The sequence below is a fragment of the Mesocricetus auratus genome, unplaced genomic scaffold (assembly GCF_017639785.1).
Source record: "Mesocricetus auratus isolate SY011 unplaced genomic scaffold, BCM_Maur_2.0 Super-Scaffold_100004, whole genome shotgun sequence".
Lineage (NCBI taxonomy): Eukaryota > Metazoa > Chordata > Mammalia > Rodentia > Cricetidae > Mesocricetus > Mesocricetus auratus.
The window spans coordinates 116,678,938-116,823,116 of record NW_024429189.1 but is presented as its reverse complement, the minus strand read 5'-3'; the positions used below and the strand labels follow the sequence as shown (position 1 = coordinate 116,823,116).

The 144,179-nt window shown below is 45.5% G+C and overlaps 2 protein-coding genes, 1 long non-coding RNA gene and 1 pseudogene across 6 annotated transcripts; 2 read left to right on the top strand and 2 right to left on the bottom strand.

Moving 5' to 3' along the window:
- Window positions 1-30,802: 30,802 nt before the first annotated feature.
- LOC101827050 lies at window positions 30,803-34,526 on the top strand (annotated as a pseudogene).
- A 27,326-nt stretch (window positions 34,527-61,852) lies between these two features.
- On the bottom strand, window positions 61,853-92,452 carry LOC121140561. The gene is made up of 4 exons (XR_005877474.1): window positions 92,316-92,452; window positions 81,804-81,971; window positions 62,361-62,593; window positions 61,853-61,909 (listed from the first exon to the last, which is right to left on the bottom strand). It is a non-coding gene; the product is annotated as an uncharacterized LOC121140561 (long non-coding RNA).
- Window positions 92,453-92,458: 6 nt separating this feature from the next.
- Psmf1 (proteasome inhibitor subunit 1) lies at window positions 92,459-120,621 on the top strand. 2 transcript variants are annotated; one of them, XM_021228665.2, is made up of 8 exons: window positions 92,459-92,566; window positions 92,689-92,832; window positions 98,755-98,903; window positions 100,122-100,204; window positions 103,835-104,020; window positions 118,226-118,279; window positions 119,259-119,417; window positions 120,194-120,621. In XM_021228665.2, the coding sequence occupies exons 3-8, from the start codon at window positions 98,886-98,888 to the stop codon at window positions 120,243-120,245; spliced, it is 552 nt and encodes a 183-aa protein (XP_021084324.1). In that variant the 5' UTR covers window positions 92,459-92,566; window positions 92,689-92,832; window positions 98,755-98,885; the 3' UTR covers window positions 120,246-120,621. The 2 variants fall into 2 exon arrangements, with proteins under 2 accessions (XP_021084324.1, XP_005072588.1); XM_005072531.4 differs by having other exon boundaries at window positions 92,483-92,566; window positions 98,751-98,903.
- Window positions 120,622-131,562: 10,941 nt separating this feature from the next.
- On the bottom strand, window positions 131,563-136,373 carry Tmem74b (transmembrane protein 74B). Of its 3 annotated transcripts, none has more exons than XM_013115221.3 (3): window positions 136,211-136,343; window positions 134,330-134,390; window positions 131,563-132,550 (listed from the first exon to the last, which is right to left on the bottom strand). In XM_013115221.3, exon 3 carries the CDS (start codon window positions 132,507-132,509, stop codon window positions 131,811-131,813), a length of 699 nt encoding a protein of 232 aa, XP_012970675.1. In that variant the 5' UTR covers window positions 132,510-132,550; window positions 134,330-134,390; window positions 136,211-136,343; the 3' UTR covers window positions 131,563-131,810. The 3 variants fall into 3 exon arrangements, with proteins under 3 accessions (XP_012970675.1, XP_012970676.1, XP_005072589.1); XM_013115222.3 differs by lacking the exon at window positions 136,211-136,343 and adding an exon at window positions 135,632-135,778; XM_005072532.4 differs by lacking the exon at window positions 134,330-134,390 and having other exon boundaries at window positions 136,211-136,373.
- Between the last annotated feature and the right edge of the window lie 7,806 nt (window positions 136,374-144,179).

The window sequence follows — 144,179 nt, the reverse complement described above, 5'->3', positions numbered from 1 at the left end:
ATCAAGTTGACAAGCAAAATTAGCCATCACATTGGTGCAATGAACCTCATCCAAGGAAGCACTCTGACCACATTATCAATCATAGCCTGAAGCCAAGGTAAAAATCTCAATTTTAATAGAACACAGAACCGTGAATATTGTTTTGTACCAGCCCTCAATTCCAGTCCCAACTGGGCTTTGATATTTGAGGTAGACTGGCTTCTAATCCTTGACTCAGAGGGATCTTGGCTTGATGCTGAGCCCTGACTCTGACCACTGTCTAAGCACAAAGGGGAACTCAGACTTAGATGTCCACCTCAACTGCCATCCATGTTCCCCCACTGTCCAGGAAACAGTGAACTGAGCATTCCTTGGAAAAGGTCCAGGTGTCAGGGCAAGATTCATAAGCCACCACAGGAGTAAGACCCTGTCTCATTTCCTGTGTTTGCAATTCCTGAGCATACTCCAGGGAGAAGGGCCTCAAAGTTCTAAGTCTTTTGGTCCTGGAGTGATGATGAGTGCTATTGTCTGAGTGGTTTTCAGTTTTGATTATTAAATATGTCATTTCTGGTTTTGCGTCTAGCCTTGGTCAGCCTGGGATAGCGTTTTTTCTTTTCTCTGCTGTTGGAAGTTGTGACACTCTTTCAAACAAAGGGCAAAATGGAAAAACAACAGTGAAAATATTTCAAAAATATGTTCACAGTTAAATTGATCCCTTGGTAATTGAGGAAAGAAGAGAAGGACTGAAAAGTTTTCCATCAGGAGGGGACAGTAGGTCTGTGGTGGGTGGGGGACAGGAGTGTGGGGGCTGAGCTTGGCTGCCAGTCTGCACTGAAGCAGTGAAGGATGGAAAGAGAGAGGCGTGGGGAGCTGAGCCCACGAAGGTGAGGAGAAAATCCTTTGTGTTCTGACCCTGGAAGGAGCTGGTGAGCCCATGGGCTATGGTGTGCCTGCAGTCTGGAGGCACCAACAGCCCCTGCCCAAGGACAACAAGGCGTCTGTGAGTGCTGAGCAGATGCTAACAACAGCTTCTGCCTTTGCCATTATGTGAGACCACTGTCAGTGGAGTGACAGGAGAGTTTGATGAACCACAGAAGCCAGAGTTAAGTCACGGGCTGGCCACTTACTTATGGGACCTTAGGCAAACTGCCGAGCCACTTAGAGCCTCGGTTTCCTCGTCTCTAAAATGAAGATAGGAATTGGGCTATGAAGATTAATTTGCTAGTAAGTGTGGCCCCTGGTGCACAACAGGTGTATCAGTTACGTTTCCTGTTGCTGTGGCAAAATGCCTGGCGAAAGCAACTTAAGGGAAGAAAGGATTTAATTTCAGCACACAGTTTAAGGGTATAGTCCTTCATGGCAGAGAAGCCAGGGCCACTGGGGCTGGAAGCAGCTGGTCACATTTCATTGGCAGTCAGGAGAGTGAATTGTGGCAGTCAGTTTGCTTCCTGCTTTTTATTCAGTGGGGTACCTAGCCCGTGGGATGATGGCACTCACATTTAGGGTGGGTTTCTCCCATCATTTAGCCTAGAAAGTCCTTCACAGATTTGCCCAAGGGTTGTTTCCATGGTGATTCTAACCCAATGAGTTGACAGTCAAGGTTAATGATACAACAGGCCTCTAAGACAGGGTTAACTTGTCACAGATACACAAAATATCTCACATGTTCATGCAGTGTTCTGGCTGCTTGGACAAAAAGGGTTGATCTTGTAAGCTGTAGCATGGACACTGGTCCCAAGGTCTCTTGTCCCACATTCATTGATGCGATCAGTTGGTTGATGGCTTCATTCACTCATTATCCAGCACTTACTGAAGCAGGGATTGGCAGAAGTTGAGATGATATCTAGGTATTCATGGGCTGGTAGACAGGTATATTAGGAAAGAAGGGAATTTTGTAAAATCAGTCAATTTCTAGAATCCAGGGCTGTAGAAAGGTCATGGGCATCCAGGGGAGGTATCATGAGAAGCCCACAGAAATAGATTTGTTGAGAACTGGTCCAGCTGTAGTTGAGAATTCAGACAGTGACACCACCTTATCCATATCACTATTTCATACATTCAGCTGGACAGCTCCACTGAGGTGCTGGGTGTCTTGGGCCCAGGGTCTTGGCCTTTTCCACCTGTCAACTTGCTCACTGAGTATGTGGATTAGGCTCTTCTCCTCCACGATGCTCCACAGCCCCTGGCTCCAGTCTGTCTCCCGTGACACACAATGTAACTGCCATGTCTTGTTTCCCTCAATATTTACCTTTCCATGGCAGAGCAGCCTTCTGTAAACACTTGTGACTCTCCTGCAAGTGTGCCAAGGCCTTAGCTTTGGATTTAGGAATTATATTGCAAGTAGCCCTCAGCCATTGAGGTATGGGAGGTAGTGGGTAATCCCAGTACCCCACCTTGGCTGGGCTTCCTCAGGAGAATGCCCTTTGTTGCATCCAGGCACCCGTTGGAGCTGGAGTGTGTCACCCACTTCGGTAATTTTCTTGATTTTGGGTTGACAGAGCCTCTGTGTCTCTTTGTTATCCCCGAGCCACAGAATTGTATGGAAGTCACAGTCTTTGTCACAAAAGCACATCCATGAAGTCTCTTTAACTCAGTCTGAGAATCCTTGGTCACCAGGATGATGTCCAAACTTCTTGCCAGAAATTCAAAGACACTGCATTGGGTCTGCCCTTCCATGTTTGGTTCATGCTGTTCTCTGTGGACGAAAGAAAGCTTTCTTTTCATTACTGCTTGTCTGAGTTGCAACTCCTCTTCCAGATTCAGGCCAAGTTCATCTCCAGAAAATTCTCCAGATCACATTCATCCCAGGAGTGTTCCTAGGGCTTGAACATGCTTCTGGCTTCTGGCACAAACAGTTTTGGGGTTTCCTTGCCTGTTTCTCTGCTAGCTGGCTAGGTTAGCACTTCTTCTGGGGATGGTCTTGAGAGCTGGGAACATGGTGTGATGGACCTCAGTGGCTCTCTACACAGACCTCTTCCTGAGGTCATTTACATGTCTTCTCAGCATGACATGCTAAACATTTGAAAAATTGAGTTAGTTCACTTGTCACAACAACCTCAAGTGACAGATATGTTATTATATGTGTTTCTCAACAGAAGCCACAGTTCTGAGAAACAAAGTCACTTACCAATGTCAGGGACAGGGCTACAAGGCCTCAGATCCCAATTCCTAAAACCCTGCTCTTCATACAGGCTCATCTGTGTCCTAGTCAGACCTCTCCTGGCGGAAAGTGGTCCTTCTCTCCACTTGTCTGTTTCTCTTATGGCTTCCAGCTTCCCTCAGACCAATTATCATATGAATCACTGGATTGCCAGCTTCCTTCCTCTACCATGTTACCTACCCAGAACCTTCCAGACCAACTGCCTCAGTCTCTCCAGCCATCTGTTTCCCACTGCAAAGAGTCTGAAGCATGTTCTCTGTGATGTTCCTTTGCCCTTCTGAGATTGATGGAGATACAAAACCTCACCCTGGAGCCAGAGGAAGGCTGAGCAACCATGGGAAGGATTGTAAAGTACACTTCTGGGGAAAGCTGTCTTACTGCTGCCTCACTAGTATCATCAATTGTGATTTCCTCTGTTGGTCCCCAATGTCAAGATGCTGACATGTTGACAGCTGGGTTGCAGTCTCCTCTTTGGCATCAGCTTCCTCATCTCAAGAAAGCTGGAGGAGATTCAAGAACATTGTCCCATCAACTTCTTGATGTTACAGTTGTTCCACAGAAGTTGCTAGATCATGATACCTGCTCTAATGGGAGCAAAAACGATAAGAATTACAGAATGCTGGGACCATCACGAGGAAAGCTCTGCTAATGGCCCAGGGAACACCCAATGAGCAAGCAAAGGAAAGGTTCACGTTATCACTTGTGCTTCAGAGAAGCCCTGAGGTAGAATTTGTTTTGTGTTGAGCAGATGTGTGGATAGTGAGTCAGAGAACACAAGCAGTTCAGCCAAGGGCATGAGTGGGAAGATGGAACAAAGGCAGGGGCCGTGGGACTTCAAACCCAGTGCTTCCCATTCTGTTCATGAGTCTGTCAGCCCACCACTAACCTGCAATTGAGTGCCCCTACCCCATCACCAACACCCACCTGCGATCACCCACCTTCCTGTCTACCGACACTGTTGTAGAACCTGGTCCTCCAGGCAAAACAGCCACCATCTCCATGTGATCATCTGTGCCTGATTGCAAAGAGCCCCATGACAACCTGGGAGAAAGGCAGAGAGAGCAGCTGTGCAAAGGCCTTTTGGTGGGAATGAACTAGAAGGGCTGGCGTGGATGGAGCAGTTCGAGGGAAGAGAGAAGTGATGGACGGGAAACCAGGCTTGGCAAACACTGTTCCTTCCATAGTGAGCTGGTCCACGGGGTCTTCACAGTGCCTGAATGAGTTCTTGTCTACCGGGAAAAAGACCACAGCCATCCTGACATGGGCACTTCCCAGTCTCTCCTTCGGTGGTACCTGGGGTAAGAATGGAGGCCAGCAACTGAAGTCTGTGCACAGCCTTTGCAGTTGTCTGTCTTTTAGGGCAGGAGAGGATCACACCCCTCAGCCTGCTACATTCTCCATCATCAGCTCCATTTATAGATGGGTGAGCTGAGCCTCAGGGTGGTTGCATAGCTTGTTGGAGGTCAAATGCCAAACTCATCCTACTCTTATATCCTCACTCAAGTTTGGATATTGAATATCCCCGGAATGCCCTTGTGTGAAAGACCAGGTTCTCAAAGTGGTTCTATCAGCGGGTGAGGGAACCCTTATGACAGGCCCTTAAATCTTTGGGGTATTTTCTTGGGTTGTGGGACCCCAGTTCCTTCTTCTCCCTTAAGATCAGAAAAACAATTTTCTCTGCCTTATGCTCCCAGCCATTGCCATTTTGTGCCCTTCTGGGGGCCTGAAGGAAGTGGGCCAGCTGGTAATGGGTTAGAAACACAGAAAAGCATGAACCACAGCTACTCAGGTGTATTGCTACAGTGATGGAATGCTAGCACGGGCTCCTGCCAGGTCTTTCAAAACCTTATTTGCAAGAGTACCCCTGAGCTGGTAGACCATGGAGGAGAGGCCCTGTAGATTCCCTCATATTTGGCTTGAGAGGAGATGTCAGCCATCCAGCCCATCCACCATCCCACAATGATCAATAGGTACGGCCTCTAGACTACAGTTAGGAAACATGAAGCTGGGTTTTCCAACTGACTTCCTTCAGACCAGCTTTTCTTGGCAGAAGAGGGAAACCAGCCACGGCTTCCTCTGCGTGATGGTTTAACCTGAAGCTTATGAACAGATGTGTTCTCTAACCTCTAGCTGCAAAGCTAAGCACTTTCCCTGGAGTTGTCATTGAATTTGGGGGCTGCCTAAGGCTTCCCCATGTCCACCATGGGACAGTAACTGGCTCCCATAGCCATGGTGTGGGGAAGTGGGAATTGATTTACTGATGGATTTCCCAGCTGACAGTTCTAGTGGTTTCTCTGATCCTATTGTACAAAGGGTCTGAGGCAGCCTGGGGAGGAAGGGGAAGGCGGAAGCTGGTCATCTGCTCATTGGGAACAGCAAGGAATGCAAAAAAAGAAAGCCAGCCGCTCTCTGGCTGGGGAGGAAAGTTTGGTATGGAAGTAATTCTGCCACGCCGGCCTCCTCCGAGCACTGCCCAAATGCTTTTCCGATTCCCAAACTTAATTAGGAGCCATTGCTGCAGTATGAGTCATCACTTAATAATGAGGGTGTTTATTAAGAAATGGGTGGAACAAGCAATAGACAGTTGAACAAATCTCAGTTGCTTGAGTTGCTGGCTGTGTGGTCTTGAGTGAGCTACTTGCCCTCTCTGAACCATTTCCTTGTCTGTAAGTTAGCATTTATCTGATAAGAACTGGGGTGTGTGTGTGCTAAGATCAATTAAGGATATAAAATCTACCAGTGGGACTGGGAAGAGGATTCAGTCAATACTGTGCCTGCTGTGCAAGTCTAAGGACCCGAGTTTGGTTTCCTAGCACCCATACCAAAAGTCTGGTATGTAGCATACATCAGCAAACCCAACTCGGGGAAGGCAGAGACAAGATCCCTAGGGCATGCAGGCCAGCCAGACCAGCTAAATCTGTAAGTTCTAGATTCAGTGAGAGATCCTGCCTCAAAAACTAATGTGGAGAGTGAGTAAGGAAGACCTCTGGGGTTGACCTGGCCTCTACAGCAGGTGTTTATAAAAATCACTTTTTCTCAGCTCTTCTCTTTCACAATGAACATGAGTGCTCTCACCTTTCCATCATGAATGTTCACCTCTCAGAAGGCCCCAGCACACCAGCAGTGGTGATTCAGGTTAAACCAGTGTACCCTCGGCCCCTGCAGGCTCCATCTCTGCCAGTAGAGCCAAGCATTGCTATAATATGTCTTTGAATTAGGTGGGGAGTCCAGAAGCGTGGGGCAACCTGGGTTTAGGTTCCAGAGTTAGGATCTGGTGAGGTGATGGCTAGGGGAAGAGTTAGAAAAAGCTGGGCAGGGAAACGGGGCTGGTGGGTCACCACCAGAGCCACTGGGAGCACAAGGGAGGAGGAGAGAGGAGCACTTCCGTTCAAGGAGGGTCAAAACCACACATGCTGATCTGCATCTGGGACAAACACAGCCTCCCTATGGTCCCGGAATCTTCTTCTGCTTCCTTGGGCTGCAAGTTTCTGTCACTCAGGACTCTTATCCATCACACTGGTCCCTTTCTTGTTTCTAATGAACTCTTCTCTGATTGGTGCTAGTCTTGCCTACAAGGATAGGGCTTCCCACATGGGGCAGTTAGGGAGAGTCTCCCTGTCAGGAGGTTGATGCTGGTGCCATGCTTATGCCTTATTGAATGAAGCAGGAGAGGAAGACACCCAAAGTCAACTTCTGGTTTACACATGCACGTGTGCTCATGCACTCACACACACACACACACACACACACACACACACACACACCTGGTTTAAGAATAATATGTATTTAAAATATGCACAGATGAGTGAGCAAGTTGAAAAGCCTTCCAGACCGACCACACCCCATAAGGAGCACTTAGATGAAGAAAAACAAATATCAGTCACATCCGGGTCCCCACTCCATTTGTCACCCTCTAGAGGGTGGTTATCTCTACCCCCTTATGTGCTCTGGACCTTAGACTAATTTTTATCAACCTTTAAACTTCACAGAGATGTAAGCAACAGCGGTCAGTGTGCCTTCCGTGAGTGTGTAGAACTGATTTTGGGAGCTGGGGTCATGGGGCAGAGGGGGTGTGTCAATAGGAGATATGTCCAATGACCACATCCTCCACCTGTGGGACAGAAGGCATGCCCCTATACCTGGATTCCCAGTGTTTTCTTCTGTGCCTGCATCTCAGTGTTGTTCACTTTCCAAGTCATCCTTACAGGAATTTATTTACTTATTTTGCTCCAGAATGCAATCTGGGATCACATGTCACCTTTAGTTGTGTTTCTTTGTTTTTTTTCTTGTCTAGAATAGTTCACAGTCTTTCTCTGGCCTTCACGATACTGACAGTCTTGGGAAAATATAGGAGACTTTGTTTTTTCGTTTATTGAATGTGTATCCTTTAATTTGGGTTTGTGTGATATTACCCCTAGATTTAAGGGCTGGTGAGATGGCTCAGGGGGTAAGAGCATCTGCTGCACAAACAGGACTTGAGATCAGATCTCCAGAAAAGGCTAGACATGTTACATGCACCCCTGTAAACCCAATGCTAGGATCAGGCCACCTACCAGCCTGGCTCTAGATTCAGTAAGAGTCTCTTTCTGAGGAATCAGGGAGAAGACACCTGATGTCTTCCTATGTCCTCTGGGCATGCACGGGTGTGCACACCCACACATGTGCATATGTACTGCACCCCCACACACACATAAGAATGGTTATCTCAAGATGTGCATATAGGGTTGGAGAAGCTTAGAGACGACATCAAGTCACATTAGGGACTGTGAGGTCCCTTTGTCCCTCTGTGGAGGTAGCTTTGAAAACCTGGCTGAGACAATGTTCCCTTTCTCCTCTGCCAAGTTGCTTCTTTCCCCTTTGTAATTAGTAAGTGGCTTGCAAGAAAATGCCTTCAAGTGTTTGTCTGTTGCGTGTCAAAGCCTTGTGTGATAGTTTGGCGGTACCGTTGAGAGGTGATTTTTAAGGAGGCTACTATCTCACAAAGTTTACCCTATCATGAGCTGCCTCAACACAGGCCAGAGTCATGGGACACCTCACCACTGACCAGACTGTCCATTCCTGGGGGCCAGAGCCGACCCTTTTTCTTTGTAAGCTGATAGGTTTTCCTTGCCATTTTGTTGTTGCTATCTGACAAAGCTACAGGTCACTCCAGGAAGCCTAGGAGACTCCAGGCATCCTCTCTTCCACCCCTGAGCCTGTCTCTACATCTCCAAGAATCTAAATAGAGCTTCAAGGCCATAGATAGGGATTGCTAATTCTGACAGTCAGGCTTTACTGGAAAGGTCCTTGGGGCCTCTGTAAATGCTGCCCCCTTTGCTTCTGAGGTTCCTGGGGCCTCACAGTATTAGGGGGCCCTGCTTCAAGAGACTTGTTCTCTATCCCCTCCTCTAGGGCATCCTTGCTCTGGTGAAGGGCAGCATGGGGAAAGGAGATGGCCTTGGGGAAACGCGGCAGGACAGCGACCATGGCCACTGGTAGCTCCTCTCTGAACTTGGCTCCTTCTCCATGAGCTGCAGCGTCATGTGTGCGCCCATCAAAGGGCACAAGGAGTCAGTGGCAGCCCTGGACAGGAACAGAGGCCATTCCCATGAAGGGAACGGGAAATCCCACTAGGGAAGAATAAAATTCCCACAATCTTTCTAGCAGTGTGAAAAGACAGAAGGGGATACTGTCCATGACTGACATTGTCTCTCTACTCTTCTACCTGCAGTCGCTTCCACAGCAGGGGCAAGGCGTCCCCCAGATGCTCTGACAGCCTACACTTTGTGTGGAATGGATCCTCTTCTGTCGCTGAACGAGTGATGCTCCTGGGGTCCCTGCAGACAAGAACTGCCTCTGTTCCTCCAGCAATCTTTAGCACTCTGCAGAGCAGGGTTCACGGGAGGCTCCTAGAACCCTCCTGGGACTGATGGGCTAGAGCAGAGCTACCGCCACAGCAGCAGGAGTGCATCAGGCTGGGGAAGGGAGGAAGCAGTTAGACTCACTCTTCCTTGGGTCTTATTCAGAAGAGTCTCCCTCAGGGAAAATGATGGAACCTAGCCTACCCTTGACTTCGGTCTGGGTGAAAGCTGCTTGAGGTGGCTGGCTATCTTGGCCTGCTTGAAACCATCACTTACAGCTTCTGAAGTCCATCTCTCAGGTCAGTTGAAGCAACAGCCATGCTACCATAGGCACCTATCCCCATAGCAGCCATCATAACTGCTCACCTATCCAGACACCTTCTCTTTCCCAAGGTCTAATGATCAGATAGGGGTAACTAGCCTTACCCCTGGCTTAAACTTAAAAATGGTGTCAATAAAGAATAACTGCACTTGATAATAAACTTTGATGTGCTATTTCAATTCACATACACAGCGTGGATGTACAAAACCAGGGTAATTAGCATTTCCATCTTCTAAATCCCAGGTACTTCACGGAGGCCACAGTGGGCTTTTGAGAGCTGTGGAAACCCGGGATATCTGACACAGAATCACAGTGATGAGTGAGAAGACTAATAAAGATTGTCTTCATCCATAGTCTACAGTCTACAATGACAGGTAGGGCAGATGGGGGACAGCTGGAAAGAAGCATGTAAGAGTCAAGCAAGGTGTCCAGAAAGTTCTATTCCTTGACTAAGTGACAAGTAGATTTGTAAGACATTCCTTGCAATGTGTATTTTAAAACCTATGCACTTCATCCACACAATGCCCAGCTATCAAACACAGCAAGTTTCTGTTTAGTTGTTTGTTTTTGACAGCCTGGCCTTGAACTCTCTATGTTACTAACCTTCTGATCCTCCTGCCTCCACCTCCTGAGTGCTGAGATTGCAGGAGTGAGCTATCAGGCTTGGTTTTACATGGTGCTATGGATCAAACTTAGGGCTTCATGAATACCAGGCAAGGACTTGACAAGCTGAGCTGTTTAGATTTTACTTTATTTTAATTAGTGGTGGTGGAGGTGGTGTGTGCGTGAGCACGTGAGTGCCTGCGTGCGTGCGTGTGTGTGCATGTGTTGCTGTGTGTGTGCTGAGCAGAGGGAGGTGTGCATGTCACCCCAATGCATGTGGAGGTCAGAGGGCAACGTTGTGGAGTTGTCTTCTCCCACCTTTGTATGGGTTCCAGATATTAAACCCAGGTTTTCATCATTAGCCTTTGCCCACATAGCCACCTCAACAGCCCCTCTATTTAGTTTTAATAGCTACTGTTCAGAAACCTGAAGCAATCCTGCCAACTTACATTCTGTATGGCAACATAAAAAGTTAGCAATAATAGCAACCTGTTGTGGAATATTAGTTTAGGATGTGTTGCATTAATTTATGCTGTGGATTATTTGTTTAATGATGCAAAGATGTGTTGCATTCTTTAATGTTGTATTTGTTTAACTCTGTAAAGTTGTGTTACTTTGCCTGTCTAAAACACCTGATGGTTTAATAAAGAGCTGAATAGCCAATAGCTAGGCGGGAGAGAAATGGGTGGGGCTGGCAGGCAGAGAGAATAAATAGGAGAAGAAACCTAGGCTTGAGAGAACAACAAAGAAGAAGGGAGGATCTGGAAAAGAAGGGCAGGAGGATGCCAGGGCCAACCACCCAGTCGTGCAACCAGTCATGGGTAAGAAGGAAAGAAAGGAAAACAGAATGCAGAATAGAGGCAAATGGTAGATGGGATAATTTAAGAAAAGTTGTCTAGAAATAAGTCAAGCTAAGGCCAGGCAGTCATAAGTAAGAATAAGACTGTGTATTTATTTGTGAGCTCGGTGGCAGGCCCCCAAAGAGTAAAAAACAAAACTACAGTAGCCTCTGTGGGTGAAGCCCACTTCACCAGGTACTTGTTGCAGCCCAGAGGGGTCTAGTCAAACACTGTTTAGCCCACCTTGGAGACATGTAGGCTAACTGACTCAAAACTGAAAGAGAAATGACAGCAATGACCAAAACCACAGCATTGTCATCGTAACAAATCACTTTCAACAGTGAACAGAGCATGGTCATTCTGTCCCCACACCTCAGTTCTCCCAGGAAAGGGCTTGTCAGTTTAATGAAACAGATAACGAAACAGACCTGAGGCCTGCGCCAAGTCTTGCAGGAAAAATAATAAGAATATTGATTTGTATATTTGATTTAATCTTGTTTAAAATTCCATTTTGTATATAAAGAAAACTTGGAAATGGAAATGTTTTTACTTGTAAATCCGTGTGTGTGTGTGTGTGTGTGTGTGTGTGTGTGTGTGTGTGTGTGTGTGTATACACTGAGGGGCATGTTCACTGACAGGGAGACCAGAACCAACTGAGCAGTATGTTCATGTGATGCCATGTGAGGTCTGTACGCACTATCCGCTATCCCACGTTACAGGTGAGAAAGTAGGATCTCAGACATTTCAGGGACTCACAGTCATACAACCAAGCAGGCTGCTGGGGAATTGCTTCCATCAAACTGGCCTGTGAGCTAGCCTATGGAGCATTTCCTTGCCTAATGGTTGATGTGGGCGGGTCCAGCTTACTGTGGGTGATGTTAGCCCTGGGCAGGTGGTCTTGGGATGTGTAAGAAAGCGAACTGAGCAACCACGGAGAGAACAGTAGTAGTCAGTTTTCCTCCGTGGTTCCTGCCTCTGCCCCTGCTTGAGTTCCTGCTTTGGTTTTCACCAATGACGGACTGTGATTGGACCGTATAAGCCAAATTACCCTTTGCTTCTCCAGTTGCTTTTGGTTACTGTGTTTATCACAAAAACAGAGAAGCAAACAATGGGCATCTAGGCTGGTTCTTAGCCTGGCTGTAGTGAAAAGTGCCACAGTGAACATGGGTTGCAGCAGGTACCTCTGTGGTGTACCTAGGTTCCTTCAGGTATGTACATGGGAGTGGTGTAGCTAGGGTCATGCGGTACCTTTGTTTTAGGAACCTCCATATTAATTGTCATTGATGGCTGTACTAGTTTACAGTCCCACCATCAAAGAATAAGGAGGTTCCCCATGCTCAACACCCTCACTGTATTTTGTTATCATTTGGTTTCTTTCATTTTTCATAGACAGTATGCATGTATATATATGTATGTATGTGTATGTGTGTGTGTGTGTGTGTGTTGAGTGTATGTATATGTCTGTGCCCATTCTGAAGCACACATGTGGAGATCAGAGGACAGCTAGTGGGATCCGTTAGTTCTTTCCTTCTATCATACGGGTTCTGGGGATTGAACTCAGATTATCAAGCTTGACTGCAAGCACCCTTACCCACAGAGACATCTCCTTATCTTTTATTCATTTTCTTAATGATAGATACCTGGCTGAGGTGAGATGGAATCTTATCATAGTTTAAATTTCCTTCAATAAGGATGTTGAACATTTTCCATATTTATTGGCTATCTGTGCTTCTTCCTTTGAGAACCTTATATTTGATCCACTCCCCATTTATGGATTGATTTGTTGGTTTTAACTTTCTGAGTTTTTTATGTGCTCTGGATATTAATGCCTCCATCAGATGCATAGCTACAGTGGGCTCTGCCATACTGTAGGCTGTCTCTTCACTCTGCTGTTCTCTTTGGGGCGTGGAAGCTTTTTAGTTTCACATAAACTCCAATCAATTCTTGCTGTTATTTCCTTGAGTCCTTTTCAGAAAGTCCTCACCAGACCCATGATCTTGAGTGTTTCCTGGCAGCCCCAGAAACTCAGGACTTACACTGAGACTTTGAAGCAATTTGAACTGATTTTTTGGTACAGATATATGGACCCAGTCTCATCCTTATACATGTGGGAAATCCAGTTTTCCACACAGCCCTTGTTAAAGAGAAGGTCTCCTCTACGGAAAAGCAGGTGCAGCAGCTGCATGGGTTTCCATGTTGTTCCCTCCATCCAAATGTCTGCTCTTCCTCTCTTTGGGGTAGCATGTTCTTTTGTTACCCCGATACTTCTCAACAGAGTCACATAAGGTGCTTCTGCTCCTCATCTCACCCCAGTGTACATCTGGAAATGCCCCCATTTCAGATGCTGTGCGCAGGCTTCCTCCTGTAAACAAGAGGCATTTTAGTTTAGCTGTGGCCACTTCCCCCCATGTTTTCCTCATGTGATGGATGGGAATTGGTTTTCCTGCTGTTGATTTTTGTTAATTTTGTCTTCCATGTTTTCATTGTTGTAATGACAGATGCTGCCTCCTGCTGTCAGTCAGCTCAATTGTAACAATGAATTCTCTCAAACTCTCAGGCCTTTCCCCTTCCATTACAATGGCCCTTTAAAAATAATTGTTTTCTTTGAACACTTGACCCCAGTCTCTGTTCATCCTGATATGTGGTATGCTGCCTAGTGTGATTTCCTCACAGACAAACATGTCTGATCGTTTAATAAGGCTATTTCCCCACTGAGCTCTGACTTTAGTACCTATTGAGTTTGGGCAGAGAGTCTACCACTGCGTTAAACACAGTCTCCTACATTTAAGGTTGCCTAGAAAAGTCACAAAATAAAGGCCATGAGATTCTTGGTTTCTGCTCAATCCCAGGCTTCTACTCCTGTCATGCAGACTCTGATCAATGGGAAAACAGCAAACATCACAGAAGGAAGCAGGGAAATGACTTCTACCTTTGGGCCTTTGCTTTCTTCAGCTTAGGGAAGCCTGGTGCCCACCCCAAAACTGGTAATGAACCCAGGCTGGATTCCTGGAAGATAATGGACCTGTGATGAGATATCTCTGCTACCCCTGCTGGTATCAGTAGAGTAGACCACTGTAGAGCAACTGGCATTTCAGGGAGGCCAGACAGAGTCATATGAAGCTAAGCTATATGACTTAGTTAGAATTTCTATCGCTGTGAAGAGAAACCATGAAATGAAAAACATTTAATTGGGATGGATGGCTTACATTTTCAAAGGTTTAGTCCATTATCATCATGGTGCAACATGGTGACAGGTAGGTAGCCTTGGTGCTGGAGAAATAGTTGAGAGTCCTATATCTTGACTCCTGAAGGCAACAGGAAGTGGTCTGAGACACTGGGCAGTGTCTTGAGCATATAAACTCAAAGCCTGCCGCCTCCACAGTGACACACTTCATCCAGCAAAGCTACACCCATCCCAACAAAGCCACACCTCCTAATAGTGCCACTCCCTTTGGGGGCCATTTCTTTCAAACTACTACACTATACTACAAATCAATCCATTGTGGCTGTTTTGTGTCACTAAGTTTTGAGGCAATCTACCACCCTGGAACCACTATTAAGTCCAGTTCCTGTTTTCCTTCCCTCCCCTTCCCTTTCTACCCCCTTCCTTCCCTTCCTATTCACATTCTAACAGCCTAGCCACTTACAAACATTCCCACAGTTACTTAGACATCCATGGCATTAGGAGGCAGAGCTCCTGACCATGAGGTAAAATCCACCCTTCCTCTCTTAGGCTGTGTCTGTCCCATACTGTAGTCACAGAAACAGGAGATATGATGTGGTTCTCAGAGTATTCTTCACACGGGAGAGGAGATAGGGCAGAGGTATTCCTAACATTGTAGAACAAGACCCTTTGGTCTGAGGCCCTCCTCTTCCCTGTGCCTGGTGTGCCTCCTTTGGGAGCCTCATTGGTTCCCTTTCCAGTGAGATTCTCTTGCTGGTGGGCTCTGAGTGGGGCCCTGAGTAGGTTGGGCAGGATTAGGGATACAGGGTTCCCAAGTTCAACCTTCTCCCACCCCAGCGTCTCTAATGCCTCCTCTGGTATTTGGTGCCTCCAGGCCTTGATTCTTTCAGAAAATCCACCCAGTCAGCACCCAAGCAGACAGCACCAGGTCCACTAAGTGTAATTCTCATCCACCCCTTTTACATATCTGAAGTTCAGGGCTTCAAACATCTCAGCTCCCTAGTTTGTATTTATGCTTGTTCTTATTGGGGGGAGGTTATATCTATTTACTTTTTTTTTTTGAAGGAGGCCTCACTGTGTAACCTGGAAGGCCTGGAACTCACTACGTAAACCACATTGGCCTCGAACTCACAGAGATCACCTGCCTCTGCCTCCTGAGTGCTGAGATTAAAGGCATGCACCAGGGGTGGTTATTTATTTATTTTTAACAAGAAGAACAGCAATGTCTTTAGTCAGCTACCATCCCAGGCCCTTCCACCAGAGATCCAAGTGGAAAAATACCCTGGTACTGGGCAGAGCCTCAGCAAACCAGTTCATTAGTGTTTTAAATGGAAAAACACTGTTCTGAGGGGTAGAAGTGTGCCAATAATACGGGTTCTGAGACTGTCACTCGACACTCCTAGTCTCCACGAAAGGGCTTTGGCATTCTGGTTTTACAGATGCACTGGACACAGTTAATAAAGCAACACGGGCTGTGCTGAAGGAGGCGCAGATAAGCCATTGCAGGCTGGGCAGCGCTGAGCTTGGCCAGGAAACCTAGACTAGAAAAGCAAGTGGGGTGGGGGTTCATCCTGCTCCTCCAAGGCAGAAGTCTCACTGTCACATACTTGGACCCTTCTCTCTCAGAGGGTCCCCTGGTCTCCTGTGGCTATTCAGCCATGACCTGCCTTATGTGCTTGTGCGCTTGTCTGTCAGTCTGGCAAGGAATGACAGACACGCTGGTTGACACATCTGTTTGGAGCATCTGCTGACCCCTGTATCCTATGGGCAGTGGCAGGGGGTCAGGGTGCTTTTCTCCTCACCCTCTTGCCTGGAACAATGCCTGGCACACAGTAAAAAGTTGCAATGTAAACGCACATGTAAAAGGGCGATTGCATGGATCCCCGGTTTTGTAAGACAGACACGGATGGAGCCGTGGGGAACTGATGGGACCCCGCTGCCCACAGAGTGAATGCAGATGCCTTCCATGGCGGCTCTTGCTCTCCAGGAACCGCTTCGGTGTCCACAATAACAACTCCCTCCTGGGAGGTCAGGGGGCTACAGGAATGGGGAGAACACATAGTGTTCTTCAGGGGAGTAGATTCTGTCTCAAGAAAAATTGTTACCTCCAAGGCCACCAGCTGCCTGCCCGCCATAGCCCCATGGTCTGCCTAGCCTAGCTAGAAAGTGCCCTGGAAACTAGTCTCCCCTTTAATTAACAAGGAGCATAAGCAGGCTAGGGAGCGGGGTGGGGTCAGGCTCATAAAGTCCCCTAAGGATCACAGCCTCGTGTTTATTTTCCCCAACAATGTTCCCCTTTCCCCAGAACAGGGTGGGGGCCCAGCAGGCCGCAGGCAGGGAAAAAAGCCTTAACCTCCACTGCCTGCTTCTCTCGGTATGCTGCAAATGACTTGCACTTTTCAATAATTACAAACTTAATGAAAAAATAATCTAGCCCCCAAGTAGGCCAGGGACTCATGGCTGGCCCTGGCGGGAGCCCCAGGCAGCTGCCAGGGTGAGATGCAAGGAACAGAGGCTCTCCTGAGAGACAATGTTTTTCCTGGGGACACCTCCCCAGAACTAGCCTTCACCTCCCCACTGCCTTTTGGACTTGCCTCCAGTGTTTCAGTCTGTGTCTTAGAGCTGATTTTGCTCTGCCTTCCATGGAGAGGCCCCCCACTCCCCTAACTCAAAGGGGAAAGGGAATAGTTCTGGTCACGTGGGGCAGCAAGCCAGAAGAAGATGAGCTCAGAGGCAGAGCTGGGGATGAGGGCATGCAGCCTCAGCCTCTTCAGAGTCTGTCTGAGGACACTCAACACACCCCGCAACCTACTCAGGGAAGCAGGCATGTGTGTGTCTATCCCCCTACAGAGGACTGCCCCCAGCCCTGCCTGCCTCTCTAACTCTACATGGAGGGCTCTAAAGGGAACTGGGGTGGGAAAGTGGACAAATCCTCCTGACAGCACAGATGTGCACTGCACACCTGCAGCACAAAGGCTGTGCTGAGTTGGTCCCCATTACCATCTCTTTCCATCCTCACCCTAGCTCTGAGATAGAGTCCATGAGCTGATGCCATAGGACAAATACAGGGCCACAAGAGGGGTCTTCGATGAGCTTTGTCAGCATTCCAGGGATTCTGTCTTCCATGTTTACTCTGGTGTTCTCAGAGCCCAGAACAACTTGACATATATATGTTTAATAAAATAGTGTGGGTGTGATGAAGAATGAACAGAGTTAAGTAGTCCCAGAAGCAGCCTCCAAGGTGTCATCCTGACTCCCCTTCTCCATTTCATGAACCCTCAACTTGAAAGTGGATGAGAGCAAAGGTGCTTCAGAAGCCAGGCTGGGAAGTAGCACTGCTTTGAAAAACAAGTTGGGAGCCACAGCAGGTTCTTAATGAAAGGAGTTCCAAGCTTTGAGAGGCATGGTCTTCCTTTGTCTTCACAGCTTATAGGAGTTAGGAAAGGTCAACGAACATTTGGCCAGAAGGTCAAGCTATCTCTAGATGTTTCTCAAGCTTGTTGTGTTTATTTGGTTGGTAGCTGAGAGTGCCAGGATCAGGCTAGCCAGCCAGGCTCCTAGCTTGCGTGAGGCAAATCCACAAGGTTATGGATCAAGGATCCTAGAGCATGGTGTCTCCACTAGCAGCTTACAGAGTTGGAATGTTACAGAGTCCTTGAACAATAGATGCTTTGAAACTTGCAACTCTAGAGTCTTGGAAATATCCATCTTAGAGTGAGAATGTAGGAACTCTAGTGGTGGGTGTGGAGTGTTTATTGAGTGGTTACTAAGATCCAGGCACTGTATACAATAGCAGCTCATTTAACCCTGCAAAACACTCCTCGAGAATCCCTAGGGATGGGAAACTGAGGTACCAGAAGAGCACACAACTACCAAGATTACCTAGCCAGTGGGGTAGGGCCCACAGTGGGCAAAGAGTGTTTTTCGTTTACTTTTTTGTCATTGTCTTTTGAGACAAAATTTCATGTAGCTCAAGCAGGCCTCAAACTAGCTATGCAACCATTGATGTTTTTTGTTGTGTTATGGATAAATCCCAGGGCCACATGCATACTAGGTATTCTAGTTTGCTCCTTGTTGCTATGATAAAACGCTGACTAAAAGCAACTTGGAGAGGAAAGGATTTATTTGCCTTATACTTCCATGTCACAATCCATCACTGAGGGATGCGAGGCAAGGATTCAAGGCAGAAAACTGGAGGCAGGATGCACAGAGGAGAGCTACTTGCTGCCTTGTTATCGCTCTAGTTCTTTTGGCTTGCTCTCTGGCCCAACTAGCCTTCTTATATGGCTCAGACACACCTGCCTAGGGAGGGTGACACCCACAATGGGCTGGGCCCTCCTACCTCAGTCATTAATCAAGACAGTCTCTCATAGACATGGCCACTGGCTCATCTGATAGCAGCAATCCTTCCATCCTAGGCAGGCGTCTTGCCAACTAGGGTCTTTAGGCTCAAGATGTTTAGATTCTTGGACTCCCGCCGTAGGCAGCAGTCCCAAGCCCCACTTTCCACACGACAGACGAGGGAACGGGGCTCTGTGGAGGTGAAGGGAGACGGGTTTCAGGGAGAGTAAGTAGAGTGAACAAAGGGCAGGCTGGCAGGGATCGGCATGCAGCCTCTGGGAGAGAAGGTGCTCTGCTCACTGTGTCCACCACCACCATTAGCCGTCGCCTTTTCCTTCTCCTCTTGCACCCTCTTCTCAGGCTGTCCCCACCAGGCTGTGTGTCCTGTTTACACTGACCACAAGTTCTTAGAATTGGGCCCAAGAAGCTTGTTTCACGCGCTGCAGGCTTTCCTCACGGACGTGGGTTTTCTCTGCGGGTGCATACCCTGCAGGGACTCAGTGTAGCCACTCTGCTTTGCTCACTGGGACCTTAAGACAGGAAAGATGAGGGACAGGAACTGAGAGACAGGTGGCTGGGGCATGGGTAGGCCAGAGCCCGGAAGTGATTTCATGTTCACAGAGCTCCACGCCTGGAGATGAGCATCTGATATGGGGTTCATGTTCACGGAGCTCCATGCCTGGGGATGAGCATCTGATATGGGGTTCATGTTCACAGCGCTCCATGCCTGGGGATGAGCATCTGATATGGGGTTCATGTTCACGGAGCTCCATGCCTGGGGATGAGCATCTAAATATGGGGTTCTCAATCCTTCAGCTACATATCTCACATGGGGCTTGTCTTGGGGGTGCTGGGCGGAGACCTGTAACCTGGGAAGGCTTAAGCCTGGGGCCCATGCATGACCTCTGCAGTTTGGCCTTAGTCCCTGAACCCCACAGTCAATGGTAGATGGAACCCTATAAGGGCGCTAGTCCCAGACTGAAGGCAGAGCATGTGGAAAAGTCATGGTATTTCTCAAAAGAGTCTAGAACTCTACTTATTAGACCATTCTAGAGTGTTCATGAAGTCTAACTCATATGAATGGTAAGACATCATCTGCCCTCCTCACTCCAGGGTTTTCCCAGATTCCAAAAATAGCAGGTGATGCACCATCATGCTGAGAAAGGTACAAAATATTAATGCCCAAAATTCCCTCACAAAAAATACCCAAACTTCAATTAATTAAATTAATTCAATCCACATTACTCACTTTCACATTTGTCTTAGGGTTCAATGTGGATTATATTTTTAAGTATTGAAATGTTTATTTTAATGACTGGACATTTTTAAAGATTTATTTTTATTTTCAATTATGCCTCCACCCTTCCCCTGTGTGTGTTATATGTGTTTTATGTGTGTGTGCAAGCAGTGCTCAAGGAAGCCAGAGGAATTGGATCTCCTGGAGCTGGAGTTACAAGTGGTTGTGAGCTGCTTGACACGGGTTCTGGGAATTGAACCCCAGTCCTCTGCAAGATCAGTACATACTCTTAACCACTGAACCATCTCTCCAGCCCATGACTGGGACTTCTGATGCACTTAATTTGACACACTAATGAGTGTCTCATTGTCATTCACCTTGCTCTGAGACTCCTGGTCCAGGGTACACTGAGTATAAGTAGAAGTTCTCCAAGGGTCCTAAATGACTGAAGGGCATAAAGGAGGGGGGCATCTCCAGATCCAAATGACCAAGGATTAACAAACAGAGTGGAAGGGTCTAGACTCCGAGGTTATGAGCCCTATCACAAGGCGTATAGCCAGGTTAAAGGACCCATCCGGGGGAAGGGCTAAGTACCCAGTCCTTCTGCTCTTGGTATCTAAGGCATCGTCTTATTAGTCAATGGGAAGTTTTCCAGCAGCTTTCTGTCATACTCCCAGTAAAAGCCAAGCCTTCTCCATGCCTCCATGTCCTTTGAGCCCCGATCTGTCCCCCATACCTTGCCTCTGGCTGGCATCTCTCTTGTCATAGTAGTCTCTTCCCAGTGCCAAGCTCTTTCCCACATCAGGGCTCCTGCTCATGCTGATTCCACCGCCTGGAACCTCTTTCCTCTCCCTGGCCATTTCCCTTCCACCAACATTCTGTCCTTAAAGCATTTAAAATGTAATTTAAAATGGATACATAAAAGTGTATGTATTTACAAGACAGTATGTGACATTTTAATATATGTATAAATTGCATATCATATTCAAATCAGCTCAAACATATCTGCTGCTTCCACACTCCTTTTTTCAAGATGGAGTTTCCTCGCTATGTAGCCCTGACTGGCCTGGAATTCACTATATAGATCAGAGTGACCTCAGAGACCTTTTTTTCTGGTGTTTTGAGCATGTAGTGATCTGTCATCCTCCTGTGAAACAGGGTCCCAGAGCTTCTTGCTCCTGCCTAGCTGTAACTTAGCCCTCACTGCGCTGAAGTTCCTGAGTTCGCTCCTCTCCTCTCTCCAGTCTTTGGGTGCCATCATTCTGCCCTCCACACCCAAGAGATCAGCTTTCTCATAAATGAGCTTTGAGAGGGAGAAAGAGAACCCTACCCAGGCAGCCAGATCAGCCTAGTTAACCTTGGTCACCAGCAGGGTAACAGGGGTCACAGCCAGATTGCCCTCACAGCTCCCGGTTCCTTTATATAGACAGCACCACCAAGGCTCAGAGGTGAAGGGACTGACTGAGGCCTACAGCAGGCCAGGGAGTGCACCAAGGTCAGCAATTGCCAGCACTGTGACAGTTCACAGGGAGAGGTACAGAGAATGGCTGGAACTAGGACATGGTGGCCAGCACTGGCCCCAGCTGGCAGCCTACCATTCCTCTTCTGCTATGTCACTACCTCCTCCCCCATCTTCTCTGTGCACATCTGTCTTCGCTATGGTTTCTATTTGTGAAGACACACCATGATCCCGGCAGCAACTCTTATAAAGGAAAACATCTAACTGGGTGGCTTACAGTTTCAGAGGTTTAGTCCATTATCATCATGGTGAGACATGGTATGCAGGCAGACATGGTGCTGGAGAAATAGCTGAGAGTTCTACATCTTGCAGGCAACAGGAAGTGAGCTGAGATCCTTGTGTGGCTTGAACATATATGAGACCTCAAAGCCTGCCTGGACAGTGACACACTTCCTCTAACAAGACCACACTCACTACAACAAAACCACGCCTCTAATAGTGCCACCCCCATTGGGGGACATTTTCTTTCAAACACCACAGTATCTCTCTGTTCCTTCTGTCTTCTCTCACTGCAGGAATAAGGATCCGACGTAAAGACTGGTTACAGAAGCTTGCTGGGCCAAGCCTGGGATGACTCTGGTGAGGAGTAAGGACCGCATGCTGGGAGTGAGAGCACAGGAGCCTGTGTCATGGCTTGGGTGTGAATGACATCCATGGGCCACGCGTAGGTTTGGTTCCCATCTGGTGGTGCTATGGACCTAGAGAGAGGAGGTCAACATTTGGCAGCATGTGTTTGAGGTACAGTCTGGCCTTTGCCCTGCTCCCTCTTCTCCCTGGCTTCCTACCTTCTCTACTTTGACGTTCTTCCTCACCCCTGGCATAGAACAGGGCCAAGTGACCATGGATTGGATCCTTGGAAACTATGGCCAAAACAAAGCATTCCTTCTCTTAAGTTGTTTCTCTCTGTATTTTGTAACAGTGACAGAATGAGGAGACCTGTATATAACCTAGTCACCTGCCATGGACTACTCCTGCAAGGAACTGTGCCCTTGAATACAGCCAGAGCAATTCCCAGCCAGTATCTACCAGCAACCATAGTTCCATCAGTTGGAATGGGTGTCAGGGGAGGAGTTCCCAAGGAGCTCCAGCACTCCTACAACTCTGCCCTCATTCCATAGTGTCATTTACATGGTGGCTTCTGCTGGTGGCCACTGGCCACTGGGTCTCATACATCTGCATCCCTTCACATCATCCCAATAAAACCCCAAAAGGAGGATATCACCATTTTACAGACAAGGAAACTGAGGCTCAGTGTGTTGAGGATCTTGCTGGGCAACTTTATAGCGGGGTCCTAAGCCAACCATGGGATCTCAGACTCTTACTTGGGTCCCTCCTATGAGTACCTTCATTTAGCCCACCTTAGCTTAGAGTCCCGAAGCCACAGCTCCTGCCTTTATAGAGCCTGTAGACCAGTGAGGAATTAAAGTCACCTAGAAAGATGACAAGGTGCAGAGAATGTGGCTCTGAGAGGTGCCTTGAAGCGGGGGCAGGCCATCAGGCGAGACGTGAAGTTCAGCCTTAGTGGATAAGGAGAATGTTCCAGAAGGGGTAGAGTAGGTGTGATTCTAAATGTGATGTAAAGACAGTTTGAAAGAGCAAGGTCCATTGAGAATGGAAATTGGCTGGGCCGGACAAGGTGGGGTGGGGGATAGAAAGGGCCCAGCTCCATTGCCCTGTCCCCATTAGGCTTTTCTTTTTTTTAAAGATTTATTTATTTATTATGTATATAGTGTTCTGCCTACCTGTATGTCTGCACACTAGAAGAGGGCACCAGATATCATTATGGATGGTTGTGAGCCATCATGTGGTTGCTGGGAATTGAGCTCAGAACCTCTGGAAGAGCAGCCAGTGCTCTTACCTGCTGAGCCACTGAATGAATTGTTTTATACAAATGGGGGTGGGTAGGGAGGCCAGAGGAAGGCCAGAGTGGGACTGTCCAGGTGAGAAAGAATCGACTTGACTACATGGGATCCATAGAAAGGGAGGAAGGAAGAGAGATGGGGGAAGGGGAGGGAAGGAGGAGGGAGGGAAGGAAGAGAGAGAGAGAGAGAGAGAGAGAGAGAGAGAGAGAGAGAGAGAGAGAGAGAGAGAGAGAGAGAGAGAGAGAATATACATCATGGGGTTCAAGACCCAGAATTTCCTTGGCTCATCTCAAAATCTAAGTTGCACCTTGCATGGCACCAACCACCTGCCCAGCAGTTCTTCTCCCTTGGCATCACCAAGACTTGCTTAGCCTTTGTGCCACTGGAAGTGTGGTGGATTACTGCCTTTCCCTTTCCTGGATGGGTCTCTTCCCTCCTGTCTCAGCTGAGCCTGAGATTTCCACCCACAGTCAGTGTCCAAAGCCCAGCCCTCTTCAGCTCTGGAGTGTGTGTCTGGGGAAGCAGCCTGCAGGCTGTACTGGGACCGACTGTGACAGGCCAAGCACAGGGCCACATCCTCAGCAGAGCTGGGAGCCTTCCCCAGCCCACCGAATGCCCACTCCCTTGCCTTTTCAAGCGCCATCTGGCTGGAACTGGGGCTTAAAGTTTGGATAATTGGAAACAGAATGGTATCTCTGAGGACAGTCCCTAAATTCTCCCAGAGCAGACAGCACAATTCTTCACAGAGGGGCTTGAAAGCCCTTAATTAAAGTTGCCATCGGAACAAAGACTGATGTAAGAGTTTGGACCCCACTGGAGCTCTGGATGCAGGGAACCAAGCTGCCCCAGTGTGCTGCACAAAAGCCCACAAGTCCAAGGGAAAGAAGGCTCTGACCCTCATGAGGGCTGAGCAGTGTCCCACAGCAGGCATCCATCAGCCTTGTATGGGACGACTCTTCTTGCAGAAAGAACTGGCCCTCATACAGGGGACTTATGGGATGGGAAGGCTCCTACTGGAGCCCCAGAGGCCCGGGCTCCAGGAGCTCCAGTGTGTTGTTGGGGTGGACTTTGCCTCCATTTCTCCGTTCAGCATCCTTCAGAGTAGGTGTGGTCCTGAGTCTCTAAGGAAACCAGGTTGGCTGCATCAGAAAGCAGCCACCACAAGCAAGTTGCCTGATACCCTGAGCAGCTGCCCATTTGTTACACTTGCCAAAAGCAGGAAGGGGTTCCACAAACAGAGGAGTTGGGTGAAGGGCTGGATTCAAGGGCAGGATGCCATCAAGTTTCCCATGGAGACACATCTGCTTGGCAGCCCTTGTCATGTCCATTACAGATGAGGCATGAGCCCCAGAAATACAAAGCCACTCTCACTATAAGGAAGAGGCAGACAGAGGCAAGCAAACACAGAGCCCAAGCTCGCCTGACACCACAGCTCACCCTCCAAGTGCTCTGCCATCCTGCCTGCCTGCCAGGCCACATCTGTTTGAACTTGGGGCATGACACTGAGTAATTAGAAAGATGACATTGCCAAGGGGCCTTCCCTGACACCCTCTCTGACAGCCTGACACTTGGTGGCAGTGACTTGAATTAAAGCCACACTCAGAGGAAACACATTTGGGGCTATCTGAGGAGACAGAGGAGCTGGGGGAAGAGGACCTCCAAGTAAACAGTAGGAGGAAATGCCCCATCCTCCCTGGGCTTCATGGGGCTATTCTGAAACCATGATAAGTAGCTTTTCTTCATTATGTACCACAGCAGGGACTATTCTGTATTTGGTGCACCTTAACCTTAGTCTTTTCAACAGTTCCAGGAAGCTTGCATTATTGATCCCTGTTGCTGAGTTGTAGAAACTGAGGCACCATGTAGTCTCCACGAAGTTCAGAGTTCAATAAACTCTGTGTTAATCAACTTTCCAATGCTGTGGCAAAATACCAAAGGCTATCAACTTAAAATGTAAAACTGCTTCATTTAACTTAAAGTTTTATTCCGTGGTTGCTTAGTCTTGTTAGCTTGGGCTTGTTATGGACAGTATAGTGGATGGGTGCATAGATAGAAGAGTGGATAGAGAAGTAGTAAGATGGTTGGGTAGGTGGGAGGATGGATGAGTAGGTGGGAGGATGGATGAGTAGCTGGGAGTATGGATGAGTAGCTGGAAGGGTGGATGAGTAGCTGGGAGGGTGGATGAGTAGCTGGGAGGGTGGATGGGTAGCTGGGAGGGTGGATGAGTAGGTGGGAGGATGGATGAGTAGGTGGGAGGGTGGATGAGTAGCTGGGAGGATGGATGAGTAGCTGGGAGGGTGGATGAGTAGCTGGGATGGTGTCAGTAGGTGGGAGGGTGGATGAGTAGGTGCAGGACAGATGTAAGATGGAAAGTTGACATATTTTCCTACATGTTTTACTGGCTGGCTGGATGGTAAGTTGGTAGATGGTTAGGAGGAAGGACGGACATGTGGCTAGGAGGTAGATAGGTTTGGGATGTGATAAGTGAGCAGCCAGGTGGGAGGACAGGCAGAAGGGTGAGTTGGTAGCTAGCTAGAAGATGGTAGAATGGTGCTAAGAGAAACACAGATGATTGTCTCTGGCCTCTTTGCCACCTCTTCCCAGCTGCCTTCTCCAGTGGAAAAATTGAAAATCATGGGCCCTGGGAAGACATTCCCCTGTGTGGTCTGTTAATAGAGGCCCAGAAAGGCCAGGCGAGGTTGTCAGCTCACCCCATACCAGGACCCTGTCATTAGCCACATTCCCCCTACCCTGCCCCAGAGTGCAAGAATGAGCTGGTGGCCACTGAGGGGCTAGGCCCCTCATTAAGCCTTATTAAGACCACAGAGGGAGAGAAGACCATGAGGGGAGCTTTCTCCAAAGGTCAACAGTTGGAAAAAGAAGGGACTGCCATGCTCTGGGGAGGTCATCTACCCTTGGCACACTGTGGAGAATGTGGAGTGTTGCCTGGTCCATTCTGAGCCACCCTCAATCTTGAAGGCTAGGAAACCAAGGCCAGCAGAAGACAAAAGAGGGGTTCACACAGAAGCCAGGGCAGAGACAACCCTGTCCCCAGGATTCTTGACTCAGACATTAGCCTTACCGTTCTGGGATCTACAACAATGGGAAAGGAAAGGAATCTGCATGTGTGGGTTTCATATTCCAAAGCATTTTCTGATCATGAGGCCACTTGTCCTCCTGTGGGCTGTTGTAGAGTCTGGGTTGCTGGTCAGCATCATACCAGCTTCATAAGATGAACTGGAATGTATTTTCTCCTCTTCTAGTGTCTGAATGACAGTAATTCAATAAGCATCCAGTAAGCAGCTGGCATTGGCAGAACCCTGATCTAGATACTAGGAATATGGCATAAAGGGGCCGAAGTCCCCATTGTCACAGAGTTTGTAGACAGTATATGTGAAAGATGGTGAAGAAAATTAAATAATGACAGGAGATGTGTAGTGACAGAGGGACATTTCTTTTTAAGAGATGGTCTAAGAAAGGTATCTCTAAGAAGATGACCATGGCCTAGTTAACTGCTCACTAAACTCTGCGCTCTCCCTCACTAATAGTTGCTCCTGGCCTCTCTACATCCAGGTGTGACTCTATGACCTGTTCTTGCCATCTATATGAGAGCAGACCTGGGATTTGCAGACTGGGCAAACCTCCTCCATGTTCTCTTGTCTTCCTCTTGACTGAATGCAAAGATGTGTCCCTGGGATGGAACAGACACAGCTGAATGGAGCCTGGGTCCCCGCATCACCTCCTGGAGGAGAGTCACTCATTGTCCTAGCTCATCTGGTACATGGCTGAGAAATGCACTCTACAGCTTCTTGAGCCTATAAACATTTCAGGGTGTTATGTCACTTATATCCTATCATGGTGCTTGAAAGACAAGTGACAAACTGAGTCAGGACAGAACTGAGCTCAGCATGTTTTAGGATGATGAGAACATGGCAAAACACAAACAAACAAAAGCAGAACAAAACGACAATAAAAAGCAGTGGCATAAGTAGTAGGAAGGTTTGATAGGAGCAACCCCAGTCCAGTCTTAGAGAAAGGCCAATGGAGGGGGAGTGGGACACAGGCAGGGTAGAAATGGAGCAATTCCATTCAGTCCGTTCTTTGAAAAGATCCCTCTGGCTGCTGGGGAGTGAGCTGGAGAGATGCAATAGTGTGCAAGCGTGGCTGACCCAGCACACAGTGCCATGGGGATGGGGACAACGGGGGGGCGTGAAGGGATGCATTCCGGATCAGCATCAGAGGCTGGACCTGTGAGTAGCCTGCAGATGGCAAGGAGAACTACAATCCCCACAAAGCATCAACCTAGTGCACAAGCCAATGTATGCTGACACTTCCGGGGTATCTTTCTAGCTTCTAGCTTCTCTTCCCAAAGAAACCCACAGCCATGCTTGCCCAACAATTTAAGCTTATCTGAGGACCTAGTTGACTGAACCAGGGTTGGGCCCTTAGCTGATCATCCTAGCTGTCAGAGGACAGAACTGGCTTCATTCCCATGGGAAGGGAACTGAGCCCCAGAGTTCTTTCTCCTCAGTGAAAACCTAAGGAGGATGGGTGAGCTGAGAAACTGAGGAAGAATGTGCTCTTCAGTGACTTTCCCTTCACCCCATAGGAACACACACTTAGGATCAACAACCTCCCTTATCTGTAGCAAGTATTCATTAAATACAGGTTTTCTCCCGCTCTCCCAACCAGCCTGTGTCCTGCAAGCTGTAGGAGGTCCTTCCTCACTTCACAGGATCTGCTGAGGGACTCAGCCAGCCTAGCCTAAGTTTCTGCTTATTGTGTGACATGTACCTCTTCACTTTGGATAGGGCACTGACAGTGGACCAAACAAGCAACTCCACTCAATTCTAGCTTAGCGAATCAGTGAGTCTATTGGGGTTACTTACAGAGAAAGGATGAAGGAGTTCTTTACAGAAGCTTAGTGACGTACAGGTCGCTGTCACTGAAAAGTTCATCCCAGGATGGATGACAACTACATTTCTGGAACTCCATCAAGCTGTTTCACTGTTAAGACACTCTTCTCACCAGCAATTATGCCTGCATAACCATGGGGAGACCTGGTGTGAATCTTTTCAAGTTTCAGGAGCTCCCTAAGACTTGTGAATTGATTGACTTCCTAAGACTTGGAAGTTTATTGACTGCCTGAGTCTTAGCATCCCTCCAGGAAGGTATATTTCGACTAGAATAGCTAGGCAGCATCAGAGACAATCACTATGTAACAAACTACTCTGTCCTGTGAAGCAAGGCTCACTTTGTTCCAAGTGTCCATCTCAGCCTTGGCCCTGCTTCAACTTAGAAAGCAGAACCAGTCCAGAGAAGAAAGCCCTGCTACTGTGCCCACCATGCCAGATGCACACTTGCCCCAGACTACAGACGTTTCCCAGTTACCAGGGTTACACTGTTGATGCCTGGAGATGCTCCCCTCAACCCCAAAGGATCCAGAGCCTGCCTTCCTTCGTGATTCTAACATCTGTAACACTTTCCCCGCATCACAGAACTCTCCCCTCCAAATTCCTCCTGCTTCATTACTATTGTACACATAACATGAAAAAATTCAGCTGTCTTCATCATTTTCCATATTAACTGACAGCCGGCTCCCACATGCCCGGGGGACACCATACCTCCTGTGTACCCCCCTGCCATTCCAAAGTAACTACCTCAAATGAAGTCCAGTTGTTGAAAACCTTTGGTATTGGGGCCTCCACAGCCCTGTCTCCTGGGTCCTGCCAGGCTGACTGGAGGTTGACTCATGTCCCAGCCGACATGGGGCTCAGGGCAGGACCCTACTAAGTGTAGACCCACTCTTAGCACTATCACTCTTGAGTGGGTGGCCTCCATTTCCTCCTGTGCTGTTCAGAAAATTAAAGGATGCCCATCCTAGAGCAGACGGAGCTGATTCAAACACCAGCTCTGCAGCTCTGAGTGAGTCACCTAACCTCTCTGAGCCTCAGTTTCTCATCTGTGATGAAGCAGAAACAGTGCAACCAATAGCTCAGCATTGTGACCAGGAGTCAAGAACACTGTGACAATAAGGGCCGTTAACACCCAACAAATCCTGCTATGTGCCTAGCACTGAGCCAGGTCCCTCCCTGTAGCTCTTACCCACTTTAAGCATAGGGAATGAAAGGGCTAAAGGTGAGTGGTCTCTCCCCCAAGGTCAAGAAAGGGACAGTGCAGGAAGAGAAGTAAATGCAAGTATCCTGAGTCCAGTACCTGCCGTATGTCTGCATTCCTGCCTATTTCACATGCCCACTTGGTCTTGAATGTGGGTATCAGAGACTTGAAGCTTTGCAGTGTACAAGCCCCAGTGTTCAAGTGTTGGGCATCAGGAGGGGAGGGAGGGCACTACCAGTCATGTCTAAAACAGATCCCAAATAAGAAGTCCCAAGCTGGAAGAAAATGCCCTGTCTCCCAGAGCCTCAATCTTGAAAGCTAGTTTTTTGGTTTTTACTCAACTGCAAACCAAACTGACTTTGGGGGCAGGCTTTGAGACAGGGTTTCCCTGTGTAGCCCTGGTTGTTCTGGAGCTCACTCTATAGACCAGGCTGGCCTCAAACTCATAGAGATCCCCTGACTCTGCCTCCTAAGTACTGGGATTAATGACATGTTCCACCACCACTTGGCCTCCAAACTGACAGAAACTGCTAAAAAGAAAGACAGAGTAAGTCAGTTTCTAATAGAAAATTCCAATGCATCTTCTACAGTTTAGTGTAGTTGGTTGTTTTTAACTCTTTACTCTTTGAGGGCCTGCCAACCAGTTCCAAATAAATACATGGAGACTTATTCTTTCTTATGAATGCCTGGCCTTAGCATGGCTTGTTTCTAGATAGCTTTCCTAACTTACATTATCCCATTTCTCTTCTATATTTTACCTCTGAGATTTTTACCTTTCTCTATCCTAGATACCTTTCTTTACTTCTTACTCCATATCCATAGCGGCCCCCAGTGTCCTGCTCTCCTTCTCCTTTTCTCACTCTTCTCTCTTCACACTACTTCTATTTATTCTCTCTACTTGGAAGTCCCACCTATTTCTCTCTCTTGTCCAGCTATTGAACATTCAACTCTTTATTAGACCATTCAAGTTATTTTAGGCAGGCAAGGTAACACAGCTTCACAGAGTTAAAAAAGATCAACAGAACAGAATACAGCACATCTTTGCATCATTAAACAAATATTCCACAGTATAAATGAATGTAATACATCTTTAATATTCTACAACAATTTAGCCCCAATCAAACTATTCGTATTGCCTTGGGATATTTACGTCTATAAATTTAAATTTGTAAATACCTCTAATATTTAGATTTACCTCTAATATTTGGTCCAAAACTCTGTTGGTTATATTGAGGTACTCTTCTGGGTCTTGCACTTTGAGTGGTGAAATTTTGTCCTTTGCATGGCCATTTGAGGGAAGTATCATTTATTTTCATCTTACAGATGAGGAGGTTGACACAGGAGGTTATATGTTCTGTAAGGATAGGAAGGGAGAATTAAACCCAGACCCCTGTTCTTTGGCTCTGTAGAGGTACCTTCACAGGACTCTGTAGGAGGCTGCTGGCCTTCAGAGGAACAGCTCTGGACCTCCCTCCTCCAGCTAGAGTGGCTTCCATCCTAGGTGGTGGTGGTTCCATAGGCTGCTGCTTGGCACAGACACAGCTGAGCCATTCAATCACCATGACAACGCTGGGAAGTCCTTTTCCTCCTCTCTATTAAAACAGAGTGCATAGTATCTCCTGGGGTTCTTCTGGGGAAGGAAGCAGTGACGAGCATGAAGAAGTGACACCTAGGGGCTAGAATTATTTTTCTCCTACAGCCACACCCCCAACCCAGTGTGAAGTGAGGAGTACACAGTAGGGGCTCACAGACTGCTCACTGGTGGCAAAGCAACTCCTGACTCTTACAACACGCTGGCGATGGATGTCTATGGGGATGGGATGGTAGGTGAAATTCGTGGCGCTGTGTTTCTGGGATGTACGAAGCCCTGACCTAGGAGCAGAATCACTGAAGCTTATCTGGGAGAGAGTAAACCTGCCCACACTGTGCTTCAAAACATGTTCTACTTTTAGAAAGCTAAACTGCATGAACAGAGAAAGGAGGGTGCTTACGATTGAGAAGCCAGATCCCAAGTTGCACCATCAAGATCATGGTCTGGAAGGCTGTGGTGGTGCACGCCTGTAATCCCAGCGCTTGTGAGACTGGGGAGCAAAGCAGGAGAGAGAGACAGAAAGAGAGAGAAAGTAGAAGAATGAGGGGGGAGGAGGAAGGAAGGAAAAATCAATAAAGAAAGATAAAATAGTGGTCAGGTAGAGAGAAAGCTGGTAACATTTTTATGCATTTGTTTGAAGTATTGGGGTGAACTTTGTGTATACTAGGTAAGTAAGTACTCTACCACTGAGCTACACCCCCAGCTTCAAACCGTACTTTTTGAAAGGATGAGGACATGAACACCTTTCATTGTTCTCAGAATCCAGGATGTCACCTGAATCCTGCCTGCTCACCTGCCCCACCTCGAGCACTTTAAAATCATTACAGATGTCCAGGCCAGTGTGAGGAGTCTGTCTCTGGTTTGGGATGTGGGAGTCTGTTGAAGGTACAGATCCCCGTTGTGATTCCTGCTCCTGTCCTTTCTGGCCCCATATTACAAATGGGAAATAGGAGAGACTAGAGGGTGAGGTCATCAGGACCTTCTTGCCAGATCATTCTCCTTCTCCAGCATCCTTCTCAGCCTGCCCGCCTTATCCCAGCTCTCTCCCTTCCTGCTGGACAGATTTCTATGCTTTCTCCCTAAGTTCTGAGTGCCCTGTTCCTCATTAACAAGGATTTGGGTATTTTTGTCTCTCAGAGTACTGTATTCTAGTGCCAGCAAATAACTTTAAATAGAAAAAATATGCCCAAAATTAGACTGGAAAACAGAAAATAAATAGAAAGGGGTTGGGCTGAATGTCAGTCTATTCCCCAGACAGAGAAGGGAATGTAATTAACCACCTCCGAGTACCTGACTTCCAATCAGGGAAATGGAGAGTGGACACGCCATTCAGGGACCATAGGGTAGGCCCACGTGGCTGGCAGACAATGGTGGAAGGAAGGCAGAGGAAGATGGAGTTTAAAAGGCTTCATGGAGCCGATCCTGGTGGGCTATCCAGCCAAGAGTATTAAGGCTGGGGAGTTGTTGTGTCTACCTCCTAGAGTTCAGTGGAACTCTATAGACGTGATATGTGCCCTGCTTAGATCATCTAAGTGCCCATTGCCGAGTGGAATTACAGGTTCACTCATTACTTGGATGTGGGGACACTGTACATAGTTAAGGTATTCTGTCTGAGTCACCAATTGAACATTCTCATTCAAGACTCATTTCATAACATGCAGTTGTGCCATTTTTCTGTGCCGTTTTAAGGAAATCTCTCTCTTTCCCTCTACTCCTGATCCAACTGTTCATAGCTGCAGTGTGACTTTCTGAAGGCCCAACTTAGACTACAGGATTCCCAGCTCCCACACTCCCTAGCCTCAGTCCTGGGCTAAGTCCTTCTGGAGAACCTCTGTGAACGCTTCCAAATTCCATTGTTCTTCATCTTCCTGTGACAACTCTTCTTGGTTAGCTGCTTCACTAGGTCTGGAATCAACTAAGAGACATGCCTCTGGGTTAGTCTGTAAAGGTGTTTTTCAGAAACATTAACTAAGGATGAAGACCCTTTCCTGAGTGGACACCATCTTCTGTCTCTGTCCCATGTACAAAGAGGTTCCATGGAGAGCTTTTGCCTTTGCCTGCCTACCTCTACTTCCTGCTGGTGAGTGCATACACTCTGTTGCTGCCACTGATGCTGCCATCCTTTGTTGACATAAGAACGTTGCTTCTTCTGCTTTTCAGCATGTACTGAAGACCACTGGCTCTCCAAGAACCATCCAAGCCTTCAGCACAAGATTGGACCTGCTGAGGCGCCAAGCTTTGTAGACTGAGCAGCTGCCAGGCTCTGACCTTTCCAGTGGGACTACCCACTCCACACTGTACAAAACAACGGAATAAATCTCCCTTTAATATAGATTGCGTCTATTGGTTCTTTTCCTGTAGACTATTAATAAACTTCCTTTCATTCCTGCTTGCCAGCTACATACTCCATTTCTCTTGGTTCCTAAATGGTGCCAGCCTCTTTTAGGTTCCTCCTCACTGGCAGCCAGGGGAGGGGAGTGGCTAGTCTTATTCTATAATATTTTCCCATTATACGTCTCCATAGATCATCCCTTGCATACACCCCTTGGCTACTTTCATTCTGCCCAATCCAACACTCCCATAACACATGGAGGATGTCTCTAAACATGCACAGTTCCTTGGAGAACACACACAGGTGTTTTTTGTGTGTGTATAATCTGAATTTGCAGACATTATTCTTGGTGGATGACCTGGGCTGACCCTGGCTGTGCTCAGTTGATAAGATCCAGCAGGGTTTTTCGTTGTTGTTGTTGTTGTTGTTTATTTTTTCTGACTGCAAAATTGAAAATGAGGCTCAAAGTATTCATCTAAACCAGAGAAGGTGGACTAAGTGTTGAGGCTATTGTTGAATGTGAAACAGACTATGAAATCAAACAAGCCTTGGAAAAAGACAGAGAAGCCAAGGGGCATAGATAATGCTGAAGTATTCAGGTCAAACAACACTGAAGCAGGTTAGGTGTTGAAGCATACAGCCCTGAGTAGCCATGACATGGCCAATGGTCTTTTGCACTGCTTAGAGGGCTCTCCTCTGGATGAAGTAAGGAAGAAATTGTTCAGTTCTTCTCAGGGCTGGAAATTATGCCAAATGGAATAACAATGCAGGTGGACTTCCAGAGGTAAGTACAGGGATGTTTCACTGAAAAGACTCTAATGAAACACAAGGAAAGAATATGATAATGGTATGTCAAAATATTTAAGAGTGGTTGAGCTGAAGGTAGATCTCCCTATGGTCTACTGTGAGAACCTATGGCCATGCAGCAGCCTATGACAGACCTGTGGGTGGCAGAGGTTATAGCAGGGTTAGCAGAGGAGCTGACTTCGAAAGATGAGGTGTGGTGTTTGTAGCAGATGTTACAGACGTTATGTTGATTATAATGGCCATAATGATAGCTATGGGTTTGGTTCAGATAAATTTGGAAGAGGCCTCAATTATTGTTTTTCATGAACGTTTGACCACAGATATGGGGATGGATGTTTTGCTTTCCAGAGCACAACAATGGACACTATGTACACATCACCTTACGAAGAACTGCTGAGAATGACATTCATAGTTTTTCTCCACTCAATCCTGTGATAGTACGTATTGAGATTGGACGCGATGGCAGATTGACTGGTGAAGCTGCTGTTGAGTTTGAAAACAATGAAGATGCTGATGCAGCTATGTTAAAAGACAAAGCTAATGTGCAGAACAGATATGTAGTACTCCTCTGGAATTCTACAACAGGAACAAGCAGTGGTGCTTACAGTAGCCAAATGCTAGGAGGCATGGGTTTGTCAAACCAGTCCAGTTACAGTGACCTACCCAGACAGCATCTGAATAGTGTGGAGGTGGCTAAGGCATTCAGAGCAACATCAGTGAATATGACCAAGTTTTACAGGAAAATTCTAGTAATTTTTATTCAAACATTGCACAAGTAGCCAAGGAACAGTGAACAGTACTACTACAATAGGAAGCTGTGCATCTATGTTCATGAATGGAATGAGAGGTGTGTCTAGCATGTCAATGTAAGTGGTAGGTAAATGGGGAATGTATTTGATCATTGACTTTCAGTAATATTTTTTTAAAGAAAGGAAACCCTGAACTTACTTTAACAGCTTTTTCAATCCAGCCCTGTGATTTATGTCTACTCTCTGAAATGAACATTAGGTTCACTTGAAGGGCTAAGGTTCAAAACTGTTGGAATAGCAGTCATCTCGGATGATGATACAGTGAAGCCGAGTGAACTATAACTGTTAAACAATTTGGGCTGGGCAGTGGTGGTGCAAGCCTTTAATCCCAGCACTCGGGAGACAAAGGGAGCCAGATCTCTGTGAATTTGAAGACAGTCTGGTTTACAGTATGAGTTTCAGGACAGCCAGGATTGTTATACAAGGAACCCTGTTTCAAAAACAAAAATTAATTCCTGTGAACTTTGGATCGAAATGTATAATTCTTAGCTCCTTCTCCAGCACCATGTCTGCCTGCACACTGCCATACTCCCAGCCACCATGCTCCCTGCCATTATGATAATGGACTAAACCTGGAATAAACGTCTGAAACTGTAAGCCACCATGTCAACTGAATGCTTTCCTTTATAAGAGTTGCCATGGTTATGGTGTATATTCACAGCAACAGAAACCCTAAGACTAAAGTTGGTACCAGGGAAAGGGATATTGCTGTGATAGGCCTGGCCATTTTTTTATTTGAAGGATTTTAACTTTTGTACTTTGGGTTAGGGAAGAGGGGGAATGATGATGAACCATATGAGTAGGAGCACGGAAGACAATGGTGTTGAGAATGATTTCAGCTGTGTGTTGAGGTGGCTGACTCAAGAAGTTTCAGAGGAGAAGAATTTTAGTATGTTGCCTAGAGATCATTCTTGTGATATTTTGGTGAAGACTGTAGCTGCTTTTTGCCCTTGTCCAAAGAGTCTGCCTGAGGCTGAAGTGAGTGATTAATTAGGAAATCTCAAAACAACCTAGTATAGATTCTGTTGTGTGGTTATTAGTGGTAACTCTAGTGAAGATTTATAATGAAAAGGAGAAAACTGAGAAAGAAAAAATGTAAAATGTACAATTTGAGGAGATAAGGAACACCAGGAAGTTAAATGGAGCTAAATTCTCTGTTCAAGGAGATAAACAGATTAAGAAATGAAATAAGATGGGCAGTGGTGGTGCATATTTTTTAATCCCAGTATTTGGGAGGCAGAGGCAGGCACCTCTTAATGAGTTCAAGGCCATCCTAGTCTATAAAGCAAGTTCCAGGACAGCCAGGACTGTTACACAGAGAAGCCCTGTCTCAAAAAAAGAGAAAAAGTTAGAAAGAAATGGAATAAAGGAGTGGTGATCTTAGGGCAAGATCCCACCCAGCTAGCTTTCCAACTTGTGAAAAGGAATTAAAGGAAAGCTTAAAGCAGGGTGTGATGGTGCACACCTTTATACCAGCACCCCAGCACTTGGAAGGTAGAGGCTGGCATTTGTCAGAGTTTGAGGTCAGCCTACAGATCAAGTTCAGGGAGAGCCAAGCTTAGGCAGTGAAGGAAACCACTAAAAACAAAGTTGGTGACGATATAATTGAACAAGGTGCCCATGTTCCATGGACACGTTCCCCAGCAAGCAGCAGAACTTGGCAGCTTTGACCACATAGTTCTAGAGTCAAGGATAGAAGAAAGGGGCTATGGAATTAACCCTTGATTAAGGAAAGTCACTGAGGTCAGGCATGTGTCTGGGGTGTCCCTGAATGGAGGCTTGGAGAGGTCATTGTGTGAAGCTGAAGGAAGCCTACATTGCTTTGGAGACCCCGAGATGTTGGAGATACCAGAACTGTGGGATACTTGCTGAGGAAAGCTGCTAATGGAGAATGGAATCAGCCCAAGAGAGAGAAGTATGTTTCAGTCAATAGAGCTGAAAGGACTTGGAGATCTGAATACCTTTTTGACATCAGACATGGAGATTCAGAGTTTGCCCAGCTGGTTTTCCATCTTGTTTTGGTCCAGTAACTCCTCACTATGCTCCCTTCCCTATATTTTGGAATGGTAATGGATATCCTGTGCCATTATGTGTTAGAAGTATGTGATCTGTATTTTGATTTTTAAAGGGGATTACAGTTATAGATTACATGATTCTCAGAAGAGATTTTGAGCTTTGGACTTTTAAATGGGGTTGAGGTTGTTATAGACTATGAGGACTCTGAAGTTGGGCTAAATGCATTTTGCATTATGATATTTTTACAAGCTAATGGGGACCAGGGAGTGGAATGTGGTAGTTTGAATGTAATTGACCCCCATAAGCTCATAGGGAATGGCACTATTAGGAGGTGTGGATTTGGTGGAGTGGGTATGGCCTTGTTGGAGGAAGTGTGTCACTGTGGGAGTAGGCTTTGAGGTCTCATATATGCTGAAGCCACACCCAGTGTCTTGGTTCACTTCCTGTTGCCTTTGAATCAAGATGTAGAATTCTCAGCTCTGTCTTCAGCACCATGTCTACCTGCATGTTGCCATACTCCAGTCACCATGCTCCCTCCATAATGATAATGGACTAAGCCTCTGTAACAGTAAGCCAATGCCTCAATTAATTCCTTTCTAAGAAGGAGAGATCAGCTCCTGTCCCATTGGCCACTGATGCCCTCCCCTCACCCTGCCATGCCTATGGACAGTGGCACATGCTGTGTCTGACAGTATGTACCCATACCTTAACCACTTCATTCTGTCATCGAGATGATGCAACCACAGCCTCTGGGTTCTCTTGTGTCTCTTGGAAAGGACACCAGCCTAGAGGTCCTTGGAGAGAGATGTGGAGAGAGCTGTGCGTAGTAGACCTGCATTGATCTTGGAGTCTAGCCCAGATCAGCTGAGTCCTGGCTTGCTGAGCCTCATGAGAGACTATGGGAAATGGACAAAGTCCTGGATGTGGGGAATGGATGAAGTAGATGCATATGGTTGGCATGAGCATGGCCATATCAAGGATCCCAGTGCCTCTGACCTAGGGGTGGCAAGGCCTTCCTGGGTCAGGCTCAAAGGAGTAGCAAGGACTTCCCATCTTATCCCACCTTGCTGTCTATCAGTCAGTTTGCCTTTGTCTGCAAGTGTGTGCTTCATGGTTACATGATAACCGCCACAGCTCCAAGCATTGCATGCGTCCTCAAAGATACAAAGAAGGGGGAAGCCGCTACCAGCTTGTGAAACACACAGGTTGGTTGGGTCTTCTCCACACAGCATATGATTCTGTATGTTTTGAGTGAAACCTGTTCTGTAGCATTTCTAACAAACTCCAGATGCTGGTCATGCTGCAGATCTGTGGACCAAGTCCTGAGACATCTGGATGACCTACCTGGAGCAGAGTTCAGAGCCCGCCTGTATATTGGGCTCAATACGGGTGCTTGAGTCCCATCGTCCAGAGCCCACCCTTAGTGCTCTGTATTGCATCCCAGGCACACAGAATTGAAAACCTCCCTGGTAATTCTCACATGTTGCCGCAGCCAAGAACTACTGGTTAGGAGACTTCTTACATGTTTCTGGGTCCTCATTTACTTTCCTTCTCCACATTTGTCCTCTAAGTTCAACCCAGACAGCAGCTAGTCATCCAGTATCTCCAGTTGTCCAATCACAAGAGTGTAATGCATGCAGGGCTGAGTCTGGCTTTTTTTTTTTACTGCGGTGTACATGGTGCTCCTGTGTGTATGTGCAAAAGTGTGTGCTAGTACATGTGTGGTATGGATGCATATACACTGTGCATATGGGAATGTGCAGGTGTGTCAGTATGTAGACAGGTGTGTACAAATGTGTGGAATATTCCTTTACACTGTTGCTGTGATTGGCTTAATAAACAAGCTGACTGGATAATAGCTGAACAGGATAAATTTAGGTGGGAGAGCCAAGCTGAGAATGATTGGAAGAAGAGTGGAGTCAGGGGAGTCTCCAGGAGACACAGAGGTAGCAAGCCATGAGCCATGTGACAATAATAGAAATGGGTCAATTTAAGTTGTAAGAGCTAGTGAATAGTAAGCCTGCGCTATTGACCAAGCATTTATAAGTAATCTTAAGTCTTCATGTGGGTTATTTGGGAGCAGGTGGTTGGGACAGGAAACTTCTGCCAACACAAGTGTGTTTGCATGTGCATGATACCCAAGTGGAGACCAGAGGTTGATATATGGAGTCTTCTTTCATTGATCTCTACCTTATTTTTTAATTATTATTTTGGGTGTATGGATGTTTTGGCTACATATGTGTCTGTGCACCACATGTGTGCCTGGTGCCCACAGAGGTCGGAAGAGGGCAGTGGATTCCCTGAAACTGGAGTTATGGATGGTTGTGAGCTGCCGTGCAAGTCCTGGGAATCAAACCTCAGTCCTTTAGAAGAGCAGCCAATGCTCCAGCCCCTTCTACTTTAGTTTGTGAGAGACGATCTGCCTCTGAACCTGGAGATCATTGAATGGTCTCTAGGGATCTGCCTGCCCCTAAGTGCTGGGGTTACAGACACCCCTTGGACCTTATTCTTATGTAGTGACCCTTTACAGACAGAGTCATCCCTCAGTTCACATCTGACTATTTCCAAACACACCACAGCCCTGCCCCTTCCCCAACTCTCCCTCTTTTGCCAAGGCATCCTTCACACAGCAGCCAGAGACAGACCTCAGTACATCTGCATAAAGTCCTACAAACTTTTTGCAGGTTCCAGTGTGACTCACAGCTGGGGATCCCTTCTCAACCATCTCTAGCTCCCGCTTTCCCTGGCTCAGGTGCTCCACCATGCTGGCTTGCCCTCTCCCCACATAATGCTGGCTACTTCCCATGCCAGCTGTCCCAGTGGCCTGGCTTTTGTTCTCCAGGCTCTGCTTGGCACACTTATCACATGTCACTCCTAGCAAACATGTCCCCAAGCCACATAGTACTCTTTGTCATGATGCCCTTTAGTTCCCTCCAGACTCTGCCATCATCTGCCTTCCTGTCTAGACTGGGAGCTTCATGAGACAAAGTGGAAAATATTCAGGTAAGGGGGGGGGAGAAAAGTCCAGAAAAAGGAAGCGAAGAAGGAAAAGAACCAGAAGAGGGAAGAAGGAAGGGAAGGAGGGAGGGAAAAAGAAGAGGGGGCTGGGGGAGGGACGGGGGAGGAGAAAGATCCAGCAATGCTCAGAGACATCCTCACCATCGGAACTTGCTTCTGCCCTTGAAGTGGTTCAGGTTTGAAGTTGATTTCAAGTGTCCAGACTGGGTGTCCTGGATTGATGATTACAGACAGAACATTTGGAAAGTAATTCCCCTGGTGGGAATTGCCCCCAAGTCCCCTGAACTTAGCAATCATAGCTCTTTCGCTCTTTAACTTGGGCTTTTGCACAACTCCTGGCTCAAACACTGGTTCAGTCAGTGTTTAGTGAGTTATTTGAATGACCCAAAATTCAAATGACAATTCCTTTTGCCTTATAGACAGCCAAGAAAGCCTTCCTCTGTTACTGCATTAAAGGGGATGAGGAGTTCCGGTCTCCCTTCCCACAGATCTGCCATCATCCTGGAAGAAGGGCTGGCACCCCAGTGCCCCAGGGAGTCTCTTGGAAGCTGTGTCCTCTGCACATCAGAGCTCTGACCTCCCCAGGACCTCAGTGGCCCAGCCTACCCTGCTTTGTGGGAGGATGTCTAGCCGCTTGCCAGCTCACAGCTAGCGGCACAGGGGGCTTCCTCTAATCAAAAGCCAAACTGCAATTATAGCTGGGCTGAAGCTAGGCACATGGTGCCACTTAAAGGGGCAGATTTATAGGATATTAACAACTCCAGCGGCAAAGCACCAGGTACTACAAATCATTAAAATTAGAACCAAATGAGTTGCTGAGGCTCCAGATACAACATCCAGTGGGGCATGATGGGTAATTCCAAGACAAGTATAAGGCACTTGAAATTCACTAGCTGTGCTTCTGTGGTGGGGCCTGTGCACCAACTGCCCCTTCTACATCACCCCTGACTCAGTGGAGAATCAGTCTCCGTGGAACTTTGCTTCTTTGTACATGGCTTCTCTGGCCACCCGATCAGCATCCTGGTTTACTTTTCATCATAGCATTTATTGTTGTTAACATTGAGGCAGGTTCTCCTGTATCCCAGTGTACCCTCAAACTCACTATTGGCTGCTGATGTCATAGAAATTCTGGCCTTCCTGCTCCCACCCACTGAGGGCTGGGATTATAGACACACACCACTGTGCCAAGTTCCTGACATCTTGGGGATCAAAGCTAGAACTTCCTGAGTGGTAGGCAACCCCTCTACTGGCTGAGCTACATTCATAGCCCCAAGCACTTATCAGCACCTGATAGTGTATACTTGTGTTCAGATTGACAGCCCTACTTACATGAAAGTAAAACCCATATCCAAACATTAAAAAAATGGTAATTTTCAGATTGTTTTCCCATACTGTGTGTGTGGTTTTTTTTCTAGTCCCACACAGTCTGTGACACTGTCATGTTCTCAAGGTCGGCCTGCACCTCCACTCTCTTAGAAACCAGCCCACATTTGTAGCTTCCTGGAATTTCATGCCTATTTCCTCTCATGCTTCAATGAGTGAATGAAAGCTAGTAGGCTAACTGTCATGGTTTCTTGTAAAAACGCCCATCACCACTTTTCCTTCCTCTTCCTCTCTTCCTCCCTTCTCTTCATGTGCCTTGGACCCCCGCCATCTTGCACCTAAACAAGAACTTCATTCCTGCAATCGTCCCCATGCACCGTTATCCTTCTCGGATGAATAACTCCCCTCAGTAAGTAAGCACACCACTATGTCACATCTTCAAACAGAAAGCGAACCCCAACTTTTCCTCCTCCAGCCCACCACAGCTACTCCCATCATGGTCACCGATGACTTCTCTATTGCCTCATCTGGGGGTCACCTCGCACCCATCCCACCTGCAGGCTCATAAGCATTGGACCTGATCCTTTTTGTAACTCCTGCCCCTCATTCCTGGCTTCCAGGGGTTGGTAGCCCCAGAGTTCAGGCCCAGAGGCCTTTCACTTCCTTCTCTCTGATCCCTCTTCATGGCTTGGTCTAGACCCAGGACTCTAAGAAACATGTCTAGATTGGTGAGTTTTGAATAGTTCCAGCTAGAAGCTCTTGGGAGCTTAAAGCTTTCCCTGGAAATCCAATTGTTGTAGAACGAATAATAAAAATCCAGAGACAGATATCAGGGTTCGAGTTGAAGATCAGAGAAACAAAGTGGCCAAGCCACCAGAGAGCTCTCACCTCTATCAATGCTCAGACCAAAGGGACAATCCACTGAACCTCAGATTGCATCTCCAGACTGCACTGTTCCTCTCCAAATCTGCTTCTGAGACTGCACTGAGCTCCTTATGTTCTCTCTAGGATTACTTCCAGTCACCACACCACAAATGAAAATGCAGTGCATTTGATTGTCTTCATCCATCAATGAGAAATGATTGGTTCCAGTGATGCAGGCTCAGAGAACTCACCCAAGATGGCATGGGGAGTATGCTGTGGGCCCCAGAGAGGTGCCTAAGTATTTGTGGATGCCCTTCCTTTCAGCAAGAATGGTACCTTATTCTCTGTGATTTCCCAACATGCTGGGAAGGTCTCTAACACATCTACTAAATTCTTCTCCAACCCTTGGAATGTTTGAAAGTCTGTTGTTGCTGTGCCACGGCGGATGCACACTTCATTAGGCTAGGTCAAGTCAAACCGTTTCCCAGTATGGCTCCTCCTCTCTGCAGTCCTTCCAGCAGGGGTCAGGGACTCTTGCTGCTGTGTCCCCAATAACAATCAGCACTGACAGATTCCTAATGTTTGTCAGGTCAATAGGTGTAAGGCAGTGACGCACTGGTGACTTATTTACTCAGATATTAATAAACTAGAGCATCTCTCACTCGCTTATTACCTGCTTTTCTCCACAAATCATTAACCATTTGTCCTGGCCAGTTGTGTGTGGGGCACATGAAGAGCACACATGCTCAATGCAGGTGCTGCAGAGGCCAGAAGAGGGATCTGGAGATGGAGTTACAGCAGGATGTGAGCAATCTGACGTGGGTGCTGGGAACCATACTCTGGTCCTCTCAAAGAGTAGTATGCACACAACTGCAGAGCCATCTCTTCAGCCCATAATAATATTCTTCAGTGCTAACTAAGGGACTCCTTTGAAGTGATTTGTCCTTCGTCAGGTTTCAAAATTACAAACCCTTCTCCTAATCTGCTGTCACCCAATTATCTTTGCTTGTATGTCATTTAAGAGAAACCCTTAACTTGTGAGTTTTTAAAACTTCTTCTAAATATAAAGTGAGACATAGAGAAAAATCACACAGATTAGTAAATTGTTACACACTTAACCTTTGCAACTATCACATAATTTAAAATATATAACTTTTCAAAAATTAATGTTTTAGGTTAACATATGTTTTCTTCCCTCCCCCACTGCCCACCCCATCCTGCCTCCAGCTGGTCCCCTTCCTTCCCTCCATCACCCTTCTGCTTTCTTATCCTGTCTACTACATTACCCTCTATCCCCCTAAGTTCTCTTCCTCTGCTTTCATGATACCCTTTCTAGTTTCATGATCTACACACATATGCATAATATATATGTATAACTTTTAGTCTAGGTTCTTCATAAGAGAGAAAACATGTGTTTATCTTTCAAATTTGGCCATTTTGTTTAACATGGTGGTTTCCTGTTTCATCCATTTTCCTGAAAATGTAATTATTTTGTTTTCTTCAAGGCTACATAATATTCCATTGTCTATATGTTCCACTAGTTTTATCCATTTGTCAGTTGATGGACATCTAGGCTGGTTCTGTTTCCTGTTTGTGAGAAATCAACAATGAGCATGAATTTGAATGTATCTCTACAGTAAGATAAAAGTCCTTTTGGTGATATATCCTATGCTAATTCTATTTTTAATTTTTGAGGAATATCCACACTAATTTTCATAGTGATGGTCTGTTTACAATCCTGCCAACAGAAAATAAACATCTTTCTTTCCCCACATCCTTGACAGTGGTTGCTTCCTTTTTTCTTGCTGGTAGCCATTCTGATGGGAGGTGATTTCTCAATGTATTTTCAGTTTGTAGTTTCCTGATGACTAGGGATATAGGAAACTTTTCCAAGAAATTATTGACTACTTGTAATCTTTCTTTTGAGAACTTTCTGTTCACTTCACTTACCCATTTATTGCTTGAAAGAGTTCCTTTTTCTTTTTGGTATTTAATTTTTGTAGTTTTTTATATAGTCTATATGTTTGCTTCTGTCTTAGGTATGGCTGCCAAGGATTTTTTCCCATTTTGTAGCCTGTCTGTTAACTTTTCAAATAGTTTCCATTGTAAAGCAAACACATTTTATTTTCATGTAATTGCATTTGTCTGTTCTTGCTGTAATTTTCCATGCTATTGGAGTCTCTTTCAGAAAGCCTTTGCTTGAGCCTACACCTCGAAGTATTTTACCTATATTTCCCTCTACCCATTCCAACGTTTCAGTCTTACATTAATGTCTTTGATCCATTTTGAACTAGGTTATGTACAGACATGGATCCTTCAATCTTCCACATGTGGAAATGAGTTTCCCCAGCACCCTTTGTTTAGTGTGTTGAGTGTTCTGGTGGAGTCTGTAGGGTTCATTAAATAGAGATTACACTGTCTGCAAATAGGGATAACTTGACTTCTTTATTTCCTAAGTATAACCCTTCTACTGATTTGTTTTATTGTTCCAGCAAAGACTTGGGCACAGTATCGAATAAGAATAAAGGAAGTGAGCACCCTTGTCTCATTTCAGACTTAGAGGAAATGCTCTCAGTTTCCCCCATGTAGGATAATGTTGGCTACAGGTTTGCCATTTGTAGCCTTTATTTTGTCAAGGTATGCCCCTTCTATTTCTCATTTCTTTGGGGGATTTTATCATGAAGAAATGCTAAATTTTCTCAAAGCCTTTTGTTCTGTATTGATTAAGATGAGCACATGATTTCTGTCAAGTCTATTTATGTGCTGTATTACATTCTTTGATTTGCATATGTTCTACCAACTGTACACTCCTGTAATAAAGCCAACTCGGTAATGGTGTATCATCTTCTTTATGAGTTTTTTAGTATTTGTTTGTAAGAATTTTACTGAGAAATTTTATAGCTATGCTCATCGGGGAAATTAGTCTATAGTTTTCTTTTATTGAGGTACTGTTAATCTTTTTTGTTATCAAGATAGTGCTGGCTTTATAGAATGAGTTGGTAATGTTCCTTCCTTTATATTCTATGGAGCAGGTTAGACAGAATTCACCTGTGAGTCCCCCTACTCCTGGGCTTCTCTGTGTGGGGATATTTTTATAACTGCCTCAATCTTGTTGATTGTTATGGGTCTGTTTAGGTTTTTCCATCTTTTTATTTAAATTTGAAGGTTATATGTGCTTAGGAAGTTATTATCTTCCAGGCTTTTCCATTTGGGGAATATAGGGTTTCAAAATACCCCAAATATATTAGATTCTAACAATCTCCTGTTTATTACTCTAGTTGATGGCCTAAAAATACAGCAGACTAAAGTCAAAAAATGAGACTAAGGACTAAAAATGAGAGCAGGGCCTAAAAATGAGACAGATTAAAGTCTCATACAATAGCCACTTTATTCAGAGCATCAGACAATTTATTCTCTGAGGGTTAAGAAGAGTCACCTGAGTAAAGTGTTCAATCACAAGAACAAGCCACATGCGACAAAAAATCATGTGTTTCCATAGAGGCACATGAACAACAGCTGATATAAACTCACTCCTATCCACTGCACCTTGGAGGAGAACAAAAACACATTGCAGGAACAATTCAGTGTTTAGAAGAAAATGAAGCTACAAGACTCTTGTTTTCTTACAAGCACTCAGAGTTCTCACACGACTCAGTCTTGGACTGTGTTCCGACAACCTCCCCTTTTCCTTTCTAATTTTTTATTAATTAGGACCTTTCTCGTTCTTTTGGTTAATTTAGCTAGGAGTTTGTCACTATTGATAAATTTTCAAAGAATCAGTTCTTTGTCTGACCAATCTATGTGTTGTTCATTTAGTCTTCACTTTGTTACTTTCTGCTCTGATCTTCACTATTCCTTGTGCTTTTGAGTTTGGGTTGTTCTTGTTTTCTGGGAGCTGCAGGTGCATCGCTGGGTTATTTGTTTGAGATCTTTCTGGATTTTTAACATTAGCACTCAGAGTAAACTGCATTTCCATTTTCTTTTGATTCGGTCTCCACGTATTCTCATTTTTATTACACTGTATTCTGATAAGATACAAGAGATTATATTAATTCTTTTGTATTTGAAAGACTTGATTTGTGACTTAGAAAGTAGTCTGTCTTAGAGAAGTTCCCATGGGCTGCTGAGAATATGTAGTATGTATTTGTTGGATGATTCTCTCTCTCTCTCTCTCTCTCTCTCTCTCTCTCTGATCTATAATGTGATTAAACACTGAAGCTTCTCCGTTTTCTCAGATTCATTATTATTTTTAATTATCTATACATGGGAGGTATTTTCACCTCAGTGCAGTTGCTCATAGAGGCCAGAAGCATTTCACCCTCTGGATCTTGAGTTACAGGTGATTGTGAGTTACCTGACACAGGTGCTGGGAACCAAATCCAGGTCCTTTTCAAGAGCAATACATGTCCTTAACTGTTGAGTCATCTCTCCAGCCCAATATTGAGGTTTCTTTGTTGGAATTTCAGTTTAGATGACTTAACTAAAGATGTCAGTGAGGTAATGAAACCATCCACTCTTGTAGAATCAGGAATATTTGTCTGTTAGTGTTTTATGAAATCGGCAGTCTAGCATTTGGTGCATATAGATTCACTATTTGTGATCCCAAGTTTCTTAATGTTTTGCTTTGTTTTTTTTTTCAGCTTGACACAAGTGAGGGTCATCTAGGAAGAGGGAAACTCAACTGAGAAAATCCTTCCATCACATTCCCTGTAGGCAAGTCTGCGAAGATTTCACTTGACTGATGTTCAATGTGAGAACACCCAGCCCAGCACTGGACCTGAGTGAGTCATGGGGATCAGTTAACAGTGTTCCACCGGGGCTCTACTTCAGTTCCTGCCTCCAGGTTCCTGTCTTGAGTTACTGTCCTGAGTCCCCTCAGTGATGAATGGAGATTTGGGACTTGTAAACTAAATGAACCTCCCCAATCCAAGTTTCTTTCAGTCATGCATTTAATAATAGTAGTAGAATGCCCACTAGGACACAGTTGTTATAGTATCCTCTTGCTGTGTTGTTTATGAATACGCAATGGCTTTCTTTATCTCTTCTGGCTAATTTTGGTTGAAGGCTACTTTGCTCTTTTATTAGATATCAAAACAGCTACATCAGCTTATTGCTACTCTTCACTTGATAGACTGTTTCCTACCAATCTATAAGTTTCTTGGAGATGACAAATAGTTGGGTCTAGTTTTTAAATCTATTCAACCAGTCTGCATGTCTTTATTAGTGAGCTTAGGCCATTTATAGCTAAGGTTATTACTTAAGATGTGTAGGCTGAATTTCTGCCCCAACAACCAGCTCTCAAATAGCCACATAGACTTATTATTAATTATAAATGCTCAGCCAATAGCTTATCCTTGTTATTAACTAGTTCTTACAACTTAATTTAACCCATATTTCTTATCTAAGTTCTACTATGTGGCTCGGTACCTTTCTTTAACACAACATGTTCATCTTGCCTCTCCCTGTGTCTCCTGGTGACTTTGTCCTCCAAGAGCTCTCCCTGTCCAAAAGTCCTGCCTAATCTCGTCCTGCCTAGTTATTAGCCATTTAGCTCTTTATTAAACCAATGAGAGCAACAAATCCTCACAGTATACAAAAAGATTGTTCTACATTTCCCCTCTTTTGTCTAATTAAAATGGAAGGTTTTAACTTTAACATTGTAAAACTATATACAACAAAAACAGTTATCAAGTAAGAACTACAGTTACAATATCCAGTCCATTTGTATTTGAAAAATTTAGAGAAAATACTCCATTATCTGTCTTACCTTTGTGAGTCTAAAGTTTTATACATAATTTCCTTTTTTCATAACTTAGGAAAACTGTAAGTTTAACTATGTAGTCTTTAACTCCATAAAAGACCCCAGAAGGATGTAATATTACCTAACAACAGGGACATCTGACTGCCTGGACAGTCACACAAAGTTCCTCTGCAGCATTGGAGCATCCACCTTCAGACTGCAGGCCTAGCATATCTGACAGACATTTCTGAGAAGTAGGATATTTTGAAGGGCTGTCCTACCTTGTCTTGGAAAAGTTCAGTAGTTGCTTTCTTTTGTGTTCTGTTTATCCAGTTGGACAGCATACTGCCAGCAGTTGAGGCAAGGGGCAGTTTCTTGCCCAAGTAGCTAACCTCTGCCACAAAGAAAGTAAACTCCATATGGAGGTTCTTTGACTCTCATCATTTTCTCTGAAGTAGGTTGGTGCTGTCAGGAGCAGATGTGTCTTCACTGACATGAAAAGACTCAGGTTACTAACATCTTAAATGCCATATTCTGTAAGTCCTTGAAGTTCTTGAAGACCATCTATCTCTCTAAATATATCTTTAACCTTGAAAACACACCTAATATGACTGAAAGTTTATTATAGATGACTACTAACCTGTATTTCTTAATTATATGTTATATTTTAAATGAGTTGCATAAGCACAATACCCCAAACAAGAGTATAAACCTATATACAGTATAACAAAATAAACTTTAAACTTGTATCAATAAACCAAAACCTATACCAATGTAAAATATGTTGAGGATAATACTTGGTTTGGGGGATTAAAGTAGATTCAATAACCTGCTCTTTTGTTTCATCATTTCTATACCATATCCCTTTTTTCCTTCAGAAAGAGATCCTTGAATTTAACTCCTTTGTTTAGCTTTTTCCTTGACAATGGCCAATAACAACTTGAACCCCCCCAAATTATGACAAAAATCCATAACCCATCTCTTGGGAATGCAGGTATCATCTTCTCTAGACTGCTTCCTGTTGTCTGTGGGTACTATCATCTTTGGGAGACCCTGAGAAAATCAGAATAATGGTCAAGTTCTGGCTGGAGTATTCTGTGAGGCTGAAGCATCTTAGCCAGCAGCCTAGAAGCTGTTTTGGATGCAGAACTCTGAGGAGACTACAACAGAGGTATTTTGAGAGGCTGAATCACCTGGGCCATCCATTTTCATTGGCATTTGACCCTCTTGTTCTGAAAACACAAACTTTTACATATAACATATATATCTTTATTAACACAAGTACAGAATGTGAGGTTCACAAGTTAGTTAAGGATGATTTTTTGTTTTATGCTTGAGCAGATAAAACATACATTACCTGTCCTGTAGTTTTTTTAAGGTTCATTTTTTATGTCTGTAACCAGGATTTTCAGGGTGTCTTCCCTGATCTTCTTCAACCCTGAATGAATCCACAGATTTTTGTTTTCTGTGGTAACAAAAACATAACCTCTTCCCCAAAGCCACACACCTTTTGACTCCCATTTCGAAGTCAAGACACTTTTAAAATATATAGGTTGGTTTCATCCAGCAGCCTCCAATGTCTCTTAGCATGTATTGCTCATTCACCAGCAATCAAAACATTTAAAGTTAGTACAACACCATACAGGATCCAGACTACCTGTATATTTTCCATCTCTACATGGCTTATTATTTTTCTATTTTACTTTTTTCTTTAAAGACTTTATTATTTTTAAACTGTTTTTCTAAGACTGTCTATACCCCTCCTCTTTCTCTCTCAGTCTATATTTGTCTTTCTGGTTTTGGGTTACCTCACTTAGAATTTTTTTCTAGTTCTGTCCATTTGCCTGCAAATTTTAGGATGCCATTGTTTCTTACCACTGAGTAGTACTCCGTTGTGTGAATATACCACATTTTCTTTATCCATTCTTCAATTGAGGGGCATCTAGGCTGTTTCCAAGATCTGGCTATTACAAATAATGTTGCTATGAACATGGTTGAGCAAATATCCTTGTGGTATGAGTGTGCCTCCTTTGGTATATACCCAACAGTGGTATTGTGCAGGGTCTTGAGGTAGGTTGATTGCTAATTTTCTGAGAAATCACCATACTGATTTACACAGTGGCTGTACAAGTTTGCACTCCCACCAGCAATGGAGGTGTGTTTCCCTTTCTCCACATCCTCCCCAGCATAATCTGTCATTGATGTTTTTGATCTTAGCCATTCTGATCGGTGTAAGATGGAATCTCTGAGTGGTTCTGATTTGCATTTCCCTGATGACTAAGGATGTTGAGCATTTCCTTAAGTGTCTTTCTGCCATTGAGATTGTTCTGTTGTGAATTCTGTGTTCAGATTTGTACCCCATTTTTAAATTGAGTCATTTGGTAGTTTGATTTCTAGTTTCTTGAATTATTTGTGTATTTTAGAGATCAGCCCTCTGTCAAATGTGGGGTTAGGGAAGATCTTTTCTCATTCTGTAGGGAACCATTTTGTCTTGCTGACTGTGCTCTTTGCTTTACAGAGGCTTCTCAGTTTCAGGAGGTCCCATTTATTAGTCGTTGCTCTCAGAGTTTGTGCTACTGGGAGCACCATGTTCTTTCATGGCATAACACATGTCTGGCCTTCTCTCTTGGAGAACACACTAGTACTCAATTCTTACATGCATGAGTTCGTTGGAAATTGGAAAATGAAAATGTTCTATCTTTTTTCACTTCTTTACTGGAATAGTCTGTAAAGCGACTTTTCCTCCGCTTGACTGCGGTTACTGTTATGGTTTGAATATGACATGCCCCCAAAGGCTCATGTCTTAAAAACTTGATCTCCAGCTGACATTATCATTTGGAGAGTTGGTGGAAACTTTAGGAGGTGGAGTCTAGAGGCAAGAAGTGAGTTACTGGTGACATGCCTTTGCAGAAATCCCATTGCTCCTTCTTGACTCCTTTCTTCCATGAGGTAGACCACCTTCCCCCAGGTATGCTGTCTCACCATGGATCCAGATCAACAAGTAGACCTCCTCCTCCACCTGACGCTGCTTCACCATGGGTCTAGAGCAACAGAACCAAGGGTGGTTGACTGAATTCTCTGAAACCCTGAGTTAAAATGAAGAATTCTTCCCATAGGCTGTTTTGCCAGGCATTTTATTGCAGCTGTGAGAAAGTAATTAATGCTGTTACTATTATGGACTGAATCGTGTCCCCCCTTTTCCTATGCCTCTGTTGAAGTTCTAACTCTACAGATTGTGAGTGGTTGTTTTGGGCAACAGGGAGGTAATTAAGGTAAAATGAGGCCATAATCCAATGGCACTGGATTCTTTATGAAATGAAGGTGACATCAGAAAATTTGTCTTTCCACATCCACACAGAGGGCACATGAGAACACAGAGAGAAGGTGGCCATCTTCAAGTCAGTAAGAGATTTCATAAAGACCTAATTCTGAACATCATGATCTTGTGTTTCTGGGATCCTAAACCATAAGGAATTCATGGGGGGGTGTTCTTCTTTATATGTGTTTCTCTTATTGGTTGATGGATAAAACACTGATTGTCCAATAGCCAGGCAGGAAACATAGGAGGGGCTACCAGACCAGGAGAAGTCTGAGGAGAGGAAGACAGAGGAAGGCCAGGAGAAGAGAAACCATACTGCCCAAGGAGTAACATGCTGGATTATGGGAAAGCCACAGCCTTGTGGCAATACATAGATTAATAGAAATGGGTTAATAATTAAGACAGAGCTAGCCAATAAGAAGCCCTAGCCATTGGCCAACAGTTTATAAATTAATGTAAGTCTTTATGTGTTTATTTGGGACAAAGCAGCTGTGGGAACAGGCAGGACAGAAGCCTCCATCTTCAAGGAATATATTTCTATTTGTTAAGCCATACAATCTGTGGTATTTTGCTACGGCATCTTGAGCAAACTAAGTCACTGGCCAGTAGAATTCATACACGCAGGGGATGAAGGTTACTGTTTGATCCTTTCTCTTTATTTACCAAATTCCAAGACAATTTGTTGCTATAATCCTCCAGATGTCACCCCATTGTGCAGATTCCTTTGCTATTATTGAATCACGGGTTTAAGGATAGTTTATAAATTTCAATCCATCACATTCCTATTCTAACATTTAAACTATTCATCTTTGGCCAGCAGGGAGTCACTTCATGTTGGCACCAGAGTCCTTTGCCTCACCAATCTTTGAATACGCTGTATGGGGTATGACTGAACATTCCAGGTCTTTCTGGTCCTTGTATTTGCCTCAGACAGAAGATAAGCTGTATCTTCAAGAAACCTGGGTTCCTGCTAGTGACAGCAAGTATTTCGACAAAACAAACTAAATGCTAATGAGCTTTGTTACTTGCCCTTGGGATGGTTGATATTTCTATGCCAGGGTTGATGTGAACACACAACTCTCAATTTCAAGAACACTTGCTTGCCATGTGCAAGGCCCTGGCAATCCCCAGTACAGGAAAAACAAAGATCCTATACTTTCCTCTCTCTCTCTCTCTCTCTCTCTCTCTCTCTCTCTCTCTCTCTCTCATATGCATGTGCATGTCTGCGTATGACACATTCTGAAAAATCTGGATTTCAGTGTCCCAGAGACTAGACAATTACCAGTCATCTGCTTTATCCTGGTGATACACAACAGATTCAGAATATTATGAATATTCCCAATCTTATCTATAATTATGATTTGTACATGGGCTAGGAGTCTGGTTCAATAGATAAGAGTGCTTTCTGTGAAAAAATGAGAATCTGAGTTTGAATCTCTAGAAGTTCCATAAAAAGCTGGCACCACACACACACACACACACACACACACACACAGGTTTGCAAGTGCAAGTCCATGCCTGATCCCAGTCAATATTGTACTATTTCTTTCTCCCATTGTTATGTAGCATTTTTCCCCTTGGGAGACAGACACAAATGTTTATTCAGCCCCAAATAAAGAGCCAATGACAGATGAAAGTAATAACACCACCCAAGTCCAACTTAGAGAACCAATGAGTTTATCAGGGCTTACTTACAGGAATATGAGTGAAAGGTTATCTACAGAAGCAGGAACCACTCAAAGGCAACCAAATCACTGAAAGTCTGCCCAGTATGGGTGACAGCTCATGAAAGCCTGAAGCCTGAAGCTCACTGCTCCATTTGCAGGCAGCTCGACAACTCAGAATGTCTTTCAGACAGCTTGGCAGGCCTCTGTCTCCTCAGTTGTCCTTGATGCTTATATAACTTTGAGTTGGGAGGGGCTTTGGGCATCTGATGTGGGAGGTCCTTCTGTATGCTGTGAATATTTGTTTCTTTTATTGGTTGATGAATAAATCTGTTTCAGCCAATGGACAGGCAGGAATAAAACAAGGATGTCCAATTTCTCCATCCCTACTCCATATAGTACTTATCTCTTAGAGCAATAAGAAGGGGATCAGGAGAAAAAGTCAAGAAAGGAAGAAGTCAATGTAGCATTGTTTGATGACGATGTGATTTTTTTGGCAACATCTTTCTGGGTACCCTTGGTTGGTCTGAAACTCACTATATAGAGCAGGTCTGGCCTCAAACTCATAGTGAGCTACCTATTTCTATCTCCCAAGTGCTGGGAATAAAAGAGTATGTTACCATGCCCAGGCAAGTGATATGAATATATATATATATATATATATATATATATATATATATATATCCCTAAAGATTCCACCAGAAAGCATCTATAGCTGACAAATACTTTTAGCAAAGTGGTGGAATATAAAATTAATAGACCTTATATCTTAAATTATGTTCTTTATTTTTAATAATTTTTATTTATTTTACATACCAGTCACAGTTTCTTCTCATTCCCTCTACTCCCTCCCTTCTACTCCCCCATAAGCTCCTCCTCTGTCTCCATTCAGATGGGGTAAGGTCTCCCACAGGAATCAACAAAGCATGGTGTATCAAGTTGAGGCAGGACTAAGTTCGCCCTGCCTGCCCCTGCATCAAGTCTGAACAAGGCATCCCACTATAGGAAGCAAGTTCCAAAGAGCTAGCTCATGCATCAGGGAGAGGTCCTAGTCCTACTGTTAGGGCCCCACAAAGACCAAGCTACACAACTGCCACCCAGATGCAGAGTGCCTAGGTTGGTCCCATGCTGGCTCCCTTGCTGTCTGTCCAGAGTCTGTGAGCTCCCACAAGCTCAGGCCAGCTGTCTCTGAGGGTTTCCCCATCACAGTCTTGACCCACCCCTTGCTCATATAATTTCTCCACTCTTTCTTCAACTGGACTCCTGGAGCTCAGTCCAGTGCTTGGCTATGGGTTCTCTGCATCTGCTTCCATCAGGTACTGGATAAAGGCTCTATGATGATGATTAGGGTAGTCACCAATCTTATTACAGGGGAAGGCCAATTCAGGTACCTTTTCCATTATTGCTGGGAATCTTAGCTGGGGTCATCCTTGTGGGTTCCTGTTTGGGGGGTTTCATTAGCACAAGAACAGGGATACAAGGAACATACATAAACATAATAAAGGCAATATGCAGCAAGTCCAGTCAACATCAAATTAAATGGAAAGAAACTCAAAGTTATTCCACTAAAATCAGGGACAAGACAAGGCTGTCCACTCTCTCTATATCTATTCAATATAGTACTCAAGGTTCTAGCTAGATGAATAAAGCAACAAAGGAGATTAAAGGGATACAAATTGGAAAGGAATAAGTCAAACTTTTACTATTTGCAGATGATATGATTTTATATATATATATATATATATATATATATATATATATATATATAAATGACCTCAAAATTTCTACAAGGGAACTTCTACAGCTGATAAACACCTTCAGTAATGTAGCTGTAGGGTACAGGATTAACTGAAAAAATCAGTATCCCTCCTATGTACAAATGATAAATGGGCTACAAAAAATCAGAGAAACAACACACTTTACAATAGCCACAAAATAATATAAAATATCTTGAGGTAACACTAACAAAACAGGTGAAAGACCTATATGACAAGAATTTTAAGTCTTTGAAGAAAGAAATTGGGGAAGATATTAGAAAAGATAAGCATGCTCATGGATTGGTAGGAATAACATAGTAAAATTGTCAATCTTACCAATCTACAGATTCAATTCAATCCCCATCAAAATCCCAGCACAATTCTTCATAGACCTCAAAAGAACAATACTCAACTTCATATGGAAAAAGAAAAAACACAGGATAGCTAAAATAATCCTATACAATAAAGGAACTTCTGAAGGTACCACCATCTCTGACTTCAAGCTCTACTCTACAGCTACATGTATGGTATTGGCATAAAAACATACATGTGGATCAATGGAATTGAATCAAAGACCCTGACATAGACCCATATACCTGTGAACACCTGATTTTGACAAAGAAGCCAAAATATACAATGAAAAAAAGAAAGCATCTTCAACAAATGGTGCTAGCATAACTGGATGTCGGCATGTAGAAGAATACAAATAGATTCATATCTATTGCCCTGCACAAAACTCAAATCCAAGTGGATCAAAGACTGCAACGTAAGTCCAGTTACACTGAAGCTGACAGAAGAGAAATTTGGAAGTAGTCTTGAATGCATTGTCACAGCTACTGCTTCCTGTATATAACACCAGTAGCACAGACACTGAAAGCAGCAATTTAGTAGACTGGACCTTCTAAAACTCAAAAACTTCTCTAAGGCAAAGGACACCATCAATAAGACAAAACAGCAGCCTACAAAATGGGAAAAGATCTTCACTAGCCCCACATCTGGCAAAGGATTCAAAATACTCAAAATACATAAAGAACTCAAGAAACTAGACATTAAAATACCAAATAACCCCATTAAAAATGGGGTACAGATTTAAAGGAGAATTCTCAACAGAAGACTCTTAAATGGCCAAGATACACTTCAAGAAATGTTCAACATCCTTAACTATCAGGGAAATGCAAATCAAAACGACTCTGAGATACCATTTTACATCTGTCAGAATGGTTAAGATAAAAAACGCTAATGACATCCTATGTTGGAGAGGATGTGGAGTAAGGGGAATACCCCTCCACTGCTAGTGGGAATGCCAACCTGCACAGCCACTTTGGAAATCAATATGACAGTTTCTCAGAAAATTGGGAATAAATCTACCTCAAGACCCAGTGATACCACTCTTGTGCATATACCCAAAAGATGCTCAATTGTACCATAAGGACACTTGGTCAACTCTGTCCATAGTAGCATTATTTGTAACAGTCAGAACCTGTAAACAACCTAGATGCCTCTCAACCAAAGAATGGATAAAGAAAATGTGGTAAATCTACACAATGGAGTATTACTCAGCAGAAAAAAATGACATCATGAAATTTGCAGGCAAGTGGATGGAACTAGAAAAAGTCATCCCGAACGAGGTAGCCTAGACCCAGAAAGACAAATACAGCATGAACTCATTCGTAAGTGGATATTAAATGTTAGGTAAAGGATAACCAGGTTATGATTCTCAGCCCCAGAGAAGCTAGTTAGCAAGGAGGACCCTAAGAGGGATGCAAGATGCAAGAGAAAGTAGATTAGATGTCCTGGGTAAGTTGGGGGCAGGGAGAGTAGAGAGGAGGGGATGGGAGGATGGGAACATGGGAGATCAGGATGGTGGAGTTGCAAGGGGGATGGAGGGGGAGAGTAATGAAAGAGATATCTTGATAGAGGGGGCCAATGTGGGATTAGGGAAAAAACACTGTGCCAGGGAAATGTTTATTTCTAAACAGAATTTGTAAACATACAATGGAAGTCATTCTTCAGATTTTGGAATCTCTTCTAGGCTACCAGCATGCCCTCTTCCAATGTTGTAATTCCTGGTGGGTTGTTCAAAGCTCTGAACTCAAATGACAAGACTTCAGACTAGGGCCTGAGACACCTGTTGGTTCAGCCCAACATCCCGGGCAAGCAGCAGATTCCTTTCCACTTAGCCTCAGTATTCTGGCCCAGCACACCCTGAGCCTCGCATGCTTTCAGCTTCGCGTGATGACTTTGACTTACAAAATCCAAGAGCAACACTGTACATCAAAGATCAGCAATCCTGGCTGAAAACCAAGATGAAGAGGCCAGGAAAGATGGGTGATACAGACCACATTTTATTTTTCCTCCCCCTGGGGTGGCATTTTGTAAGCCCCTCCAGAATTAGATAGCACCTGGCAGAGAAGAAGACTCTGAAAGGAACTGAGGTTCAACCTCAGTCTCCGCTCTCCTTCCTCCAGCCATGTGGGTCCTCACCCCCGTTTCTCTCCAGAAAAGCTGGGCCTGCTCCAAAGTCCTAGGGACTTTGCATTTTTGACCTTTGCCCAGCGAAACCCTTTGTCCCTGAGGCTTTCTGAGCCTCATACCCTTACATTGCAGGTGTCTGTATAAGTGTCACCTATAAAATGGAACTCCTTTGTCAGTACCTGCCCCGCCTCTTGCTCTTTAAAACTTTTTTCCTTCTGTGATTTCATACACGTACATAATGTATCTTGGTCTTTTTTTACCTTCTTACCTAACTCTGTTATTCTTCCCCAACTTCCACTGAACACCCTCGTCTTCCCATCAAGTTAGCCTCATATCCCTCCTATTTTCATTTCTTTGCCTTGCAACCCACTGAGTTTAAATAGGGCTGGCTACAGTGGGGTGGGGATGAGTATCTTCTATCTATATTTAACTGCTGATAACTCCTTGGGGAGTAGTGGGACTTCATTCCATGCTGGATTTTTGACGGGATCTTTTTCTAATTATCACTGTTGCTGTGAGTTCATCAGTGTGACTTCCATGTCATGTCCAGAAGACAGCTTTTCACTCTTCCCCATCTTCACAATCTCGTGGGTTTTTTTTCTGTCCTCTCTTCTTCGATATTCCCTGAGCCTTGGGTGAAGTGGTAGAGAAGTCCCATTTGGGACTTGGCACTCACCAATCATTTATTATTAGCACTTTGACCAGTTATGAGTCTCTGCATTAACTACTGCCCACTGAACAGAAATGTCTCTGATCAAGGCTGATGGCCACACCAACAATGGTAGTAGGTTCCCTGGTTCCCTGTGTGGAGATGTGATCTCACCAGTCGAGGGCTTTTGATCAGGTTCACAGAACCAGGCTCCTTGCTTGTTTTTTCTTCAGAACATTAATCAGTGTTTACACTAGCCTGTGGTGAGATATCACTACAAATGTTATGGCTAGTCCTCTCGAGACTTTTTGTTGCTATAATTTTTTCCCCTACAGGATCCCATAGAGTTATCATGGTCCCATTTCATCAGGAAGTATTTCTAAGAAGACAGCGCCCCCTTTCCCTACTGTTGGCTTTAAGGGATAGTATTCACTGCATAGGGTTGGTTTTAGTTGGTTAGGGTTGGGAATGGAAAGTGATGCTCAGACTCGGTATCTCTTTTAGAAAAGTTTAAGAGTGTGGATGGGAAAGGCATGGTTAATATGGGATATAGGTAGATTAACATATCTTCTAGTAAACTAACTTTAGCAACTGTTAGCTATAGATAACTTAAATTGTTAGATTATTGTATGTTGGCTGTTTAGGGTCTTCTTTCTGCTGTATATGCCAAAGATGGAGGAGTTGCTGGCCTTGGGGCTCTTCACTGCTCATCCTGACAGTTCAAGTCAGACCATAACAGCTCTGAGATGTACAGTCTGATCCTGGGCACCCGGATTCACTTCACAGAGAAGCTCCAACTTTGGAGGATAATTGGAAAGATGATCACCAGGAAATTGTTTGCAGGACAAGCATGATCCAAGCACAGCCATCACTGCCTCTAGCTCCTACCTGCTCTTTATTTCTCCAGCAATTATCTAAGTAGAGAAGGGTGATCTTAGCCTTGTGTGGGAGGTTTAAATACCACTAGGGTGCAAAGGGGATGCTAAAGTCATCGAGAGGAGGAGATGGCCCTGAAAATATGGTGCCCACTGAGGAAACTAGACATTGCCACATACTTATGGGGACTGGGCAAGTGACTTAATAGCTAGAAAGGGCCAGGCAGTTGGTCTGTATCCCTCTTTAAAGAGGTAGCTTTGACCAGATCTCACCAAAAAGGAATACAGGCTCAGTATGTCCAGGTTTTCTGATTTCTCAATGAAAACCAGAAATCCAAATGTGTCTATGAAATCTACCAATTTTAAATGTTGCCAGTAGAATGAAAAATTTTAGGAACACTGTTTTCTAGCTAACATTTCCGTATAACAAACCACCCTGGATGTAGTGACGTGAAGCAACTGTTCTGTTATGCCCACAAAGTCTCTGTGACAGGAGTTTGGACAGGATGAGTGGAGATGGTTTGACTCAGATCCATGGTGTCTGGGGCTTCAGCTGGGAAGACTCAAGTACTGGCACTAGAACCATCTGGAGGCCTCTCCACTCACATAGCTGGTGCTTGGGCTGGAATGACTCAGGCCGTGACTCGGCTGGGACAGTCCACTAAAGCCCCTACACATGGCTTCCCATGTGGCCTGAGCCTGTCATGCATGGCTCTGGGTTCTGTGTGTCCCGGGAGTGGGCTCTGCAGGGGAACCAAGCGGAAGCTGCCTGGCCCTCTACCATCTGGCCTCCAGTCTCACAAGATCACTTCCACTGCATTCTGCTAGCCAAGGCAGCCACCCCTCCCCCTGAGCTCAAGAGAAGAGGGACCCAGCTGCCATCTCTGCATGGAAGGGCATCAACAATTTGCAAACCCCACATGCTGGGTGGGCCAGGTCTGAAGGGTGTGCAGGCCAGACTGGCAAGAACATTGCCGACAGCGTGCCTGCAAGGCATCAAGGGGTAGGGATCCAACCCAACCACTGAAGAGCTTCAGCAACAATCCCAGAGCACAGACCTGGAAGTAGGGCCACTAGCACAGGAGCCTTCCTGAGTGGGCTTCCTTGGACCTGTGTCCAGACCTGACTGTGACCTGCACACAGCCATCCACTGGGACCACACACTCAGGCCAGTCCCCAGCCTCAGCACAACCCCAGAAAACACCCTCAGGTCTCATGGTTTGGATCTGAACTATTCCCTAAAAGCCCTTTGTTACCAACCTGTGGTATTTCTGAAACCCCTGGGTTTGGGGGGGTCTAGATAGAGAAAAGTAGATCACTGGAGACCTGTTCTGGAGGGCGGACATGTTTCCAGGCCCTTCCCAGTATCTCTCACCTCTCCGGCTCTCCCCTGCTTCCTGGCAGTCATGGGGGAACAGCTTCGCTCTTGTTCATGCTTCCCACCATGGTGCCTCACCCCGTCCAGGAAACAGCGGAGCCAAAGGACTAGAGTCGGAAACTGTGACTTGAAACAGATCTTCCCTGCTATAAGCTGATTTCCCTGTGTACTCTATCACAGAATAAAAGGATGACTAACACGTCAACTACCACCACGACATCCTCTTCCACACAGTCCAGTACCCCAGCCATGTCCCTTCCTCTTCCTCTCTAGGAAGACTTTTTTCAATCCTTAGACCAAAAGGATTTCAAGCCCATACTTATTGTAGGTGCCATAGATTGAACATGGCCCCTGCAGATCAGCATCTAGTCCTCAATGCAGTGGTGTTCGGTGGTTTGGAGAGAGGATTAATGCCCTTACAAAATGGGCCCCACAGCTTCCCTTGCCCTTTGTTCTGTGTGGGGACATATTAGAACCAGTTTGACCTCGAAGAAGGCCATATCCAGCGCCAGCATGGGAAACTACATTCCAGGCCCCAGACCTACCTACATATAGACACTCTGCCCTCTAACCACAAACTGGCCTCATGCCCACTCCAGGGACACCTCCTGATGTGTTAGGTTTTGACCTGAAGTCTTCCTCATCAACCACATGCTAAAGAGACCTTTTAAAAAAAAAAACAACACCTTGATCTCAGGCTCTCAGCCTCCAGAATGGCAAGAATTCTTTATTTATAAGCCTCTCAGTCTATGACTGTGTTAAAAGAGACTAAAAGCTGGACTGTATGACAGAAGAGCTTCTGGAGAGCCCGGATGTTCTCTAGTGGCAAATACCTTCCTCATTAATCTCCAGAGAAGTGTAAAAGAAAAGGCACATGGGGAACAGCCACAGCCTTGGGCAGACTGTGGGTGCTGGGCCAGGCCATGCCCTGGTTTGATTATAATCTTTTGTGGACTACAGTGACCCTGTGGAGTGTTTTTTCCATTTAAGAGATGAACAAACCAAGTTTCGCAGTAATTACAGCAAGTGTGTGGGCTCCTGCTTGGTGGACTCACGAAGTTACCTAGTGGGGAAGAGTGAGCGAGACCTGAGATTGACAGCTGGGGCCAAACTGTGAAGAGCCTTGCAAGCTCTACAGTCATGAACTTGATGAGTCGGCTTATAGGGGACCATCCAAGTTTCTGCAGCTGAGGGTGACTCCACTAATTAAAGCCAGTGAAGATAAAGTGACTCCTTCCAGCATTTTGTTTTACACATCCTCCTTCCCATGGGTTTCTCATTTACAGTTGCCATGTGAGCCAAGTAAAAGTCCCAGGGGTCACAGTGTCCAAAGTACCAGTAGCAAAACCAAGACAGAAGGTGAGCCTCCTGAGTCCACAACCGGTTGGTGAGGGTCAGTTGGGCCCCCATAGCACAGTGTATGTCTTCTCCTCATTGGACCCGCCTAACATCACTCTGTCACCCCATCTTTCTCTCTCTCATTCCCAGGGATTCTAATGCATCGGTTAACCTTTGGTCCTATGTGGGCAGCATGGGTCCAGCTCGCCAATCTGAGTGATTGTCTGGGACTATAAGGGTGCTGAAGGAGAGCCAACCTTGGGCTTTCTTAGGATTACCAGAGGTTCCCAAGCCCTGGCCGCCATATCTACTGCCATGTGGAGAACTTTTTCCTGAGGGTCAGTCCCAGCAATAATACTTCAGGTTTCTCCAGAAGGAAAGCAAGCGCTCCAGATTCATTTTTGCCTGGACTGCATTTGCAGGCCACTTTTTTGGTTGTTGTTGTTTTGATTTGTTTTTATTTAAATTAGAAACAAGCTTGTTTCACATGTCAATCCCAGCTCCCTCTCCCTCCCCTCCTCTCCCGTCCCCTCCAATCCCCCAACCCCCCACCCAGTCCCCACTTCGATCCCCAGGGAGGGTGAGGCCCTCCATGGGGGATCTCCAGAGTCTGTCATTTCTTCCGGGGCAGGGCCTAGGCCATTCCCATGTGTCCAGGATGAGACGGCATCCCTCCAAAGTCCATTCGTATGCCCCATAGATTGCCAAGACCTCCTCACTGACACCCAAATGTAGGGGTTCTGGACAAGTCCTATGCTAGCCTCTCAGTCATCAGTCTGGAGTTCATGAGCTCTCCCTTGTTCAGGTCAGCTGTTTATGTGGGTTTCACCAGCCTGGTCTTAACCCCTTTGCTCATCACTCCTCCCTCTCTGCAACTGGGTTCCAGGAGTTCAGTGCATTGTTTAGCTGTGGGTGTCTGGCTCTGCTTCCATCAGCCACTGGATGAAGACTCTAGGATGGCATATAAGGTAGTCCTCAGTCACATTATTGGGGAAGGGTTTTAAAGGTAGCCTCTCCATTATTGCTTAGTTTGCCAGTTGGTGTCATCCTTGTAGGTCTCTGGAAATCACACTAGTGTCAGCTCTCTCCTTAAACCTATAATGACTCCCTCTATTATGATGCCTCTCATCCTTTTCTCCTCTGTTCTTCCCCTGACTCAATCTTCCTGCTCCCCCATGTCCTCCTTCTCCCCTCCTCTTCTCCCCCTCTCTTTTTCCCAGCTCCTTCTCCCCTCCCCCATGCTTCCAATCTGCTCAGGAGATCCTGTCCCATTCCTCTTCTCCAGGTTACCATGCATATCTCTCTTAGGGTCCTCCCTGTTTCCCAGACTCTCTGACTGTGGGATTGTAGGCTGGCACTCCCCTGATCCATGTCTAAAATCCATATGTGAGAGAGTACATACCATGTTTGTCTTTTTGTGACTGGGTTATCTTGCTCAGGATGGTTTCTTCTAGTGCCATCCATTTTCAAGACACGCTTATTCTTGTCACTTGTTTCAGAAACAGCCCTTGTAACTATGCCTTCATTAGCTGTAGCACATGCAGGTTTCCTCCAAGCCTCAATGTCTTCCTTTGTGTGAGAATAATCAAATCAGCAAACTTAGGGAGTTTGTAGAGTATTGAAGGCACATCAAGACTGCCAGGTAGCAAGGTAAATAAAGGACAGGAAAACATTAGAGAAAGGTACCATGGGAAGGAATAAAAATTACATGCAATTATATACAAGTGTTTATAATGTAGATTTATAATATTCTATATCTTTATAATTGCATGCACATTACACAATTTCAAGTTATGGACTGTCCAGATTTGCTTTCTATTGCAGTGATAAACAGCATGACCAAAAGCAACTTGAGGAAGAAAGGGTTTATTTCATTTTACAGTGCATTCCATCATGAAGTGAAGTCAGGGCAGGAACCTGGAGGCAGGAACTGAAGTAAAGGTCATGGAGGCATGCTGCTGACTGCCTCACCCTCCTCTACTTGCTTGGCTTACTTTCTTATACGAGACCACTTGTCTATGGATGGCACCACCTGTAGTGGGCTAGGCCCCCCATATCAGTTATTAAGTTTCTTGGAATGCCTCATAGACTTGCCTATAGGTCCTCTGCTGCTATTTCCTCTTCCCAGACTCTAGTTTATGCCAGTAAAGTTACTAAAAATACTAACCAACACTTAGGCATGCTGTTAGAACTTTTAAGACTTCAACAGTTACTGGATAGATAACCAATAGTCAAACATCAACAATGTTTCTATACACCATCAGTGACAAATCAGAAAAAGAATTCTTTGAAAAAGAAAACTTACTGGGCAGTGGTGGCTCATGCCTTTAATCCCAGAACTCAAGAGGCAGAGGCAGGCAGATCTCTGAGTTCGAGGCTAACCTGGTCTACAGAGAGAGAGTTCAAGGACAGCCAGAACCACACAGAGAAACCCTGTTTTGAAAAACTTCACCTCCACAAAAAAGAAAGAAAAAGAAACCTCATTCACACTAGACAAAAAAATCTAAGAGTCTCAGAAACAACCTGTGTGTGTGACACATGTGTATATGTATATGTGGATATATGAGATGTGTATATCTGTGATACATGTGTGTGTGTGTATATATATGTGTGTGTGTGTATGAGATGTGTATGTGTGTATATTTATGTGTGGTTTTATGAGATGTGTATGTATGTGATAAATGTATGTATGTGTGTGTGGATACACAAAATGTGTATGTGTGTGATAAATGTGTGTATATGTGGCTATATGAAATGATTATGTGTGTGATATATATGTGTATGTGTGGATATACAAGATGTGTATATGTGTGATACATGTGTGGATATGTATATGTGCATATACAAGACATGTATGTATGTGATACATGTGTGTATTTGTATGTGTGGACATAGGAGTTGTGTATGTAGGAAGAAGACAGCTCACAGGAGCCTGTTCTGTCCTTCCACCATGGGTCCTAGGGATCAAAGTCAGCTCACAGGGCACACACAGTAAGCTCTTTTACCTGCTGAGACATTCGCTAGGTCTCAAACCTGGGACAAATGACCCAGGTGCCAATTAAACATATCAAAGTGGACCTGGCCTCCAGTTCTTCCAGCATCCCTCAGTCCCTACATTACAGGGCCTCCTGGCTGGCATACCCAATCCCCTACCAGTACACACAAGATTTCTATTTATGAGACATCTTATGAGAAATGAGTTTGGGGGAATGCAGGCCTTTTGCAGGCAATCCACCTCCACATTAGTATCGCAAAGAGTGCCAAGTCCTGACACCACTTGAAGACAGGTCCCAAAGCCTGCTTAAGAGCGTCTAATGAAAGTTTGCTTCACAGGTTTTTCTCAAATGAGTTTTCTTTCCTTGAGATGACAGACCATGGAGAATTAGTGGGCTGCTTTCAAAAGCAAAACTGAATTCTCTTGTTAGCACATCACACATCAGTCACATCTACAGCCGCAAGTGTAGTCCCCAGGTCCTTGGTCTGAAAGAAGAGCCTTGGAGAACAAGATGCTTCCCAAATCCCTTATTGGAAGATTAAGACCAGCTTGGGTAGGGGAGGCCAGCGACTGACCCCACTCCAGGATGGAGGTGGCCAGCTTGGGTAAGGGAGGCCAGTGACTGACCCCACTCCAGAGTGGAGGTGGCCAGCTTGGGTAAGGGAGGCCAGCGACTGACCCCACTCCAGGATGGAGGTGGCCAGCACTCCTAGCTGCCCTCCATGCTTCCTGACAGTTGTGCTTTAATCAAGCCTCGCGTGTCCCTCCCAGTTTCAAAGCCCAGTGAGGAACCACAAACCCCCACAGCCTCTGGCGGGGAAAGCCGAGGGGAACTCTTTGAAAGGTAATTAATGTCCTTTGAATCCTAGATCCTTTGATTCTGCTTCCTGGCCTTAAACAGTCACAGGAGATTTTGCAAAACTGGGAGAAAAACAAGGCATCAAGCAGAGCCTCTTCCATGGATGCTTTTCAAGTTGAGCAGAGCCTGAGAGAGGACACTTGTCACTGTGGGGTAGGGCTTGGTAGCAGAGTGGGGGGCAGAGGTTGTAGTGATGTCCCCCAGACCATCCATCCATCCGTCTGTCCGTCCATCCATCCATCCATCCATCCATCTACTCAGTCAATCTGTCAGCCAGTCAATCAATGTGCCAGGTACAATGCCAATTATAAAGCACATGATTTTTAGCTATCATTCATTCGTTCATTCATTTGTTCAGCCTGATATCTCTGTGCAGACACAGAGCTGGATTCCAGGGCTGTAAGCTTATCCTTAGGGAAATAGGCAGACAGTAAAAAGTGAACATACAAACTGTAACTGTTGAAAACATCTCAGTCTGTACAGTGCCTGCCACAAAAGCCTGAGGAACTGAGCTCAGATCCCCCTCAGGCATGTAAAAGACCTAGAGGTGGCTCTCAGATCTGTAACCATAGTGCCAGCAGGGCAGACAGGGGCACGGGGGGGAAGGAGTGGTCGGGGAGTGGGCACTCACAGACTGGTGATCCCTGGAGTCCACTACTGGCCAGTCAATCTAACCAATCTAAGTTCAGTGAGGGACTCTGCATCAAAAAATGATGTAGGACATGGCATGGTGTCGCCGTGTCTTTATTCCCAGCACACAGGAGGCAGAGGCAGAGGGATCTCCGTGAGTTCTAAGCCAGCCTGATCTCAAGTCTCAGGGAAGAACCCTGACATCAACCTTTGATCCCCCCCCGACATACACACACACTTAAGTCCCAGGAACTAAATGAACAGATCACAGTATTCATCCATGGAAGAGCAGGGAATTGTCCTGAAGGGAGGCATCATGGTTGGATGCCAAGTGCTCCCCAAAGACTCTCAGCTGCTGCTGTTGCTGATCTTGCAATAGAGGAGTGGGTGGGTCACCTGGATACTGACCCTTTAGTATTAATGTCTTGTTCTGATCTCCTTTCTTCTTCTTCTTCTTCTTCTTCTTCTTCTTCTTCTTCTTCTTCTTCTTCTTCTTCTTCTTCTTCTTCTCCTCCTCCTCCTCCTCCTCCTCCTCCTTCTTCTCCTCCTCCTCTTCCTCCTTCTCCTCTTCCTCCTCCTCCTCTTCTTCTTCTTCTCCTCCTCCTCTTCCTCCTCCTCCTCCACTTCCTCCTCCTCCTCCTCCTCCTCTTCTTCTTCTTCTTCTTCTTCTTCTTCTTCTTCTTCTTCTTCTTCTTCTTCTTCTTCTTCCTCCTCCTCCTCCTCCTCCTCCTCCCCCTCCTCCTCCTTCTTCCCCCTCACTCTCTGCTTCTTGACAGAAACAGAGCCTTGTCCCATCACACGCTTCCACTGTAATGCGCTCCCCCTTAGTACCAAAACAACAGAACCACAGGAAACATTTGAAGTCATGAACCAATACAGAGCTTTCCTCCTTCATATTGATGTTCTCGGATATTTTATCATAGTGATGAAGATTGTTCACCAGTTTCAATGTGTTCTAATGTGTTATGCAGCAGAGCCCAAGTAACTCAGTGCATGAATTTGTAAAGTGGCCTCAGTTACTTTGGACAAGGACACTTGGTGATCTGAAGTCCAGATTAGAAGCTGTTGGAGGATGTGCATTGATGAGCAATGGTTCCAAGCAGAGATGGGAAAGACTTAAGAATAGAGATGTCTGAGTACAGATGATAACCACGAGGGCTTTTATGCTCCCTGTGAGTTAACACAGGGATGATGCCCAGGTCATAATGGAAATCTTTTTTTCTACTTCTCCCTTGAACCATGTACATCTGCCCTTCCACAGTCCTAGTAGTGAGCAGATGGGAAAATAGAAAAGAAACCTTTTTCCATGCCAGCATTGTAAATTGTATGCAGAACTAACAATGGCCAGTTCCTACTGTGGTGACAATGACCATTGATGTCAACTAAGTCATGAGCTCAGATAGCTCAATGCCCTTGTGAGGGATCTGGGAGCACTGTCTACTACCTGGTCCCTCCACCCCTCCACACGCCCTTTGGGTCCTGTTCTTCTGCTCCTGTCGGGCCAGTGCACACCCTGGGAAAGAGCTGAGTTAAGAGACATGATCCACCTGAGGACAGAGTATACGCAGCTCATCAGCGGGCAGGAGATGGGAGGAGGAGGAAGGAAAAATGGAGAGTGGGAGAAGCAGGAAGGAAGAGGAAGAGAGGTATTGCTCCTCAGCCTGGACCCTGTTATCCAGTGGCCCGGTGCCTCCAGCCTCCGAATTTCAAAGTCACAGTAACCAGGGAGAATCTGCTGGCAATCTCAGCAGCAGTTTTAGGGGTTCCCTGCTGTCTTTCAGTTCCCATGCCCAGAGAATGATGGTCCACAGAGTCTGTAATTCTGATTGCCTTATGCCCTGGGCTGCTCCTTGTTCCAGAGGGGAAAAAAGATGGTGGGGACTGGAGTTAACTGTTCTTAATTAAGAGCACTGGCTTCTCTTTTAGAGGACCTGGGTTCAATTCCAGCTCACAACCATGTGTAACTACAGTCTCAGAGGACTAGAGGGTCCAACTTCCTCAGGCACCAGACATGCACATGGCACATAGACATACATATAGGCACTTACCCATACTCATAAAATAAAAAATAAACAAATCTATTTAAAAAGAGAGAAGGAAGAACATGAATACTTCACCTAAAGCCACAGGTTTGCCAGAAGGAAAGGAAATGTATGCCAAACAAGGAGACATTGTAAGCCATAAATAATCCCTTTAAGCATTTCCTGGACCAAGACAAGCCCAAACACACACATAAGTGCAACACTAAATAGGCTCAGTGTAGGGTGTATGCGTGTGTGTGTGTGTGTGTGTGTGTGTGTGTGTGTGTGTGTGTGTGTGTGTGTTGGTTATAGAAGAGGTCAGAGACTTCTTGAGAAGGAGTGGGGGGTCATGGGAGGATTTGGGGGAGAGAGGTGGGAATGATGATGTAAATGCAGTAATCATGTATGAAATTCCCAACACGTATTTTTTAAAAACCCTCTGGGAAAATGATTGGCAAGCATCTTTCGGTCTGACTCAAGCTGCAAGTGATTATTTGACACCCACAGTGAGAGCTGAGGAGGTCTGTGGAAATGGTTGAAAATTCCCTCTCCTCTAACTTCCTCCGAACGGTCCAGGGAGAAAAGGTTGCACCCCAGGGACTATTCCTGGTGAGTGTGAAAGGAGGAACTGATCTTACAGCAACAGCCCGAGGGTGGCAGCATGTCTGTCCGGAGGAAGCCACCTTCCTCTACACTCACACGTGCCTGTCTGTAGGAGAATGGAGTAGAGGGGCTGAGTGTGAGCCAGGCACTGCAGAGCAAAGCAAGTCTTGTACACGGACTCTTGACCAGTGTAGAGTCATGGAGGCTGCCTGGTAGTGGCGATGTCTGAGTTGGAATTTAAAGCATAAATACAACCAGAATTAGTAGAAGGCCTTCCCTGTCATGGAGACAAAGCATATACAAACTCCAAATATGCCGTTAGAAAAGCCCATGCTCATCATGAGTGGATGTGCCCACGGGGATGGGCTAATGCTATGCTTTGAATATCCCCACCAAAACTCATGTTGAAATTCAATCTTTGTGGGGCTGAGAAGAGAGCCACTAGCAAAAAGGTCTTCCTCAGATACAACTCTTCAGTTTTGGGTCTCCGTGCTCTGGAACCATGAGCTGATTACAACCTACTCAGTCTCTAATGCTTACAACCTACTCAGTCTCTGGTAGAAACTGGACTAACACAAGCTGTGGCCTTGTGCCCCTGTCCTGCGCTGAGTGGTTAGAGTTTTGAGTGACTGTTCTCAATGGAGGATTTCAGGATGGGGTGAGGCCTTGTGTAAATATGCCGTGGCTCTAGTCTGAGCTCATCTGAAGAGAGTGCTAGAGGTATGGATCAGCACTCCTGCTGGGAAGGGCAGTAGGCAACCAACTCCAGTCATGTTGGCCCAAAACACAGTCTAGGCAGGATCCTGGGGTGACTTGTCATCACTTCAAGTTGTGTGAAACATCTGGAAAGAGATGACAGTGTGACTTGGTATTTTCTTTCTGGGAGGCAATGGGTAAGGTGAGTAAATATCTACATAGTCTTCTACCTGGGAAGTTCTCTTCAAGGAATTTACCCAAAGGAAATCATTATAGATGAGGAAAAGACTTTACCTCAGCAATGATTCCTGCAGCCTACTTAGGAAATAACAGGAAATAGTGTGAATGACCAATCCCCCCAACCCCGGTCTCATAATGACTAGCAGCCCGCTGATGGGGGCTCTCTGGCTACTTCATCTGCTGCTAGAGGGAAAATGGAAAATTCCTACAGATGTTTGTCCATGGGCAAGTTGCTGTTTGAAAGTTTTCGCTAGCTCATGGCATACTCAGACAAATGACAATCGAAGAGGTTCATTGTGTCTCCACTCTCCTTCTTTGGCTTCACGGTGATAATGGATGTTTGTTATTTCTTCTAGAAAGGAAAAGACCCAGTTTAATTGTGGCATAAACATAAAAAGAATTCTGGGGGCAGCAAGGGCCAGGGGAGTGCCAGTGTTCACCAAGGAGAGGTCTGGGAGGTTTTGTGAGTCTCTCAAGGTTCTAAGGGATGGAGCTGCTCATGACATAGTTCTCTTATCCAAGGTAGGAAGACAGGCATGAGATGGTGCCTGTGGCATTTCCTTGCTCCAAGAAAGCAACAGTTGACTCCCAAGTCTCCAGCAGACTGCTTATATTTCACAGGAATCCACAGGGACATAGCAGCAAGGGAGTCAGTCCAGGAAATCAAGACTGGAAAAGGGAATGGGATTAGCATAGCAGGCTTTCAGAGGACAACTCAGGACAAGATACACCAGCCCTTCAAACAAAATCAAGAAAGGAAGGGACAGAACAGTAGGAAATGAGTATTGAGAGAGCAGCCAGCCAAACCTGCCATACCTTAGGGAAAGAAAGGGGGTAACCCTAGACCAGTGCCCCCTTATTTTTCTGAAAATAGTATCCTGGCCCGTGGAGGACCCAAGACTACAAGTTGTTAGAATAGATAAATAATTTCAAACCAAATTTCTGTGTCACCATATTATTTAAGGGTTATTACTGGAGTAAGAAGGAGGAAAGGGTATGGGTATAACCTCTCAGTCTTCAACACAAACACCTCCCTTTGTCTGAACATTATTTGAGTGTACACATAAAATTCTACTGAATTTTATATGTGTGTATTTATCTGTCTATATGTGTAAGTACATCTGTATATTTATAAATTATCTAGAAGTCTACCTAATAGGGATTTCGAAGTGATAGTTCCTGATACTTAAGTATGTATTTAAAATACTTTTAAGGGGCTGAGTATGGTAGTACATGCCTTTAATCCCAGCCTCAGGAGGCAGAGGCAGGTGGATCTCTGTGAGTTCTGGGCCAGCTTACTCTAGCACATTCATGCCAGCTTATATGCGTAAGACTCTGTCTTAAAAGAAAAATCTTTTTAACTTCTCGTGTGTAGTGGCACAAACCTTCAATTCTAACACTCAGGAAGCAGAGGCAGAGGCAAGAGGATCTCTCTGAGTTCAAGGTCAGCCTGTTCTACATAGCAAGTTCCAGGCTAGCCAGGGTTGCATAGTAAGACACTATTTCAAAACAAAACAAAACACATTTTTACTTATGCCTGCCATTACACTACCTACATAATCTATATTATATGCTTCACTAGTAACTTGCAGTAGACAAGAATGGACTCATGATGATAACAGCACATTAGCCTGAAGCTGTGAATCTGTCAACAGCCCTGGTTAGAGCATGCATATATGATTGTTCCAATGTCACAGTTCACTCATTTACAATAATTTTCACATGAGCTAATTCACCCTCTGCACATATGCATGTTAATATGTGTGAAAGCACATGTGGGTGCCTGTTCAGGTGAATGCACGTATGTATGTGAGTAAGAGTGCATGTGTGTGCTGTGAAGGGGACAACCTCAGTTCTATTCTTTGGTGTCCTCTATCTTGCTTTTTGAGGCAGACTCTCTTACTGGCCTGGAGACCACGAATTGGGCTAGACTCACTGGCAATGAGCCCAGGGATGTGCCTGCCTCTGGTTCCCCAGTGCTGGGATCACAAGTATGTTGACACCATGTCCAGATTGTTTTCATGGGTCCCAGAGCTCGAACTCAGTCTCTCTTGCTTGCATGCAAGCACTGTATTTACCGAGCTACTTTGCCAGCCCCTGCTATTACGTTTAACACCCATTTCACATTTACATTAACAGTTTGGCCCCATGGGCATTCAGTTCATGACTCCCAGACGTATGTGGGTGTTAACAGCTCTCTGTGGGTCATGGGTTATTTTAAATTTTTCTTTTTCCTGGTCTGTCTTTTCTAATTTTGATAAAATAAACAGACATGGCTTTTGTAATAGGGGGGAAAGACGCCGTTTTAATTAAAAAGTAATAACCATGTGGCCTGTGACCCTGTGGGCAGTTTGGACCATGCTCCCACAGCCCCTACTGAGCCTGGCTCTTCTGGGCCTCTGCTCTTCCTGCTTCAAATGTGCAGCCAAGTGAGTAGTGGGGTTCCTGCCCTGCCTCATCCTGTCCTATGAGCGGAGCCAGGGCTAGACACTTCTGAGGAACAGGGCCCTCCTGGGAGGGTTCTGAAGCCCAGCTGGGGTCTGAGGATTTTCAAATGCCAAGATCGAATGTGGGGACTCTGCCTGCCAACGCCAATGGCTGTTCTCTGTCCAGCGCTGGCGATAGATGTATGGCCCCACACTAATGTGCTGTTATCACAAGGATTCCACCCTTGGCTACTGCAACTCACCAGAACATCTGGCTTGAATCATTCCTTACTATGACCTTTAAAAAAAAAAGAAGAAAGAACTGAAATCCCAGTCACCCCTTTAACACCCTGTCTCCCTTTCTCCTTTCTTCTTCTCCCTTTCCTTCTCTTTTCTTCTCCTCTGTTCCAATCCTCCTGCCTTTTTTCTAGCACTCCAGAAACTTCAAGCAACTTTGAAAGAGGACTTTAGAGATTATCTATCGAAAGTCTTGTTCCCACTTTACAGATGGTGACACTGAGGTCCAGGAAGAGCCCTAGCTTGCCACATCACTATTCTTACTAAGCTGCTAGGTGACGTGTGGTAAGCAACCCAGTCCCCCTAGGTTCCTGATCCACAGGGCAGCATGGTGCCGCACTAGTCACTTTTCTGTTACTGTGATAAACATCATGCAAGGCAACTTATTGAAGGAAGCTTTTGCTTGGGGATTACAGTTGCAGGGGCATAGGAGTCCGTCACCGTCGTGGCGTGGAGGGGATGAGGACAGGGGACAGCAGCAGAGAGACAAGCAAAAAGCTGGAGCAACAGCTGAGAGCTCACATCCCAGTCCACAAACAGGAATCAGAGTGTACACGGGGGATGGTGGCAGAGTGTTGAAGCTTCAAAGTCTGCTCTGTGCCATCCATCAGGCCACGCCTGATGCTTTCCAAACAGTTCCATCAACTGGGGACCAAGCAGTGAAACGTGTGAGCCTCTGGGGGCCTTCTCATCAAAACCACACCACATGGGCCGTGGGCTCGTATCCTCCTAAAAGTCCCTGTGTTGAAGGCATGGTCCCCAGAATGGTACTGCTGCTGCCAATGGGGGAGGCCTAGTGGGGGGGGGTCTTTAGATCACTGGGGGTGTGCACTGCTCTCTTATTCTTTCTTCTGCTTCCTGGCTCCAAGCATATGCAGTTTGCTTTGGCGCTGCTGCCCCCACAATGTTCACAAAGCTAGACTGTGATCCCCCAAAACATGAGCAGAAGTACACCTTCCTTCTTATAAGTTCCTTAGCCTAGACACTTCACTTTAGTAGCAGAAACTGACTAACCCAGGTTCCTTACAACCACAGCACATCCCTCGAGATGGCTAGGGAAAACAGTGGGCCGGAGAGGGACCAGACAGTCACACGTTAGGACTTGACATGATTGCACAAGGATTCTTAGTTCACTGGTAGATCTGTCAAATCTTCCCAGAACTCAAGTCCTCTTACTTCTAATCATAGTTTATTATGCATTTGGGAGGAAGATCTGGGGGCACAGTAGTGGCTTCTAACATCCTTTGTGCTGCATCAAATGCTTTTTGAATACTTCATGAGGCTCTCCTCAGGGGGGCATCCTGTAATGCAATCCTAATTAGTCTTTATAATAAAACTCCGGGGTCAGATATTAGGGGATAAAAGCTGAGAGATCAGAGAAGCAGAGCAGCCAGCCACTAGAGAGACCTTTTACCTCTATTGAATCTTCAGACCGAAGGGGCGATCCTGTCTCTATAAATCCCCAGACCAAATGGGTGATCCTGTCTCTAGGAATCCTCAGACTGAATCCTCTGAGCTCCTGTCTCCTCCCGCCCAGCCACATCACTCCAGTCTCTGCCTTCCTACAGCTGGGATTAAAGGTGTTTGCCCTCACTGCCTGGCCTCTGTGTGGCTAGCTCTGCATTCTGATCTTCAGACAACTTTGTTAAATCATAAACAAAGTATCACCACAACATCCCAGGGCTCTGGCCTCTGTGACATCCTGGCTCTCCTCTACAACTGAAGGCCTCACCTTCCCAGCTTTTCATACAATTGTCTCTCAAGGCCTCCTTTTGGGGATTTCAACCCTGGCACACATTGGCTAGCCACACAGCGACTCTCTGAAGCTATGGAGGAAGATACAGTGACCCTCTCAATCTTGCATCTTTCATGCCTGTGAAACCATCACCGTGCTGTCAAGTTCCATTGTCAGCATGTGAAAAAACTGGCTACCCTTGGACCACAGTTGCAGCTGACCCTAGGGAAACACTCTCCCAAGAAGTTGCTCTCCAAGAGCAGGGGACCCCTTGGGAATTCTGAGCTTAGGCTCCCTCCTTTCAGATTAGTTTGAATTTTCACATGTTGGAGCCTTTGATGGGCAGGGTCTTGCCCTGGGCTGCTTTCTTGCTGTCCCAGTGCAGAACACTCTAACAATTATATCCTCTTTCTTATTGTGTGCCTTGACTGTAAAGTTAAACTTGTTTGAGTTCTTTTTATGGTCAAATTGCAATTTTAAAATAAGTTTCTGCCCTACTTTTTGCTCTTTTTCACTGTAGGCCTGGATAAATGCAGCAATAGTAGCCATGCCTCAGCCTGAACTTTCTCAGCCTGACCTTTCTGTTATCTTGAAATTGCCTCCGTCTATGAGATTATCTTGTTGCTTCTTAATTCAGGCCTGCTTAAACTCTCAAGACATGGGTTGAATGCAGCCAGGCTCTTTGTCAGAATAAACTTTGAATAGCCTCCAGCCCTGTTTGTGATGGAGTCCAGTTCCTCTCTGAAACTTGGTGAACTGAGAGACCCACTAGTTTCCCAAACTCCCACCAGAATGGCCTTGGAAACTCTGCTTACAGCATTTAAAGTTTTTTTCCTTCTACATTCCTCTTGCAAACCAGATCTAAAGGCCACATGGTCAAGGTTGCCATAGCAACAGCCTCACTAGTACCAATTTTCTGTATTAATTACTTTTCCTATTGTAATAAAAACACCCAGACAAAAGCAACTTAAGGGTGAAAGGATTTATTCTGGCCCATTCTGTCATTGTGGGGAAGACATTTGTCATTTTTTGTTGTTACTGTTGTTTTTTCAAGACAGGGTTTCTCTGTGTAACAGTCCTGGCTCTCCTGGAACTCACTTTGTAGACTAGGTTGACCTCAAACTCACTGAGATCCATCTGCCTCTGCCTCCCAAGTGCTGTGATTGAAGGTGGAGCCACCACTGCCTGGTGACACTTGTCATTTCCTAACTTTTTAATATATCCATCCTAGTGTATATGAAGTGACACCTGATTGTGGTTCTGATTAATATTTCCCTAATTATTAATGATGCTAAGCATTTTTCAAGTGTATATTAAACATTTATGTATTTCTTTGGAAAATATCTATGAAAATTTTGTTCCCATTTTGAATTGGTTTACTAATTTTTTTGTTGAGTTGTAAAAGTCCTGTATATATCCTACAATTACACCTTTATCAAAAATACAATGGTAAAATATTTTCTCTGTTCATTTTCCTGGTTGCATCCTTTGAATATACATTTAAAGTTGTTCTTTCTTGGTTGCATGTGTTTGGTATTGTATCTGTTACATGGTGCTGAGCTGTACTCCACAGCATTATACTGAGAGTTTTATTGTGTTAACTCTTAGATCAGAGATTTGGATCCTCTGTGTGTGTGTGTGTGTGTGTGTGTGTGTGTGTGTGTGTGTGTCTGTGTGACTGTGTGTCTGTGTGTGTGTATGTTGAGCTGGAGAGAGACCCACACTCAAGTTTTTCCATCTGGTTTTTCTAGCACTCTTTATTAAAAAGACTATTCTTTCTCCACTGAATTATGTTGATAACTTTATCAAAAATCAACTGTTCATTAAAGTGAAAACTCTCAACTTTATTTCAATTATCTCTATGTTGATCCTTAAGCCAATACCATGCAGTCCTCTGAAAGCTTTGTAATAAATAGATTTTGAAATAATTAAGACTCTTCCAGTGCTATCTTTTAAAGATTATTTTAGCCATTCTAGGTCTTTTACATTTTCATATAAATTTTAGAATTGGTTTATCAATATGTATTTTTTCAATTTGACAGAAATTATATTGAATCTGTAGCCCAAGTATACAAATACATATACTCACATCTTAATTCCTTTAGATGATATTTTGTGCTTTTCAGTGTATGTGTCTTATTTCTTTAAATTTATTCCTAAGCATTTTATTCTAATTGTGTTCCTTTTACATTTTGGATTGCTCGTTGTTGATACAGAAAAATATAATTGATTTTCACATTGATCTTGTTTCTTAAACCTTGCTGAACTCTTGTACTTAATTTTTAAAAAGATTGATTTTTTTCATATATATGAGTGTCTACCTACATCTGTATGTGCACCATATACATCCTGGTGCCTGTGGGAGCTAGAAGAGGGATTCAGATCCCCTAGAAATGGAATGACAGATCATTGTAAGTCACCATGTGGGTTCTGGGAACTGAACCCAAGTCCTCTGCAAGAGCAACAAGTGCTTTTAACCACCGAGCCAACTGTCCAGTCTCTAAACTCTTAAACTCTCCCCCTCCCTTCTCCCTTCTCTCTTCCTCTCTTCTCTGTGTGTGTCTTTCTCTCCATTTTTGTCTGTCTCTCCGTGTGTGTGTCTCCTGTGAGGTGTGTTGTGTGTCGTGTGTGTGTGTGTGTGTGTGTGTGTGTGTGTGTGTGTGTGTGTGTGTGATCCTTGGAATTTTCTACAAGATCATGATGATGTCATCTACAAATAGAAACACTTTATTTATTTCCAATCTGGGTGCCTTTTATTTCTTTTATGCTGTTATTGTTGTACAAATTATATACAACAATTATGTGCAATAGTCTTTACAGATTGTATGCTGCCAGCACAGACTTATAATCAGTTCTTTACATAATAATCTTGGTTATATGTATTTATACTGTGTACCTTCGGTGAAACATTTATCTTTTGATATGGAGTTGAGTTAGTCTTGTGTCCTTTCATTTAATCAAAGAATTCTCTTCAGAGTATTTGCTTGGTTTTTGTCTGCTTGTTTGTTTTGGCACTGGGGAATGAATCCTGTAGTCTTCCACATGCTACACAAGTTCTCTCTCACAGAGCCACACAACAGGCCAGTTCCATTTGGTTTAGTTTGGTTTGGTTTGGTTTGGTTCGGTTTGGTTTGTGACATGGTCTCACCATGTAACTCAGGCTGGCCTTGAATTTATGATCCTCCTGCCTCAGCACCTCAAGTGTTGGGACTAGAGGCACAAACTAGCACCCACACATGTGAAATAGGTGTTAGTTGTTTGATTTGGTGCTTGGCATTGAATCAGGGCTATGGACTAACCCTGGGCAAGCGTTCTACTACTGAGGTGTCTCCAGCTCTTTGGGGCCAACCACATTCTCTCCAGGCTTTTGTTTACATAGAAATGTCTTCGTTTCTTCTTATTTTCTAAAAACACATTTTCTTTCATTTTATTTATGTATTTTGTGTCCATGTATATGAGGCAGTATGTACACGCCATGGGACATGTGTTGAGATCAGAGGACAGATAGTGAGAGTTGGTTCTTTTTTTTCCCTCGTGTGAGTCCCAGAGATGGAACTCAGGTCATCAGCCTTGGTGGCAAGTCCTTTTACCTGATGAGCCATGTTTCTGGATACAGGATTACTGATTGGCACTCTTTGTCAGTGCTTTGGGAATGTCATCTGCTGCCTTCTAGCCTTCATAATTTCAGAAGGGAACTTGGCTGTTGAGCTTATTAGACTCTTAATAATAGATGAACCATATCTTTCTTTTTCAAGATGTATGCCCACTTTAACTTTCATCAATTTGACTGTGATATGTCCAGATAGGGACCTCTGAATGTGTGCTATTTACAACTGTTGGTTTTTATTTTTTCCATAGATTTTTTTCTTCAAATATTCTTTCTCTACTAGGAAGGTTATGTTATGCTTGATTAAGTCCTGCATATCTTTGCAGTTCTGTTCAGTTTCAATTGTTGTTTTCTCTCTGATGCTCAGACATGGAATCTCATTTGGCCAAAGTTCCCTAATTTTCCTTTTTGCCTACTCCAGTTTGCTGTTGCCTCCTTCTAGAGGAATTTTATTTTAATTATACTTTTCAACTCCTAAATTTCCACCTACTTCTGTTTAAAGTAACTTGCAACCCTCTATTATCATTGCCTCTTTAATGAGCCCTCATTCCACTTTCCCTTGGTCTTTGTAAGTGATGTCCTTAGTTCCCTAACTATATTTTAAGCATGGTACTTTAACTCTGTCTGGGTAAGCCCAACATCAAGGCTTCCCCACAGGCACTCTCTATTGATTGCTCTTCCCACCCCTTTGTGTTTCTTGTGGTTTATTGTTCCTTTGTTTGGCTCATCACTTTTTGCTGTTGAAATCTGTAACATAAAGTAGATACCCTAGGTGTTGACTGCTTTCCCCTCCCCTGGATGTGTTGTTTGTCTTAATGACTCTCAGGACCTATTGTGGAAGAGCTACATCCTTCTGTGTGTATGGTACTAAAATTTCTACTCACCTTAGTGGTCAGTCAATGACTGGGCAGGGATTTCCTTAAATACTCAGAACTTGTAAATCATCCTGTCTGTGCAGAGGGGTTCTTTGCATATGCTGAGCATTGCTCTAGAAACTCAGCCAGGCAATTGGTTACCTGCTGGGCTGTCATTCAACCCTTATTCAGAGAGGGAGTGCAGGGCCCTTTTCAGAGCCTATGCAGGAGCATGGGCTCCACACAGCCCTGCAAGCCTTGTAGACTCTCAGTAACTGGTCAGAGCTTTCCCAAGCCACTATGAATCGTCTCCTTCTCTGGTTATTCAATTTAAGGTTTTTGGTTAGCCTATTGTTCTTCCCAAATTTTATCTGCCACCAAAGTCGTCCCAAAGTTGCACAATTGCTTGTAAATGCCTTGGCAAATATTCCCCAGAGAAAAGACGAAAAGACATGACAAAGGCCTTCTGTACTGGGTAAGTTGGGAGTCAGGTAAAATAAAAGCAGCCTTGCAAAGCGGGGTCTTCCAGAGACCAGACAAGATGCCTAATTACAGTTCCTAGGCCTTGAAGGAACTTTTGTCCCATCTGCCCCTTCTGGTAGCTTTAGGATGGCTTTTTCATCTTGGAGGTGGTCTGTTGGCTCCCAAAGCTACCATAACATTGGAAATGGGTCAAGAACCCCACAAAGGCCACTGCTTCAACTCACACTTAGCCTTCATTCTTTGTGTGTGTGTGTGTGTGCACGCGCACATGCGCGTGTATGTATGCATGCATGCATGTGGATGCCAGAAATCAACATCACGTATCATTTTCCATCACTCTTATTTTTTGAGACGGTCTCTTACTGGACTTGGAGCTCACCAATTATCTATAGACTGCCTAGCCACAAAGGCCAAGGGATCTTCCTGTCTCTGCCTTCCAGGCTCTGGGATTAGAGGTGTATGCACCCTCATATGGGGGCTGGAGATCCAACTCAGGTTTTCATGCTTGCAGAATGAGCATTTTTTAAAACAACTGAGCCATCTCCCTAGTCTCTTAACCTTCTTTCTTGAATAAATGATCCCTCAATTGCTGCAAGCCTTGGATTAACCACAAAAGTTCTGAAAAAAGTTGGTTCTGACCTTGGTTTCCAGTTTTCTTGTTGGTTTTCTGGGGGAGGAGATGGTTAGTCTTTGCCCCTGTTTCCACCCTCTGCATACTGACTTATGTCATTGTCACCACAGCCTCCCCCCAGCTCCCAGGACTGTCGGGTAAGGGCCAATCCTCACACCAGCCTCCACTCCAGATCCTGCACCAACGGCTAAGGAGCCCCTGAATCTTTTGGTTCACAGCCCAAATGTCTACAGTTCCCTTAGCTCCTGGTATTGACATGTAAACAGTTCCTAGACTCTCAGCTCTCCGATCACCATTTCACTCAACCGATTCTGGATACATAGGTCTCAGCACAAAAATGAAACATGAAAACCCAAGCCCGCCTGTCTCCCTAGCTGTTGCCACAGTCTTATGGGACGGTAGTCTACCCATCACTAAATTCATTTGCAGATGAAGACAGGGGGAGCCAGAGATGTGATTCGCATTGCCAAAGCCCCCATCCAACTCGTGGGAGAGCTGGGATGCAAAGCAGAACCTGGTTCCGGGGCCGGCAGAGTGCAACAATCTCATCCCAGAAAAAAACCATTGCTCCCTGCTCCTTAACAACAACAACAAAATAGCTTGAAGCTCCCTGAAACTGACCAGATTCACTAGGTCCTTCCCTCCCAAAGGGAGCTGATCCCAGCTTCCAAGAGGCTGGTCAGACCTGCTGAGCTGCAAAGATTCTGAGGAGATGAGCTGTAAGAGGACTCTCAAATAAGTGGGGCTGCCCGGAAGAGGGTTAGACCAACTGAGGCACCTTGGAAGACACTCTCCACGCTCAGAGCTGCCTGCAGGCTGTGTGGTGTGCTCTAGGTTTCCCCACCTTTGTGAGCTGTCACCCATGCTGGGGTGGGGATGTAGTTGTCCTTGAGTCATTTCTGTTCCCGTGAGTAGCCCCTCACCCATATTCCTGCAAGTGACACCAATCAAACTCGTTGGCTCACCACGTTGGACTTTGGTGGTGTCTGTACTTGGATCTGTTGTGGGTTCCCTGTCCTGGATGTCTAGATGAGTGTGTTTCCTCTTCCCAGGAAAAGCTTTGTCACAGTGTGTGTACCCCCAGGATCTTTGTCTCCTCAGAATTGAGCAAGGGACACAAGCTTTGGAGAATCAGGAATTCAAGTCCCTGCTGTGCTTCTGTCCAGTTAAGTCTTCTCTGGGCCTTAGTGTCCCACTTCCTGTCAGTCTGCCTCTGTTTCCTGATCTGTAAAATGGGTTTTCCTATGCTTCCTTCAGATTTTGGGTTTCCAGGGAGCTTGTAGTGTCTACCATACACTCTCTCCCATGAAGCTGCGATCCTTAGCTGGAGACAAGCCTGGGTACTGCTGCCACAGGGAAGCCCTGTCACCCAGAGGATGGTGGATGGTGGCAGACAACAACATGCTCTAGCGCAGTCTGCTCACCTGGGGGCTTTAGGTGACTCGAAGGGGTGACACAGCAGTCTCCAACAGCAAGGTCCCTGATCAACCTTGCTAGGTAACCAGACCCCAGTTCCTCTCTCTGGTTCCTCATCTGGACATCCTGAAGCTGAGGGTCGGGCTGGTCACCAGTGGTGGTGTTGGGGTCTCTACACCCTCCACTCCTGTGCCTTTCTCCATCCCTGCATCAGCAAAGCCTACCGGAATCTAATGGTTTTCAGGACATGAAATAAAAGATTTTCCTAAAAGATGTTTCCATTCTTTTCCTTGACCCTATAAGACCCATATAAGACGTGCCACCCCTGACTTCAGGTCTCATCCCTTGCCTCCCTCTCTACTCTGGTCACACATGTCAGGCATTCCTCAGGGCTTTGCACCTGTTAGCCCCTCTGCCTGTGTCACCACCCGGCTCCATTCATTACTGGGCCGTAACTCAGACACCCTTTGTCAGGACGGCCTTCTCAGCTAAAACATCCCTGACCCCTCGTCCTTCCCTGCTTTGTTTTATCCTTGGAATAGTTTGTTATATAAGGAATAAATCCATTTTTTTTAAACAAACCAGTTTGAATTGTTGTTTGTTCCATACTAAGTCTCTATAAAGACAGGGACCTTTTCTGTCCTGTCAATGGATGGCAGGCATGGATCTGGGTCGCTAAAGGCCCTAACTGATTTCAGGAGGCCTTACCTTGCTGCAATGTTAGAACAGGGGTGCCCTGGGATGGTGGCTCTACCCAGGTGACAGAGAGGTCACCCACAAGGCATAGGAACACTGCTGTAGAGGAGGCTATCCCCTGCCCATCCTTCTTATCCTCACCACCCACTTAGGTTTGACCCAGTGGATGAGATAAGTCTCTTTCTCTCCTCTTGTTAGAGTCCAGCCAGGCTGGCCCTGTCCGCCAGGCCATGTGAGCAAGGTGGAAACTATTGTGATGCTGGACGGTCTGAAGTTCACGTGCTAGAGGCTGGAAGCCACCCCTGCATCATCCCTGCCAGTTGCCATGACTCACCACAGTCATGCCACCTGCCAGAACCTTCCCAGGCTGTTCTGGTCTGAAAGCTTGGCAGCTGTGCAGTGTCCTGCAGAGGGAAGGAAGTGCAGAGAGCAGCAATCAGGAGAAGAGTTGTGCAGCTCTCCTGGGGAGATGGGCAGAGGAGGAGGTCTTGACAGGGTATGAGGCCTGCGTGGACCACCTGACGTTCCACAGAATCAACCATTCCTTCCCTTGACCTACAGACCCCGACAATATTCAGCTTCCCTGTTGTTACTCTCTGACCTCATGGCCCATCCCCTATCTCCTCCTGCAATCTGGATATACATGCCAGGCTTACCCTGGTCTGGAGCAGCACTTGGAGTTCCAAACTGGGCCTGGGGCAACACTTGATTCAATAACCTTCTTTAGGTCTCTGAATCTGTGATGGTTTTCAGAGCATCCTCAAAGTGTCACCACCATCTTTGTGAGTTTGGTCTGCTACTTAGAGTCTCGCTCATCATGGGACCTGCAGAGGATAGAACAAGGCAATTCAAAACAAGGAGCCCGATTCAGGCATGGAGGGTCCTGGTGAGAATATTAAGGGCTCTGAAAGGGAGGTCAAAGTTTGCTCACACATCATGAGACCCGTTTTAAGCAGCTAGCGGCTCACTCCACCTTCTCAGCAACCCTGGAGGGAAATCAGTTAGTTAGCCCCATTTTACAGAGGAGGAAACCAAGACCAGACAAGCTGAGAGGAGCTGCATTAGCCCAAGATAAGAAACTGGACTCTCCAACCTGTAAGTCTGTCCCTTACACTCGATGCACACCCCCTATCCCTGTCACTTACAGATAACTATAGCTGTGCAAACTCTGTCTTGTCTGGTAGAATCTTTTTATTTCCCTGTGTGGAAAAACAGACTTGGTCTTTACAATTCAATTCCTTTAACCAGTTATAAAATCTGTGTGGGTCTCCCGCGGTTTAACAAATCAACTAAAATCTTACGATGTGGTTGTTTTCATAGCTCTGTTAAGAGTAATGATCTTAGTTCTTTCCCCTGACAACTGTCTTTTAACAGGGCCGTAGAAACCAATGGCTGATTCTTACTAAAGCAACCAAGGAAAGCATCACCTTTAGCCTCCTGTCCCCCTTCAGTGATGGAATACAGGGAAGGGTGTACTTCCAGGAACAGGACATCCGGAGCCCCTGAGGACTGCCTCTTTTGATTGTGTGCAAAGTCGTGCAAAGCTGAATGTTGCGGTGTGGACACAACCTTCTGGGGTCTTCCACCAAGGGCTCCGTGGAAAACCCTTGAAAGAACAAAGTAGTACAATAATTTATGCCCCGCCCCCTTCTAGGCAGTTGGTTAGATACGGGTGCCCTCTAGCGGCTTCCCTCACCTCTGCATGGCCCTTCCAGAGTTCCTGCTTTTAGAGGGGCTTTTCATGCTTTTACTATTTCTCTGTCCCTGGCTTAGACTCTTTCCTATTCCTAGCCATTCCTGCCCACAACTGACGCCTTAAAAATAACACACACACGGCTATGGCTTTCTCACTTTTTCCTGCGTTGACCTCAGAATTCAGGGATGGGTTCCTGCAGGGTGGGAGAAACATTGTTAGAGGGACGGTCTTTTATGTGGGTTAGTTATTAATGCTACTCTTTGCCGTGAGATATTAACCCAATAGGAAGCCACTTGAAGGGGGGTTTATTTTGCCCCACTGTTCTCCTGGGAAGATTGGCTTCTGTCTCTGGTCACAGGAACTCGTAGCATAACTAGCTCACAACATGGTGGATACGGAGACAGAGAAAATGGGCTAGCACTGGGATGGCCCTCCCAGAAGCCTTGTCCTTCCCAAAGTTCCACAGGCTCTCCCACAAGGCGCCACAACCTTGGGGGCCTATTTAAACAGATGAGCCTGGGGTGAGGTGGGAGAGAGGAGAATTTTATACCTAAGCCATAATAGCTTTCTTTTTTAAAAAGAATTTTTATTATTTTAATTATGAATATGGGGAGGGGAAATGTGTGTGTAGGTGCTGAAGACCAGAGTGTAGATACCCCTGGGACTGGAGTTACGGGTGCTTGTGAGCCACCTGATGTGGGTCCTGGGAATCGAACTCAGGTCATCTGAAGAGCAGTTTGTTCTCTTACCACCTCTCAGCCTAAAAACAGCATTCTTTAATTGTTTATATTCTCCTAAATAAGCTAAGGTACTGGAGGCTGTTAATTTGACTCCACAGTGGATAGCTGCTTGTGTTTTTGTTTTAACTGTCAATGCAACACACTCTAAAATCACCTGGAATAGAGTTTTAATGCAGAGTAAACTAGGTAAGCTATCCTGTGAGTGTGTCCACAAGGACTTGTCTTGATTGTTAATTGATATAGGAAGACCCAGACCATGCTCACCAGCACCATCCTCTGGTTTGGGACCATGGGCTATATAAGAGTAGAGAAAGCTAGCTGAATACAAAGCTAGCAAAAGTCCCCATGTTTATTCTCTCTCTCCTCTTAGCTGTGGACATGATGCTTTAGGTATCCCACCGTGACTTCCCCACAATGATGAACTATAACCTGGATATGAGCCAAATAAACCCTTTCTTCCCTAAATTACTCTTTGTCAGGGTATTTTATCAGAGCAGAGGAAGTGAGATTGGAACACTGTTAAACTCCTTGCTGATGCTGGGCTGTCTTAAGACTTCAAGGGAGGCCAAGCAGTCCCTCCTTGGCAACCAGATGCACCTTGAGGAAGCTACACACCAATCACAGCTGCTTGTCGCAAAAGCACTATTGCAGTTGGAAAAGTCAGAACATTTCAGCTTGTCCGGAGGCCTCACCAACGACAAGCCTTGGCAATCCTGGCAGCCATTTCTATTCGGGGTCGGGGTACTTCCCTTGGTGGTCCAGCAGAAGGACTTTGTTTGGCACAAACACAATCCTTCATCTGCAGTAAAGACTATGCCGTGATTGGTGCAAATACCTTTGCTACCCCACTCTCCTGGTTTCAGCTATATAAGCAAGTGTTTGTTCACTTTTCCAGTCTGCCGGGAGACACCTCTCTCTCTCTCTTACACACACACACACACACACACACACACACACACACACACACAGAGAGAGAGAGAGAGAGAGAGGGAGAGAGAGAGAGAGAGAGAGAGAGAGAGAGAGAGAGAGAGAGAGAGGGAGGGAGAGGGAGGGAGGGAGGGAGAGGAGGGAGGGAGGGAGGGAGACTGAAAATGGCTTGGGCTTTTGAAACTTTCAAGCCTATCTGTCCCCAGTGACACACCTCCTCCAACAGGGCCTCCTAATTCTTCCCAAGTGATCCCACCAACTGTGGATCAAGCATTCAAATATATGAGCCTATGGTGGCCATTCTCAACACACAGGGTCTCACTGTGTAGACCAGACTGGACTCAAAGTCATGGTGGTGGCCACGCCCCTGCTTCCTGTGTGCTAGGACTGAAGATGTGCCACCACACTGCTAGCACTAATAGAGCAGGTGGAACGGACAACAGGATGGGAGGCTGCAGATGCAGCGACATAAAGAAGGGGGCTGGAGAGCTCCAGGGAGTGGCCAGTGCGGAGGAACAGCAGGAAGCGGGGAAGACCGTGAAATGCTACTATGGAATTCTGTCCTCCTTGGCATGGCCATCAAATCTCAAAATCGGAGGAAGTCTGATTACCCACACAACTCCCACTGAGGCAGGATAGCCAGATAGGAACTATAGGAACAGGGGAAGGGACCAGAGCCTGTCATGCCAGAATCTGATGAAAGTCTCTCACCAGCTGAGAAGCCAGAATTCCAGCACAATGAACACTTGTTATAAGGCTGCCACAGGGAAATCATATTCCTTTCGTATGTAAACTAAAGTAACAATGAGCCAGGCTTATAGCCAGAATGCATATGACCCTGAGTGGGACTCATTCCTTTCCCCATACTGCTAACTTTGTTTGCAATAAAGGTTTCCTGTCTTCCTGCATCCTGGAACTCACCAAGGGTGATACTGTCAAGCATCCTTCGGGAACCACCCTTTAAAGACAGTGTCTTAGTTAGCATTTCTATTGCTGTGATGAAACACCATAGCCAAAAGCATCTTGTTAAGGAAAGGCTTCATTTCCATTACACTTCCACATCACAGTCCATCGTGAAAGGAAGCCACGGCCGGAACCTGGAGTCAAGAACTGATGCAGAGACCATGGAGGGGGCTGCTTACTGGCTTTCTCCTCGTGGCTTGCTCAGCCTGCTTTCTTATAACACCCAGGACCAGCAGCCGAGGTGCAGCACTGCTCACAGTGAGCTGAACCCTCCCGCATCAGTCATGAACTGAAAATGCACTACAGGTTCATCCACAGGCCAAAGTGGTGGGAACATTTTCTTAGTTGAGGTTTCCTTTCCCAAATGACTCCACCAGAATTCAGTCTATGACTTTTGGGGAGAGACAGAGACAGAGACAGACAGAGAGATTCAACTCATCTTAGAGAAGCCTACATCCTTGCTCTTGGGTGTGCTTTACTTTCTTCTGAGAATCTTAACACTTAGGCTTATGTTAGAATATCTTTATTAAATCCTAACCCTGATTTGTAAACTGTCTGGTCCTGCAATTCTTTTCTGTTTCGGTCCATAATGAGATTCTTACACTTCTAGAGGAACGGCTCGGGCTGCTGAGGGTGACAGTGAGGGTTGTGGTCCTGGGACCATACCCCATACCTCTGACGTCTCAAGATAGAGCATACTAGCATTCTGAACTGGAAGAGGGCTATTGATCTTGAGGCTCCTGCACTCCCCCACACATACCTCCTCTTTCTCTCTCACACACATACACACTCTCCATTCACACACCCTACGCCCCATGCACACTTAGTCCTACTCCAGCTGAACATGGTCTCAGAAGGCATTCTAGTATACAGGAGGTGGAAGGCTAACTGAAGAGAGACTTCATCTATGCAGCTTCTGGGAAGTTATCACCCATGTCAGGACTTTTCAGTAAAACAGCTGGTTCTGCTCCTATATATAACCTCAATAGACTCACTGACTCCTCCAACATGGACTTGGGTGGAATCATGCCTTTGGTATGCTGTTGGTACTCTACCAGGGATGAATAGAAAGAGATTCCTCGGGCAATGTTACACTATCCAGCTGTTTTGTAAGCACATTCCACATTAAATCCCTTCCTGCTGAATGTGGAGCAACTAGGACTCTCATTCAGTTCTGGGGGTCAGGCGATGGAGTGGCATTTCATAAGTCCATTTGGCATTGTCTGGTAAACATGGGCCAGTATAACACCAAGAAATTTCACTCCAAGGAATTTACTCAAGACTAATGGAAGCATACATCCACACCCAGACGGGTACATGAATTTTCACAGCAGTGTGATCCATTTGGCCCATGGAAACAGCCCTGATATCTATCAGTAATGGAATCAACAAATTGGGCTATTTTCATACAACAATGTTATTAATCAGAAATAAAAACAGAGATTAGCACCTCCTTCAGCATGGACAAATCTCAGACATGCTGATGAAGACAGACGCAAAAGAATTATGTATTTCATGGCAGCCATAGAATGGGGACTTCAAGCAAGACATTGCCAAGCAGCAATAAGTACAGTCTGCTAGCAGCCTCTAGCTGTGGCTCCCTGAGCTCATAGGGCAGCCCCTCTTTTCAGAAGCAGTCTGCTAAGCATGGACATCGTGAAAACTTAAAATGTTTGTAAAAAGATACTATCAACAGATGCTGGGGAGATAGCTGGGTTAAAGTGCCTGCTGCACAAACTTAAGGAACTGGGGTTGGTCCTCAGCATCTACATAAAAAAAATCAGGCATGGAGGTGTATAGTTGGAATCACAGCATGAGGATAACAGAGACAGGCAGATGCCTGGGAGTCACTGACCAGTCAGCCTAGTGAGTTCCCAAGGCCCAGCTCCCATTGAGAGTCCCTGTCTCAAAAACAAACAACAACAACAACAAAAACCAAGGTGGACAGCTCTTAAAGAATAACACTAGAAGCTACTCCCTGACCTCCAACACACACACACACACACACACACACACACACACACACACACACACACACCACAGAGAAATACAACATACTATCAGTGTAAAAAGCAACCTATAGAAGGAGAAGCAATATTTGCAAATCACACAGTTGATAAGGAAATAACAATCAAAACATATGAAAAAACCCTAAGAAGCAATTTGAAAACAAGCCAGGGCATTTCTCCAAATAAGAGCTCCACCAGAGGATGTTCAGCATCACAGAATGTGAGGGAACACAAATCAGAACCACAATGAATGCCATAATGAAACCTAATACTGCATCCTAAGCAAAAAATATCATTCCCATTAGGGTGGCTCCTGTCAAAAATGTTGATTCTAAGAGGGACATATAGATAGCCCCAGGAAGGGGAAATAAATGAGATCTCCTGGGTAAACTGGGGGCTTGGGGGTAGGAGGAGGGAATGGGGAATAAGAACATGAGGGAATGGGATGGTCGAGTTGTGGGAGGGATGGAGTGGGAGAGCAAGGAAAGAGATATCTCAATAGAGGGAGTCATTACAGGGCAAGGGAGAAACCTGATGCTAGGGAAATTCCCAGGAATCCACAAGGATGAACCCAACTAAGACCCCTGGCAGTAATGGAGAGGGTACCTGATCTGGCCTTCCCCTGTGATTAGATTGATAACCATCCTAATTGTCTTCATACAGCCGTCATCCAGTAACTGATGTAAACAGATGCAGAGATCCACAGTTAAGCATTGGGCAGAGCTCCCTGAGTCCAGTTGAAGAGAGGGAGGAGGGATTACATGAGCAAGTGGGGGTGGGGTCAAGATCATGATGGGAAACCCACAGCAATAGTTGACCAGAACTTGCAGGAGCTCACAGACTCTAGACCGACAGCTGGGGAGCCAGCATGGGACTGAACCAGGCCCTCTGCATGTGGGCAACAGTTTTGTAGCCTGGTCTGTTTGTGGGACTCCTGGAAGTAGCATCAGAATCTATCCCTGGTGCATGACCTGGCTTTTTGAAGCCTCGCTCAGCCTTGATGTGGGGTGGGGGTAGGGGTGGGGATTGGTCCTGCCTCAACTGAATGTGCCAGGCTTTGTTGACTACCCATGGGAAGCCTTACCCTTTCTGAGGAGTGGATGGGGGTTGATTGGGGGGGTGTGGGGGAGGGAGAGGAGGGAAGGAAGGGGAATAAATAAAATATTTTCAAAATGTTGGCTTTTTTATCCCTTTATGCTCTGCATGTGGGGATAAAAAGTAGCATAAACCCTGGATAAACAGTACATGGAACCTCAAAAACGTAAAAATAGGGCATGGGGTGTAGCTTACTTAACAGAATGTTTGTCTAGCATGCAGCAAGCCCTGGACTCCAGCTGCAACATCACATACATAAACTGGGTGTGGTGGCACACACCTGGAATTCTTGCACTCAGGAGGTGAAGGCAGGAAGATCAGAAGTTTAAGGTCATCTATAATGAGCTTAGGGCCAGTCTGGGGGTACATGAAACCTTGTCTCAAAGTAATTTAAAAGTAGAAATGTTGTATGATTCAGCAATTTCATCTCTAGGTTTAAGCCTCCACAGGATTTAAAGCAGTCTTGAAGTCATATGTGTACGCCTATGCTCATTGCTGTGTTGTCCGCAAGAGTCAGATTCACAGAGATAGAAATTAGAACAGTGGTTACCACCCACTGAAAGAAGGGGATGTGGGAAATTATTGTTTAATGAGCACAGGGTTTCAGTACAGCAAAATGCAAAGCCTGGGGCTTAAGGGTGGTAATGTTTACGAAATCTGAATACCCTTAGTGTCAGTAAATTGTGTGATTACAAATTATTAAGATGGCAAATAAACTCTGTTCTGTGTGTTTGGCCACACAGAACAGAAAATCTTTGAAAGACTAATAGTATTACACTAAAATTATAGTTCAAAAGAAAGTTGTTTGCTCTTCGTGTTGTACCACCAGTGACAAGGGGGATGGGAAGTCTTGGCTTCTAGTGAGCCATTTGGTAGACGTAAAAGACAGCATCTATTACATAGATCTCTCTGGAGAAGGCGAGTGGCTGAGCTGAAGGTGAAGGAGGGTGGTTGGACTCCTTATTTCCGCCATTGCCTGCCCTGTAGCACATCTCTTAACAGTTTCCAAGGGAGCACAGAGCTTGGAATGTGCACATTGCTATCACTTGGCAACCAGAAACTGCTGGCTTTGACCACCAACCAGTCCTTCCTGACACCCTGTGCCCTTATCTGGCATGAGCCCTTTTCCACCCAGATAGACAGGGCCTACCCAGTGGGGAGGCATCTCCCACCTGCTCCCTGTCTCACAGGCAGACTGGGGCCCTTGCTGATGTAGGTAAGTCCCCAGGAAGATCTGGATGGACCAGGGAGGCATAGAGAACTTCTAGTCCAGAGAATCTTCTCTCTTGTTTCAATGGGTGGAAGATGATGGGGATGGGGTGAGTAGAACACAGCCAGGTCCTTGTAGGCTGGGGTGGGGAAACAGAGCTAAGTTCCGTTTTATAATATGCTAATGCCTTTTCCAAATTAACTACTTTCTAAGGCACAGGTCACCACTAGCTGGGAATAGGAGGACCACAGCAGATGCCGTGCCCTGATCATCTCAGCAGTCACCTGGGAGCATCCTCTGACTTCTGTAACTATCTACCTGAGGGTTTTCCCTAATTCTAGACATAGCTCTTACCTGAGTGAGACACTCCCAGTTCCCCAGTCTTGAGTTGGAACATCTCTGAGGTCTTTCATACTCTGCCCTCACTGTTCCCTGGCAAGTGTGAGCCCCCAGAGGTTTGCTCAGGAACATCCTTTGGCCACCCCTCCTGCGAGGTGCTGGAATCAGCTCCCAAATAAGCCACTCAGAACTTTTTTTCCCCAACAGGATCTCTTGTAGCTCAGGATGGCCTTGAATCCACCATGTATCTGAGATTTGCCTTGAGATCCTTATTGTGGGGACACCAGACCTTGAGCAGAGACCCACTTCCCCATCAGCCTGGGAGTAGGCAGCTGTAAGACAATGTTTACTAAAAACAATACAATGTTGGGGACAATAATTCCTGAAAAGGGCTGGCCCTGACCTTGACCTTTTCCAAAGACTAAGTGCCTCTTCTGACACACCCAAGTCAGTTTTCTGGTGTCAGAGCAGAACCAGCCAGGGGAAGGAGAGAGCAGAAGCTTTTCTGGGGGGAGGCCTTTCTTGGGAAGTTTTCTTGAGCCTTTTTGGGGCCTGCTTAAAGTTTTCTTTACACCGTTGAACGAGTCTCTGTGTTGTCAATCCCCGACACTCTCCCCACATTCTCAGACCCAGGCTGCGCAGCGGACGCGGCACCTTATCCTCTGCCTCTTCCTCCCAACCACTGGGATTACAGACACATGCCACCTATCATACCTTCAGCATTGGCTTTTGGAGAAGTCATGCTAAGATAGCCAATGGCGTATAAAAGAAAAGGGAGGTATGTGAGCTGCAAGCCATAATCAATGATATGCAAAACAGTGTGGAACCAAGGATTAGTAGTGAGAGAACAGGCTTCTCATGAAATAAGAGGTTGCATTACAAAAGGGGGGAGGGGTACGTAAAAGCATTAATGAAGCTGACCAAAAGTCCAGCCTGCCTTTTATTATCATCATGAACCAGCAATTCTTAGACACTTCAGTGATAAAATTCTCCTCCCTACTGGTGCTGATAGCTTTCTCGGCTGCATGCCTGCCCTCCTCCCCCCAGCATGCTGCCAACTCCCAGAGCACAGTGTAGAGGGTAATTAAAGACAAGCAAGAGATGAGAGAGACAGTGTTGATTCTCCAGTCACACAGGGACAGCTGAGTTTCATACGTAGGTGCCTTTGCACACCCTGTTCCCTTTCACAGGAAGGTTTTTCTTTATTCTTCCATTAGGGTTCTGTGCAGTCATCCATCTCTTTCTCCAAGAAACCCTTCCTGACCCTCACCTGAATCACATGATTCCTGTGGGCTTATACAGGAAAGGCAGGTTTCACACTGGATTAATTTTTGTCTGTCCTTTCTTAACCACTAAACAGCTCCATCGGGGTAAGACTGTGGCTTATTCACCAGCCACGAGAGCTGAAGGATGTCAAGGTTATTACAGAAAGGAGAACTGGAGATGAAGGAACACTTGGAAGTGACATTAGAAAAGCATAGGGGCTGTGGCAGACTGAGAGCCGACTTCCCTTCACCTTTGTGGAGGGAGCTCTGGGTTGTTTGGACCCAAGGAACATGGTCCTCCCTGTGTTTTAACAGAATCCCTCCAGTTGCAGGGTGAAACAGTGTTGCAGAAAAGGTTGATGCCAGGCACCAGGTGAAAGAAAAGACAATGGCTTGGGTCATTGTACCAACCAAAATGGGGAAAGTGAATTTACTTGACTACAAAAAAGTGCTGGACTTCAAAAAATTGGAGACATAATAGGTGGTCAAAATCTTGACGTAGATAGAACAAGTAATGATATTTGGCTATTCGCTCATGGGCTCCAACAACTCTCTGGTCTGTTTTGTCACTTGCAAAGTTAGGGCGAGTAATGGAATAGACCCAAGAATTTTTCGCGAGGTCATGTAAAGGTTTTGTCACAGGATTTAGTGTGAAATCTATACGTACAAATGCTATCCTAGAAGCCAACTTGCTGGCCCCCCAGGAACATCTCTATAACTTACTGGCTGACTGTGACAGTTTCCAAATCTATAAAGTGGAATAGTACTGTCATTAATACCAACCGCTTAAGATTTAATCTGGGAGAGTTCAATAAATGCATTCAAGTTCAGCGCGTAGAATAAGATGCTGCCAGGCAAGCACTGCAGACATGCTTATGAATTACTATGAAAGCATATAAACCAGACTGCTTAAGTTCTTCCTACCCTAGTATACTCCACTTTGCAGATGAGAAGCCTACTGTGGTTGGCAGTAAGGTGGCCTCTTCCCAACGATAAACCACCTCACTTCAGTGGTCGGTGTGCTGCAGGCGGAAGCAGAAGCGGGCTATGAGAAGCCGGGTCGCCGCCCTCGCGTTCCCTAGCGGAACCTTCCAACGCGGCGCCAGCTGGTCCAGCCCGGAGCGCCTGCAAAGCTAGGAGCTATTTCCGGCGCAGGTTTCTGCGTTTCTGCGCAGGTGCGGACTGAGCCAAAAGAGGAGGGAACACCCCAGTTGTCTCCGCTTTCGCAGTCCCGCTCCTCCGAGGCGGAGCGGAGCGGCTTGCTGCATTGCCAGCTCCCTTTCTTCCTTCCCCACAGGAGCCGCGAGCGTCCATGGCGGGCTTGGAGGTCCTCTTCGCGTCGGCCGCGCCTGCCATCAGCTGCCCACAGGACGCGCTCGTCTGCTTCCTGCACTGGGAAGTGGTGACAAACGGCTACTATGGCTTGGGCACAGGCGACCAGGTACGCTGCTGCGCTGCGGAGCAGGCCTGGGTGGAGGGGAGTCCGAAACCAGAGGCCCAGAGGTCTCGGCTGACCCTGCCAAGCCAGGGCCGGAGGTGACGCCGCACTTTTGCGCGCCTGGAGCTGGTGCCAACAGCTGGCACAGCGTGTGTGTAAACCCGAGAACCGAAAGGCGTCCCAGCACTGCCCAGCAGTCGCCCAGGCCATGTGTGGATCTGACACCGAGGCAGACTAGTGCCTTCCTTAAAGTCCTCATCCGCCTTAAAGTCCTCATCCGCCCGACTTTCTCAAAACATCTCTATCACACACAGTCATGGCGTGGGATACTCAGTGCTACACACCCCACTCAACACACACACACACACACTCTCAGTGCTACACACCCCACTCAACACACACACACACACACACACACTCTCAGTGCTACACACCCCACTCAACACACACACACACACACACACACAGCCTGACGGTGAACTTTGACCGACTCCGCACGATGGACCAGCCAGAACCACACACACACACACACACACACACACACACACACACACACACACACACACACACACACACAGAGCCTGACAGTGAACTTTGACCCACTCCGCACGATGGACCAGCCAGAACCAACTCTCTAGTCATCCACAGCCCAGACTCCTAGACGCAGCACACTTAGACCTTGTTTGTGAGTGTTCTTCCCTTAGCTGTCTCCACCAGAACCCAATCTGTTCTCCTGTCTCCAGATTCTGCCTCTTAACTGATGGGGCCTTGTTGACATCCCCATAGAGGCCCAGCATGGACCCAGTATACATCACTGATTCTCTGTCCTAGCCTTCTCCTTTTCTCTGCCCCTTCCTTATGACCCTGGCATCTACCTGTATGGCAGGTGGCCCTGGTCCCTTTACTGCCCTTCACTTCCTGTCTGCTCCACCAGAGGATCTTCAGCCACAATCCCATGTACACATACTTGGGGAGTCAGGGACTCCAGGGTTTTCCTCTATGTCACTGTCTTGGCACTCAAAATCCAGACCAGTTCTGGAAAGAAGGTCCCCTCACCCCCTGGATCTTATGGAGAGGTTTTAATTTTCCTCTCATATTTCTAGCTACATCAATTCCCAAACCCCTACATACCTTTAGCTTCTTAGATATGTTAGAGTCTTAGTATGTTTTCTCCCCTCACACAGCTTTATGGACTCCTCCTCTGACACACTGAACATTCTGAACACTTAACCAGGCAGAGCCCGGCTGGTGTCCCATTCCTACCTGTCCTGTAAAACTAAGAACTCAGACCACTCTACCCTGTTTACGCTTTACCCCCATTAGAAGGAAGCAATACACAAAAATTTTTATTGATTTCTTTCCTCTCCTTGTTCCCTCCCAAACCTCAAGTAGCTCCCCAGGACTAGAAGATGCAGGATCCAGACATCTTCCCGAAGGACAAGGAGCCTGGGGGCTGGGGGTTTTGGAAAGTATTGCCTGCTGACCTGTCTGCCTCAGTACTGAACCCTGCGTGCCCTCAGGGCACGGGGTTGGGGGTCTCAGACTAGAGTGCTTCAATCTGTTTCTTGCAGCCCCTAAAGTCATTTCAGGGCTCAGGTTACACGTGTCCACTCACTGCCAGTGAGTGTTCTCTCGTTCAGAATGGAAGCCGAAAGAATTTGAGAGGCATCTTTCCTGTTTATCTAGTAGAGAATTTTGTTTTCCAGTTTAGGGCCAGCAAACCGGTAATGCTTGCCAGACACTGGGGCTATTTGTATTGTCTCTCTGGCCACCTCCTGCCACCCACCCTTCCAGGGGTGATAACAGGGAAACAAAGAACTCAGAGTATGTACTGGACTGTATAATACTGACTCAGCAGTTAAACAGAAAGCTATGTTGTCCACTTTCTCTTTGGTTTTGTGTCTACCACTGTAGAGCAGTGTGTGTAAGATTTGACTTGAAGACCAACAGATCCCTTGACTTAAACAAAAATCTGACATTGGTTTGGTCTCTTCATTGAGGTCAGGGCTACTCTCCATAAGAGCTCTGTAGCTGTGTGAGGCGACTTAAGTGACAGGGCTTGGAGATGGCCATAGACACAGAATTTGGCTTTCTGTTGTGGGAGTCTGAAGATTATGAAGAAAGGGAAAATGACCCACGCGCGCGAGCGTGCGTGCGTGCGTGCGTGCGTGCGTGTGTGTGTGTGTGTGTGTGTGTGTGTGTGTGTGTGTGTGTGTGTGTGTGTCTCTGTGTGTCTCTGTGTGTCTGTGTGTGTGGTGGTGATTGGTTGGTTTGACCCAGGGGTGAGCTCAGTAGCCATTAAAGGATATTTCTAGCCTCAGGATTTTACCTAGGATGGCAGCTACCCTTACCTTAGGACCAGTCTGGAGAAAATCTCCAGCCTGCCCTGCACTGCCCTTTAATAGGTGTCAGCTCCTCTTAGGCCTTAGAGTTTTCAACTGAGGGAGTTGAATTATACAAACATGTTTTGGTCACTTGCCAATCATGGCCTTCTGGGACACTTGATATTTTATATCAAGGTACAGAGGGCAGCCACATGATGTGTTGGGCCATTTCTGTTTTCTGGGGAACACCAGTCTCACCATGGTGAGGCGTCAGCTTTGCATGACCCAGCGATTCTCTTTGCTCTGGAATGAAAGTGTTGAGGTGGGGAGCAGAGCAGGTTGTCTGTATGCCAAGAGAGCATGCTGGTGGGACAAACGCTGTACAGGTAGAGGTAAGAGAAAGCCAGAGGTCTTGACAGAATACAGATAAGGTATGTCACCCCTACTTCCAAAGCTATCCCTTAAAATCCACAACACTGTAGGAAGTTGCCCAGTGTAGGCACAGGCGCCTTGGCCGTGGTTGGTTTCACTTTTGTTTTCTCACCACTCTCATTTCTCTGCTTGAGTCCTGTAGTTTGTCACCTGGCCAAGTTTGACTGCCAGTGCATTCCAAACACCAGGGTGGCCTTTCCTTGTACTCTGGTAAAGGCCTTCATGTCTGGACCTAATTCCCTCCCACCGTGTTCTCATGAACACAGCTTCTAGTCATGCTGTTCTATGTTGACAGTGTAAATTTGTGCTTTTAAAGTTTTTTTCATAAGTGATATTGGAACATAAGCTATTTTCCAATTGCCCCACTCCCCCTGTAAATCCCCACTTCAGATGTCCCCACAAGCCCCCACACACTTGTAACCCACAGAGTTCAGTTAGTGCTTCCTGCTGGGATAGTGCTTATTTTGTTGACTTATTTTTATGTAGGTAACTATATCTGCTGTGAGTTCATGAGTGCAATTGCCATGATGTGCCCAGAAGACAATGTTTCATGGAATTCTTCCTTGTCCTTTGGCTCTTACATTGTTTTTGCATACACACATATATAAAGTTTTAATGCTATAGTTAGATCTAGTGTGTTCTTTCTAATTGCTGTGTTATATACTGCTGTCATCATATTTTGCATTTTACCTCTGCTTTGACTGCACAAGCCCAGGCTGAGATGAAGATCCCCATTGCTTATCAGGTCTCCCATGTGTCTGCACAGGTTTCTTCTAGGATGACATTTGAGTCTTGACTCATAGTCTAACCTGAGCTAGATGGTATTCCCAAAGGGCCTGTGCAAGTTTAGTTCCCACATGTAGTGTCTGAAAGTCCACTCATGCCCAGTCAAACTCAAGAGTTGTAGTCTGATGGATGGGTGTGAGCTAGACCTCATCATTTCAGCTGTGCTTCTCTGATAGCTAGTAAATTTGAATAAAAGAAACTTTTATACTGTTAGCTGCTCTTTTTACTGTTTGTTTTCCAAGTGCCCCTTCTGTGCTGGTTATTCATAACTGTCATTTATGGTTCCTTTTGGCTCCAGTATCTGTGGCTGAACAGAAACTTTAAGTTGTGGGTTGCCTCACAAGTGGCATTGTGTTTCTATAGGGGTCCAGCTTAAGAACTTCCCTCCCCACCTGGAAATCACTGTGTTTGTTTTTTACTGTAATTCGAAAACTAGTCTCATAATATTAATGTATGAAAGGGAATGACCTAGTTGTTTGGGTTTTTGTTTTATCAACTTAACACAAGGTAGAGTTATACAGGAAGAGGAATCTCAATTGAGAAAATGCCTTTATAAGATAGGTAATCCTGTAGACAGGCCATTTTCTAACTAATGATTGATGTAGGAGAGAGGGCCCAGCTCACTGTTTAGGTTGTTGGGTATATAAGAAAGCAAGCCAGTGGCAGTGTTCCTCCATAGCTTCTGTTTCAGTTCCTGCCCTGACTTCCTTCTATGGTAGATTGTGTTGTAGAAAAATAAATAAAATAATAAAGTAAATAAAAATACCCCCCAAGTTGCTTTTGGTCATGGTGCTTTATTATAGCAATAGAAGTCATAACTAAGACAGGGAAATCTTAGAATGGAGAACAGGGAAAGAATGGAGACTATCACAATGAATACATAGATACATTTTTGCAATCCACCAGATTAGCAAAAACAAACAAGTAGATAATAGCAATGCTCTAAGCTGCATGTAGCACCAGAAACTCACTTATTGCAAGTTGAGTATGTCCATCGCTATTAGTATACAGTTTGCTTTTATCTTGTAAAAGTTCATCCTCTGGGTATGTATACCACATGTGTACCAGATGTGTACAGCAGTGTGTTCATAGTAGCATTGTTTATAATGGAAAAAGAACTAGAAGCACTTCTAATGTCCATCAGCCAGTGAATTTGTAAATCTCAGTGTATTCATTTAGTGGAACATTGTATAGTTGTATATGTAGATCAGCTACAGAGTGCATCTACATGGATCACCTTCTCAAAACAACATTGAATAAAATGGGCAAGTGTTGGGTCAAGAAGATGGCTCAATCAGTAATGTGCCTGCCTTGCCCATATAAAAGCCAGGCACAGAGCTTAGGAAGAGGCATATCCTTAGAGCTCATTGACCAGTCTTAGTGAACCATTGAGTTCCAAGTTCAGTGAGAGACTGAAAATAAGGTGGAAAGCAATTGAACACCCCACACACACACACCCTTTTGTATGAATATTTGGTCTGCATGTGTGTCTGTGTACCTTGTGCATGTCTGATACCCACTAAGGCCAGAAGAAGGTGCCAGATTCCTTGGGTCTGGAGTTAGAGGTGGTTGAAAGCCTCCATTTGGGTGCTGGAAGTCAAACTAGTTCTTCTGAAAGAACAGCCAGGCTGAACTACATCTCCAGCCCCCAAAGCAGTATATTTCTGTAATTGCACACATAGTGGTGCAATGTAAAGGAGAAGTCATAATAATAATAAAAATATGGAGTACTGGTTACTTTTGAGGACAGACATTTCCTGGGTTACACAGGCTTTAGTGATAATGCTTAGTGGCCGATGACACTGAATTTCCTATGCTGGTGGTGACTATCTAGGTGTGTGTTTATGACTTTTAAATCTTGTTTGTGTGCTACATTTGGAGTATATGTTCATGCTTTTTTTTTTAAATCAGATCATTAGAGTTGTTGGAGGGTCTCTGTTAAGGTATTGCATTCAGGCATTTTGTGATCCTATTACAGAGAGCCCTAGGTTGACCTGTGGGAAATACTGCTTTGATTTTACACTGGTTTTATTCTTGTCAGGATAATAGAGAGATGGTTATTAAGCCAAGGCTGCAGTTATTTTAATTTAAATTTTTGGCGGCTCAGGGAATTAACACATGGTTCTCATACATGCTAGGCTCGCACTCTGCTATATTCCTAGCCCAAGAATGTAGATCCCTGACAGGTTCCTCCTGTGCTGTGTTATCAAGGCAACCAGATAGCTGAGCGAGAGTGCTGGCTCCCAGACCTCTTACTGGCTGTGTATCCCTGGACACATATCTGATGTGAGGGTGGGATTAGGTTATGGGTAATATGGTCCTTTAGAGTTCTGTGTACTGAAGCCGGGATTTCTTTTCTCACCTCTGGTGTCTTCTCAGCCAGGTCCCAGTGATAAGAAGTCAGAACTCCTGCCAGCTAAGTGGAGCAGCAATAAAGAACTGTATGTCCTCCGGTATGAGTCTAAGGATGGGACCAAAAAACTCCTTCTGAAAGCTGTGTCTGTGGAGAGCGCCATGATCATCAACGTGCTGGTGAGTCTGCGCCCAGCTTTGCTAACGGTGTGGGATTGAGGTGACTGTCCAGAAACTCATTTCCGCAGTGGAGTCAGAAATGCCCCCAGTTTTTATCTAGTGATTCCACTGTGGGCATTTTCTCCTGAGGTGGGAAACCTCGGCAGATGTAGAAAAGCTTTGTGCATAGACGTGTTTATTGCCTGTGTTATACAGAAAGGGCTCCTGTCCACAGCAGTACTTCCTCAGTGACAGCACAGGAGATACAGCTCTCTTAGTTTCTTAAGGAAGAGGTTCCATTGTCTTGGGCCCTTTACATTTCATGTTTCTTGCTCTGGAGACTGTTCCCACATCATATCATATGCATATATTCCCTCCACCATCCCTTTATTCCTTCAGTGCCTCTCTCTCCCTTTCGCTTCCTCTCTGTCTGTCTCTATGCTGTGTATGTGTGTGTTCGTGTTCATCTGCTCAAAAAGTTCACTCCTTTCCACCCCCACCTGCCAGACAAGTCTAAATGATAGCTCTCAAGTTCGATTATTTTCCATCTGGTAAACATAACATCTTGTATTATGTACTTATTTGTGCTCTGCTTTAATGCTGGTATTTTGCCCCTGAACTATGAGCGTCTTGAGGCAAATGACATTTTCTGTTGAATTTTGTGTTGGTGGTCTGTATGGGTCATGAAAGTATCTGACTGTACTATTTGTACTTGACTTTTTCCACTCAATATGTTTTGGAGGTCTTTCCATAACACAGATAGATAGACATCATTCTCTTTCACTACTGTATATTAGTCCACTGTCCTTTCCCTTATTGATGAATGTTTAGTCTTTATCTAAGAACTGGGTTGTTAATTGCAAACAATGAATTCATTCAGGTTAATTTAAGTGGATTGAAAGAACTGAGATAGCTCATTGAAGTAGGTCCCAAGCTAGTCTTCCAGTTTTTATCTAGTTTTATCCCAACCTCTAGAAACCACTGTTGCTTGCCCCCTTCCAGGCTTGGGTACTGATTAATACTGTCAGTGTGGAGTGCCCCATGCTGTGACTCTTGCAGCCCTGCTCCCCTCATGAGAAGGATGCCTGCCCTTAGCTGGGGCTGCTTTTCTATGCTATGCTACTCCAGGTTATAGTTATGTATCCATTGGGTACCTCAGTTCCTTGCCCACCCTCCCCTGTATACCAGTAAACTGAGGACTATGCCCCCATCTCTCATTTTCTGTTTTCACTTTTCTAGGAACATGGTACACAGCAGGTGGCAGACTTGACTCTGAACTTAGATGATTATATTGATGCAGAAGACCTGAGTGATTTCCACAGGTACTTCTAAAGAATGTCTTTCCCGTGAGAAAAGGCAGAGGAGGGACTCAGTAGCAAGAAGTAAGGAATGGCAGGGAAGTGCCCAGAGAACCAAGTACGGTTGACTGAAGAACTTCCCTCCCAGGCACAGTCAGTTCTCCGTTCTCTTCTTTTTCATTGTTTGTTTGAAGACAAGGCTCAAATAGAAAATGTCTCATGAAGTAAAATGATGTATTCAATAGTCCACAGATGCTACCCTGGCTACAGACTTGGGTCTAGGCTGACTGCTTCAGTCAAGGATAAGATCCTCAGTGTTCAGCAGGTGCCTCCATGGACAGAGACACTTTCTGGTAGAGGTGCTTGTGCACAGGCATGACAGCCTGAGTTCTGTCCCCGAGTCCAAGAGAGAGTTGTTCTCTGATCTCTACATGTAAGCCATGATACACGTGCACGCGCACCCGTACATACACACTCACACACACACAGTCACACACAAATACATCCTAAAAAGAGTAGGTTCCTTAGAGAAAGTATGCTTAATCAAGTCTTCACTCCACTCCCAGATTTTTTTTTAATATTTTGAAGCCCAAAGTTGGTTTCCACTGCCCACTGTTCACACCTGTTACAAGCCCTCTACCTACACTGACATCAGCTCCATGTTGGGGTTCACTCTTAGTGTTGTACGTTATGTGAGTCTGAGCAGACATACAGTGGCATACTCAGTGTCAGTGTCATATGGCACCATTTCACACTGTAAGCAAACCTTTGAGTTCTACCTGTTCATTACCCTCCACTGTCCCCAGAAATGGTGATGCTGTTACTGTCTCCATAGTTTCTCTTCCAGAATGGCTGAAAAGGAGTCCATACAAACTGTCTCCTGATGTGGCTGTTCTGCTTTGTCACTGCTGGCAGTGACTAAAGAGCATTTCCGCTGTTCCACACCCTGGCCAGCCTTTGGCAGTGCAATAGTGATGTCTCGCTCTTTGGAGATAGGGTGTGTTGTCTTTCTGTGGCTTACTTCTCCATGTAGTCCTTCTTTAATGAGGCTGTTCAGATCCTTTGTTCAGTTTCGACTTAGGTTGTTCATTCTCCTACTGAGTTTTAGGAATTTGTATAATTTAGGTGACAATCCTTTATCTGGCAAATGTTCTCCACATATTTTCTCCCAGCTTATGGTTTCTCATTCTGCTGACATCCTAAACTTCTAATTTTAAAATTTGTAACCTACAGAAGAGAGACCATTTGCAAAAACATGCAGTGAATACTCATTAACTATTACCCAGATTAAGTAGTTTTTAACATTTTGCTGCTTTTGCTCAATAAGAAATTGTTATTTTTTTTATTCTTGAACCATCTGAGGATTCTTTATAGGCTTTATATAGTTTGATCCCTAAATAATGTATCATGGAACAACTGTGTGTGTGTGTGTGTGTGTGTGTGTGTGTGTGTGTGTATCTTGCTAAGTAGGCCATGATGCCTCAGCAAACATTTTATATAAATGGAATTGATATATAATATTGAGCTTGGTGTTTTCACTCAACATAATACTCTTGTGATCCATCTAAATTGTAGTGCACATTAACTGTTTCTCTTGTTTACTAAGTATGTTTTATGTTGTGTAAATAACAATTGATTTAACTGCTCACTGGCTAAAGGACAAGTTAAATGAATAGACTGTGTCCAGTTGGGGCAATTATGGATAAGGATGCCGTAGCATTTGAATACAGACTTGTGTGCAGTTGTGATTTTAGTTTCTCTGTGGAAAATGTCCCAGCGTGCAATGGTAAATTCGTATTTGGTTTAGTTTTGATTGTCTACCATGTCACATGCGTGACCCCACTTCTGTGTATCTGTCCTAACATTTGATTTTATATTACTTGTTGAATGTACAGCGATGTTTACTGGGATCATTCATTTGCATTTCTCTTAATAGTGAATGAAGTTTTGAGGCGTTTCTTTTCATTGGGGCAGAATTTCCTTGGAAATTTGTCATAGACAAATAGTTTCACTCCTCACTTTTTAATTTTTATAATTTTTTTCTTTCCCTTATTATACTGTCCATCACTTCCAGTGTTATGTTAAATAAGGGTTGCCAGAGAGGGCTTCCTTGCCTTATTCCCACAGTTAGGGCATAAAGGATTTTGGTTCAATCCTTGATTGTATGTGTGGATAGCAGATGTTTATTAAGCTGAGGATACTTTCCTGTATTCCTAGTTCTGTTAGTTCTCAGTTTTTATCATGAGTAGATTTCTCATATTGTTTTGTGAAATGGTTTTGCTTTATTAGTTAGTATGATTATCTGATGTTTTTTGTTAGAATAGTGGGCTACATTGATTTGTAGAAATTAAACCAACCTAGCTTACCTAGAATAAATCCTGTTTTATCATATTATATGATTTTAATATATTTTAAGGTCAGTGTTAATATTTGTTGAGAGTTTTTGTCTTGAGTTGGTAAAGAAATGCTAGTCTGTAATTGTTTAGTTTGTGCTTTGTCTGGTTTTGATGTCAGACTAATACTGGCTCCCTGACCTGTGTTTCTGAAAGTGACGGTAAAGTTTTGTAACTAGACTTTACTGTACTGTGTCTGGAAATGTCTCTGGAGGAGGGTTATGTTTTAGTTGTGTTTCTGTTGCTGTGATAAAACACAATGACCAAGGCAACCTATAGAAGGGTTGATTCGGGCTTATGACTCCAGAGGGATAGGTGTCCATCATGGAGATGAAGCATGGCAGCAAGCAGCAGGCTGGAGCAGGATATTGAAGGCTTGCATCTTGAACCACAAGCAGAAATCACAGTAAACTGAGAATGATGCATGGGTTTGAAACCCACCCACATGACACACTTCCTGCTAAACCTACCCAAGCAGTGCCACCAGCTGCGACCAAGTACTCAAATGCCTGAGGCTGTGGGGACATATCATTTAAACCACTACAGTATGGGCTCAGTTTTTTCTCTTTGATCCCTACATTATCTGGAAATGCTTGAGTTACATGAATTCAGAGACTACTATTTTGAGTTCTAAAGTGGTTCTATATGATCAGGGAACACACTCTAGGATTTCAGGTGTGGAGTTTGCTTTATGGACCGGGATGTGGTTCATTTTTAGAATGTCAGTTTTTAAGGAGCCCTAGGGTCCTGCCCACTTGCCACTGCCTCATCTGGCCACCACACCTCAGCCATAGCTTATTTCTCACAGGCAAAAAGGGACACCTGGTAGGGTTAGTCTTCAGAATCTGGCTGAACTGAGCCCCAGAACCTTGCCTCCACCCCTAGGACCAGGAACCTGGTTCATCCTTCCATGACCCTTCCCATGACATGTGATGAACACATAATGAAGCTGAGGGAGGGGTGGCATGGGGATAAGGGGCAGCCAGTTCAGACCCTGTGCCCCTACCCTCACTTCTTTCTAATGGGGTGGTAAATGAGGAGGGGCAACTCAGATGCCTAAGAAACTTAGGCCCAAATCTCGGAGACAGCGCCAGGCTGTTGCCCCCCTCACCCAGGTCCGCCGGACGGCCGGTTCCCACCATAGCAAACAGGCCAAACGCAAGGCCAAAAGGTCTCAGGGTCGCCGCCCCCGCCAGCAGAGTACTGTACACCAGATTCCCAGCCAACTGCAGGAAGCTGACTACTCAACTCCCTCCTGCAGGACCTACAAGAACAGTGAGGAGCTTCGGTCTCTGATCAGATCTGGAATTATCACACCTATCCATGAGCAGTGGGAGAAGGCTCGAGTAAACAGTCCCCATCGGGAGTTCCCACCTGCCACTGCCAGAGAGGTGGACCCACTCCGGATTCCCTCACACCATCCTCACCATAGCCGGCAGCCTCCTTGGTGAGTACCGGTGGAGCCCCTGGTGGATAGCCATGTGAGTCTATGGTAGGATCTCACCGCCCATCCCATCCTGCTGCTTGACCCCTCCCTGGGGTTGTTGAAAGTCTTGGTGTGTGGAGGTAGAAAATAGAAACATGACCAGATCGGTGTGTTTGCTGCTGTTGCTGCTGCTAGTTTCTCTGACTATACAGCATCCTAAGCTGCCTGCCTAATTTCTAGAGACCACACAGCCCCTCCATCTGCAAGGGGCTGCTGCCCAGGTGAATCACATTTACTCTCTGTGTGGGACTGTGAGTGGGACTTGGGAGAATTCATAGGAGCAGAAGTGCCATCCTGGAGGACAGGCAGCCCCAGTGTCTTCTCCATTTCACCACTGACAGCTTCACAAGATGGCCAAAATAGCTGCTATATGAATGAATCAAGTCCAAGATCTTTGCAGATATGTTTAGCAGCAATAGTCCTAGAGACTTCTACTCTGATTTAGGGGACAAAGGCCAGGGGACTATAGTCTATCTGAGACCACATGTACTAGTCTGGAGCCCACAGTATAGTTAAGGCTGGCTTGGCATGGTAATGGGGAAGCATTCACTATGGCATATAATAAGCACTCAATGTCAACTACCTTTGGCTTTTTTTTTGGGGGGGGTTGGGGGTTTCGAGACAGGGTTTCTCTGTATTGTTTTGGAGGCTGTCCTGGAACTCGCTCTGTAGACCAGGCTGGCCTCGAACTCACAGAGATCCGCCTGCCTCTGCCTCCCAAGTGCCGGGATTAAAGGCGTGCGCCACCAACGCCCGGCTTACCTTTGGCTTTTTATGTTGGCTAGAAGTTATATACTTTTGGTTAGTTGACATAGCTAATGAGTTAAAATCTTATAATTAATAAATGGTAAGTCAGTTTGATGAACGCTTCTGAAATACTGGCTCCTGTGGAAAGAATGGAGAACAACAAAGAGTACTTGAGAAGTCTGGGAACTACTTATTCTATAGCCTACTTATTTCATAGAAGGGGACTAGCAAGGTGGCCTGCCTAAGGTCACCAGCCACTAATAAAGAGGCAGAGTAAGGCTGGGGTCATGCTGTCTTCACTTGCACCAAGTGCTCTAGCTATGGTCTCAGTGAGTATGCATGCAAGCTTTTAGAATATGTGCTGGGCAGTTTTCGAAATGGGTGATTCTTAGACCTGAAGCAGTGATGTCCCTCACACAGCTAGGAGCCGCTGCCCTTCACAAATGACCCAGACCCAGGTTTCACTTCTCACCTTCCACGTCTGCATTTTATCTGCCCCACACCTGGGAACCACCACTCTGCCCGCACAAGTGGGTTTATTTTCCTGGGTGTGGAGTGGCCTGTGTGGATCGATTTAGCTAAAAGTATAGCTGGAGAGGTCAGTTCATTGCAATGGAGAATGCCAGGTGGATGGGGCTTTGCTCTCCTGAACTCTGAATTACTAAAAACCGATAAAAAGAAGGCTGTACATGCTGGGTTTTAAATTATTTTTTTAATCTAAGCCTGGCCTTTTATTGTTGGTCTTACCAATCTAACCCACTTACGTTGGCCCCATCTGTCTGCAGATAGGAAATTGTCTACCTCAGATCGTGCCCTTTGTTTTGAAAGCAAATTTTTCCTATGCTTATCCAGTGTCACTAAAAGTAAATCTTTAGTATAAAGCCCTTATTTAGGTCATTCTGAATTTATTTTTGATCCTTATCCATTTGTCTTTACATGTGATTTATAACAGTTTGTGTTCTGCATCTTCTTACTATTCTGCTGATTAAAATGTTAAGTATGTCTTTTTTTTAGTATCTGATAACTTTATTTTTACTGGTGTTCTATGACTTGTCTGAGTCCTTGGAGTATTTCAGACATTTCAGGTTTTCATTGAAAGTAGCCATGAACACTCCCTATCAAATTCTGTATTTGTATGTACACACACACAATAAGAAATTAAATACATTTTAAAAGACTATAACTAGATTCCATTCACCTCCTTCCCTCTCCTAGTATTTGGTGCCCCCCCCCCCCCCCTTCTTTTCCTTTCTCTGGTGCTAGAGATGGAACCCAAGGTCCTATACGAGTTAATAAAAATGCACTGTACCACTGAGCTACATTCCAGCTAGATTCTTACCTCTGCTTCTGCGTTCAGTGATGCAGGTTTTGTTGAAGGGTCACACAGATTTTCGAGTAAAAACTGATAGTGTTACTGTTTTAGTTAGCACGAACTTGGGAGAAAGAGATCTAAAAATGGGGTGGACTTAAGTCTCATGCAATAGCCAACTTTATTCAGAGAATCAGACAATTTATACTCTAAGGGTTAAGAAGAGTCACATGAGTAAGGACTGGACGAATGTGACAAAACATGTTTTCCATAGAGGCACATGAACAACAAGAGCTGAAGTAAACTCACTCCTATCCACTACACCTGGGAAGAATACAAAAGCACATTGCAACAACAATTCTGTGTTTTGAAGAAACTGAGGTCACATGACTCCATCTTCGTCTGTGTTCCAACAATAGAGTAGTTACCTTTGCAAATACTTTTTGTGGTTATATTTTGCTGTTAATGCTAAGCACTGATTGACAAGTAGTAATTCTTTACAAGATGTGGTGTGAAGACACAGACTTTCTATATGTCTGTTGTATTAAAGTCTGCTCATCTATCAAGCTCTTTGAACAGCTCTTTTCATCCATTATCTTAGAAGATCATTTATTTGAACATTTGGAAAATACTAATTCCAAGATACATAAATCTGTTAAAAGCTCATATTTTTATTTAAAAATATCAAAAATAATTTTCAAAAGCTATTACTAATATCAGAAAAGTACTTAGATTTTTGTCATGTAAAGGTGAATACAAGTTTCCAATTTACTAATTTTTTTACTTAAAATTTCACTTTCTAATTGGTTACATATCGTGCCCATTGTTTTCCCTGCAGTGACAGGTCTCTTCTTTTGGAGAAAGTGTCAAATATGTAATCAAGTCTGAATAACCACAGTTTTCTGTTTTTTCAAGTTAAAAAGATAGTTTTCATTAACATGTCTATTCCATTTATAACTTAAAACAATGGTACAAATTCTTTGTAGAAGTGCTTTGCTACGTGTGATCGTCCCACATTGTATCTCACAGAATATAAAAAGACATACTCAAAGACAGACATTAGAAGATACCCTTGAATGAAGTTAATATGCCCAGTAAATAAGACTATTGGAGAAACCTAACTTTTCCTTTGCAAGAGGATATCAGTTGGAGAGAGCTTCTTGTTAAGGGATGGGGAATTGTGTCTGCTTCCTTGCTGTGGTGCTGGGAGGACCCTGTCTAACCTGAAGGTTATGCAAGTCCTCTGAGTTGCCACAGTCTCCATAAGTTCATATGTACATTAGACCTATTGTGTCAAGTAGACATTGTTTCCTTGGTGTCATCTATCCCCTCTGACTTAAAATCTTTCTGCTTCCTCTTCCAAATAGCTCCTGAACCCTGAAGGGGCTATTTGATGAAGATACCCCATTTAGGGCTTAGTGTTCCAGGGTCTCTTGCTCTGCACATTGTTCAGTTGGGTACTTCTGTGTTAGCTCCCATTGACTGCAAAAGAAGGTTTCTAGGATGATGGCAGAGAAAGACACTAATCTACAGGAATAGCTAAATGCTCTTAGGAGTCATTTTATTATTGTGTTCCTTTAGCAAAACAATCATTTGATTTGATTTTCTCCTAGACCCATGGTCTATCTAGTCTCAGGTTCTTGGCCACCTGAGCAGTGCCAGGCGTGGGTTCCATCTTGCAGAGTAGGCCTTAAATGCAATCAGAAAACAACGGGTTACCCCCAGTGTTTGTGCCACTATTTCACCAATGGCACAATTAATTAATTTTTGGCTTTTTAAAACCAGAGTATTGTAACTCCTTTGATTTTTTTTTTAACCCAGGGATAGCAAATTTAGTTAAATAATATTCTTATAGCTGCCATTGTCTTGTTCTACATGATTCAGACAACACACTCAGTGTGTTCAGCCTCTCAAATCTGTCATTTTACAGATAAGGAAAAAGGTCATATAACACAAGGTTATGTATTATATAATAATAATAACATAATATTGAACACTGCCTATTGAACTCTATTATGTAACAGGTATTATGCTTTAGTAAACACTATCTTTTAATCTTTATGGCAACTTTCAGAAATAGATACTCTTGTCTGTATTTTGTGGAAGAAAAGCCTTGATCTTGTAGATTTCTTGGCTTGCCCTAGGTCATATAACTGTTAAATGGTGAAACTGCAGTTTGAACTTGAAATTCACTAAAAGGCCTTTACTTTTTTCTTATCCTTATGTTACTCTCTACTCATCATGTGTCAGGCACTGTACTAGGGCTCTGACACTGTCTGATGAGATATGATCCAATCTTTAAGCAGCTTCCAATTGATGAGGATGGATTGCTCCTTTCAGGCTTATTGTATGTCTTTAAAACAATGACAGAAATATGTCTGAAGAGGTATGCTGAAGCAAAAAAAGAGAACAGTGTTAAATGAAGAACTAAGGAGAGCAGGGTAGAAGGAAAGGCTTTATTCACAAAGGCGATACTTAAGCCTTAATTTAAAAGTGTTTGGAACTGAAGAGAGGACTCAGTGGTTAAGAGCACTTGTTGCTTTTGCACAGGACCTGAATTCAATTCCTAGCACTCATATGATGGCTCACAGCCATCCATAACTTCAGTTCCAGGAGATCCAATGTCCTCTTCTGGGCACTAAGCATGCATACACACACACACACACACACACACACACACACACACACACACACGAAAGCAAAACATTCATACACATAAAATTAAACCTGTGTATTTAAAAAAAAAAACAGGGCAAACTTAATGCTATTAGAAGTGGTTGGTTTTTATGGTCAAAGAAACAGTAGAAACAGTGGGATTATGAAATCCTCTGGGGTGGGAGTAAAGCCTATAGTGCTAGCTCATAAAGGAAGCTGAGGTACATGTGAATAACAACAATGAGCAGAGTGTGTGCCTCAGAACTGGATCTGACCTTGAGATCATGGGCGCCATCTAAAGATTTTGAAAGTAGTCTGGTTATGAGTCCTTTAACTACTGATTTTCTTTCACCCCAAGGATTTTCAGTAAGAATCTGACAGCTACTAACATGGTTAATATTTATTGTATCCTTATTGTGTTCTGAGTTATCATATTAAATGTAAAGATTCTATCAGTCATAACCCCTTTAACTGCCAAACGAGAGGAGGTAGGCACTGTTGTTTCCTGTATAGAAAAGTGAGGCACAAAATGTCACACAGAATAACACAGCTCATGTGTGTTGGGTCATGATTCAGCCCTTTTTTGTTTCCTCTTTTTGACACATGTATCAGCAGTTGTTTCAGAAGTGATGATCGTGGCTTGGATTGTTCCAAGAACAGAGACAGTCCACATAGCTACAGTACAGTACAAAGGTGTGGGGTTCAAAGATGGGAGATGATGACATAATACTAGATTTTCTTCCAGTCCCCATAAGATTACCAGCGCCACCAGTCAGCAGGTAGCCTGGAAAACTAAGCCCACATTTCCAAAAAATGGATTATGTATGTTTGTCTTTGTTTAGCCTGTTGGTTACAAGTTGTTATGAATAATGGTCAGGAAAAAAGTTAAACAAAGGAGATTATATTCAGAATTCTTGTTTTGAAAAGAAAAAGGGAAATGCAGTGGGATAGTGCTCTTGTACACTGTAAAGATTTGTCACTCCTAGTGGTTTAGTAAAACGCTGATTGGCCAGTAGCCAGGCAGGAAGTTTAAGCAGGGCAGCCAGACTAGGTGAATTCTGGGAAGAGGAAAGGCAGTGAGTCGCCAACCAGACTCAGAGGAAACAAGATGAGAATGCCTTACTGAGAAAAGGTATCAAGCCATGTGACTAAGCATAGATAAGAATTATGGGTGAATTAAGTCATAAGTGCTAGTTAGTAATAAACCTGAGAAATAGGCCAAACAGTTTATAATATTAAAGCAAAAATGGAAGATGATCACTGGATATTGAGCCCTAGGGCTAAGATTAGAGGCAGTGAGAAGCCACTAGGTTAAATTATGGAGGGAGGGACCTCATAATGTCCACATTTTAGAAGGAGTTACCCTGGCTCCTATATAGAGTATTACAGATTATAATATAGAAGGACAAGAGCAAATTTAAAACTGGTGTTGTATGAACTTTTCCTGAGGAGATGTAAGCAAATATCTATTGAACCCAGGTGAAACATGGATGCAGTCTAAAGAAACAGTTCCATCCAAGTACTGCTTGGTTACTTACAGGAGCCTGAACAGTGTGCAGCCACGGCACTGAAGAAAACATCTGCCTGTCTCCTACCTCAGTAACTGCTGACTTATATGTCCTCAGTGAAGAGAGGGACCCTGTTTTCATGCTTTCTTCTTGCATGATGCCTCCTAGGCAGTAGTTCTCAACCCATGTGTCATAACCTCTTTTGGGGGGGGGGTCAAACCATCCTTTCTCAGGGGTCATATATCAGATATCCTGCATAGCAGATATTTACAGTTCATAACAGCAAAATTACAGTTATGAAGTAACAATGAAATAATTTTATGGTGGGGTCTCAGCATGAGGAACTGTATTAAAGGTCGAAGCATTAGGAAGGTGGAGAACCATTGCACTTGAGCCTCCTATCTCCTCTTCCAAGGAATGCTGGTGAGCTTGTGGGAATCCTGTGAGTAACCATAGCTTCTGAGAGTTCAAATGGACCGTAGCCATGTCATGCCAAAGGACACAGGCATCGAAGCAGGAAATCCGGGAGGGAGGTAATAGTTGCTGGTAAGGCACATAGAGCTGAGATACACATTTGGAAGCATACCTGACTGGGAATAGAATCCAAGCATGATACAAGTTTGTTTCTAATTTAATTGTTTCTTTTCTGAGCTACTCTGGTGGTTTGAATTGGGTTCCCAGCTGGTGGAACTATTTGGGAAGGATTAGGAGGTGTGGCCTTTTTGGAGGAGGTCAGGCTTTGAGGTTTCAAAAGATTCACACCATTCCCAATGCTCCTTCTCTTTCTATTGTGGTTATGTATCAAGATGTGGGGCTCTAAGCTGTTCTTTTGTTCCACCATCATGGATTCTAACCCTCTGAAACCATAAGCCAAATTAAATGCTTTCTTTTATAAGTTGCCTTGGTTATGATGTTTCATCATAGCACTAGAGAAGTAACTAAACAGCAACCTTAGCTAATTACACTTAGGAGAGACATTTCATGTACCTTAGTGTCTACCTCTAAATAGTCTTATACATTACAGTAGAATTGCTATCTTAAAAGCTCAGTCTATTTTGAAGGATTTTGATACACCTAAATAGTTGTAATGGTTCAACTTCCCTCTGTCCTCCAGTGTCATTCCCCTATCCTTGACAATACTGGAATTGGTCTCAGGTTTTGAGTTGTGGTTCATTTGTTTAATTCCTTAGGAAAAATATTTTCCCCATGACACATGTAAACCCAGTCAGGCAAACATGCCAGGTAAGCCATTTGCAGTACATATTGACAAGTTTTATATTGGTGCATAACAGGTTGTTTAAAATTATACCCACTTATATCACTATTCTATAGATCAGAAATACGGATACAGTCAGCCAGACTCTGCTCAGGGTATGAGAAGATCAAAGCCAAAGTCTCAGCAGGAATTCAGTCCTTTCTGCAGGATCTAGAAAACAGTGTGCTCCAGTGGTTAGAAGCGAGAGCCAGCTGCAGTGTATCAGGTCCACGTGCTTCCACTTTGGAAATCAGTAGGGCCGTGTATCAAAGCAGTCACAGAAGGACTTGCTCAATGAAGCTATGGGTGTAGAGTCCTGAAAGGGGCCCAAATTGTACATACTGCAGTCTGTCTCTGGCTTCCTTAGTAAAAATATAGTTCCTTCCCTCAAGGTTCCCAAGAGCCTTATGCTATGTCTGCATCAACTTAGGTTCAAAGCCTTTCCTAAATTTTATCTTAAAAGACCCAGTCTCCTGCCAACTCCAGTGCACTGGAGGCTCCTGAGTGCAGCTTCCTTCTTTCTGTTGACCAGAACAGTCATGTGCTCCTGATGCTTCCATCATACAGTGGGCAGGCAGAGGGGGCGGGCAGCAAAAAGTGAAAGTTCACTCAGACTGGGGAGCAGATTGGAGAAAAGCAGAATTTGAAGTACCACCAAATTTACGGGCAGTGGATTAATTCACCACTGTGTGCCTGATGTTGTACAGTCTGAAATCAAAGAAGTCTAGAGAAACAGACATTGGCCTGGACAGAGTGCTCCAGGTCATCCCCGTGCTTCTTTCTAGCCTTTTCTCCATCCATTTGCACCCCAGCTGAGAAAAAAGAACCTTCTTTCCAGTGGGAAGACTCAATGTCTCTAGAGTATAAGGCTGAGCCAGGTGTGGCCTGTAATCTCAGCATTCAGGAAACTGAGGCAGGATTCCAAATTCAGCTCCAGCCTGAGCTACATGGTGACTGTCTCAAAATGCTACCACCATCAAAGATTATGAGACAAACCAGTGTGGTTTTTCCTCCCTTTGTCTTGGTGCTACATTGGCACAGTTATGAGAAGTACGTAACAGAGCATTGTAACTAAAACCCAGTTTCTAACAGAGGGTAAAAATAGGGGATCCCCCCACATGGAAATGGAATGTGCCAAAAAAGACCATAGACAAAAACTCAAAAAGGCTCCCATAAGCAGTTGGTGGGCTTCTGCCTTTACTTGCAGACTACACAAAGATATTTGATCTTAAAAAGTATTTCCAACATTTCAGGGCGAAACTACATGAGAGCCTACCATCCAGTTAGACAAGCTGCTGGAGACCACACATGTAGTACAGAGCTTAGTGGCATTGTAGAGGTCTTAGGAACAAAACAGACATGGTTTGTTGGGTTTGTTTTTGAGGTAGTATCTCCCATTACAACCAAGACTGGCCTCAGAACTCAAGATTCTTCTGCTTCTGCTTCCTGGCTGTTGGGATTATAGGAGTGTAACCCCATGCCCAGCTCAGCAACAGTATTGGAGCCAGAATTTAGAGCCCTAACCCAACTGCATTGGTTACCCATTAAAATACAAGCAAAATCCACCCCCCCCAGTCTTATAACAAAGCTGCTCCACTTAAAATAACCAAAAACCTTTAGCTCCCAGAAAGATAGTCAACAGATATCAGCACCAACCAAGATACGGAATTATCTGGCAAAGACTTCAAAACAGCCCTTGTAAAAATGATATGGGACATGAGGGAAGCCATCTTGAATGGAAGATGGGAAGTCTTAGCAAATAAACGGAAGATATGAATGGGGACCAAATGGAAATTTTAGACCTGAAAAATTTAGCAAAGTTTACTAACAAAGTTTACCTCACTGGATGGATTACTAGTAGAAACAATTTGATTAAAGAGCTTGTTAACTTATAATCAAAGGAAAGTAACCACCTGAACAACAGGAAAAGATTATTTTCTTTTATATTTTACGTGGGTGAGTGTTTTGGCTGCATGTATGGATGGGGACAGTAGACAGTTGTGAACTGTCACGTGGGTACTGGATACTGAACCCAAATCCTCTGCAAGAGCAGCAAGTGCTCTTAATCACCTAGCCATCTCTTTAGCCCCAAAGAAAAGATTTAAAAATAAAGTTTTAGGAACCTGTGGATAATATGGCCGTGGGAATCTTGCCAGAGAAGAAAGGCTGCAGTAAGAAAGTACACTGAATAAAATGGTGGCTGGAAGACCTAGAGAGCTTGGCAAATTCTAAACAGTGTGAACCTGAAGAAGTCAGTGCTTAGATATATAAACTGTTGAAAATTAAATACTAAGAAAAACATCTGTAAGCAACTAAAGAAAATACATTGCTTGTGGAAAAATAAGAATGTGAATGAGTATTTCATATCAGAAGTTATAGAGACCAGAAAATTAAATCAGTATTTTTAGTATGGAGAAATAATTGTCAATCAGTAAGTCAAACAAAAGGCTGTGTAGAAAGTGTTACAGATAGAATGAATCAATGAGAGAGCAGATGATGGGGGAAGTCCTGTGTATATGTAAATAAAGCACTGTTGGCCAATAGAAAAACAAGATAGGTGGGACTAGGAGTCTAGGAGGATTCTGGGAAATGTAGTAGGAGAGTCGTTGCCATGTGATCATGGGGAGAGGACACATGAGGCTGCATCCTTGAAAAGATAAGTCCTTATAAAAATTTATATTCATAATTATGGGTCAATTAAGTCAGAGCTAGCCAGTGAGAAACAATAACAAATGGCCAACAGCTTTATAATTAATATAGTGTCCTGTGTGTTATTTGGGGGCTAAAAACGACATCAGGACCCAGGCAGCTGGCGGGAAGAATGCATGTTACAAACAGAGCATCAGGGTTTGAGTAGAGGGTAAAACAGTGGTTCTCAACCTTCCTAATGCTGCAACCCCCAACCATAAAATTATTTTTCTTGTTACTTCATAACTGTAATTTTGCTACTGTTGTGAATTGCAATGTAAATATGTTTTCAAATAGTCTTGGGCAACCCCAATAGAAGAATCATTCAACATTCCCCCACTCTGCTCAAAGGGGTCACGACCCACAGATTGAGAACCACTGGGGTAGAGGAATTAAAACATTCAGACAATGGCAAAAATAAACTAATAAGAAAACATGAACAGAGAGCATTTGATACCTATGAAAAAAACCAGATCTTTGAATCATGAGTGTAGAAGAAGGAGAAGAATTTCTGATTAAAGAATAGAAGACATTTTTCAATAGGAGAAAATTTCCCAGATCTAGAGTGGAAAAAAAGCAACCCATGTATTTTTTTTTCATACCAGGCACTTAGAACATAAGATCAGGAAAGAACCTCCCCGTGCCGTGTTATAGTTGGAACACTATATACAACCAAGTATATTGGGAGTAGCAAGAGAGAAACAGAGTCACATAGGAAGGGAAGCCTATTAGAATAACAACATATTTCTCAACAGAAACTTTAAAAGCCAGGAGGGCTTGGAATAATGCATTTTAGGCTCTGAAAAACAAAACCTGCCAAATCAGGCTACCATACCCAGCAAAACTATCACAATTTAAGGAGGAAGAAAAACTTCCCACAATTTAAAAAAAAAACTGAAGGAACTCATGATCACCGACTCAGCTCTACAGATCCTATTTGGAGGAATCCTTCATACCGAAAAGAAAAATAACTGCATTCATGATGCTGTCAGTTGTCTGGTGGGCAACAAGAATATGAGATGTTTTCAAAGTATTACACACTAATAATCTTTTTATCTACTGTTCTGAAATTGAAAGAACTCTGAAAACAAAATGTATCTTTTACATTTTTATTGCATTTATTCGGGGAGGGGATGTGCGTGTGCACGAGGACAGCTTGCAGAGTTCTTTCCTTCTACCACGTAGGACAGGGGATCAAACTTGGACCATCAGACTCGGCAAAGCTTGGCACCTAACCTGAAGAGGCATGAAAACTTTTGTGCCTTCACTTATTCTACTTAATGATCCTACTTAATGGTCAATATTTATTTTTGCAGAAATGTTAGGATACTAGCTACAGGATCCTCTTGGATGTGTTAAACACAATATATTGGTGTATGTATTGAGCCTTTCCTAAATAGAATGAAAATGATCTGAATTTCAACACATCTAGCCCAAGATAAACCTAGGTGTATGTTTTGACTCATCAATTTTGAAAATAAGGGATGCATTACCTATTCAAAATTAGGTTTTAAAAAATGAATCTTTTAAAAACTAAAGAACTAAGTTAGCACACATCTGACACAGAGTAGGTTTTTGGTAAGTGGTGGTCACTGCTGATCCACACTTTGAAGCCTTGCTTGTCTGTTCTTCTCCTGCAGTACGGTTACCATTATTGTGCCTTCTTGGGGATACAGAGACTTTGTAACAGGTCCCTGCCAGCCTGGTATAAAATCTCTTACTCCAAGCCCAGAATACACAACCCTGACAGTCCTGAGGTCTCCCCAGCTTGCCAGCCCACCTCAGCTGTTTAGAGGGGCGTCATTTGCATTTCTGTGCCCAGTATTTCAGGACTGTGTACAAAGTGTTTCTTGTTTTCTTTTTTTTTAATCTCTAGAATATATTAGGATTGACTGTCAGTCATAGGAGCAGTGGACAGCATGATGGCCTCTGTGCTGTATATTTTCAGTGGGTTCCCAAGTCATGCAGAATGAGTTCTTGGAATGTATGTGTTTGCCTTGTAGCAAGGCTGTGGATTACCTACAAGGATAGCCATGAAAGTTTGAGTATGTAAGTTACCGGGGTGGGCCTTGCAGCTTCCCTTCCCTCCTTCATTCTGTTTCTTTTCTCCTCCTCAGACTGGTCCAGAAAGGAAAATGGAAATGCTGGGGGGTTTTTAGGAACCTTTATTTATGCTCTTTACTCATTCTCATTTTTACTCCAGAGCTTTCTCAGAGAAGGAAAAACTTGGTCCTTTGGAGAAAATGTAGAGATTGCAGAGGTTTATGGCCAGTGGCCATCCAACATGCTTCCGTGCAAAGATTCACAGTAGAAGTAGGACTAAAGGTATGCAAGGGCTATGATGAGCAGGTCAGGAAGTGCTATACCACACTCAGCCTCTCATCTCAGCCTATCTGAGAAGCTTTTACATTTTAGCTGCCAGGTTTTGGTTTTGAAGTATTATTTCATGTATCAAAGTTCCTGAATCTTATGTAAAAGTATTAGAACTTTAACAAAGTATGAATACAATAGAATGTGTCTGGGGTTATTTAATATTTTGCCTTTCTCAGACTCAGCCCTTCATTATTTTAACATTTTAAAGATTAATTTATTTTTATGTGTATGTGCCTGTGTAAATTTATGCGTAGTTCATGCATACAGGTGGCCATAGAGCCAGAAGAGGGTGTTAGATCCCCTGGAACTGGAGTTACAGGTGGTTGTGCACTTGGTGATGGTGCTGGGAACCAAACGTAGGTCTTCTCCTAACTTCTGAGCCATCTCTGCTGCCTCAGTTTTAACTTTTCCTTATTTTATGTGTTATGGATGTTTGGGCTGCATGTTTGTGTGTCATATGTACACCTTGTGCTCACTGAAACTGGAGTTACAGATGGTTGTGAGCTATCATGTAGTGCTGGGAATTAACTCGGGTCCTCTGAAAAAGCAGCCAGTGCTCTTAACTACTGAGCCATCTCTCCAGCCCTCCCACCCACCCAGTTTTAACTTTCATACAGCTCTTTTTTGCTACAAACCTTTATCATGTATTACAGAAGTAGCAATTAATATTCTAGGTGCCAACTCCAGAATATTTGTTACTATGAATTTGACTGTATATACTGGGTCTTTATATTCTCAACCAGGGCATCAGCAGTAAGAACTGCTCCCTTTGGATCTCACAGAGCCTTAGTTTTTCCCTTTGATATAGCACTGAGAAGTCCCCTTTAACCAGTTAACAGCACGTTCCACAAGTCACATCCAAGAGGGAAGACATGAGGCACCTGCTTTTCTCAAAAACGACCCGTCTGTCTTCCTGACTGAGAATTACGCAGGCCCTGCTGCCAGAGAGTTGTTAATGTGCCATGGACATAAAAAGCTAGAAGTCTTGTGGGATCTGAGAGAACTTTAGAAGAAGGGACTTTAGGAGATTTTTTGGAAGGGACCTTGAGGGAATTTTTAGGAAGAACTTCTTGGACTTTTAGAGAATCTTTAGAAAGAACTCTAGGAGAATTTTTAAGAACTTTTGAAAGAGATCTTTAGGAGAACTTACAGAAGGAAAATCAGAACTTTAAGGAGAAATCTTAGAGCTTTTAGAGAAAGAACGTTTGAGGAGAGAGCTTTTAGGGAGAAATCTTCTAGAGAGCTTTTGAGGGAGAACCTTTTGGGAAGAACACTTCTTGAAGAGTAGAGAGCCTTGAGGGGAGCATCATATGTGAGCCGGTTTATCTCCCTCTCACCCTCAGACTCCTTTAGAGAAACCCTGCCTGCCTGCTGTCTAATCCCTAACCTGACCCCGAGAGAGCATTGAGGTTGAATGCTCTCATTACTTTTTCACATAATTTCCTGTTTCCTATGATCTGTGTTAATCTCTGCTAAAGACCACTTTGAAGTATTCCTTATGTTGTGATCTTATGAAAGTTTCTGCCTTGTCTGATGTTCATCATGCCCCCACTGGCATCAGCTTTGTGCCTCTGAGAGACTAGGTGTTTGGCTGCTCTGGGAATTGTGGTAATTGTCCTTGTTTGTTTCAGGCGTGATCCCCTGAGCCCATTTGCTGTCGGGGGAGAAGACCTAGACCCCTTTGGGTGAGTATTTCTGGGGAGGTGGCAGCAATGTAATTTGCTCAGTGACTTGCAGCTCACCTAATTTTAGAGTTTTCGTCAGCTTCCCTTTGGAGTGGAGGTAGCTGTTGAGTAGCTGAGAAATCATTACTTCTTTCTGGGCTCTGCCATACCTAGAGCAGTGCAGAGAGAGAACTGGGGGGACCATTCTCCTCCCTTCTGCATAGGAGGATCACGGCTCTTCCCTGGATAAGAGTCGTGAAGGTTTACCTATGAAGAATGAAGACCACACAGTGGGCAGTAGATTGCAGAGCAACAGCTCAGGGCTATTTGGTGGTTACCTCACTCCACAGAGGGAGTCTCTAAGCCCACGCATCCTCTGCTTCTCATTCTGCATCCAGCAAATTCATTCCGCAGCCTCGGCTATGCACTCTGTTCTCTGATTGAGTCAGATGAGGGTTAACTCCTGCTGAAGAGTGACCCCACTTTCACCATCTCATTCTTAGACAGTAGGACTCACTCATCTCTGCAGAGCTGCTCACACAGTGACCTCAGCATGTGAGGAACATTAGCCTATTCATCCCAGCTGGAGTGCATGAAGTCAGGTCCATGGAACTCAGTGAGGGACAGAGAATGTCAGGAGTCAGGTGGGCAACCCACAGGCTGTCAGCAACTATACTGAGACCCTTAATGAAATTGCAAAACCATATCATGAGTGGTCATGATGTTACCACTCTTAGATTTAGAGTCTGACAGTTCTGTATTGATCCTGGCCGATTCTAGCTCTAGTTCTTGACCAGTTGACCCCATTGGATGCAAGAAATCTCAATCCTGTGGGCTCAGGAAATCCTGCAGAACTCCCTGTACTGCTACAGGCCCTTTTGGCATCAGAAGTACACACTTTGTATTCACTTTGTGTTCTTGCTCAATTCTTGCTTCATCTGGCGTTTGCCTAGACCATCTAGAGTAGCCATCTGCTTACCCAGCTTCCTTCCTGTCTCAGGTGTCAAAGAGGTGGCATGATTGTGGATCCCCTGAGATCTGGCTTCCCAAGAGCACTTATTGACCCATCCTCGGGCCTCCCGAACCGGCTTCCCCCTGGTGCTGTGCCCCCAGGAGCTCGCTTTGACCCCTTTGGACCCATTGGGACCAGCCCATCTGGGTAGGTATTCATTCAAGTAATCTGAAAGGTGGGATTTGATGGCAGTGCAGTCTAGCTTAGTTCAGCATTGCAACCCAGGTATCTGACTCCAGGCTCAGTAACCACTGCTGCCTCCCTGGAGCCTTCCAGGAATTCTCTCCCCACCCCATTTCCTTAGTGTCTTAGAGTTATCATTGCTGTGATGAATCACTATGAACAAAAGCAACTTGGGGATGTAAAAGGGTTTATTCAGCTTATACTTCCACATCAGTGTTCAAGGAAGTGAGTCAGGACAGGAACTCAGAGCAGGAACCTGGAGGTAGGAACTGATGCAGAGGCCATGGAGGAGAGCCGCCTACTGACTTGCTCAGCCTACTTCCTTATAGAACCCAGGACCACCAGCCCAGGGATGGTACCACCCACTATGGGCTAGGCTCTCTCCTGTCAGTCACTAATAAGAAAATGCTAGACAGGCTTGCTAACATTCCAATCTTGTGGAGGCATTTTCTCTCAATCAAGGCTCCCTTCTCTCAGATGATTATAGCTTTTATGAAGTTGACATAAAACTAGCCAACACACTTGGACTCAGGAAGAGACACTTGTTCCCATAGTCCTATTACAGGTGAGAAGGGCAAGGCCTGGGTATTTGAGCCAAAGAAAGATTAGACCCAGGCCATTGGGCCCTAGAGTTAATCATCTTAACTTCACATCACTCTGTGGGCCTCCTCTACACAGGGCGTGTTTCCTGTGCACTCAGCCCTACCCCTCCCACTCACTAGACCCTTTTTCCATTGCAGACCTAATCCAGACCATCTCCCCCCACCGGGCTACGATGACATGTACCTGTGAAGGCCTCAAGAATGTAACACCTCAGCCTCCCCTGCACTCTCCCGGAGCTGCCATCACTGGCCCCATCAGTGCTCGTGTTCTCGTGGGCTCAGGGCAGAGGATTCTGCCCATGTGTTTGCAGGCCCGCTGGGGTTGCATCCCCAGTCCTTGTCAGAACCGAGGTGCCTGCCGCAGCACTCCACCCAGCTGCATATAGGTCCCAAGGAGAAATCAGTGTGTGTCTATCATCACCAGCTCCTCCCCACTTCCAAGGGAGACTCCGGCAACATAAACCCTCCACCCGCTGCAGTCCCGGTCACAGCGCTATAAGAACAGAACGCATTTTGGATGTTATTATTAAGAACCAAATGTCAATACAGAATTCATGTTGCCGGTCTTCCACTTTCCTTTTTATGTTAATGCACAAACTCTGAAGAGTTTGAGCCTTCATAGGACTAAATGACTAAAAGAAGGGCCCATTCTTCTCAAGCACCCCTCCCCCCTTTCATAAGTTACTCTTACTCCTGACATCACTAAGATGAGCTCCACTCAGGCTTTGTGTGTAGAATGTGACTGGTACCCTATGAACTACAAGGATGATTTCACCAAAGCCTAGAAAAACTGCCGTGTCCTTCCAAGGCATCCTCTTCCAGTTGCTCCTGTTTGTGTAGCCTGGTGGCTGTCTCCCTGGGCTGCTGTGGACAGTAAGTAGAGGGATAGACAGAACAGAACTGTAGGCTAATCTCATTTCCTCTTCAAGGTGACCCTAAAGAAGTCCTCTCTCTCAAAGCCTAGGGGCCACCTGTGAAATCAGAGGCTCCTTCATTGAGGCTTTGTAATGTGCCTTTCTATGAGTAGGAATAGTCCTAAGAACTGGAGAAGTGGAAAGAAGGAAAGATGTCTATAACTGTGCTGCTTATCCTCTTGGGACTGACAAGAGCGTAGGAACATGGGTCCAGCCAAGTGTGCTGTTAAACTTCAGGAGGGAGGGGAAGCCCCAGTTTCTGGAAGCCTCTGGATCCCTTGAGGCCCCAGCTGACAGGCATTGGCAGTGCTCAGCCCTGTGCTGTAGTGATGGAAAGAACGCAATAGAAGGCCAGGGCAAGAGACACCAAATCAAGACACTAAGTACTTCATTCCACCGTTAGCATTCAGCCATGTGGCTCCTTTCATGTCTCCTTCCCCCAGATTAGGGCTTACCATTTTTACCTGTAAGCAGCAACAAGCTACTGTAAGTTTTCTGGGGTACATTCTCGGAGGGTGACCTGTGTGCCCAGCCCAGGAATGGCAGAACTGGGGCCAGTCTCAGGTGAGGCTGGGCCTCAGGGCCAAGCTAGCATGAGCAGGCTCCCTGGCTGTTGAAGGGGGTCACATGGGTCATGTGCTCACCATCTTGAGGCTCTAGAGCATCCTGTGATCTATGGGGGCAAAGCGATCGCTCATTGTGCATCACCGGCATCCCTGAGGGCTGCCAGGTGGAAAGTTAGGTTTAGTTTTGGAATTGGATCATACCTGTGAAAGAGCTTAGGGCACTTTGCTCATTTAAAGCATCCCTTTTTATGCAGGGAAGCATTTAAAGGAACAGATGGCTGGAATTCTTAAGATAGGTTGGAGAAAGTAGATAACCAGGGCCCTGATTTGAAGGAAGGTAAAATGGAAACATTCTCCAGTTGGGCCTTTTAATAGCAAAGGTAAAAAAGATAGTCATGTACGTTAGTTCTATTTTCTGCAAACAAAAGTACAGTGGTCCTGTAGAAAGGGCCATTTTTGTTGTTACTGTTATTTTCCTGTGAGTCACCTTACATAATATTCTTGAGAAACTCAGTATCATAGATGTGGGTAGCCTTGAATGGGGCCACCAGGAACTTGTGGTCAAGCTGTTGGTGCTTGCTTGGGTCTCTGTCACCTCTCCCTCCAGCTATGATTAGCCATAAGCAAGAGGGAATGTTTCGGGCTTATGTCCTATAGAATTCCCAAATCAGAGCCTTCACAATAAACAAACAGCACTTACAATCTGTTTTTTTATTAACAACTTTATTAAGAGAATTTACATACCCAGGGAGTTCACCCTCTTAAAATACACAACTCAGTGGGTTGTAGGTATTCACAGTGCTGTGTGTACATCCGCCCCCAGATATAATTCCTCCCCCACAAAAACTATTCGCATTGGCAATCACTCATTTCTCCTTCCCTAGCCCAGGCAGCCCCCTGTCAGTTGTCTACAGATTTGTCTATTCTGGACAGTTCTCCTAAGTAAAACCACTCAATATGTGGCCTTTGTGTCCAGCGTCTTCAACACCTTGTTTCCACTGTTCGTGTGATTGTAGCAGCAACACCTTATCCTGTGGCTGTATAATCATGGTATGGCCGCATCATTTTTTACTCTTACCAGGTGATGGACACTTGGATTGTTTCTCCCTTTTGCTTGTTATGTTGAATGCTGTTAACGTTCATGTACAAGTTTTTTGTGTGGGCAGATGTTTTCAAGTCATTGAATTTATCTGGGATGGATTTGTAGGGTCCCATGATAACGCTTTAGCTTTTTGAGGAACTGCCAATGTTTTCCAAAGCAGCCACACTCTTCATTCTACCAGTAGTGCTCCATTTTCTCCACATCCTCACCAAACACTTGCTTGAGGCAAAACTAGTGGTGTCAGGTCATGTCTTCATTGCATTCTTGTCCTGTACTTCGTATTTTTTAATGGAAATTTTTGAGCAAGACCATGCAGGGCAGAGACCAGAGCAGCTTGTTTTTGAGGAAGAGGACTTGTGGCTTTGATAATAGCTACCATGGGGTAGCTATGACCAGTCATGGAGCTAGGTTTAACTTTGGGGATGTTCTGGGCTAGATGTGATACATGATGGTCTTTTCTCTGGGGTAATTCCTGAAACCTTTGACATCTAATAAGATTCAGAGCATCATTTTCACTTGGCTTTGAAATTTCAGAGCCCATCCAGTGGCTTACAAATAGAATCAAGGTCTACTTCTAAATCATTGTCTTTTGGTGCTAAGTAGACCACTCATACTATTTCTAGGATGCACCGGCCCACATCCCACCTTCTCTTCTTGGCTTGCTGTCTTTTCTATTCTTAGAGCTGGGTGAGTTTTGCATTGCATTTATCTTCTTAGTCATGAGCTTCAACCAACCTCCGTCCAATCTAAGTCATGAGTCTCCTAAGACCTTGACCCCAGGAATGTTTCAAGTATTAAATGGGGCTACATTCCTGTGCTAACGTTAGTACCTGTTGACACATAGCTGGAGAACAGGTAACAAGTCTGTATAGCCTCCTTCTGGAACCCAACTTCCTCATGACTTGTCACTGATGACATTTTGTCCTTGATCCCTGGCTGTCTCCACAGGAAGAAAACAATCCACAGATCACTTCATATTCTCCTATCACCTGATTTTGTGCCCTTTGGTGCAGTTCCAGTAAAAACGGTTCCCACCACCAGTGACAGTCCCCAGGCATATTCCCAGCTTTACATGTCAGTAATACTTGTTTGCTTGCTGACCACTGTTCATCTCCGTAACAGATGCTCACAGCAGGCATCCTAGCCTCCGGGCCTAGGCAATGTTTGCCCTTGAGATGCTACACTCAATCACTTCACCCGGGCTAGATCCAGAATCTATCTGCTCCTGAGAACAGATCAAAAGGCAGACATGGCTGAGAGTAAGGGTATGGGCAGTGAGGACCAGCAAGGCCCTGGTCACTGGACAGATCCTAAAATGAATTGGGAAGTCTGAGCACCTTACTAAGGTGGCACTTGTGGAAATGGAAGGCCTATCCCCTACTCACAGTAAAGTTCTCTGGGTAACCACTAAACAGTGTCAGTGGTTATGAGCTACATAAAGCAAGGGCTGAGAAAGTCACAGTGTAATGGTTCATAGAGACAACTGAATAGGAGGGGGCAGTCTGGAAGTCCAGTGCAGTAAATATTCATTTAACGTAGGGGCTAGTTCACCATGGTCTGAGAAGTAGGCACTGAAAGACAGCAGCTGCCCAGATCTGCATCAGAAAGTGAATGCCTTTCACTCCTGTCACCTTGTGTCCACACAGCTCAATTCCAAGTTCAAGGCCCAACGGGCTGATTACACCTGCTTGTGAGACCTGTAATACCTCTCAGTCTGTAGCAGCAAGAAGTCCCAGAAATGTCCTTATGCTCTTTCCTATCTCTTCCATTGGGAAGGTGTACTGGAACAGGTCTGCTGAGCCTCCTGTGGTTGTGCCATAGCAATGATGTAGATGGGTACCACATTTGCCACAGCCTACTAGCTCCTGAAATCCTTGTTTATGTATCAGTACATCCTGGGCCCCATCCCAGCTCTAAGGAAAGGCCCTCAAGTGACAAGGTCCAGCTGTAATTCACAGATCATGCTGCTTGGAGAACTGCAAGGGGGGGGGTCTTTCTACACAGCATCACCACCAGCAGCGTTAGAAATGAATAATCTCAGGACCCACCTCAGGCTTAATACATTGGAGTTTGAATTGTTTGTATATGTATGGGTGTTGTGCCTGCATGTATGTATGTGCACTGGGTGCATGACTGGTGCCCTCACGGCCCAAAAGGGGCATCGGAGCCCCTAGAATTGGAGTTGCTAATAGTTATGAGCTATCATGCAGGTGCTGGGAATTGAACCCAGGTCCCCTGGAAGAACAGCCACCGCTCTTAACCATTAGGCCATCTCTCCAGCCCCAGTGAACTTGCCTTTTGACAAGTCCCCCACATTCTGTGTGCACACTGAATCTGATGTTCAAGGATACAAATAGCCCTTTACCTTCACCTGGATATCAGGAACAAAACTAAGTCAGCCAGTCTCAGTTGGTGGCATACACGATCAATGCATTCATGTTTACATTTTCCTGGTTGGACCTAATATCCACTCCATTCCCTTAACCCTATGGCTCATTCAAGCATATTTCATAAATGACTTTAAATATATGGGTGCCCTTGTGAGATAATCCTCAGATCATTAATCATTCAGCCTCATTTCTAAACCAGAGGGTAAGAAGGGCCTGGTAGTTTGACAAAAACCAAGTGTGGAAATGACTCCAGCACACTAGTGATACAGTCTTCCTCATCTGTGAAGTAAGTGTTACCCCCGCCTGCAAGACTGCAGGAGAGTTCCACTACATGTGCCTTCCTAAAGGCAGTGGGGATCCAGTGGGCGTCAGCTGCTATCAATACCAAAGTCATGGGCAAGTGAGAGTGGAGCTCCGGACACAAAGGAGAAACTCCGGGCCACACCAGTGCAGGAGACAAGTGTTTATCTGGTACCAGTAGTGTGCACAGCTTCTTATCCCAGACTGCTTGCTACAGCCTAAGGGGAAGATCGGGGGCATTAGTCAAGTTACTGGACACACCCCTGAGGGGTGGCAGACCTAAATCAGCCTGGCTCTGAAACTTAGTTCTTTTCAGTAGAACTGTACAGAGATCCCACATGACCATGATCCACAGGCAAACCCCACCCCAGAATCTGCAAAAGAGACACTGTGAGAAAGGAGAAATTCTACATAATCCCAGGGGTGGCATAATCTCTGAAACTGAACCTGTTTGGCTGGGTGTTCCTGTCCCTGAGCACTTAATAGCTACTGCACTAGCAGCACCCAGTTTAGAAGGGGCATCTGATGCCATGCGGCACACCCTCCACTCTGTAGGAGGCAGGCCCAGTAAGCCCTCTGAGGGTGAGCTAAGAGGCTCCTCTGGGCCCCAGGACTGGGCTTGGGCTCTGTTCTGGGCCTTGTCATATGGCCCAGCTGCTGCTCACCTTGGTTCTCTGGGGTGGGTAGGCTAGAAGCTGCTCCACACTAAACAAATGAAAAAGCAAGTCCACAGCAGATGCGTGAGAAAGATTTCCACAGGGCCACACAGACCACAGAAATTCCGTCTTCTTATCCGACGCTTCCCTGCTCTGGTGTGGATCAAAACAGTCACAGGGTCCTCAGTAACAAGAACACACCAGCTCCCTTCCTCCTCTGCTAGCCTGTTAGGACGCAGCACATCTATTCAGCACCCTGGTCAGCACCCAGCCTCCGTGGTGCGGAGGAGGCCTCTAGCTACATTGTTTAGCTTGACTTGCTCTCCAAGCCAGGACAGCCTGTTCCTGGAGGTAGGCAGACATCTCTGAGAGGCAAGGACCTGCCCTTCTTCCTGATCCCTGACACCACCACCCCTTCAAGCCAGCACAGACGCCTCTGTCAGTACTCCTTGGGTTTTCATTTCTTCATTGCTAAAACAAGACATAACAGCTACTCAACCCTCTGCTGAAAGGAATCAGGATGCTTGGGTGGCTCCATCAAGTCCCCAGCCTGCAGGTCAGCAGTGCCCAGAGTTTTGAAGGCTCCTATCTCTATGAATGCCCCAGGGAAAGGAGCTGTGCGTCCCTGGCCCCAGAAGATGACATCTCATTGACATTCCCTTGACCTCAGCCACAGTTCTCACCTTGCCACACCCTCACACCCACGAAGTCCAACTGTCCAGCTGCAATTGAAAAGCTCGGGATTCTGGTGACCACAAAGCCACAGCTGCCCAGGGCCAGAGCAGATGCTTCCTTTAATCCTGCCACCACTGCCATGGCCAACTACTGTTGTTCATATTACCTGCAAAACTCTGCAGACATATGCATTTGGGCTCCTGCTTCCCCTGCTTTAATCTCTGAGGGAAAGAATAGGGGCTACTGGGAGAGTGTAGCCACAGTGACACAGATCGCTCATGAGTAGCCTTAATGAAAGCTGTGGCTACGCAAAGGCTACACAAAGGAGTGAGGGAGGCTGGAAGACAGAAAGGAAGAGGTTTTGCTGAATGTCATTGGCCCTGGAGTCAGTACTGACCCAGATGTCACCTCCCAGGAAGAGGTTGGCATGGCAGCTGCCTTCTTTCCCTGTCCCCTTGTTCCCCTGGGCCAGAACTGATTAGTGACTCTCTTTTCACTTGCTACTTTTCCTTAAGCCCAGGAGACCAGCAGCCGCCACACTGGCGTTGGAGACTCGGGAGTCAAATAGGAAAATGCTGCAAATGTCCCCCGGCTGTAGTAAAAGTCCTAAAGGAGGGTCAGGGGTGCTACAGCATTGCCCCCACGGTGCATCTGACAGTCTCCAGACAAACCTGCAAATATAGGGAGGACAGGCCCTGTCACCACATTGCCACACTCCTGCCTTACAACCTCCTTATAGTGGCCTGCCCATCCCCCTTCTCCAGATGATGAAGCCCAAGTCCCCACCGGGAGTCCTCAGTCACCTGGGTGCCACCTGTCCACACCTCACACGCCAGCTGCTGAGACCTCCCAGCCTCTGATCATGCGTCTCTCTGCCCGGGGCCCTTGCACCAATTCTCCACATCTTCCTAGTTGTTTAAGGTTCTCCTTAAGCACCCCCTTTCCAAAAGAACCTTCCTGACCCAAACACATCCTCCTCCTCTGCATATCTCCCCCACGCTCTCTCATACTCTGTACCCCACAGCACTGCACAGTCACACCGTCCTGCACAAGAGCCTGGGCGCAGCCCCAGCCAGGACTGTGTTTATCTGTTGAACCATGGAACGATACCTTGGATGAACATGAATAGCTGTTTACTGAACAATTAGGAAATGCAGGCCGCTGTGCTAAGTGTTGTAAAGACAAATTAACCCCGCACTGTGGTCTTCCAGGGAAGGCATTAGGACTAGCACAGCTGCTTCCCGGAAGAAGAAATGGGCCAGGAGGCACTGAGCCATTGCCAAGCACCTGAGCAGTCATTCCTTACACAGTCTGATGAATCAGCCTCCATGGACCTTTGGGGCTCTGCCTCTTGTCCCTCTGAGACTTGGGTGCAGGCAATGCTCCAACACTGTGTGTCACTCTGCAACATGCAGGTGTCCTGTGCTGTCCATCTGCTCAGGACAAACCAGCTTAGGAAGGGGAACAATGTGGGTAAGAGGATGCAGGGGCTCAAGAACAGGAAGCTAAAGCAGGACAAAAAGCCAGGCTCTGGCCCTGACGACTTTGGTTCACCTCAAATTAACAAGTTGGAAGCTTTGGGGAGCCTCGACTAAATCCAACTAACTCCTCTATGTCCTATCTCTAAAGATACCTAACTCCTGGCAAGTAAATGTTAACATCCCTCCACTGATGGGCACTCCCTGCTACTCCAGTTCAGCCAAGACCCTGCCAAGTTTCTCTCCCAGATGAATCTAACCCTGGGTAATTTAGGGAGAAAACCAACAAACTGAATGGGAGACATCTCCCCACCGATGTCCATACCACTGACACCCCCAACAGAACCTCACCTCTGTCTTACTGAAGCCCCCACCTTCTTGTCCTGCCCTCTGCTTGCTGTTACCCACAATGACCTGGCTCTCCCAGTTCCCAGCTCAGTCCACTCCCAAAGTGCCAGGGTTCTGGAATCCCCCAGAACTCTCCTCCTTCTCTAGAAAGGAAACAGGAGGGGAACTATAGAGAGGACACTGGGCTGTTGCTGGGAGGATGGAAAGCTTAAAACCACAGGATCTGTGGCAGACAGAGGAAGAAACCATCGTCAGCTTCCAGAGGATGCCCTGGGTTAGCACTCTGCAGCCAGAGGCTGAGTCCTTGGCTCCTGAGCAAGGTCGAATGGAAAGCTGCAGAGATGTAGATAGAGGATACTGTGTGTGTGTGTGTGTGTGTGTGTGTGTGTGTGTGTGTGTGTGTGTGTGCTCGCACACAGAACTGTGTGTGTAGGAAGGACATTTGAAAGAGAATCCCTAGGAAGGTGGTGCTATTTCCAAGAAAAATAGCAATAATGGTGGGATCACCCAGCAGCCCCTGTTGGCTTCGAGGAAGTGGAGGTGATGACAGGCATGGGCCTAAACACCTGGGCCTAGAAACCCCTGGGCCTCAGATGAGCCAGAGGAGTTGGGTCACAGATTCCTCTCCCCAGCAGGTGTCTCCTGGGCCCAGTTAGCACTCGGTTATGTATTGCCAGGGCTGGAATAAGAACCTTTCTCCATCAGGGAAACTCCTGAAACAAAGCTAAAGGGGTGTTCCAGCTGCAGAGCCCACTGACAAGCCACATCCCCACTTCTAGTCATGGGATCTTCTGTGTCCCTAATTCTGACCCCAAAACAGTACTCTAGCAAGAGCTCTGGGGAGCTAGGCAGGGACTGTAGGGCGCCAGAACTTTGCACAGGGCACCACTTGCCCTGACAGAAATAGAAAATTTTGCTTCATCCTTTCATTCAAACATGAACACCTACTATGTATGCCAACCATATTTCTCACCCGAGGAATGCAACATGATCCAGTTAGTCCACTTAAACAGAGAAGTGGAGTAACTTGCCCAAGGTCACACAGCCAGTAAGTGATAGAACTCATTCAGACCCAGATCTTACCAGTTCTGAAATCACTGTTCAGATACAATGAGGGAAGCACGATTTGGTGGCCTAGTGGTCTGTGGGATGGCAGAGGCAGTTCTTAGAAGTGAGATGGGCATGTTCCAGCAACAACAGGGAAAACTCTACATCTAATCCCAAAGAAACCCACAGGAAGTTCTCAGCACTCCTCATTCTCCCCTGATTCCTTCCTAAACCTCGGTCCACCTGCTGGGAGATCTCAGCTGCATCTTGGGGAAATGCTTTTGGCATCTCTCAAATCTTCTTAATTCACTGACAAGGTAATGACTGCCTTGATCCATTCACATGTGGTTTCTAAAGGAGTTTCCCCATTGGAATGCAAAGCAGGTTCCCCTGGCTTGGAAAAAAATGCCATTCCTTTATTTTCTAGCAGATTTAGCCCTTAAGTACATTTTAGTGTGTTTAAGCTGATCTGAATGGACAGTTCTAGGTATGTACTCTCAGTAGGTACTGTAGCCTAACATGACCCCCTGTACTGCTATAGGAATCCATATTTCATAAATTGATACATTTGTTATCATCATCATGAATTTGGGAAGTTGGGGCTCATCACTGGCAATGCCCCATTTCGCTGTAATTCACCTAGCATAGTTCCTGCCACTTTGTCTAGTATTTTCCTGCTCCAGCAGGAAAAAACTGATTATTTTTATATATCCTGATCTTGGGACCTTTTGCTCTCTTGAGTTTTTGTTCTTTTTAAGCCAAACCCTCTCCGTACCACAGCAGAACCTCCAAAACTAAGCTGAACAATTTTGTACCCCTTAGCCCTCCCCCAGCCCTCTGCTCCAGGCAAAAACTGCCAGCGTGAGCAGACATTTGATCAGTTTCAGAAGCTGTGATATTACACTGCCCAGATGTTCAAGCTGCCTGGGCTAAAGGTTCATGTTCCGCACAGTCACGGCCTCCCCAGCCTGTGCCACCCCATCTCCTGACTCCACCAAGAGCCAGGATTCCAGCGAATAAAGGCAGCCAAGATGGAGGATAAGGAGCCTGCCTGGAGCGAGGGCTCATGGAAATGATCCTTTAGAGTCTTCCCACAGCCTACACAGTATTTGCTCCGGAGTATTTGCTCCGGAAGTCCTCTGGGGCCTTTCGGACTGGACAGTGCTCCCCAAATGCCTGCCACTAACATCTCTCCCCCCTCCCCATGCCTATTTCCATTGTCATAAGTTTAAATAGAGTTTGGAGGGGGCCTGGATATTTCACTGAAGAATGCAGGCAGCAATCTACGTGGCTGGAGTAACCGGGCCACTTAAGTGTAACTTATTTCTGCCCAGAACATTGGCAGCTGAACTTCACTGAGAAGGAAAGGCAGACATTACAAACTCAGCATCAAAGAAAATTGTTTTCTGCTACCAGGATGAGGGGGGAGGTGATAAGCCCCCAACATGCCCACAGAAATACAACCAAGTCCTCACACATAGGTACCCGGGGAAAACTGTGCTTTGTAAATATGCCACTGCAGATAATTAGCCACCACAGGAAGTCAAATTCCAAGACCAATTCACACCGTGTCAAATTTTGGATTGAACCAAACCCACTCACCCAGGCTCTGTAGCAGGGCCATGAGAACCACTGACTCCTGGCAGTAGTAGTCACCGATGCTGGGCTAGAAGGTGGCACTGACAATGGTCAGTCCCTGCCAAACACCCTCATCCCTCCTTGAAGGTTGGCCAGAGGCAGACTGGCTTCCTGTTCAGGGCAGATGTGGCCTATGGCAGGATACCCAGTCCTACTCCTCACTTTAGGGACTGGGCAGCTGGGGTCTGGAGAGGGCAGGGTTATGGTTCAGTCAGTAGGGTGCTGCAGGGGGCTCACCTCAGAACCGACTTCTCCCATCATCATGAAGTCACACTCTACCCTAGACGGTCACCCAACACTCTCAGAATTCCCCAAGACATGAAGAGTGGAAGCAACCTTTTACATGACTCCCAACCCTGAGAAATGCCAAACAACCTCATCTTCTAAGAGCAGTGGTTTCCAAAAATGTATTTTTAGCAGCAGAAGCCATCCTCCAAACAAAACTTTATGCAAAAACTTCAAGCTGCAAAACACATCAGCAGTGCTTGCCTGGGTAGGGCCTAAGCTAGACCCCAGGCTGCCCCACCCCAGCACCAAAACTCCCTCCACAGGACCCTCTGTGGATCTCACTTTGAAGCCCCAGGCTTTGGGGGTACCTCCAAGCTCTGCAACTAAAGCAGCAAGATAGGGTGGACTCTTACTTAAGAGCCCTGGGTGGTATAGCTAGTCTCTGAGGCTTGGACAACCTCGTTCTCCACTAGGACCTGGCCCCCATCCCCAGCGAGCTGCCTCATGCGCAGGTTGATGGAGCCATAGGTCTTCCTGGATCCCCTGCCAGGGACAAAGGTCTGCCTGCGGTACAGCTCCCCCTTGCACAGAGAGACCATGAGCAGCACAGAAAGGAGCATGCCACCCACTGTGAGCAGCCCCAGGCCTGCGATGATGCACTTGTCCAGATGCGAGCCCAGTCGGGCATAGTACATCTCTAGGCGCTCCATCTCCCTTGCTGTCACTGTGTCAGGGTTGACTCGGGCCTCTCGAGGGATGGCATATGCGGTTACCACCAGGAGGATCCCGCTCACCAAGAAAACCAGAGCAGAAACAAAGCCATAGTCCACTGGGCGGCTCACAGGTTCCAGGCCAGGCCCCTCCTCTGAATGCAGAGAAAGATCATCCCTCTGGGACCGGGGCAGTGAGGGGACACCTCCAGGAGGACTGGGGGAGCTACCCAGTCTGGAATCCCCAGGGTTCTGGAAACGAGTCTCATGCTCCTCGGAGAAGAAGCAGGCATTCTCCACACCCATCCTGGGTGGCGCCACTGGACCCAGTGGGGCTGGTCTCCTTGGAACCTGGGGACCATTGCTCAATGTCTTCAGTTCCAGACCAGGGGGAGATGCCATTGGGAAGAATGACCCCAGCTCATCCCTTGGCCCCTTGGCAGCTAGAAGAGAAAACAGAATATCAGTTGAAGCTCAACATCACATTTGTCCCTGGCACAGCTGTGGGAGGCTATGGACAGTAGAGCAATGTGGCCTGTGCTAGGTCACCACTCCACAGTGGCTGGTGCAATTATCCTGTCTGGGCCTCAGTTTCCCTACTGAAACAATTTCCCAGTGACAATACTAATACTACTCCCTACTGCACAGTGGAAAGGCTGAGGTGACCCCTGTGTAACGTGCACAGTAGAGTACCCAGGAAGTATCGATGATGGGATGTCACCATGATGGGAGAATTCAGAGTGGATATGAGGTCCATATCCCAGTCTCCTTGCTTGTGCTTAAGTTGTGATGGAGCTCCTCTGCAGAAACAGTGTTCTCATGTGTAAAATGGGAAGCCTCCCTTCTGGATGTGGTAAGGGTAGTGTTCATCAGGCTGTGGCCAGTTCAGCTAACCCACAATGTTGTATGAGCATGTGTGAGACGAGGTGATGATGAGGTGTGGCAGACACAGTCAAGGTGGTATAGGAACTAGTGGATGAAAGTTTGGGGAATCTTGGGGTAGGATGATGGCATCTAAAAACTGCCAAAAACAGAGTGGGAGATTCCCTAGCAGGCAGAGGTTGGGAAGGGGGATCCCAAAGATCACCTGGGTCAGTTCACGGAGGACTGGAAGTGGGCAGTCAAGTTGTTGAAGCAGGATTTTAGAAGGCAGAAGGTCACACCCATGGAGCACAGGGTCCAGGGAGGAAGGAGGGGAAGAGCAGAAGCCTTAACTGAGCTCAAAGTCAAATGCCTTTGTGTGAGCAGGCAGGGATTGGGTGTGGGGACAAAGAAGATGCTACCAAATCCCTGGACACACAGCACACAGACTCTGCACACATGCCCTTGTGCCAAAAGGCCACCAGCCTGTAGTCATGGGCCAGACTGAGGTCACTGGAATTCTGCTTATTTCATTTCCAATTCTATTCATTGGGTTCTGGCCCTTTAGTTTCGTGCCATATATATATATGTGTGTATATATATATATTATATATATATATAATGATTTCACCTTTTAAGCTTTGCATTCCTGTAGGGAGCAAGTGATGTTCTCAATGAGTGTATTGTTGACCTAGGGATGGCCATCTCAAGGACTGGTCCCACAGGAGTGGGGAAGCCTTCCCCACATGAGACTCGGAGGGGCAGCAAAGCCTTCTTCAGGTCCAAATGAAAATGTAGACAGTGTGCAGAAAATGTCCACTTTTCCCTCCCCCACATGGCCTGATGACTTCCCCTGCAGAGGCTGCTCCTACCAAGTTAGCTACACCTGCCTCCCTGTTCATCTGTAATATCCCTGCCTGCTCACTTAGGCATATACAATAACCCTGCCTCCCGATTCAACTGTGTGTAATAAACGTGCTGACCCAGGACTGCCGTGGCTTCTCCGCTGGAGAGCAGACCACCCGATCCCAGCTTTTCTGTGTGTCCATGGATCTGTCTTTTCCTCATTCCCTTTCTGCCCCAGTCAGGCCAATCCCTAGAGCCGCACAGATGCAGCAGGTTCCCTTTCCAACCTCTCTTGCAAATGTGACTGCCATGTGCCACCATCCCCTCACAATATACAGCTGGCATTGGCAGTTGGCCCTTTCCCTTACGTGGGTCTCAACTCTCCTCAGTTCCACGGCAGGTGCACAATGTTCCACACACACTCTGATGTCCTGAATACAGCACTGACACACAAATGCCCAGGTAGCCGAGACCCTAGCATGGAGTGGCTCTCACGCTCTGATGTGTTTACACACCTGAAAGCTGGTTCTTTGTATTCTCAGGTCATTCTCCAGTGCTCTGTGGGTGCCCGTGTTTCTGTGCAAATGTGAGCAAATAAATGGAGCAATGGTAAATGAGATGAATAAATGAATGAAACTCCCAGGGGTTGAATGTGAGAAGTCTTTCTGACCTTCCCATGTGGACTTGTTCTCTTAGCAAACACATAGCCTTTCATATCAGTTCAAAGGCTGTTCCTGCTTACAACTCCCTTCTAGCACTGTGCCCCTCCTCCGCCGTGTCCATTTGACACATGCTTGCTGAGCATCGAATGTCTGTTAGACTCTCGCCTTAGCACTAACTCGGGAATAGCTCGGCTCTATCACTATCTTAGAAAACATGGCGAGATCCCATGGTATGTATGGGGACTAGGAACCAATAGTTGAATATGGGCACCCCAAGAATCTCTATTCCCCCACACACTTGCAAACCCACACACTCCACATTCCTTCCCTGACTCTCTGAATCCTCACTTGAGACATTAAGCATGGGCATCCTGAAGGCAGAGCATCCCTCTGAATCTACCCCACCCCCACCCCGTCTCCCCTCAGTTCCCAGATAGGATAGTCGACTTTTTGCTCTTGGCACTAAAAGCTACTCAGAGCCTGAAGTAGGTGCCCCTTGTGGCCCCCACCCATCAAGTCCTCAGTAAGCCTGCAGAACTCGGGAGTGGCCCATAACCCCTTTTCTAGACTGGTACATTAGTGCCTCCATTTCCCAGAAGATATCGGGGCCTCCCAAATTCTTAGAGCAAGACTCTTTTACCTAAAACTTTTGTCGTAGGATGCCTGGGTGAAAGAGCAGACACAAGGAGAGCCTCTCTCCAATAGCTTTAGAATGTCTGTTTCTCTCATAAGACACTTAGCAAGTTACTCAAGGGCATGCCCATCAATTCCCCAGACACAAGCAGAGCCACACAGATGTTGGTGTCCACGGATCACACCCCCAAACCTGAAACCGCACCAGCTATTGTATCTGCAGTCCTATAGTTCCTGAAAGGCAAGCTCCCACCCCCACCCGTTCCACACTCATTGCCCCTGGGACTGTTTCCACAGCAATATCCACAGACCCGGGAAACAACTGTGACTCACAGGTCCACGGGTCACTCTGGTGGTACCCAAAAGAGGGTAAAATTGGGGGAGATGGGGCGGGATGAGAGAGGGAGGGAGACAGGGAGAAAGGAGACAGAGACTACCTCTAGCACTGCTGAGATCTAAGCCGGATCCACCCAGACCTGCTCGACTCCAACACCCCCACCCATGGCGCACGCTGACACCCACCCGGGAGCGCGACACACTGCGTGGCTGGGGTGAAGCTTCGCAAACCCAATCGATAGACACACGCACTCGTAGTACACAAAGCCTCGGGCGTGCAGATGCACATACGCAGGTCCACGCTGTTATACCCAAAGTTCCGCGCGGAAAGCCCCAGAGCCCCGGCCTCCCGCCTCCCCCGCGCCCGCCGGTCCGCAGTTCACACCCCCTGCTCCTGCCCTTGACCGCCAATGCCACGGGCCAGAGCAGGCCGGACCCGGCCGGTCAGCAATCGCAGCGGGGCCGCCCGGGGAGGCTGGACTCGGCTGGGCCGGTGTGCGCTAGGGTGCCCGGGTCGCGTGTCCTTCGGCCGGCCGCGAGGTCAGGCGAGCTGTCCTTCGCCGCCACTCCCCGCCTCGGGCCCTGCACCGGCGGCTCGCGGTTGGCGTGCGGAGCCGTGCCGGGCCTCCCCCGTCTCCGCACGCGGGAGCACTGAGCTCCCGGCGGCCGAGGGTGTGCGCGGATCCCGGCCCGGCCACCGCCTCGCCCTCCTCGGCTCCCGCCCCCTTCCCGGCCCGCCAGCAGCGGCTGCCCGGGCGCACGTACCTGCTCGCGCCGGGCCGGGATGCACCGCGTCGACCGCTGGGGGGCTCCGAGGAGGAAGGGACAGGGAAGGGCGGGAGCGGGGATCCTGGAGCGCCGCCGATCGAGCTCCGCCCGCGGCGGGCGAGGGCGCCCGGAGAGTTAGCGTGGGGAGGGAGAGGGAGGCGGCTGCGGGTGCCCGGCCCCCGCCGTCCCTAGGGCCACCACTGTCTCGCCCGCGCGCGCTGGCCAGGGAAACCCGAGGCTAGGAGCCTGCGGCGCTGAGCGCAGGGGCGGGGCGGGGCGTTGGAGGGGCGGGAGAGAAGACCCCTCCCCTGCCTCTCGGGAGACCTAGCTGCACCCAGGGATGCCTTTTCCACTCCAGGTAGGACCCAGGATCCCTTTCAAGGTCTGCAGGTCCAGAGTCTCATCACTCAGTGAGACTCGATGGCTCACAGGCGCCACGTGAAGGCTGAAACGAAGCCTCTGCCCACTTCTGTTTCTGATGGATATCCTCCTGGGGTAGCCACACACACCGTTACCCTCCAAGGCCACCTGCAAGTCCCCTTCTGTAGGCAGCCTGTCTGGTTTCCTCACACACAGACCCTCACCCGGAGGAGTTCCTCCAACATGACACCCCCTTGACCTGGATCGCAGCTCTGTGCACAGGTTTCTGTTTTAAGGGGAACTTCTTCCTGAGACGACTGGTAAGGAAAGTAAGGTTGTGGTTTCTGGGAAGACTTGATGGCTAGCTCATCAGTGTCCACCTTTGTCCAGAGGAATCATGGCTATAGACTCAGGAATCCACCAGTGTGATCAGAGGCCATCCAGAAGATAGAGGTGAGAAGGCCCTACCCTGGCTCCTTAGTTCTCTCACTGGCAAAGGCGCGTGGGTCCTCCTCCAAAGGGATTTGGAGCGTAAAGGTTGTCTTGGAAGTCTTGTGGGCCAACATAGCCAGGCCCTGTGCTGAGCCAGCAGAGTTGAACAGGCCTGTCTTCCCTGTCCTTCCAGAGGTCTGGCCCATTAGGATCTCCACGGGAAACCTGCCCAGATCTTGTGCAGTCCCATCTCCACCCCTCACAGAAATATGACATTGTGCATATTCCCTCTCGAAGCTCAAGTTTTCCCTCCAGTAAACTAACTCAGGACCTATGGGATGTCATGAAATCCCAACCATTAGAGTGGTCATAGTTCCTCCCTGTCCTGTGCAGTCCTGCCTCACAGCACACCCCCAGAGGTCACTCTGTTCCCTCACTGCCCTCAAGTCTTTGCTCACATGTCACCTTCTCAGAGACACCTGCCCAGGCCATCCTCTATAAAGAGCAGATGTGGCACACACCAGTACCCAGGAGACAGTGGCAGGTGGAGCTCTGAGATTGAGGTCATCCTGGTCTACAGAGTGAGTTCCAGGTCAGCCAGGGCTACACAGAGAAACACTGTCTCCAAAAAACCAACCAAACAAACAAAAGTGTATAGTAGATGCTTTGTCTGCCTCTCTCCTTGCTGAATCCTCAGAGACTTAAAAAGGAGCCAACCCCTAGGGAGTTCTTGATAAATACTCTTTGAATAAAGAACTGAGACGTGCAGGAGTAGTTTTGGAGCTCCTGTTGTATACTAGCAGCTAGGTAAAGCCCATCCCTATCTTCAGGAAATACCTGTGATATTCCAGGAGAAAGGGTTACCCACAGGTAACGCTGCAGCTGAAGTAAGGGCTGCCATACAGTACGATGTGCGGTGGTGTCTCAGACAGGGTGCTGGACCTGCCTTGGGGATGGGATGGTTGTATACAAGCTGGGATGGTGGTACAGAGAACAAGGTAGAGAGACTCAGCAGAGGACTAGCATGGGCAGATGTCTTGGGATGGGTGAAAGAGAGAGCTATGAGCATAGGGATGAGGGGCATGGTCACTGCAGGAGACCCAGGTAGGAAGCTGGTAGGGGATAGGGCTATGCTGGACAGGAGCCAGGTCTCTGCAAATCCTTGAAGGCCAAGAAGTTTGTTCTTCGTTCTCAGAACCATGGGAAGCCTCATGGAAGAGACTGGGCAGAAAGTTAGCCACCTCCCTTTTTCCCTTTTACATATGAACTTGACTTTTGGTTACTTGTCAAGTTCAGACTTTTTTCGGTTTTGTTTTGTTGTTGTTGTTTTTGTTTTTGGAAGCAGAGAAATTACTGAGCAACAGTGTTTAGATAAATATGACTTCTGGGAAGGAAGCTAGAATGGATGAGAATTGGAGATGTCAATATGAACTCATGTTCAGCTTAATATATATGTGAGTGATTACATATACAGATATTTACAGAGTGGTCCTAGGCACTTCTGGAGCCGTGAGTTACCATGCAGACATGGCCAAATCCAAGAACCACATCACATATAACCAATTCTGAAAATGACACAGAAACCCCTGTCACAAAGATACAAATCTCTTAAGGGGGTCAACCCTAAGTTCCAGAATAACATGTGCTTTGCCAAGAAGCACAAGAAAGGCCTGGAGAAGATGCAGGTAAACAATGTGAAGGCAATGAGTTCACATGCAGATACCATCTTATGAAGCCTAAGGCAGTTAAGTCCAAGATGCCAAAGCCCCAACTCCAAACTCAGCTGCCTTGTTTCCATCACTCACTCTAAGCTTAGGAAGCAGATTCCTAGCTACATGGCCAAGGACTACAGGCTATGCCAACCCATAGCCGAGGCTGCAGCTCCAGCTCAGACTCAGGCTTCAGCTCCAGTTTAGTCTCTAAAAGGTTTGAAGGCCTCTAGAAAAGGCTTCTATCTGCTAATGTGAAGACAGATGGGCTGACATGACATATCTACACACTGTTTGCAAGTGGTCACTGCCCAATACTGTTTTTACAAATAAAAAGGTGAGATCTGTTTAAAAGTATTTACAGAAATACACATATGCATAGATTCACACATGTGTAATTCTTTGTTAGAGGTCATGGTACTACACAGCAAAGAGCACACCAGTGCAGAGATTTTGGCTCCTCGTGTGTGTGTGTGTGTGTGTGTGTGTGTGTGTGTGTGTGTGTGTGTGTGTAGCTACAGGAGTCAGTTCTCTTCTTCCACCATGTGAATTCCTGGAATCAAGTTCATGTTATCGTGTTTGGCGGCAAGCACCTTTACTAGCTGAGCCTGAGATCCTGGTTTCTAATACCATTCTTCAATAAAAGAAACCAGGGCTCCTTGGGGCAATGAGGCAGAAAATACACAAGATGAATCAGAAAAAGAAATACTGTCTCAGCAGTTAAGAGCACTGGTTACTCTTCCAGAGGACCCAGTTTTCATTCCCAGTACCCACATGATAGCCAATAGACTGCCACTTCAGTTCCCCAGGATCCAGTACCCTCTTCTGGCTTCCATAGTCACATGACACATGGATAAACATGCAGGTAAAACACCCACACACATAAAGGAAGATAAATAAATCATTTAAAATGTTTAATTAAAAAGAAATAAATACTGAATACTGGCCAGATGTGGTGGTACATGCCTTTAATCCCAATATTCAGGGTGGGCAGGGGACAGGTAGGTGGATCTCTAGGTTTGAGGTCAGCCTCATCTACAGAGCAAGTTCTAAGACTGCCAGGTTACACTGTCTTAATACCCCCACAAAAAGAAAAGAAAAAACTACATCTCACACATACACACACACACACACACTTACACACACACACTGATGTGATCATACCAAAAGACACAGGTCAACTTAAAATGTTCCCAGCCAATGCTGGAGGGAAAACAATTACAATTAAGTAACAAAATAATATAGTAATATTTGGTTGTAACTGAAAGCATGGCATAAATATTCCTAACTCCATTCTGATATAAATAGCTGGATGAATTAATGAAAATATAAACCACCACCCTGTACTTCAGCTGTGCTCCCATGGTCCTCAAAGCATGGAACATAACACCCATCCTGAGGTGTTGGCTGCACCTGGTAATAGCCTTTCCAAGAGTGTGTATTGAGATGGGGGTTAACTAAGTACCCGAAAAACCCAGCGCACTTACCAGATGATCCAGGTCCATACTTGTGGAATATTCCTTTACACTGTGTGAATATATGTCACTGTGATTGACTTAATAAAGATGTTGACTGGCCAATAGCTGGACAGGTTTAGATTAGGTGGGAGAACCAGACTAAGGACATGGGAAGAAGGGCGGAGTCAGAGGAGTCATCAGCCAGACATGGAGATGAAATAGGAGGTTCAAGATGAAAGAGAAGTAATACCACATGGCAGAATATAAAAGTTGTTACTAGGCATGGTATCACACAACTATAATCCCAGCACTTGGGGGCCTTCAGCAGCAGGATAGAAAAGCCTCTTCTAAAAAGTGAGTTAGTTAATTAAGTATCAGTTTTAACAGCTGGTAAACACTATAACTACCTACTTGGAAATTATACTTTGGACTTCCTGAAGATGGGGAGTTACATACCTGAGACTGGCCTTAAGGGACATGAAGCCTTTAAGCCAAGAATGGGCTTGCACCCACCTTTGGGAATTCCATATTGCACCTAAGAAGTGTTGATCTGCCAGACATAGCAAGGATTTCCACTCACAAGAAGGCACAGGGGGCCCTGTTCAATATCCTCCTAGGCAGGCTGATGTCAAGTGTGGCCTAGTGACATCTGTAGAGTCTGGGTATCTGTTGAATTTCACAGTGCCCCTCATGGCCATTACAGTAGGGGGGTGAACCTGGGAAAGATGTGGTCAGGTTTACATTGTGAGAAACTTCCACTACTTCCACATAAAAGTGACAAGATCAAGAAGACAGGTCACATGGACGGTCTTTGTGGACATGTTTACATTCGGCGCATTCTCAATAAATTAGCTATGGTTATGTGTGATGTGACTGGCAAAATAGAATGAGGATCTTCTGGAGAACATTAGAGCACCACTTGGAGGTCCAGAACTTTGAAGAGTAGTGGAAATGCGATATATGGGAATACATAGGTGGTTGGTTTGCTCCTACTGCATTAAAAACTACCTCAAAATTCGCTAGCTCGTGGTTTTGTGGCATGGCACAGCTCCATTGTCTTCTGCATGGTGTCAGCCAGGTGTTACAGAGATCTGGGAGCTTGCTTGAACAGTCAGACTTCACTGTCTGATCTTGGGGTGGTGTTTGTTGACTTAGTGGCATTACCACAATCCAGGTAGAATCATTTTTGTGGGGCCCCATCATCCTTTTGGAGACTTCAAAGGTTGCTGTTATGAATGGTCACAGTTCACTGCAGAAAACTTAATCATTTTAAATGTCAAATGCATCAGATCATGGAGAGCTTAAAGAACCACAATTTATTAAGTATATCCAGAGCACAAAAACTTAATTCCTAGTTACCTAATTTAGACTCAAGCCTGAAATTATTTACAGGAAATTAGGTGAAGCCTTTTTTAGGATTAGTTAATACTCTGTATGACCACTAATATCACAACAGAAAGTTTAAAAATATATTTAAGATATATGTATATCTTAAAAAGTTTTAAAGAGTCAAAATAAAACCAAAAGAGTATGAGATTAGTGGCAATAGAATAGTCCTTTTAATTTTGGATTTTCTTCTGTCACACACTAGGTGGCTTTTCTGACATGAGACAAAGATTTTTGGATTTTCCTTTAGCAAGCATGCTTGAGTTTAGAGAAGGAGAGAGTCACAATGTAACTCCAAAACTAGCTTTAATTTTTGATTGAACTGGGACTACGAAAAGACTATTTGCCTTATATGTCTTCCCAAACATTTGGGAAGATTTATGAAATTTTATCTTGTTGGAAATGTATTATATCACTAAGCCAAATTATTCATTTTCTTGAGACATTTTTTCTGGATTATTTGGTTTTTTTCTTCAGATATCTCATTTGTCTGATGGTCTTTAGACTCCTTAATTGGACGCCTATATTCTCCTAGAAAGACAAAAACAAAACCCTGTCCCAACCCTAACGTTGGGGAGTTGCCTTTTTTGACAGGTTATTTCTAATCAAATGGAAGGCATTTGTCAGTCTTAAGAGTTAGTTAGTTTGAATGGCCACCCTGTTTGATGAATTATCACCTCTTCTAATCAAGAGGTCTCTCCTGTTTGAATCTAATCTATCAATTTTGATAGTATCCTTAGCTTTTCTTCTTCTATGGAAACAAAAGCAAAACCTATTCCCCAACATAACACATATTCTGGTTTCCATTCTGTCATCAACACATCTTTAAAGTATACAGACTGATTTAATTCAGCAGTTTTTATACTATCCAGTGTCTCTCCTCAGCTGTCATTCCTTTCTCAATAGCATTTAAAATTTAAAGTTAGCCCACACCTGTGCTCCCAGCTTCAGGTGAGCTTGGGTGCTCCTGGGGATCCCTTTCCCGCCCATCACATGTTCCCTCAATCTTCCCTGGGCACTCCTGGCATCGAGAGGATCCGCCCACACAGGACAGACATGAGTCCTCCCAGACTCCACCCCCGGCTCTCCCCACACTTGTGGGCTCAGCTTCAGGAAAGAAGTGAGTCCTTTCAGACTCCACCCTCAGCCCTTCCCACACCCAAGCGCCTGGCTTCAGAGAGGAAGGAAGTGAGTCCTGCAAGACCCCATCCTCCCCATACCCATGTGCCTGGCTTCAGGGAGACCAGTGGAGACAGAGAGACCCCACCTACATCCACTGGAAGAAGGATGGGAAGGATGACAGTATAAGAAAACACTCAGCAATAGAAAGACTAATATGAATCCACCAGAATCTAGAGACCCCATGCCAGCAAGACCTGAAAAGCACAACATAGATGAAGCAGAAGAGACAGACCTTAAAAAATATTTTATGAAGATGATAGAGACCCTCAAAGAGGAAATGAGAAAATCCCTTAAAGAAATAGAAGAAAAAGCAAACAAAAAATACATGAAATGGAGGAAAAGATGAACCAAAAAAACTCAAGAAATAAACAAATCTCTTAAAGAATCTAAAGAGAGCCAAGAAAAAACAACCAAACAAATGAAGGAAACAACTCAAACAGTTGAAGGCTTGAAATTTGAAATAGAAACAATAAGGAAAACACAGAATGAGAGGATGCTGGAAATAGAAAATCTGGGTAAACGATGAGGAACTACAGATGTAAGTATAACCAATAGAATAAAAGAGATGGAAAAGAGAATCTCAGGTGTTGAAGACTCATTAGAGGATATACAGTCATCGATCAAAGAAAACCTCAAGTCCAACAAATCCCTAACACAAAATATTCAGGAAATATGGGACGCCACGAAAAAGCCAAACCTGAGAATAATGGGTATAGAAGAAGGTAAAGAAATACAGCTCAAAGGTACAGAAAACATATCCAACAAAATCATAGAAGAAAACTTCCCTAACCTAAAGAAGGATATGCCTATAAAAATACAAGAATCTTACAGAACATCAAATAGGCTAGACCAGAAAAAGAAGTCCCCTCACCACATAGTAATCAAAACATCAAACCTGCAGAATAAAGAGAAAATATTAAAAGCAGTTAAAGAAAAAGCCCAGGTAACATGTAAAGGCATTACACCCGACTTCCCAATGGAAACTATGAAAGCCAGAAGATCTTGGACAGATGTCCTACAAACACTAAGGGAAAAGGATGCCAGCCCAGACTACTGTACTCAGCACAGCTTTCAATTACCATAGATGGAGAAAACAAAATATTCCATGACAAAACCAGATTTAAACAATACATATCCATGAATCCAACCCTACAGAAAGTACTGGAAGGAAAACTTCAAACCAACGAAGATAACTACAATCACAAAGACACAGGCAATAGATAATCCCACTCTACCAAACACCAAAAGAAAAAAGGAGGGAAACCTACACACAATACACACAATAGCCCTACTACCAATAAATCCAAAACAAACAAGAATCAACAATCAATGGTCATTAATGTCCCTCAATGCCAATGGTCTCAACTTGCCTATAAAAAGACATTGACTAACAGAATGGTTTCAAAGAGAGAACTCATCCTTCTGCTACATACAAGAAAC

Bases quoted from the DNA above. Each gene is read 5' to 3' on its own strand.
- Psmf1 (XM_005072531.4), top strand. From the start codon at position 92,704: ATGGCGGGCTTGGAGGTCCTCTTCGCGTCGGCCGCGCCTGCCATCAGC. The intron at 92,833-98,750 runs GTACGCTGCTGC...GTGTCTTCTCAG, and splicing joins GCTTGGGCACAGGCGACCAG to CCAGGTCCCAGTGATAAGAA. The intron at 98,904-100,121 runs GTGAGTCTGCGC...TCACTTTTCTAG, and splicing joins CCATGATCATCAACGTGCTG to GAACATGGTACACAGCAGGT.
- Tmem74b (XM_005072532.4), bottom strand. From the start codon at position 132,509: ATGGCATCTCCCCCTGGTCTGGAACTGAAGACATTGAGCAATGGTCCC.